We start from the raw sequence: 144,179 nt of genomic DNA on the forward strand, positions 1-144,179 counted from the left end.
GGGAAGCCATGAGTATGATTGATTTTGCAACTCAATGGTAAAATAAAAGACCAAGATTCCTTTCTTATATCACTTTGCCAACTAAAGCTTCATTTGGAGACTGCTTGCCCTGGTGGTCATGGGATAGCCCTCAGTGGTAGACTTTGGCACATCCAGTGGATGATAGATCCCAGGTAACAGTCCCACTGACTTTGGAAGAATTAGCTAAAGTGGGTACATGACATGCGAATGCTGTGGTTCCTTTGCATCATCCAGATTCCACAGTCTGTTATAAAAATCATTTATGGAATGAGTGACACTGAAAGAAAATCATAGCCTCGCTGAAGACAAATGGGTGCATAAGCAAATGCGGTGAAGAAAGCTAATGGTGCCCAGCTATCAAAAGATGTAACATCTGAGGTCTTAAAGGCTTGAAGGTAAACAAGCGGCCATCTAGCTCAGAAGCAACAAAGCCCACATGGAAGAAACACACCAGTCTGTGCGATCACGAGGTGTCGAAGGGATCAGGTATCAGGCATCATCAGAACAAAAAATCTTACCATAGTGAATGGGGTGGGGGAGTGTGGAGTGGAGACCCAAAGCCCATTTGTAGGCCACTGGACATCCCCTTACAGAAGGGCCTGGGGGAGGAGACTAGACAGCCAGGGTGTGATGCAGCAATGATGAAAAATACAACTTTCCTCTAGGTCCTAAATTCTTCCTCCACCCCCCTCCCCCCACTATCATGATCCCAATTCTACCTTGAAAGTCTGGCTAGACCAGAGGATGGACACTGGAACAGATAGGAACTGGAAACACAGGGAATCCAGGGAATCCACTGATCCCTTCAGGACCAGTGGTGTGAGTGGCGATACTAGGAACATAGAGGGAGGGTGGGTTGGAAAGGGTGAACCGATTATAAGGATCTACATGTCACCTGCTCCCTGGGGGATGGACAACAGAAAAGGGGGTGAAGAGAGACGTCAGACAGGGCAAGATATGACAAAATAATAATTTATAAATTATGAAGGATTTATGAGGGAGGAGGGAGCGGGGAGGGAGGGGAAAATAAGGACCTGATGCCAGGGTTTTAAGTGGAGAGCAAATGTTTTGAGAATGATGAGGGCAATGAATGTACAGATATGCTTTACACAATTGATATGTGTATGGATTGTAATAAGTGTTATATGAGCCCCTAATAAAATGATTTTAAAAATAAAGAAAACCAGAGTCTCACACATTAGTGAGATAGTTAGTTTATTGTACCAACCTGGTCAATAAACACATGTGGAGTTAATTGAAGGGCAGAGGGAAAAATGGCTCAGTGAGGCTCGCCTTTCTAGTACTTGGGTCGCTTGCTTTCTGATGGTCGGACAAGGGTGCAGCTGCCTTAGCCAGTTCCCTGCTTCAGTTGGCAAGGCTCACTTCATGCAAGACATCCCTGAATAGTAGTAGCCACACGGACTTACCCCTATGCAGCCCTGGGCGCTGGAGCACCCAGGTGGAGAAATCTGCCAGCGCTGAGATGTTTACACATTCACTGACTCAGCTTTCCTCCTCGGCATCTTTGCATGTGTTTTGTGAGATGGAGGAGGACTTTGTGGATTGGTGTTGGACATATGGGTTAATGGGTTAATGTTGGGCTTGTGGGCTGGGCAGCACTGGGTTTGGATGTTTTCTTGATGCACACTTAACCTTTCTCTAAAACTCTCTCATACATGAGTTTCTGTAGATTTGTTTCTCTAAAGTACCCATACTAACACATTACGGTACCTTGGGAGTGAGGTACTGGAGAAACAAATCATAAGATGGAGAGTAGATGTTTGTTTGGCCTCTCTCACATGGTGGTTTTTCTTTGTCTAACCAGAAGTCAGATAAAGCCATACTTTACCCTGTTGTTTTCTGGGGAAAATATGGGAAATAGGAAAATAGAATATTTGTAAGCCCACTTGCTTTCAGCCATCAGAATGTGATCTTTAGATGAATTTAGGCCATGCCTGCAAAGAAAGTTTTGAAAAGATATATTCCACCCAGTGCTTTGGTGTACTCAGGAACCAGTATTCTTTGTCAGACGCTGGAAAAAAAATATCGAACCATGAAGAAAACTCCTCCCTGGGACTGAATGTTAAAGGGATTCTGAGAGCAGGCTGAAATGCTTGCTAGGTGACCACCTGGATCTACTTGTTGAATGGAAGTGGGAGACATGAAGCAATAAAGAGTCGGGTTGAGTTTGGCCACTGACACCTGTGGACCTGGTTGACAGGAAAAAGAGGAGAAGATGAGAGCAGGTTGACTGGTCTAAGGTTCATGATTTAGGACTAGGGGGCTAGACTTGTTGAGTATTTCTGAGAGCCCATAGTTTAAAGGCAAGGCGACCAATGGGCACCCTGTGGAGGCTGAGTGAAGCAGCCCACATTGAGATGACCAGGACCTGACCAGAAGGAGATTTTTGAGCCTGTGAACTGGTGCATATTGTTGCTGACTTCATGGATGGCCTGTCCGGATTTGACTTTGCTTATGGATGCAGACTTCACAAGGTTTCAACTGGAATGAAGACTCTTCATGTGGAAAAATATGATTGTCTTCTCAGAGAACTGGATTGATGTAAGTGGGCAGTATATAAATTGGATACTCAAAATTGGGGGATAAAGGCATGAAGTGGTTGGCTTACAAACTTTCAGAGGTGGGGGAACATATTCACAGAATTATAGGATTAAGGTGTAGGTGTTACTTAATATCTATTATGAAGCTAAAGAATTATGTACAGGTGCCAGGTTGGAAAGGGGTGGGTTGAGGAAGTTTATTGTGTCAACCTGGCTGATAAAAACATGTGCGGTTAATTGAAGAGCGGAGGGAAAAATTGCTCAGTGAGCCTTGCCTTTCTAGTTCTTGGGTCTTATGCTTTCTGATGGTCAGACCAGGGTGCAGCTGCCTTAGCCAGTTCCCTGCTTTAGCTGGCAAGGCATCCCTGAGGGGAAGCCACATGGACCTGCCCCGATGTAGCCCTGGGTGCCAAAGCACCCGTGTGGAGACCCATGCCAGCACTGAGATGCTTACATATTCACTGACTCGGCTTTCCTCTTGCAGTCATCATCATTGCATCTGTTTTGTGAGAGGGAGGAGCACTTTGTGGATTGGTGTTGGACATATGGGTCAATGAGTTAATGTTGGACTTGTGGGCTTAGGCAGCACTGGGATGGGATGTTTTCTTGATGCGCACTTAACTTTTATCTAAAACTCTCTCTCATACATGAATTTATGTGGATTTGTTTCTCTAAAGTACCCAGACTAACACAGTAGTATAACAGACATCTATCTTGTCAAGTATGCAATCATTTGTGTGGCTATTAGCTATATTCTTAACTACCATTCCTCATGTTTGAGTAGCATATTACAGTTTCCCAAGTACATTAATAGCTCATTTTCCAAAACATTTAGCTTTACAGATGACACTGAATGGCTTAGGAGAGTGAAATGACTTGGTCAAAGTAAGTATCAGTTAGTGAACAAGTCCGAGATCACATCTGCTCTTTAACTATCCTTCGCATCAATAATTTCCCTGACATCACATTCATTCATTAGCGATTGGATTTCATCAGTACTGCAAGGTGGCAATCTCAAAAAAATGCAGGTGCATACTCAATGCTTTTAAGCTTAAAATATCAAGATATTAACATTCTTTCTAGCTCCAGTATAAACACTGGTGGTGCAGTGGTTAAGTGCTCAGTTGGTGACCAAAAGGTCACTGTTTGAACCCACCAGCCACTTTGAAGGGGGAAAGATGTGAAAATCTCTTTCTGTAGCGATTTCAACGTTGGAAATTCTATGTGGTGTGGGTGCATTTTTTTACTCCGTCCTATAAGATTCTTATGACTCTGAATTGACTTGATAGAAATAGGTTAATAGGTTTTATGTATCCACTAGTAATATTTATCTATTTGCAATTTTTGACTCAAATGTGATAGGGTAAATGGAAATTTTCAGAGCCCTTTCTTCATTTCCTTGCCCTTAGCACCTAATTGATTGTTCAATCAGAGGGATTCTATCCCCCACCCTTGGCTTTTTTCCTTTCCCTCTGCCACAGCACATGCTTAGGACCTTGTATAACACAGAGCCCCTTTTCTATGTGTCTCCATATTGGGTTAATTTTGTCAAAAGACATATGCCATCGTGTCTGCTTAAGCTCTAAAACTTCAATAAATTTTCTTTAAATGCAGATTAAATTTTTAGCAGTTTGTTGTTTGAAAAGTGGTTGTTAAAACTTGCATCACAACTCTCAGAGTATCTATGGCTAAACCACACAGAGGTCAGAGATAGGACCTGAAAGTCCAGTCCAGACATCAGAGATGGGATGGCCTAGAAGAACTGAACAAGAAGCAGAGTGTTGAAAATCATTGGATGGGTAGTTCTGGGCAATGGGTGGGTTCCTATAGGAGCAAACATGGAGAAAAATATTGAGATTCAAGTTGATGACCTCAGGAAATTCTGGTAAGTGATTGAGGGAAGTAAGACCAGTGGTGGAGTACACAATAAACAAGTGAAACATGGGTTCACTTGGATTTACTAATCTGTATAGAAATTGGCTGTGCTTACCTTGCTTATGCATCTCTGTCAGGGACAACACATTTGAAAAGAGGCCTTGAATTTGTAGGAGGGTGGTGTGGAGTCTGGGAGAGAGAAAAATGACAGCCACACGACCCTTTGATGGGGGAAAATTGTACAATACATAGTAGTAAGTAAGCTTACTAACAAGGGCTTGTTTTTTGGTAGTTGGATGCTGAGTGAGACAGTGAAGTAATACAGGGTGCATTGAAGAGTGGGCTACTGATGTGGACAATAGAAGTTCAATTCCGCCCGGGGGACCTTTAAGGGAGCTTGTAGAACACCTAGTAGTTGACAACACAAGGAGTTAGGAATCCAGACCGTCTCTCTACCAACTTCTATCTATTATTGGTTGAGAGCATTGCCAAGGGATGTTAGCAATCCTCAATTACACCAGAGGCCAGAGAAAGGCTTCAGGCAGAGAGCCGTGGGTGCCTGCATTAAGCAGTGGCAAGTAAAGAGAGGAAGAATAAACCCCAAGGTAGTATGAGTAGGAAGCTGACCCTCATTGTTTTATGCTTTGTTCGGTTCATAGTGCACATGGCGGTGCCAGGGCTTTATTTAAAGGGGCAGTAATTGGGGAGTCCATCCTTCCACTGATGACTTTACTCTTCACACATCATTTCCCCCCTCCTCTGTCTGCTCACAGATTATTTCTGTGATATAATATGATAGCTTTGTAGCTCCTACAGCTTTGACAATTTATTAGTCCTTTCTTGTTCACCAAGGACCTCCTATAGGAATGATGGAACTTGGATGAGAGTCAAGTCGACCTGGGGATAGTAAAAGACATGAACAAGCCCCATTCCACTTGATTAGGATTTACAGGGGTAAGGGGCAAAGATAGACGTCGATCTCTAGAGTCATTCAGAATAGCGAAGCCCATGAGGGCAGGGATTCACCTGATGGCACAGTGGATTATGAATTATGTGGCTAACCACAAGGTTGGTGGTTCAAACTCACTGTTTTTATTACTGGAGAAGACAAGGTTTTCAACTCCAAAATTTAAAGTCCCAGAAACCCAAATGGGGCAGTTCTCCTCTGACCTAAATGGTCACTATGAGTCAGGATTGACCTGATGGCAGCAAGTTTTTGAGTTTGGGTTTATTATTATGTCTCTCAGAGCCCAGCCAGCACATTTCTATGCTAAAGTAAACATACACTTGTTGTTTGTGGCATCAATACATGGGTGACTGGAGGTCTCAGTGGACACAGGAATCTGGTTAGGGAGCCAAACATAGGTGGGAGTAATTGATGGTGAATTAGAGGAATTATGGAGGAGGGGTGGGAAGCAACGAGAATTCTGAGGATGTACAACAAAGTCTGTAAAATGTGTTTCCACATCTGAGGTAACTTGTCTTGTTAAATTTAGTGAAATAGCCTTTAGCTTCACTTTTGATGCAACTCCTCCAGCCCAATCTCTCCGGGCTGAGGGGTAATTTCAGCTCCTCTTAGTCTCCTCTAGGAGCTGTGGAGGTAGAGTGTTTTATGCATTGGGCTTCTAACAGCAAGGTAAGCAGCTCAAAGCCACCAGCTGCTCTGTGGAAGAAAGATGAAGCTTTGTACTCCCATAAAGATTTATAGTCTCAGAAACCACAAGGGCAGTTCTACCCAGTCCTACCAGGTCGTTTTGTAAAATCATTTTATTAAGGGATCATACAACTCTTATCACAATCCATACACACATCAATTGTGTAAAGCACATTTGTACATTCATTGCCCTCATCATTCTCAAAACATTTGCTTTCCACTTAAGCCCCTGGCAACAGGTCCTCATTTTTCCCCTCCCTCATGAACACTTGATAAATTATAAATTATTATTTTGTCATATCTTTCCTTGTCCGATGTCTCCCTTCACCCCCTTTTCTGTTGTCCCTCCCCCAGGGAGGTCATCTGTAGATCCTTGTAATTGGTTTCCCCTTTCTAACCAACCCTGCCTCCACGCTCCCAGTATCACCACTCACACCACTGGTCTTGAAGGGATCATCGGCCCTGGATTCCCTGTGTTTCTGGTTTCTATCTGTACCAGTGTCCATCCTCTGGTCTAGCTAGATTTGCAAGGTAGAATTCAGATCATGATGGGAGGGTGGAGGAGAGAAGCATTTAGGAACTAGAAGAAAGTTGTATTTTTCATTGTTGCTACATCACACCCTGTCTGCTAGTCTCCCCAAGACCCCTCTGCAAGGAGATCTCCAGTGGCCTAAAAATGGACTTTGGGTCTCCACTCCGCACTCCCCCCCCCTCATTCACTATGGTAAGATTTTTTGTTCTGATGATGCCTGATACGTGATTCCTTCAACACCTCGTGATCGCACAGGCTGGTGTGTTTCTGCCATGTGGGCTTTGTTGCTTCTGAGCTAGATGGCCACTTGTTTACTTTAAAGCCTTTAAGACCACAGATGCTATATCTTTTGATAGCCAGGCACCATCAGCTTTGAGTCAGAATTGACTCAGTGGCAGTGAGGTGCTTTTTGTTTTTTAGTCCCCTCCAGCTCTAAGCTCCTATCTCCATAGAATGATGAGGTAATTTATAAGCTATTTCTGAACCTCAGAAATGCTGTTTACATTCTCTTCTGCAACATTGAAAGCACTATATTTTTCATTTCTGCCCAAGCATTGCTAGAGCCAGCTGTTTGTGTGGGTATCAGGCTTTACTGAAATAGGTGTTGAGAAAGTGTCCTCTACTCCCTCAGACTCTCTGGAAAATTTTCATTTTCTTCCCTGTATTGCACAGAGTGGTTTGCTGTGGTTGACCTGGTTAGGTGCCATTGGTTTGATTCAGACTGATAGCAAACCATTTATAACTGAAGAAAACATGGGCCAGCCTCACAATTGTTGTTAGGTTTGAGCCTATGGTTTCAGGCACTGTGGCATTATATCTCATTGATGAGCTCCCTCATTTTCACAGATCCTCTACTTTATCAAACATATAGTCCCTCCTGACATCTGCTGAAAGAATGTGAGACAACGAGCAATTTAGCCCTCAGAAATGTATCTAAAATCTGGCTCATTTTGCCTGTTCCAAGATGCTTTGCTGGATTTTCAAGCAAACAACCCTCTAGTCTCCTACTTGACACATTCACTCTATACCTTCTCATCTCTGTACCTTCACAAACTCTTGTTTCTGTCTAGATATTCTTTCCAGGACAGAAACATTTGGCAGAGATTTAGAAATTTCACTCTTTCCGTTTATCCCCCATCAAGTTCTATAAGTAGAAGGGGACAGTGTCCATATATATTTCTTCATGATATTAATTATGCTATAATAATTATCTTTGCCCTTGAAATGACCATAATTGGATTTTTCTCATTATACAAACTCTAGCAAGGGTTTACTTGGGTGAGCTTAACACATGTAAATTTACCAAAAAGCCAATACCCATTCCTTTCCATCCTGTCTTGCTTGTAACTCTTCCAAGATTAGGATGCTTCCCCTTTTATGTGATGCTATACCACTTAAACTGGATATCTCTTATTGGCATGTGTTATAAGTCCTTAAAACAAAGAAAAGCTTATTAATGTGATCTAGATGAAAGCTTACAGAGCAAATTAGTTTTCTATTCAGCAAGTCATAAACATTTTGTTTCATGCCATTGGTTGTAATCTTCACAATGTAACAACACTCTTTTCCACTTCTTTACTGTGTTTACCATTTCCATTCATCTTTCTTTCCTACTCTTTCCTGCCATCTGAGCTCTATCCTTGGACAAATGCTGCTCTTTTGATCTTGTATGGTTGATTGTTCTAAGGAGTGCATAACTCCCTCGTTTTATTGTTCAGCTATATAATGTTTGTCTATCATTTGGCTGAAAATTGAGCCATGGGCATGAGGTCAGTTCCAGGTTTGAAGGGTGACTAAGGACTATAGTTTTGGGCGTTCCACCAGTCTCTATCCAACTAGTAAGTCTGGCATTTTGTTATGATATTGAGTTTTGCTCCATATTTTTTCCCATTCTACCCATATGGATTTTGGCTGAAAGCAGAAAATGCCACAGAGATGTTTACTTGTGTTTTGTTGAGTATGCCAAGGCATTAGACTGTGTGGATCATGACAAACTGTGGAAAATCTTAAGAAGAATGAGAATTACATAACACTTTATTGTGCTCATGTGGAACTTGTATATGGTTCAAGAAGAAGTGTGAACAGAACAAGGGAAACTGCATGATTTTAAATCAGGAAAGGTATGACAGGGTTGTATCTATTCACCATACTTACTGCATATACTCGAGTATAAGCCGACCTGAATATCAGCCAAGGCACCTAATTTTGCCACAAAAACTGCATAAAAACCGTGCTGAAAAACTTGGCTTATACATGAACATATATGGAATTTAGTCTATATTTTAGCAAATAATCAGAGAGCTGAAATCATTGAAGAATGTAGTGTCGGGTTAGGAGGAAGGCTAATTAACAACCTTCAATATGCAGATGACACAACTTTGCATCCTGAAAACGAGGAGGACTTGAAGCATTTGTTGATGAATATCACAATTTGCATGCAGACTACAGTATGAATTACAATGCAATGTAAAGAAAGCCGAAATCATCACAACTAGACCAACAGGTAACATCACGATAAATGGAGAAAAGATTTCCGTTGTCAAGGATTTTGTCTTCCTTGGATCTACAATCAATGCTTAAGGAAGTAGGTGTCCAGAGATAAAGTGATGTGTTTTATTGGGTAAACCTGCTACACAATACCTCTCTAGAATATTGAAAAACAAATATGTTACTTTGAGGATTGAGGTGCACCTGACCCAAGCCATGGTACTTTCAATCACCTCTCATTCATGCGAATAAGGAAAACTGAAGAAGACTGATGCTTTTGAATTGTGGTGTTGGCGAAAAATATTGAAAATTCTATGGACTGCTAAAAGGAAAGACAAATCTGTCTTGGAAGGAGTACATCCAGAGTACTACTTAAATGCAAGCGTTGCAAGACTTCATCTTACATACTTTAGACACGTCAGGAGAGCCTAGTTGCTGGAGAAGGACGCCATGCTTGGTAAGGTAGAGGGGCAGTAAAAATGAGGAAGGTCTTCATTGAGATTGATTGAGACATCGGCTGCAACAATTTTCTTGGGCATAGGAAGAGCTGTGAGTATGGCACAGGACCATGCAAAGTTTGTTTGTTTTTTCTATTTGGCATAGGGTTTCCGTGGGTCGGAACTGACTCAGTGGCACCAAACTACAGTACCAACACACAGGGCCTTCTACTACAATCCCTTTCTGTGTCTGAGATAGTACCTGAGTAACAGTTCTTCAAGTTTCAGGGTCATGGAGGCTGATGTCCATTAATACTTTTGACTAATTGTTTCCTTGTGTCATTGATCTTTTTCATACTTCTTGTTGAAGATGGTGGGGGTGGGTAGGAAATTGCAACTTAGATGGTGAGTCAGAGCTTTTTAGAGCCCACTCACTGACTTGCTAAAGTAGGATGTAGAAATTTTGATGTGGACTATGCTGTGCCAATTGACCTTGATGTCCCTCATGACTATGGCCCTGAGCTCCCAAGACTCACTCCCCAAAGGTGTTTAATTATAGCTAAGATATTTTCATAACTTTGGCCCCTGTATACCCTATTATATCTGTGCATGTATTTAGAACATCTATAAATATATATGGAAAAATATCCTCTCAAGTCTATTCAAGAGGGGCTTCAAAAGTCTCATGGAAAGGGATGGCAGCTTGGAGAGCAGTCTTTTTTATCTACAGGCGGGAGTTGCAGTTCTATGTATATTGGACCATAAAAAAATACTCAAACAGAATTCACTGCCATGGACTCAATATCTACTCATAGTGACTTTCTGTGTGTTTCCAAGGCTACAACTCTTTTTTTTAAAAAAAAATCATTTTATTGGGGGCTCGCACAATTCTTATCACAATCCATACATACATCCATTGTGGCAAGCACATATGTATATTTGTTGCCATCATCATTTTCAAAACATTTGCCTTCTACGTGAGCCCTTAATATCGGTTGCTCATTTTCCCCCTTCTTCCCCACTCCCCCATCCCTCATGAACCCTTCATAGTTCATAAATTATTATTATTTTGTCATATATTACACTGTCTAACATCTCCCCTCTTCTCTGCTGTCCATCCCCCAGGGAGGAGACTATACATAGATTCTTGTAGTCGGTTCCCCCTTTCTACCCCACATTCCCTCCACCCTCCAGGCATCACCACTCTCACCACTGGTCCTGGAGGAGTCATCTGTCCTGGATTCCCTGTGTTTCCAGTTGCTATTTGTACCAATGTACATCCTCTGGTCTAGCCAGATTTGTAAGGTAGAATAGGGATCATGATAGTTGGGGGGAAGAAGCATTTAAGAACTAGAGGAAAGTTACATGTTTCATCGTTGCTACTCTGTACCCTGACTGTACCCACAACCCTCCAGTAAGGGGTGTCCAGTTGCCTACCTATGGGCTTTGAGTCTCCACTTTGCACTCACCCACATGTACAATGATATGATTTTTTGTTCTTTGATGCTGGATACCTGATCCCTTCGACAGCTCGTGGTCACACAAGGTGGTGTGCTGCTTCCACGTGGGCTTTGTTGCTTCTGAGCTAGATGGCTGCTTGTTTATCTTCAAGCCTTTAAGACCCCAGACACTATATCTTTTGATAGCCAGGCACCATCAGCTTTCTTCACCACATTTGCTTATGCACACGTTTGTCTTCAGTGATCATATCAGGAAGGTCGGCACCCACTGATATGATTTTTAGTTCTTTGATGTCTGATAACTGTTCCCTTCTACACCTAGTGATCAGACAGGCTGGTGTGCTTCTTTCTTGTAGGCTTTGATGCTTCTCAACTAGATAGCCACTTGTTTATCTTAAAGCCTTTGAGACCCTGGATGCTATGTCTTTTGATAGCCGGGCACCATCAGCTTTCTTCACCACATTTGCTTATGCACACATATTTCTTCAGCAATCTGTCAGGAAAGTGTGCATTCTGGAATGCCAATTTGATAGAACAATGTATTCTTGCATTGAGTAAGTGCTTGAATGGAGGCCCAATGGCCATCTGCTGACTTAATACTAAACCTATAAATATATGCACGTAGATCTGTTTCCCCTCACTCTTATATAAATATATTTCCATATGTACATTCCAGTCTTTAGACCTCTATAAATACCCTTTGTCACCTAGTTCTTTCCTCTGTTTCCTTTTACTTTCCTCTTGTCCCACTATCATGATCAGTCTTCATTTGGGTTTCAGTCATTTCTCTCAGTTACATTGCCCTTGCTGAATCCCAACCAGGCCTTTCATACCCTCCTTGCCACTGATTTTGCTCCCCTGTCCCTGGGTTGGTCAGAACCACCTCCTTACCCCCGCCTCTGCCATGTCCCCCCGGAACCATTGGTCCTGTTGTTTTCTCCTCCAGACTATTTGTTCAGTCTATCTTATCTAGACAGATCTGTAGAGATAATAATATGCACCAAAAATCAAGCCATAGCAAGATAGGTGATGAATGATAACACAGTGATGACAACAAAAAATAAAACCAATCACCCATAGAAGAATAAATTAATTTAAAATGTTAAAAAGAAAGAAAAACCTGTAAACAGATCAAGGTCTTATTTTTGATCTCTAGGCATGTCCTTCAGTCACGTCTGATGGGGTACCATGCTCTGGTCCAAGAGTCTGTCCTTTGTACTCCCTCAGGGGCTCCCTGCTCTGCTCCCATGGTTGATCTGTCACATGCTTTTAGTGGTTTGCCTTGGTGTCCCAGGGTCAGTCTGAGCCAGTCCTGACACTAAGTCTCCAATGTTGTCCCCCTTAGGGCCCTGGTCCGTCAAGGGACGGCGTGTTTCATAATAGGATCAAAGGCTACAACTCTTAATGAAAGTTGAAAGTACAGTCTTTCTCCCTCAGAGCTGTGGGTGGTTTCAAACTGCTGATCATGCAGATCGCAACCCAACTCATAACCATGACACCACCAGGGTTGTATGAATAAGACAGGGCATAGCAAATCATTAGATCACTTTCCAAAATCCAGCCCTTGGATATACATTCCTCCCTGTTCCACCCTCAATCCTTGGTATAGACTACCTTCAATGTAGATGTTGAATCATATATATATATATATATATGTATATATATATAACTTCTTGTAGAATATCTCTGAAAATTCAAGAGCTAAAGAAATGAATCTTTTCAACTTCTTTCTATAGCAAATGGTGTCAGCTCAAAATATGCCAAATGTATCACATACCAAGGAAGGAACCTGTATGAAAAACCACTGAGGAAGGCCTTATTACATAAGCAATTTGGTTTTTACTCAGACTTGTATATTTTACTTTAAAGAAATACATATATTTGCATTTGGGGGATTTTTTTTTAATTTGCCCCTAGTGCCAAGAACCAATCAATGGCTTCCCACTGAAGTAAAAATGGGTGCATAAACAAATGAGGTGAAGGAAGTTGATGGTGCTGGGCTATTAAAAGATATAGCATCTGGGGTCTTAAAGATTTGAAGTTAAACAAGTGGCCATCCAGCAGAGAAGCAACAAGCCCACATGGAAGAATCCCACCAGCCTGTGTGATCATGTGTCAACGGAATCAGCTATCAGGCATGAGAAGACCTAAAATCAACAAATGTATAGATGCAAATTATGGGGTGGAGAGGAGACCCAAAGCCCATCAATAGACAATTGGACATTCCCTCACAGAAGGGTCATAAGGAAGGAACAAGTCAGCCAGGGTGCAGCATAACACCGATAGAAGGAACACACAACATTCCTCTAGTTCTTTAATCATGACCCCAGTTCCACCTTTCAAATCCAGCTAAACCAGAGCATATACACTGATACAGATAAGAGCTCTTGACACATAGGATCTGGGACAGATAAACTCCTCAGGAACAGTAAAGGGAGTAGGGAGACCATCAGGGTAGGAGGAAGGGAGGGGGGGAGAAACAGTGAACGGACCACAATGATTGACATATAACCTTCCCATCCCCCAGGGGGATGAACAACAGAAACGGCAAAGTAAGATAGCAGATAGGGTAAGATATGAAAATAATAATTTATAATTTAACAGGAGTCCATGAGGGTGGGAGGGTGGGAGATGAAGAGGAAAAAAGAGGAGTGAATGCCAAGGGCTCAAGCAGAAAGAAAATGTTTTCAAAATGATGATGGCAACATATGTGCAACTGTATTGGATACATTGGTTACAATTAATGTATGGATTGCTATAAGAGCTGCAAGAGCCCCAAATAAAGGGATTTATTAATTTGAAAAACATGGAAAGTGGAATTAAAAATAATGGAATTTTATCAAAAAATTTGAAGCACCCTCATATATTCATACTCCCATTCACCTTCTCCTACTTATTCAGCTTGTGTGTTTATCTATGTATGTAATTATAGATTATTATTATTATTACTGTTGTGCCATTTTATGTAATAGTCTTTACCGTTGCTGCTTTTAACTTTTGTATTCCTCTCAGTGATTTCCTTTGCCTTGAACATTTTGTACTGACCTGCCTCTTTTTCTATATTGCCTTTCCCTTCACCCATGATAATATGGTTCCATATTCTAGTTAGTTGCTTTATCCTTCCTTTCCCTCCTACTTGTTTCTGTCTGTATGAAAACCTTTTCTTGAGTTTTTACAGTTGTGGTTTCATGCAACATTTGCTCCAGTGAGTGGATAATTTCACTCAGCAAATTATTCTCCAGGTTTATCTAACTTATGAGATGTTTCCTGGATTCACCATTATTCTTCAACATTGCACAGTATTCCTTTATGTGTACATGTTTATCCATTATCCAATTATGACCACTAAGATTAGTTCCATATTTAAAATATGCTGTGATGAACATGAGTAGTTTTCATTTCTCTAAGTTATATAAACAGTAGTCAGATTACTGGATCATATAGGATTTCTATTTCAAACTTTGAAAGGAAGCAATGGTTTTATCATTATAGATTGACCAGAACTGCATAAGGTTCCCTTCTCCACACACTCACTGGCACTTGTTGATTTATGATTGTTTTGTTGTCTAACTTTGCTATTATCAATGTTCTATCTCATTGTTGTTCTGATTTGCATCTCTATAGTGGCTAATGACTCTACACTTCTGTAAATTTGTCACACTGTGAAGGCTTGCCTGTTGCTGTGATCCTGGAAGCTGTGCCACCAGTATTTAAAATACCAGCTCTAGTGAACAGGTTTCAGTAACATTTCCAGGCTAAGAACTGACCAGAATAAGGCAAAGGCAGCCCACTTCTAAGGGTGTAGGCACAGAAACCATGAAGAGCAGTGGAACATTGTCTGAAAGAGAGCCAGAAGATGAACCCCAAATATTGAAAGGCATTCACAATACACCTGGGGGAAGTAGGTCCAACTTTAATGAGGTGAATGGATCAAAATTTGGGGGACCTTCACTTATTGATGGGACATGACTCAAAATAACCTACAAGCATCTATTAGTATCAGAATGGAGAATGTACAAAGTATGAATGCAGAAAAACATGAAAGCCATCAAAAATTAAATGAAATACATAAAGATCAAGATCCTAGGTATGACTTGGTTTGAAATGAACTGGTATTAACCATTTTGAATTCAACAATCATATGGCTTATTGTAACAGGAATGAAAAATTCAAGAGAAATGGTGTTGCATTAATCACTAAAAATAATGTTTAAAGACATACATTGAAGTACAATGCTGTATTTGATAGGCGAATATATATGACCTCACAAGGAAGACCGGTTAATACCACTGTTAATCACATTTATGCTCCAAGTACTAAATCCAGTAATGAAAAAATGAAGAATTCTACCAAAAATTTCAGCCTAAAATTGATCAAACATACAATCAAGATGCATTGATGATTACTGGTGTTTGGAAAGCAAAAATTGAAAACAAAGAAGATGGATGAAATTTGTAAAATATGCTCTTGGTGATTGTGCTCTTCTTGGTAGACTAGAGAAACAAATCCAGGGAGACTCATATATGTATAGGAAAGAGCTTTACATCCCAGCCAGACTAGTCCAGATCAAGTCCTTAAGTCCAATATTAGCCCATAAATCCTAAACTAGTCTATAAATTACTCTTGAGACTCATGCAACACATGCAATGATGCCAGATGCAGGAAGCTCACAGGACAGTGGGTGGAAAGTCCTGTGGACCCAGTGGTGGTAGAAGCAACTCCAGGGCTCTGGCTGCCATCAGTGTGGCTCCATATGGCTTGTCCACCGGAAGGTGAAGCAGAGAGAGAGAGGGTCTGGCCTCCAGTGAGCCATTAATTTATGTAATGCCTCCAAATGAGGTCATCAAGCTGCAACCTGATTGACAGGCTAAACTCCACCCCTTCACTCTTAATCTCCTCAAGCTGACAGGAGATTATGTAGTGTCCACAGTGATAGAAACTAAGCTGAAAATCACATGATAGAATTTTTAAGACCACGTGATTCTTCATTGCAAATAAATTTTTAGTAGCATAAATGGCAACTATAAAAATGGAACCCCCAAAATGAAATACACAGAAATAAAATTGAATACAACTGTGAGAAAAGACAAGGGAGAAGCTCAATATCAGCAGCCAAAAGAAGGTGAGGGGCCAACTGAGGGAAATACACCAATTGCTCACTTTAATGGGGTGAGTACTTGAAGTTGAAGAAAATTTTAAGTTCATGAGAGCCAAAATATGACCATGAGTACATGCAACCTGAACCAAGAGAGCATCTCATGAAATTTCTTCTTTTTTTGTTTTCATTTTTATTTTTAAATCATTTTATTGGAGGCTCTTATCACAATCCATTCATCCATCCATTGTGTCAAGCACATTTGTACATATGTTTCCATCATCATTTTCAAAACATTTTGTTTCTACTTGAGCCCTTGGTATCACCTCCTTCCACCCCCTTCTCACATTCCCTCCCTCATGACCCCTTGATAATTTATATATTTTTTTATGTCTTACACCACCCATTGTCTACCTTCATCCACTTTTCTGTTGTTCATCCCCCCGGGAGGGGTTTATATAGAGATCATTGTGATCGTTCCTCCTTTCTCACCCCACCTTCCCCTTCTCCTCCTGGTATCTCTACTCTCATTATTTGTCCTAGGAGGTTTATCCATCCTGAATTCCTTGTGTTGTGAGTTCTTACCTGTATCACTGTACACGCTCTGGTCTAGCTGGATTTGTAAGGTAGAACTGGGGTCATGATAGTGGGGGGGAAGAAAGCATTAAAGAACTAGAGAAAAATTGAATGTTTTGTTGGTGCTATACTGCACCTTGACTGACTCATCTCTTCCTTGTGAACCTTCTGTAAGGGGCTGTCCAATTGTCTACACATGAGATTTGGGTCTCCACTCTGCCCTTCCCCTCATTCATATTGATTTAATTTTTTGTTCTAGTTCTTTGATACCTGATCCTGACACCTCATGATCACACAGGCTAGTGTGCCTCTTCCATGTGGGCTTTGTTGTTTCTCAGCTAGATGACTGCTTGTTTATCTTCAATCCTTTAAAACCCCAAATGCTATATCTTTTGATAGCCGGGCACCATCAACTGTCTTCACCACATTTGCTTTTGCGCCCATTTTGTTTTCAGGGATAGTGTCAGGAAGGTGAGCATCACAGAATTCCGGGTTATTACAACAAAGTGTTCTTGTGTTGAGGGAGTACTTGAGTAGAGGCTCATAAACTTTCTAATGCATTGAACACTAATGACCAGAAAACTTGTGGATAAAATTAAGAACTTCATACACTAAGAAATGAAAAGGTCGTTAAAAATACAGGGAAGAAAAAAAGACCAAAGTTATGACAGAAAAGACTATGAAACACGCTCTTCACTGTAGAGTAGCTAAAGTGAATTGGAGAAATAACAGTGTGAAAGGAAGAGGTAAACAGAAATGCCAAAAAGCAATTGAAGAAAAGTAAAATGTTAGTATGAAAAATGCAAATTCCTGACGTTAGAATGCCAATTACGAAGAACATACTCCTATATACCAAGCTGAAAGAACTGAGGAGAAAAAACCTTCAAGCTTTGTGTTACAATATTAAAGGTTCTAGAGGCAAAATATTGAATGATGTCGAAAGCATCAAAGGAAGATGAAAGGATTTCACAGAGTCACTATCAAAAAGAGTTGTTGATGTTTTACAATTTTAAGAATTAGTATATAATCAAAAACCAAAGTTAGAGAAGAAGTCCAAGATGCAATGAAAGCATTAACTAAAACAAGGCTCCAGACATCGACTGAATGACATGAAATATTACAACCAGCTGATGAAGCACTGGAAGAATTCACTAATCTATGCCAAGACATTTAGAGAAAAGCTACCTAGCCAATCAACTGGATCAATAAAACAAATCAAACTGCTTGCCATTGAGTAGATTACAACTCATAGCAACCTTACAGGATAGAATAGAATGTTATAGGTCTTTGATATCACTATTTAGGCTTACTCTTATGTTTTTCATCTTTGGGGTGGCTATTGTAATTGGTATTGCTTTTTCCTGATTTCCTTTTCATGGCTCTCTTTGTTCATGTAAGTGGAATCCAGCTGATTTTTAATGTTAATCATGTATCCAGTCACTTTTCAAATTAAATCTATAAGTTCCAGTATTTTCTTTGTTGTGTCTCTGGGATATATTACATATAGGATCATGTAAATCAAGGTAGATTTACTTCTTTGCAAGTTTGAATGCCATTTATTTTTAATTTTTGCCTTATTGCTCTAGGACTTCCAAAACAATTCTAAATGGAATTTGTGATAAAAAAAAACATTTTTGTTTAGTTTTCAATTTGTGAGGGAAATGCCTTCAGTCTTTAGCCATTGAGGATCACTTTGGCCATGGTTTTGTATACATGACTTTAATTATGTTGAGGAATTTCCCCTCTGTTCTGATTTTGTTGAGCCTTTTTCTCAGGAATGGGTGTTGAATTTTGTTCAATGCCTTTTCTGCAACAATTGGTGTGATCATATAGTTCTTTCCTTTCTTTTTATTTATCAGTTAGATTATGTTGATTATTTCCTAGTTTTGAACTGTCCATGTATACCTAAAATGAATCCAGTTTGGTGGTGATGTTTTATTAATATTATTTATATAGCATTTAATTCTACAGGCTATCATTTTGTTGAGAATTTTTGTTTCTATGTTCATGCGCGATATTAGTCTATAATTCTTTTTGAGTAGGTTTTTTCTTAGCTTAAGGAACACTGGTGGCATAGTGGGTTACACACAGAACTGCTAACCATAAGGTCAGTAATATGAAACCACCAGTCACTCATGGGAGAAAGATGAGGCTTTCTACTCCTTTAAAGAGTTATAGTCCCTGAAACTCACAAGAGCAGTTCTACTCTGTCCTGTAGGATCACTATAAGCTGAAATTAACTAGATGGCAGAAAATTGCCTACATAAGATATCAAAGCTGTGCTTCATAGCATATTCTGGAATATATTGAGTAGGATCAGTGTTTTAGTTTTTGGGGTTTTTTTTTTTTTTTGCATGTTTGGGAGAATTCTCCAGTGATACCATTCAAGTCAATTTTTTCATTGTTGTTTGGACTTCTTAAACTACCTGTTTTTCTCTTGTTACAGGTCTGCTCAAACTTTCTAGCTCAGATTGTGTTAGTTTGTACCTGTAGTATGTTTCTAAAATTTTAATTGATCCATTTTTCCTAGATTTTCAATTTTGTTGGAGTGTAATTCTTCATGGAATTGTTATTACCTTTCATATTTCAGTTGGATCTGTTATGTCATTTATTTTATTCCTAATTCATGTCCTTTGAGACTTTTCCTTTGTTAAATTTGTCAGTGGTGTGTGAATTTTACTAGCTCCCTTAAAGAACCAGCTTCTAGTCTCTTAATTCATTTTGCTTTTGTGTTTCTTTCTGCTCTAATCTTTATTATTTTTGTCTTCAGAAGACTAACATTGTTGGTGTTCCTTTCCTAATTATTGCAGATGTGGGGTTGAAGTGTGATTTTGGTACTTTCTTCTTATTTTGGTTGTTATAAATTGTCCTCTGAGCACTGATCTTGCTATGCTCTAAACTTTAGAGTCTAAAAGTTTTGCATGCAGTGATTTACTCTATTTGATTTACCAGTACTTTTTAAAATTTCATTTTTTATACTTTTACTGCCAAGTAGTTTCTAAACAGGGTATTAATCAGTTTACACGTATGCAATTGTTTTACTTTTCACCTTCTTTTGTTGTTTCTAATTTAAAAATATTATGATCTGAGATATTTTCTAGTATTTCCATGTTTTTAAATTAATTGAGGGTTGCTTTGTAGCCTAACATATAATCTGTCCTGAAACGCATTCTAAGTGCACTGGAAAAGAATGTATATTGTGATGTTGTTGCATGCAACATTCTGTATATGTCCCTGAGGTCAAGTTGAATGATTGTGTTGTTTAGTCTAAATCTCGGTTTCATGTCTTTCTAGTTGTTCTGTCATTGAGACTGGTATATTTAAATCCCCCACCATTGTTGTAGAGTTGTCTGTTACTCTTTTCAATTCTGTTAAAGCTTGATTTCTGCATTTGGGGCCTCTTTCATTGGGTACATAGCTTATCTATTATGGTTATGTCCTTTTGTCCTTGTCGTGAATGCTGTTTTTTGTCGAAAAGTTTATTTTATCAGTAATTAGCATTTCCAGATCTATTCCTTTTTGGTTGATATGTTTTTTCAAATTTTTATTCTTAGCTTATTTTTGTCTTTATATCTAAGGTTTTTCTCTTCTAGACTGCATATTGATGGGTCACATTTTGTTATTCATTCTGCTATTCTGTCTCTCAATTTGTGTATTTATTTCATTTATACTTAGTACAAATAAAATTGGTATAAATTTATTCCTGTCATACTGATGTGTGTGTGGCGTTGATTATTTCTTTGTTCCCTGTATTTTTCTGCAATGAGTACATATTTTCTTATCATTTTTGCTGTTATTTTAGTGTTTGCTATATTTTTATATTTGGATCCACATTAATTGTTCATGGAAGCAGTAGTTAAGAAATCAAGGAATCTTGAATTGGGCAAATCTACTGAACTAGAACTTTTTTAAAATACTTTTATTCGGGACTTTTGCATCTCTTACCACAAACCATACATTCTTCCAATGTGTCAAGCACATTTGCACATATCTGCCATCATCATTTTCAAAGCATTCTCTTCCCACTTGAGCTCCTGATCTCAGCTCCCCATTTCTTCCCCCTCTCTCCCCCACCCTCCCTCCCTCACAAACCCTTGATTAGTTATAGGTTATTTTTTTATATCGTCCTCAAAAAGCAAGGATGTCACTTTGAAGACTAAAATGCACCTGCCACAAGCCATGGTATTTTCAATAGCCCTCATATGCATGTGAAAGTTGGACAATGGAAAAGGAACATAGTAAAATGACACGCGCATTTGAATTATGGTTCTGGCAAAGAATATTGAAAATGCCATGTACTTTCAGAAGAACAAACACATCTCTCTTGGAAGAAGTACAACCAGAATCTTCCTTAGGAGCAAGAATGATGAGACTGGGTCTCATGTCCTTTGGACATGTCATCAGGAAATCCTAGTCCTTTGAAAAGGACTTCATGTTTGGCAAAGCAGAGGGTCAGTGAAGGAGAGGAAGACCTTTGAGGAGATGGTGACTGCAGCAGTGGGCTCAAACATAACAATTATGAGGATGGCCCAGGATTGGGCAGTGTTCCCTTCTGTTCTACATAGTGTCCAATGAGCCAGACCGGACTCAAAACTACCAATTACCAACAATGAAAACAAAAGATTGCTAGGATTCTTCTTGTTTTATTTTGGTAAGGAAGTTTCTTAATGTGCTTTGAGTTTACCCTGTAATTTTTATTTTATTCCCGAATTAAAAATAGTCCATTTTGACTTGATACTGTCTTCTTGTTCACTTGGAAATTCTGTGACAATATATACAATTCATTCCTTCTTATTACTTTGTCGTCATCTTCATTTGCAAATGCACTTCTCTGTTGGTTCCTTATTTTCAGCCTTACAGTTTTATTTTACTTTAGTTACTTCTATATCTTAGTTGGTTTATGGGTAATGTTGTTATGTATCTTAATCTCAGGTTGTTGTGTACTATCATTGGTTCTGGGTCTCAATGATCCTGTTTGGCTTATTTTTTTGGTAAGATTGGTCTGGTTTTTACAAAAGTCCCTTCATTTCTGGTTTTTTTTTTTTCTGAAAATGTCCTAATTTTGGCATCATGTTTGAGGGACAATTTTGCTAAATGTGTAATTCTTGGTTGAAAATTTTTGTCTCAGAATTTCACATAAGAGGGACTTCAAAAGTTTATGGAAAATGAATTTAGAAGATAACATAATTTTCCCACAATTTTTTGAAACTCCCTCATATGCCTTCCCATTCTTTTTTGCCTGTATTTTTTCTGATGAGAAACCAGTTTAGTCTTATTTGTTCTACTTAGTAGTTTACTTTTCTTTTTTTCTGAGTTTCTTTCAGAATTATTTCAGTGTCTTTGGTTTTGGAAAGTTTGATTATGATATATCTTGGTGATGTGGGTACTTTAAAAAAATCAAATCTTATCACCCTTACTGAACTGTAACTCCATAAAAGGTGAACTTATGCTCATCTTCCTACACTGAAATTGCTGTATTGTCTAGACAGAGCATCTAGCACATAACAGATCAAGGAAGCATCCAATTTGTAAGTGTAGCAAATAAATGTGAAGCTGTGGATGACCCCATTAGTGATCAGGAAAAACTGTTATGGATGAGGCATATGATACCCTCTCTCCAAACTTCTCCAGAATGTGGGCTCCTCCAGAAATCAATTAGAAACTATTTATTGAAGACCTACTATGCAAGACTCAATAGGATCTCCGGGACTGAGATCTGTTTAAGCTCTCCCCTATGGCCTCTCCCAGTCCCTGGGTATGGTAACAGTTAAGCCCTCAACCACTAACTGAAAGGTTAGGGACTCAAAGCTTTCTAAAGATGTCTCAGAAGACAAAAGTGGTAATCTCCTTCTGAAAGGCCTTTGGAGCAGTTCTACTCTGCATATGTGAGGCTGCCACAAGCAAGGATCAACTCAAGGGCAGCTCACACAATACCCCCTTCCCAGATTCCTGTCACCAGTAGTCCCTTCAAGGGCATTCCTTTCTGTGTGTTTGTGTGGAATGTTTGAGAATTATGAGTAAAAGGGTAAGATCACTGGCAATATTCCAGGCTGTCATGTTTTGCACTGCCAATGCACATGATCTGAATGAGTTCTGTCTATATGCCCTATGGTAGCGAGCACTGCAGTACCTTGCATGCATTGTATGCTCAATGAGCCTGGTCAATTGATTTTGCGAAGTAGTAGAAACACAACAATAAGTAAAAGAGCTTTGCGACTGAGGCTCCAGTTCAGACACGCACATGCATGACGGTTTCCCAAATAAAATATATGTAAATACGTCTCTGCAATTAGTGGATGGCTGCAGGCAAATTCTATCTGTAATCCACATGTTAGGGTGCTTTCCCCCCCCAAAAAAGTTCAATTAAAATAATGATTTTTTGAGGAGATCGATCTGGTGATCTGCTGGGCCCATGAAAGAGGGGTCAGCTCAGAAAGCTATGGAAATTATTTATTAGTAGTAGTATTTTAAAGCATAATCGATTTAATTGACAGATTTTCTCAAGGGCAAAAGATGATTACAGGGGCTTATTAGGAAGATGTTTGAAGAAAATCTAAAACTGAATTGATGAGGAAAAAGCCAAGAAACTTGCACTGAGAAATTTCCTCCATTTACACAATGCACCTGCTTATTCTTCAAGGGAATTTTCTGGGGAAACGTTACTCCATTCACCCTACAACCTTGATCTTGCCCATTCAGACTTCTTACCTTTCCCCGTCCCCAACTCAAGGAACATTTAAAAGAAGCATGATTTGAGTCCCTTGAGGATGGCTAAACCGCTGTTTTGACATGCTGCCCAAGTCTCCAAGAAAGGCGTAGAGACACAGAACCACTGCCTTCAGGACCGCATAGACCGAGATGGAGGATACGTTGAGAAGCATAGCTTCACCTTTTGTTATCTTTGTCTATTGGCTTCCATGGGTTTGTAGCAATACTCTTTTACATAGCTTCATAGATTATGAAAAAAGAAGGCGTTGCACACCAGACTGGATTCCTTCTCAGAAAATACACAGTGCAGGAGCTTGGCTTAAAGTTCAACTGCTTCTGCACCCTGCCCTGTGATATCGCTGTGCAGGGGCATCTGATAAGGTAGTAGAAGAGTAATTTACCTTTGCACCTTCGTTGCAATACCGAGCACTCTTAGCATTTGGGTAGTTTCCACTGGCTAACTCGGCGTGAAGTTCTCCAGAGCATAGACTCATCCTTGCACGTATCAATAGAAGATGCTGATTCAATTCAGGACCCTGCTGAACAATGCAGTTCTGAGGAATGGTCACAACTTCATCGTGCGAAATTTTCGGTAAGTGCTGGTCTCATTTAGGATTTACATCTGTTTAGGAACTGGAACGGTAGTGAAATTATATTCTGCAGAGGCTTGCAGTCACACGAGACTTCTTCTTTCAGCGTGCAGCCCTTCCCGTTCCACTCTTGTTTGAGACAGCTGTCGTTAATTCCATCCGAGCTTGCATGGCTCAGCCTGTGCATAATCAGATTTCCTTCGGTGCTGTGGGAGAAGCTAACTAACTAGTGGCAGGACGAACCGAGAAAATATTCTTAACATCTTCTGGTTTTGCATACATTTTAAAGGAGCAACTGGCTGAAGAAACTAAGAGGAATGAATTGATATGGGGCTTTCTGCTTGTGTTTGGGTTTGTTGAAAACAACACATCACCCTAGGGACATTGGGATTTAACAGATCTGGAACAAACTGGCCTCCAGCAGCAGCTGGATATTTACAAAGCTGTGACAGAGGAGTCTTATATTTGAGGGGCATGTTGGGATTTTATTTTGAAATTCAAATATGAAATCTGTCCCTGAAGTTCTTGGTGGCATGCACAAAGGAGGCCTGTCACCAATTAACTTATTGTAAAAGTTTATATCCTGACTTTGGCCCGTGCGCACGTAGTTGGTGAACACCACGTGGTGTGTGTCAGGGGGTAGGCATCATGGAAGATGAGTTAATTGGACAAGCAAGGTCATCAGGTATGGACATCATTGCCAAAAAAGCTACTAGTGTAGTTATATGTTAGCAATTACGTAGAATTTCCCCAGAGTGTTTTTGCAAGGTAAACTAATCACAAAACCATCTCACTGATTTCATAAAAGGAGGGACCTTTAGTTAAAAGAGGTCTGTAACAGAGGTCCTGGGCCTCTGTCTCCTTTCTGTCTCCCTCTCTGGGCTGATTGGTATCATCAAGCTCTTTTAACTCCAACATCAGCACTAGGTCCTTGGTAAACAGAAGGCTTTCAGAAACAAGAATGACACTGTAAATGGCATTGATAATTAAACCCAGAAGTTTACACCTAGGTGGGATCCCCAAAATCACTCAGTAATGCCTTCTCTTATTTGAATGATAAAGGAAATGGACTCATGATAGATTGAAGGGTTTACAAAGTAGTTCCAGAGTTAGATCCTGTAGCTCAAGCATCTGGAGAAAAACACAGGTTTGGGAGTCTAGAGGCCTGGTTTCCTCACTTGCTAGCTATATGACCTTGAGCAAATGACGAAACTTGTCTGAAAATACTGCTTTGCCTTTAAAACGAGGAAAAGAAAAACACCTGCCCTACATACATCACAGGGTGGGTCATTCGATCAACAAATATTTATTTAGCACCTACTTTTGCAAGATGTTGAGGCTACAGTGGTGACTAGAGCCGACGGAGCCCTAGCCTAGTGATAATCAGAGAGAATATGTGACAGGGCAATGTTAACTCTTCTAGTGTTCTATTGCTTGACTAGTATGATAAAAGTTCATTCCAGAGCTGTTATTTCTCCAGTGAGAAAAATGGAAGAAAAAAAATCAAAGCTTGGAATTTAAACTTACACTTCTCCTTGAGAATTATAGCAATGGTTGATGTTTTACAAATAGTACAGAGTAGATTGTACACGTCAAACCTCGTCCAGATCTTTGGGCTATGTTCATATACATGGATCATCTAGTATCCATTTTCAATAGCCAGACCACATTTCTTAAAATCCTGTCTTGTCATTGCTCACAATGAATGGGGGCTGGGGCAAAAGTATCGCTAAATTGGCTCACATTTGAAAACATGAAAGCCTTTGGTCACTCTTGTTCTTAGAAGCTCAATAGTGCAGGTCTCTCTTGAAAAGCAAGATAACGATCAAAGAGTGGCATGCTCATGTGTCAAGGGTATATTTCTCACCTACTCTTATCATAAACCATACTACCTGCGCAGAATTGCTGAATCTCCGATAAAACCTCCCAAAACTCCAAACCAGACTCACTGCTAGAAATCCACGGCCCCTCTGGTTTTCCAGACTCTAATTCTTTACATGTGCAGAAAGCCTTGTCTTTTTCAAGCTGGGTGGCTGGTGGTTTTGAACTGCTGACATTGCTGATAGTTAGCAGCCCAATGCAGAAACCATTATGCCATCAGGGTTTCCCTCTCCCCTCAATACCACTTAAAACTTAGGGAAACACCCTCAAAAAGAGAGATGCTTCCTGCCAATGTGGCCTGTGTTACACTTTTACTTGTCCTCTAACTTTCCATTGTCTCTTGGAAAAGAAGGAGGAGCCTTGTTGTTATGAAACATATCACATGGGTTGCCTAGTCGAGAGTAATAGGAAATAGGTAGTTGGAGTTTGACAAAACCCCCCAAAAGGGAGTTCTGAAGTAAGTAGTCCTATCACCACAGACACCATAAAATAATAGCTTAATGAAAGTCGAAGACATCCACATAAGCTCCTGGGTCAATCACTTTTAGTCAATTAATTTTTCTGTTTCATTTCTTTTTACAAAATCAATATAATGAGACTCAGCCCATAGGCTTTTCATCTCACAAACAAGGCTCCAGAGCCTGGTTCTGTTTGGATAATTGAGAGTGGCTTATGATATTTTGGCTCTTGGGAAAACACTTATAACTTTTAAAGAAACCACTAAAAAAATCCCTTTCTTTATCAGAGCAGGCCAATTTGTAAGTGCAGTTCAATTTCCTCTCACAAATAGAAATCTCTTCAGAGAATATTGAGCTAAGCCACCCAATTCTGTGGAGGTGATGGATTGGAGTCTAGGTGACTGGTTTTCAGGCATTTCATTCCAGACCTCTCTAAGGGCTTACATAGCTCATTATGTTCCTTCTTACCCCACACACATGCCCATGTATACACATGTGGACCCCAAAGATCAAGCAATTACGGGCTTCCATGCTCATGAGCAGAGGAAAGAAGAGAGTGTGTTCTTTGACTATTCACATTTTGGGTCATAACTGAAAATGAGTGCCTTTTAAAAACCCAATATCTCAATTTAAGGAGCCAAAAGTATGGTAGTTTGAATCTACAAGACACTTTGTGAGAGAGCAAGGTGGCAGTCTGCGTCCATACAAATTTATAGCCTTTGGAACCTTAGAGGGAATTTTGACTCTATACCACAGGGTCGCTGTGAGTTCGAATCAACTGCAACCAGATTTATTTTCTTGACTTCAGAAACCTATACGTATAAGGTCCCGAATCACTGCCACCAAGCCAATTCCGGCGCACAGCACCCTTGTGAAGAAAGGAAAACTGCTCCTATGGGTTTCTGAGACTACAAACCTTTTCAGGACCAAGAAGCTTCATCTTTCTCCCATGCAGAGGCGATTGGGTTTGAATTACTGGTCTTGTGGCAGCTCACTATGCCACCAGGGTTCCTGATGTATAGCCAGGAGCCCAGAAATGAAATGAACTTATGATGTTATCCTTGGCCAATAGTAGTATTGGCTGGTTTTTTTAGCTTATTTTGATAATTTCATGATTTAGCTAAATTAAAGAAGTAGAGGTAGCCGCAGATTTTGAAGAATTTTTGGCTACTAAACCTCTAATGTGTATGAACAATTTTCAGATGAGGAGAATTTTCATGAATTTTTAATATTTAAATACCATGAAACCTTAGAAACCACCTAGTTACCTAATTATCAATTGTCATCGATGCCAAATATGGGTATGTAACAATAATGAAGGATGTTGCAAACAATACTTTATTCATAAATTAAATTCTTCTTAATATTAGTGTTATTATTAATATAATTTATGAATGGTTTGTGGATTTTTGCTTTGTTTTATGTTTTAAAGATACCCTTCTTTGTGTGTATTTAAATATGCATTCTTGTTAGAAAAGAAAGAGATAGGATTAAAGTTAAGCCACAAAGAATTCCTATGTTTTTAAATTTCATGAGTGCTGTGAAAGGCCAATACATTGAGAATCACTGATTTTGTTCACTTTATTAACTTTTCAGATAAAAGTTGAGACTAGAGATGATGTATGACTTCTCCAAGATCATAGTTTATTCCTGAATCTGTGCTAAACTAGGACTAGAATACAATACTCAAAGCCTTCGGATTATTTTATTTTATTGACTTAAGCATTCTGGTCTGTTCACATAGATTGTGTTGGTCAATTTACCTTTGCCAATATTCACTTTTTTACTTGATCATAGGGAGTTAGGTTTTGTTTTTAAGATCCCCTTTTCCTGTAAAATATCTCATATCTTTTTTAAAAAATAGTTTTATTGCCATATACTTCACATATAGTTTCAGAACATTTTCTCCTCATACTCATTATTGTTAGCTCCTCCTTAAGCCCCATCCCCCCAGCCATGCCCCTAGGCACTTAGCAATCCAGTTACTGTCTCTATAGATCTACTTATCCTGGATTTTATACACAAAAAAATCATACAAGACAAACACCAATCATACGATATCCTACATGCAAACAACAAAAAAATCAACAACGAATGACTCGACAAAATATAGGAAAACCTCAATCAAGGAGAAAGTCTAAAACATTAAACATTGAAACAATTGCTCTGGCAGTCCCAGTGGATCTTCCTGCTGGCAGCAGAGCCCCCTAGGAAGAGCAGGAGCAAGAGCAAGAGCAAAAAAAAAAAATTGAAACAATTTAAAAATGGGTCAAAAAGGAGATCAGATGATAGGGTACTACACTTTATCCTAACTACATCTGCCATAATGATTTTACAATGCTCTGTACGGTAGCAAAATTATTTACAGCCCTTGAACATAGTCAGAGGGGACTCACCAGCGACTTCAGCCATGTGGGGATCCTGCAAATGGATTTTGAGCTTTCACTGGCATCCATAGACTTCTGCAAAATAGATGTCTACAATTTCAGCTCTGATGCCATTCCCTCCTTCAGATTTGAATTTTATTATTTATAATCTCTGGAGCACACAGGCTGATGTGCTTCCTCCATGTGGAGTGAAGCGCTGCCTCGCTTAGATGGCTGCTAGTTACGCTACAATCTTTTCAGACCGATGATGCTATTCTGTCTGATAACCAGGCATCATGATCCTTGTGTTGTTGAGTCAGTTCTGATTCATAGTGACCCCACCTAGAACAGAATAAAACATGGCCCAGTCCGGTGCCATCCTCATGATTCTTCTTGTTTGCAACCATTGATGCTCCTTTTTGTAGGAATAGCCAAAAGTACTCAGTAAAAAACAAACAAACAAAATATGCCCTAATTCTTGCATTAACCTGCAACATTGAACACAACAGGCCCATTGGCCCCTCTCCTGTTATGCCTCTAGAAGCTAAAGCCTTTATCTCAAATTCTCTATGGGGATCAAAATATCATTTAGCACGGATTTTTTTTCCTCTGGCAAAATTTGTTTCTCACTGACCGCATTTACTCAAATCAAGCCTTTTATCATCCAAAAAATTACAAATATATGCGGGAACACTTCCAAGGTGCCCCTCCACCGCCAGACAATTTGCTAGAGTTGGAACACACAGACTCCAGCAATGAAAGGCTTTATTCTGTCAGTAGATAATAGACTTCCATTAAATAACTAGGAAGATATTTGGGCAAAGCCAATGCAAGGACTCATTATTACCTTGGCTTAACTTCTTAGCACCGAGTGATTTGGGGTTGAGAGAGCTCTGTCATTATTTTTGTAACAGATTAGATTCATGTAAGGGACTAGTCTTGCCTTTCCTGAATGCTCTGGCTCTAACCAGACTATAACGACAGCTTTGATGGAAAGTCCGTACACTGTTCCCAGTTTTCTTCTTCATTGTTGCCTGAAGAATGATAGTGTGGTTTGAGTCTGGTTTACCAAGAAAACGTTAAAGTTGAGCTTCTGCCCTTGGGTCTGTGCGCATGAGCCAAAGTGAGGCATCTCTAACTTAAGTATAGGGATGCTACAAGAACCTAATAGCTACGTATGCCAGAAAATGTACCTGAGTATCATGATAAAGAAAGAAAATGCCTGTAAGCACTCTTGACATAGACAAGAAGGAAAGAGGTGCCTGGTGAAAGTGTGCCCACGTGGCGCCATTGTGGAACTCTTCTACTTCCCTTGGAGTTCTAAGTAGCATACGAACGGGGTGTGGCCACCTCATTTTGGTGCCAAGGGGAGGTTCGCAAGAAGGTAATAAACAGGATAGGAATTAAACTAGGACCATTGTGTTTGCTTTCCTTCCAGTGATAACTTTTCCTGGTTGCTCATGATATCTATGAAAAAGAATTCCTTTCCCAATTGGATATTTCCTGGCCCACCTCCTAGATAGAATAGTGAAAGGTGGTGACTATAATATTTTTCAGTCGTATAAACAGTATGATCTCTTGCATAAAGTTCAGTGAAAATGATTGTCATTTCCAGTGAATTGCTCAAGCTTTCACCTGCCTGCACACGCAGATCCTGTAGTAGGAGTATCTACCACCTCACCCACTTTGTCCTCAAGAACCCCGGAGGCCTTTCCTCCCAATTGGTGGGGAGACTGGAACTCAAAATATCGGCATTGTTGATTCTTACTGCCCTTCAGATTCTGCCCTCAAACTTCCATGAGTAAGCGCTGCTCCCACGAGCTCCTCCCCTCACTTTCCCGGTTCGGGCACTCGACCCACAGGGCTGTGCCTAGTTTAGTATCCAAGCTATTTCCAACCACTGTTCCCAGTAGTGCAAACATGGGCCAGAATGGTTGGGCCCTATCGGATTTCGGGTTTAGCATCACACTAAACAATGATCATCCTTCCTCATGACTCTTATAGCTTGTTTTCACTCAGACCATAGTCATGGGCTTTCTTCTGTTTGGGGGCCTGTCATGTCTTTTCTCATCATCAGAACTTCATCAGGACATCAAAAAATCGATGACAATTTTTTTTGTAAATTCAGTCCCAGAAATCTACTGGGCTTCCTATACAAATAGATTCACTTCTTACCCAGAGATCTATTATTTATTTATTAAGAAATAGGTCATGAGTGTCAAGAGCCCTGGTGGTGCTGCCCGGTAAGTGTTGGACTGTTAACTTTCAAGTCAGCAGGTCAAACCTAGCAGCAACTCTGAGGGGAAAAGATGAGGCTACCTGTTCCCATAAAGGTTTACAATGCCTCATAAACCCTGTATCAGGCCACTGTGACTCAAAATTGACTCAATAGCAGTGGGTTTGATTTTGGTTTGGTAGTGAGTATCGCCTACATCCTAGTACGACATAAGCACTGGGTATATATGAGCAAATAACACAGGCAGAATCTCTGACTTCAAGAATCATATAATTCAGTGGCAATATAAAATGTAAGCAATAAGCAGACACAAATATGTTATTTAAAATTGTGATAAATATAATTGAAGACAATGAATAGGACACAATGAAGACCTATGTAGGGAGTATCTTTCAAGATACTTGAGTTTCTTACAAGAGGTGGTATTTAAGTGCGCAGCCTATGGATGAGAAGAAGCCAGTATTAAGACCTCAGAGGAGAGTGTCCTAGACAGAAGGAATGGTGTACAAAAGAATCCTACAGTAGGAAAACATTTGGAATGCAGCCAGTACTTCCTTTGTATACTCCCTTTATGCACAATTTCAGTGACCACCATTTAGTTAAATAACACCAAGTCCCCCCCCAATATCATAACTAAAATTTTCGTTTGCTTCTAGCTCTTTTGTCCAAAAATCACTGCACAAATGTCCATCACACATCATGATCAGTGACCAATCACATTCCTCCCTTCAAGGGCTGTCAGTTGTGCATGTGTTACTGATTTCTTGAACAGATAGCAAACATCTTTAACTGTGATGCCTCATTGTCAGCAATCAACCCACATGATGGTGTATAAAAATGGAGAATTGAAAGATGGAATTGACTAATGAGGATGAAAATTCAGCAAAGAAACAAAATGAGAGAACACTGGATGTTAAATTCTAATGGAATGTAAGTGAAGTTCAAGAAGAAATAGGCCATTTGGGATCATGGCATTACTGCTGTGTAAGACCCTTGACACACAGCCAGAAGAACTTAGTGAAGGATAACATGGAGATAAATGAGGAAAGTGATTGTAACAACAAAAAATAAGCAGATATTCCAGAAGGAGTGACATCAGGAAGAAGTTCAACTTTACCGGAATGCTCAGAGATCTCTCACAACATTGAAAGCACAAAGGGCAATGTGTTGGGAGCTGAGCCAGTCTTAGAAAGGAATCTGACGAATCACCAGGACATAAAAAAAGATGATTCCTCTGTGCTATAAATTATCTGAAAGTAAAGCACTGCTCAAACTCTTCCTAAGCATTTTTACAAAGAACTAAAACCTGCTAATTCTCAAGCTTTTAAATTACACTCTAATCAATATATGGTAATTTACCATTTTAATTTGGTATACTATGTTTTTAATTTTAACAGTTTTATTGACATAGGGTCACATATCATACAATTCAATAGTTTAAGCATTGAAAGGTATTGTTCAATCATCACTCCAATCAATTTTAAAACATTTTCTTCTTACTTGTACTTGTGTACTATTCGCTTCCATTTCCCTCCAATCTCCCCTACCCCAACCCCAAGAAACTATTAATCTAGTTACTGTCTTTATAGATTTACCTATCCTGGATTTCATATAGAGAAAGCATAAAAAACAAAAATAAAACCAATAACAACAAAATAAAATATAGAACAACCTCAATCGAAAAGTTAACAGAAAATAATAAAAGCTAGAATAAATTGAATATGGGCCCAAAGAGAGAACAATTGATAAAGTATTACATTCTAACCTAACTACATCTGCCACAATCAAATTTACAATGCTCTGTGTATAATAGCAAGGCTATTCACAACCCTTGACTCTAGTCACAGGGGATTCTAGTCTTGATCCATGTATGGACCATGCAAACTGAGTATTCACAATTTAAGCTCTAACACCATTCCCTCCATCTAAATTGGATTTGATTATTTGCAGTCCTTGGATCACACAAGTTGGCTATTTCTTCCATGTAGACTTAGCTAATGCCTTATTTAAATGCTTGCTTGTTTTGAGACAAGTCTTTAAGACCCCAGACGCTATTCTTTCTGATAACCAGGCACCATCTGATTTCTGCACCATTCTTTGCTATAGCAACCATATTTTCAGTGATCTCTTCATGAAAGCAGTTATGGAGTAGGGCGATGTCATAAGGACTAATTGTTCTTAGATTAGGCTGAAATCAAATGTGAGCTCAAAACCCATTCATGTATCCTTGGTTTATATTTGACCTTGGTTCACTTAAGAGACACCATTATCCTTTTACTAGGGAACATTCTAAATAATCTCCATGGGCATATGATAATTTTATCGATAGTATCATTAAATTATCCAGTGTTATAATATTTTAAATATTGCACAGAAAAGAAAAGTACACATGCATAAGACAGCTTTTTAGACCAAAATATGTGGATTATTGACCTGTACAGATCAAAAACTCGAGTGACTGGACTCTATTTACACAAACAATGAGGGTTGGATATAGGGAAAAACTTTCTATAACAGTCATTCACAAAGGCAGAATTATGCCTTCTAGAATAAGAGATATCATAACAAATACCTGAACTGAAACCCTAGTAGCAGTAGCAATTCATTTTAAACTACTCTTCTATTATAAGCATCAGTATGGGAGTTTTTAATGTTTGACCAAAAAATGTTCAAATCGCTGAAGACAAAATGGTGCATAAGCAAATGTGGTCAAGAAGGCAGAGGGTTCCCGGCTTTTAAAAGTTATAGTGTCTAGGGTCTTAAAGCTTGAAGTGAAATAAGTGGCCACCCAGCAGAAAAACAACAAGCCCGCATGGAAGAAGCACTTCAGCCTGTGCTGCAATCAGGAGGTGTCATTGGGACCAGGTAACAGGAATCAGAAGACCCTTAACAAATCAATTGGAACTATAATAACAGTTCTGTGATTTTGAACTTTTTTTGGATCATTTTATTGAGGGCTCTTATTACAATCCATACATCAACTGTATCAGGCATATTTGTACATATGTTGCCATCATTCTTTTCTAGACAATTAGTTTTGATTGAGCCCTTGATATCAGCTTCCTTTTCTTCCCCTCCCCACAACCCTCATGACCCTTTGATATATTATTATTTGTAATTGATTATTGAAGTTGCTTTGCACAGTTTTAGAGTGAATGGTAAAGCAAAAGCAAGAACTTCTACTACAAAATTTTATAATAATTATAGAACCCGAGGCTACCCATTATCTGAGGGGAAATGCCAAGACCAGAGTGAGCACAAAGTTGTCTATTGCTGCTCTAAGAAGCTTGTAGTTACAAAAAGAGATTCTTCTGAACACTTGAGGCCAAAGATTAAGAGTGTGACATAAAGTTTCTGCTATGAAATGCAGTTAAAAATCAAAGATCTGAACAAAAAAAAGATTCATGTAAGATGATTGTGTTTTGGCATTGTGGGTTTAGCATCTGGCTGATAACTACCACTCTGGTAGTTCAAATCCACCAGCCATTCTGAGTGAAAAAGATGAGATTTTCTGCTTCTGTGAAGGCTCATAACCACAGATACCCAGAGGGTTAGTTCTATCTGTCATGGGGTTCCTATGTGTCGTAATTGACTAGATGGCAGTGGATTGTTTATTTATTTACTTACTTGATTGCTTAATTATTTATTTACTTTTGATCCCATGAAGATTTACAATCTCAGAAAACCCACAAGGACAGGTAAACTCTATCCTATTTAGGAACACTGTAAGTTAAAATTCAACCATTGTTTGCTTAGTCTCAAAACTTCTGCCTGTGGAAAATGGAGCAGCATGTCATAATGTGATCCCAACAGCACATTACCCTGAATCCTAAGCCTAACCTTAATATCACTTCCCCACTAACCCCTCCCCCCATTTAGGAACTTCTTGAGCAGTTTTAAAAAACTTTTTATTGTGAATTAGGTACACGTCTACAGAGCTTATTAACTGTTTTACATTCAACGATCCATACACATTTTATTTCAACTCCTCCATTACAGTCCCCTCAGTGTACCATCACTTACTCCACTCCTTCCCTATGTTGCCATTTCTCCTTCTCTAACTTTCTCCCATTCTGTTAAATGCTGTCATTTTAATCTTAAACAATTGATTATTTGAATAGGAGAGTTAGTTCAGTTCTAAACCTAAAGGGTGACTAAGGGCTATAGTCTTGGGGATTTCCCCAGTCTCTATCCATCTAGTAAGTCGGTCCTCTTATAATTTCGGATTCTGTTCTGTATTTTTCCCACTCTATCCAGAACTTTCTAATGACCAAAATGAAAGAGATTTGAAGTAAGCTAGAAGTGTAACTGACCATTTTCTGTCACCATTATTTTCCTGTTTTTCTTGATGGAAAGATGAGGGAGGGAAGAAAAACTTAGTTCCCTGAATTTTTCTCATTCTCTTTTCATTTCCAATTGTGCTCTGAGATTCAACACTCATAGCACTATAAAACAATCTGGCGTTAAATCTATGGGTCTCTGAATATTCACAAGGGAGAGGATACAACAAAGCCCAGCAGGAGCTGAATGGGAGGGAGAATTTTGGATCCCATCCGAGTCTTTGGAGGTGTAGTTTTTGTGAGCTCCAAAATAACCATGATTCTGAGTTTGAGCTCGAGGCAAAACATAACACCTCACAATTAGCTCATGAGTTATTTTTCCTGCTGTTGACAGATGTAAGTTCAACAGTTACAGTGCTGCCTCCTAAATTCCTTGAAAATGAGGGAGTTGGGTTTTCCAGCAATGTGTTTTTCCTCTTTTAAAGTAATATTAGAGGAAGTCTTAAGCCATGGAATTTTAATGCATTTAAATTTAATAAATTTAATGCAACTGTAAGATGTTGAGTCAAACGACTATTTTCTATAGCTTGGGCCTTACTCCAGAAGAAAATATATTTTCAAAGCTACACTAAATGTGAATTGGGAATGGTTAACTTGCCATGCCTTCATTTCAAACCAGACATTTCAAACCTGTGCCACAGATCCCACAAACAAGGCTCCAGTTTACCCAGAAAATATATGAATACAAGTCACTTGAAGGGTTTCCTTCTCAACAATAGCAGTGTTTGTATATTCCCGGTGTTGCTTAACATTGTCACCAAGTGATATTATCAGACCCAAACACATAATCAAAATATATGGATATGGCATTTTTTTCACCCTAAATGCCATGGTTTTCTAATGGTAGCAACGGCTGGCTATTTTAATCAAGATCCTGGCTACAGTTTTGTAAGCTATTTACTAGTGTTTATTTGTTGTGTTGTTGTTAGATGCCATCGAGACTGTTCTGACCCATAGCGGCCTATACACAATAGAGCGAAGCACTGTCCCGCCCTGTGCCATCCTCACAATTGTTCCAGTGCTTGAGCTCATTGTTGCAGCCACTGTGTCAGTCCATCTCATTGAGGGCCTTCTGCTTTTTCTCTGTCCTACTTTACCAAGCAGGATGTCTTTCTCCAGGGACTAAGCTCTCTTGAAAAAATGTCCAAAGTATGTAAGACGATTTTCCTTTGGTCTTCCTTATTCAATGTCCAATTTGTGGTAGCACGGGGTAATCAAGCAATAAATGTGTTCCATTTTATGGACTCCAAATCAAAAATGAAACTCACTGCCATTGAGTCGGTTCTGTCTTTATGGGAAGAGGACGCCTCCTCTGTCTCCCAAACCTTCTGGACTGAGTGTCCCCAAAGAATGAAGGACTGTTCTGATCTTCTTTAATCAGCAAAATATTATTGTATACTTGCAAATTATGTTTTCAAAATTATGTGTTACTCCTTACACTAAAATTTAATATTTGTATATATTTGTATTGTGAATAACCTATAAATACATAGAAACCAAAAACCCAACGCACTCTCATCGAGTCAATGCTGTCCCTATAGGATACAGAACTGCCTCTGTGACTTTCTGAGACAGTAAATCTTTACAGGAGTAGAAAGTTTCACTTTTCTTACAAGGAGCATCGGTGATTTCTAACTGCTGACTTTGCTGTTAGCAGCCCAATGCATAACCCGCTATGCCCTAGAGCGTGTATTAACATATAGATGATAAATATATTATTAGTAAGTAAGTGTGTTTTCTAGGCACATGCACCACCAGGGGACTTTTCTTTATTGTTAGAATTAGGTGAGTCCATTGCAACCACTTCCTTAAACAAATGACCCTTTGGAATATCTACACCTCATACATTTTGTTAAAAAAATCATTTTATTGGGGACTCTTACAGCTCTTATAACAATGCATACATCAATTGTACCAAGTATATTTGTACATGTTTCCATCATCATTTTCTAAATGTTTACTTTCTATTTAAGCCCTGAGTATCAGCTGATTTTGCCCCTCCCTCCCCCTTCTCCCACCCTCATGACCCCTTGATAAATTATAAATTATTTTTTTCATATCGTACACCAACCACTCCCTCCCATGTTTCTGTTGTTCATCCCCCGGGGGTGGGGGTATGTGTCAATCATTGTGATCAGTTTCACCTTCCTTCCCACCTCCCCCACAGTCCCTTTACCCTCATGTTATCGCTACTCCCATTTCTGTTCCTGAGGGGATTACCTGATCTGGATTCCATGTGTCCTGGAGCTCTTATCTGACATGCTCCATTCTAGTCAGAACTGAAAGGCAGGACTCGGGTCATGAGGGGTTGGTATTGAGGAAGTTTCAAAGAACCAGAGGAATATTGTGTGTTTCATCGGTGCTATACTGAGCCCTGGTTGACTCATCCCTTTCTTGGGACCCTTTAATGCGGGGATGTCCAATTGTCTACAGATGGGTTTTAGGTCTTTGCTCCGACTCTCCTCAATCTCAGCAATATGATATTTGTTTGTTTGTTTGTTTTGGGTCTTCTGTTGCCTGTTACTTGATCCCATCGACACCTCATAATTGCACAGGTTAGTGGGTTTCTTCCATGGGAGCTTGCTTCTTCTCTGCTAGATAGGCGCTTATTTCACTTCAAGACTTTAAGACCTCAGACATGATATCTTTTAATAGCTAGGCACCATCAGCTTTCTTCACATTTGCTTATGCACCCATTTTGTCTTCAGCTGTTTTGTCAGGAGGGTGGCATCACAGAATGCCAGGTTGTTAGAACACAGTGTTCTTGTGTTGAGTGAAGGCTTGAACAGAGAGGCCCAGAGTACGCCTACTTTCTCAATGGGATGCCATATAAATATATGTACATAGGTCAATACCTCTATTTGTAAGAATTAATATATTTACATGTGTACACATCTGTGTTTATACCTCTATCCATAAATTTTCCTCTTAGAAATTCCTCTCAGCTAGATTGCTGTTGCTCCTCCACCACCAGAATTTCTCCGTACTCCTCATTGTTGATTTTAATTGGCTAGTTGTTCCCCTGTCTGTGGTGTTGTTTGCTCACAGCTTCCTTCCCCTGCCTCCCCCACCCCCATGTTCCACTGGAACCATTGGTCGCATTGCTTTCTCCTTAGGCTTGCTTCCCATGGTTATATTATATAGGCAGGCAGAACAACAATAATGGAGACAAGACAAAAAGAGAACAAAAGATTGAATAACAAAAAAGGAGAAAAAAAACATGAACAAGCATACATCATTCCAGTTCTACCCACTGGCCTTGACCTTTATGACTATCTCCTCAGTGGTTGGGGGTGGGAGTCAGGAACTACCCCTCCTAGCCTGAAGTCTATTTTGGGGCTTCTTAGGGACTTTATGGCTTGGCTTTGCTCTCCTTGATCTGTTATGTTTCCTTCTTGGTTCACCCCACTGGGAGAGGGTCAGACCGGACTCATTCCCCACCGTTGTGTCTCCAGTATTGTCCTCTGTGGAGGTATGGTCCAGCAAGTGGACCTCATGTCCTGAGCTGTGTCAGCCCTACAGTCTGCTCTGTGCTTTAGCAGCTCTGTGCAGGGATGTTGCCCTCAGGTGCACCAGTATGGGGTCCAAACCCTCCCATTCCTTTATGGTTTGCTTCGGTGTGGGTGTAGCAGGCCAGCTCCTCTCCCCAAGCTGTAGGTTTAGTGTTGTCCTCTGTAGCACATACTTCTAGGGTGGGGGTCAGTTTGGCTCTGATTGAGGCCAGCCCTGTGGACCTCTTTGTTCACATTGCTCCATGTGATTATGTCGCCTTTGGTGCCATAGTGCCACATTGCCATTTCTGTGGATACATAAACAGTACCCTCCCACTGGGTGGATTAGTGCCCTGCTTCCTCAGTGCAATCATATCTCTCTCTCTCTCTCTCTCTCTCTCTCTCTCTCTCTCTCTCTCTCTCTCTCTCTCTCTCTCTCTCTCTCTCTCTCTCTCTCTCCCTTTACCCCTCCCCTTCTTTGTATTGGAATTACATGTACATTTTTGGGTTTGGTCTGTCCCCCACCCTAGTGCCTGTACCTCAAATCATATAGTGTGAGATAAATGGCTTTTCTTCCATACTTACTCTGCCGGTTAAACTTACCTCAGTGGACTCATGTTGTACTTATCCTTTTGTGATGGGCTAAATGTGCTTAGCACCATTTCCTCCCAACTCTTCCCATGAGATGATGTGCCTCATGTGATCATCAGTGCTTTTAAGTGATGTGTAGTACTCCAATGTGTGTATGTGCCAGAGTTTTCTAATCCACTGGAAACTTAGGTTGTTTCCAATTCTTTGTGATTCTGAATTTCACCACAATGAATATTGAAGCGCAGACGACTGGTTGTGTTCTATTTCTTACCTCTTCTGGGTATATGGCCAGTAGAGGAATTGCTGGGTTGTATGGTAACTCAATTTCCATTTGGTTTAAATATCACCAGTTCTCTTTCCACCGATGCTGTACGTACCTTCATGACCACCAAGAGTAGAGGGCAGTACCTCTCTTGCCACATCCTCTCTAACATTTGTTGTTCTCTGATGTTCTGGTTTGGGTTCTCCTCAAAGGGTATTAGGTGGTATCTCATGGTTGTTAAAATTTGCATTGCTCTGATGGCTAATGAACGAGAGTATTTTCTCTTATGTTTATTGGCCATGCCAGTCTCCTCCCTACTGTAACTTCTGTTAAGGTTTTTTCCCAATTCCTCAGGGGGTTTACTGTTTTCTTCTTTTTTTGCAGGCTAGGAGGGTATTGTAGACTTTAATAATAAGCCCTTTGTCTGTTGTGTCATTGCTAAAAATTCCTCTCCCAGTCTGAACTCACACATTTTAAAAAATGTAAAGACAACTGTACATTTTTAAATGGGAGCATTCACCAAAATCTACACATAAGTTGAAAGCATTAATTCCTATTTGAAATTGGATATGTTATTGGTATCTTGTTTTAAATCAATCCATCAACCAATTAATTAACCAACCCACAAGCCATAGATAATGTGGAGGTTTTCTCCTTTATTAACTAGATTTTCTGGAAGACTTAATCATAGAAAAATTCTACTGAAACATAGAAGCTTTCACTTACTGAAAGTTAAATGAAATAATCAACTGTGCTAGAAAATGGAACATTTATTGAAATATTCTTTCTTTTCTTTGAAACTTATTTGGCATCGTGCAGTGGAAACAGCATATTGAATGTGTCACTCTCCTACCTACACTGTTGCCATCATTACAAAAAGACCTACATAAATCTCACCAAAGGATTAACTCTTTATCCTAAGTAGCACAAACTTTTGTCTTAGGCTAGAATGAAAGTGTTATCATTTCTTTTTAATGGTTGTGTTGCCCCTAGTAAAATTCATATTTAATATCTGTAATGAGCTAAAATGTGTCCTTGATTTTGCATAATTTCTAAGTATAGATAATACTAGTTACTGTTAAATAAAATAACCGTAGAAATAAGGAAGGCATAAAGTTTGTCCATTTTATATACCGATTACCCCCTAATTACAATTGTTGTCACCACAAATGTCAAAATGGAATTATTCCTGTGAAGTTTCTGCCAAGGCCCAATGGCTGCTCATTTTCCCTTCTTTGCCAATGCTAGAACCATTTAAAAAGGACTCACAAAGGTGATAGACAAGAATAAGCTTCTGGACTCATTGGTGACTACTTCTAGTTCATTGAACGGGTTGGAGAAGCCAATAGAGGAGTTGGAGATCAGAAGAGGATTGTTGGGAATCATTATCACTGTTTTGAAAGTCCCGCGACCAGGGGATAACTTTCCCTCATCTCAAGCCTAGAAAACGTGAGGGAGCTCAGAGACACTGTGAACTAGTGTCAGGTCTATGCATGAGATAGCTAAATAAGAGGAATTGGCTTTTCTGATAGCAGAATAAGAAATGAGATTGTCCTGGATTGTCCTGGCTTCTCCAGGAACCAATATGGAATAAAAAGGAATCCTAGCATGGGGTTATTTTAGATTGTGCCCAGGAACTTTTCTGGAGGAGTGGGAAGTCTTTATCAGAAGCAGAAGGAGGAGGAAGAAGAATGTGAAGAGGGGGAGGAGGGGAGATTGAGGGCCAGGGGGTGGGGTGGGGTGGGGACAGGGTAATGAACTAGAAGTGCTCCTTTGGATTTCAGAGGAAATGCAACTACTTGCATTAGGAATGCCAAAGAGATGCCCAGGGATGACAGGATTCTCCAAAGGGCCTTCAAGGCACCCCAAATGAATCAGCCTCAACCACCACCACCAATGCTAGATGACGAGAATAGCACCAGTCTCTCTGGCCCCAGCTCTTCCTCTTTCCTTAGCTGTAACTTCGGGGGAACTAAAGGAAGCGAAACAGAGGAAACAGCTCACATCCCCTCTTCCTGCTAGAGAGGAAGCCATTTTAAATCCGGTCTGAGCGGAATCAATTATTATGATTATTGTTATTATTCTGTACGCATTCATTATTTTACTGAGATTCCAGGAGTCAAATAAGCAGAGAACTTTTTGTCCCTGAAATATAGCAGGAAAGCCCGTTGCATTTTCCTACAGGAGCAAGGAAAGGGCACATCTCTCGGAATGGATTTGAAGGAAAGTCGAAATCTCTGAATGAGCCCTGGTGACAGTGGCTAAGGGCTCAGCTGCTAACTGAAGAGTCGACAGGGGTAAATGACGTGGCAAGTGCTCGTGGAAAGATTACAGCTTAAGAAACCCTGAGGGCCAGTTGTACTCTGTCATATGGCAGCATACCTCATTTGCTGTACTTTACAGATACTATGCTTTTTACAAATGGAAGGCTGTGGCCACCCTGGGTCATGCAAGTCTATCAGCGCTATTGTGTCAACAGCATGTGTTCACCACGTGTCTCTGTCACACGGTGCTATTTCCCACACAATCTCCTGCTTCTCCACACTGTCATTGCACACCGAATGGTCTGGAAACCAAAACCATCGTGTGACTCAGTTTATTGCGATACTCACTTTATTTGGGTGGTTTGGAACTGAACCACAATATTTCTGAAATATGTCCGTGTAGGTCTTTATTAAGTCTAAAGTAACTCGGCAACACACAATAACAAAACAAGAGTCCCTGCACAGTGAGGCCATGGACTACTAGCTGCAAAGTTGGCTGCTTGAACCCACCCCAAAGCACCATAGAGGACAGGTCTAGCTATCTGCTTCCAACAAGTGATGGCCTAGTAAAGTCTATGGCGCAGTTCTACTGTGAACACGTGGAGGCTCCATGACCCAGGATCAACTGGAAAGCAACCAACTCCAAGAGGAGAAAAGGAAAGAAATTCATTTTCTATTGGGCCCTAGAAAAATTCTTCATGTTCAAGGGAATCATTTCAAGAGTAATCATTACAATGTTTGAAATGTGTTTTTTAATATGTCAGATGCAATCTGCTTTACACGTGCTAAATCATCTCATCTTTACCACAACCCTATAATATTCTTACACTCATACTCTCAATGAAGAATTTGGGTACAGAAAGAGGGTAAGGTTATTTACCTGGCATTGTATGACTGGTAAGTAGCAAAGCCCCTCTTATGGCTATTTTAGGCTAATAAAAAATCAATCTCTTCTTTTAAATTATTTTTCCCTCTCAGCATTAAAATTTCTATCTACCTAAAAAAGAAAGCACAGCCATATCAATATATCAATCTCAATGCTTTATCACTTTGCAAAGATTCGTGAGGCTACAGGAAATTTGCTAGGTTATATTTGAAGAATAACACACGAATAGACCATAGTACACGAGTGTCATTTTCTTTGCCTTTTTCATTAAGCACACATTTCTCCTGTCTTTCTTTTTTCCATAGGTGTGGGCAGCCACTACAAAATAAAGTGCAACTGAAGGGGCGTGACCTTCTCACTTTAAAGGATTTTACAGGAGAAGAAATTAAGTACATGCTATGGCTGTCAGCAGATCTGAAATTTAGGATAAAACAGAAAGGCGAGGTATGTAACATTTTTATATTACTTTCCATTTCTATCAGTCAAAATAGTAAAGAGAGCCTTCCCAAAGAAAGAAGGGACATGGAATACATTGAAATTCTCCAACAGTAGCTAAGTAATGAAACCACACAGTCAAGGTAATTGATTATCACTGATGGGCACATCAAAAAGCATAAAAATCAGTTATTCGCTGACAAGTCATTGCACTTCCTTCACATGGAATGCTGAAACTCATCCACTGGATCAGCACCTAAGGAATCATTTGTCTGGAATGATTTCATTTATATGCCTCCATTCTTTTCTATCAAGTTAAAAATAAGCTTATACTTATTTGTCTAGTGATATATTTTCCATTATTGGATACCTATTGGATTTTTTTATCATTAGAATGATGTTAAAAATATCACAATGATATTGCAATATTTAAAGGGTTGGTTTTTGTTTTTGTTTTGTTTTTTTAGATAATTAAAGGAACAAGGAAATGGAAACCAAGTAAGATAAGTGATGAGATATGGCGCCTAGCAGGAAGCATTAGTCTGCATTTTGAGCAATTTATGCTGGAAACACACTTTATTAATGCGGTGGCATCATGTGCTTGTTCAGAAGCTCTTTTAAAGAGTTGGCTTGAGGTTGCCAAAGGTTATCGTGATCACGGTTTTCTAATCTAGGTGACTAGTGCCCTGAGCCCCTAAGAAAAACGGAAGGCAGCAATGGCTCTAATTGCTCATATGTGGATATTCCTGTAAACACCTGAAATGAAGAGAAAAGTTCCCCTCAGATCTTTGTTCGTCACATTTTGTGTGTGAGAAATATTTGCTGGTGGAAATACATTTGTTCCAGATCCTAGCGTATCTGGAAGTCTATCTGAAAAAGAGGAAGGAGGAAGGGCCCCACCCTACCCCAAAACTCCCCAGATTGTTTCCAAATGACTTGGAGAAACAAAGCCTTCCTACCCCCGGGAGAATGCTTGATGAAAATGTAGCTGGAACTCTGGGGCTTAATCACAGTTTAGAATAGGAATCTTAGTGCCCCATGTTACAACAGAATAGCAGTTTCTAGCAAAGAAACCAACTCCAAACCAAGCATGCACAAGGTCGCTCAAAACTGAATGAGAATTTTAAAAGAACTAAGCTGTCTGCTATCTTATGGTGACACTGTAGGACATCCTATAGAACTACCCCTATGGGCTTCTGAGACCGTAACTCTTCACGGGAAGAGAAAGTCTCATTTTTCCTCCTCTGAGTGGGTTGGTGGTTTGGAACTGCTGACCTCGATGTGGGACACCCAACACAAAACCCACAACACCACCTAAGCTCGACATTGACTCAGTGGCAGAGAGTTTGGTGTGGTTGTGGAAAATATTTGGTCCTAGTATGAAGTATTTCAGAAAAGGTGCTCATGTTGAACCCCAAACAAGGAATAATCCTTTTAAATCATGTCTCCATTAGGTAAGTCACTGTTCCCCTCCACTACTTATATAGACCACGAGGGAATACTTCATATACCTTTTTTTAAACATTTTATTAGGGGCTCATACAACTCTTATCACAATCCATACATATACATACATCAATTGTATAAAGCACATCTGTGCATTCTTTGCCCTAATCATTTTCAAAGCATTTGCTCTCCACTTAAGCCCTGTGCATCAGGCCCTCTTCCCCCCCCCCCGCTCTCCATTCCCCCTCCCTCATGAGCCCTTGATAATTTATAAATTATTATTTTGTCATATCTTGCCTTCATATACTTTTTAATAATCTTTTGAGCAATTTTTTTAGGAAAGAAACAAAAAGCAGTGATTCATTATCTTACATTTTCTAATAATGGAAATAATACATTTTAAAACATAATTCTTGATTGTGGATATACTCTACAGGGATGGAGCAGGAGGAGAATGCTATGGCTTTCTACTCCCATTCAGAGTTAGGGTCTCCAAAACCCACAAGATCTGTTCTATCCTGTTCCATAGGGTTGCTATGAGTCACCATTGACTCAATGACAGTGAGCGTTTTTTGTTTTGTTTTTATATAAGGGGGCTTCAAAAAACTATGGAAAAATTGCATTAACTTTCCATTCCATTTGTCCACGAACTTTTTTAAGCTCCCTCATATATATGTACATATGAGTATTTTTTATTTTATTGTAGTATAGTACATATAACATAATTTTTCCATTGTAACCATTTTAAGTGTAGTCTGGTCATGTTAATAACATTCACAATGTTGGGCAACTTTCACTACTATCTAGTTTTAATTTTTTTAATCACCCCAAACAGGAACTCTCCTCATTCTCTCCTTCCATAGGCTCTGGTAACGTCTGTTGTACTCTTGGTCTCCGTAGTTTGCCTATTCTAGGTATTTCATATGAGTGAAATCGCACGATATTTGTCATTTTGTTTCTAACTTATCTCACTCCACAAGGTGTTTTCAAGGTCTGTCCAAGCACTGTCCAGGCAGTGGTTACAACCCAGGAGAACCGTGTACAGGGTTTCCAGCATCCAATCTTTACAAAGCAGCCAGTGAGTTTGAATCGCAGAGAGGTTAGCAGTCCAGTACTCCCTCCGCATCACCACCAGGGATCCATGCTGTCGCATGTATCAAAGCTGCATTCTTTCACAAGTCTAAATAATGACCTAGTTGTTTTTAAGTCATTGTATTGGGGGCTCTTACAGCTCTTGTCACAGTCCATACATCCATGTGTCAAGCACATCTGCACATAGGTTGCCATCTTCCTTTTCAAACATTTTCTTTCTCCTTGAACCGTTGGTGTCAGTTCCTCATTTTTTTCTTCCCTCCCCCATCCTCCCACTCTCATGAACCCTTGATAATTTATAAATTCTTATTGTTTTCATATCTTACACTGACCGCTATCTCCCTTGACCCATGTTTCTGTTGTTCCTCCCGCTGGGGGTGGGTAGGAATTATACATCAATCATTGTGATCAGTTCCCCATTTTAGCCCCGTCACCTTTGCCCTACCCTCATGGTATCGCTACCTATCATTGTTCATGAGGGGTTTATCTGTCCTGAGTTCTGTGTGTCAAGAGCTCATCTGTAGACAATTGGTCATCCCATCATAGAAGAGTCACAAAGAAGAGATGAGCCAGCCAGGGTGCAGTATAGCACTGATGAAACATACAATATTCCTCTAGTTCTTTAATGCTTCCTCCCTCCAACTATCATGACCCCAATTCTACCTTACCCATCTGGCTGTACCAGACCATGTGCACTGGTACAAATAATCTATTTTTAAAATATATTTTGCATTTTAATTTTAATTTTTGTTTTTTATTTTCAGTATTTACCTTTAATGCAAGGGAAGTCTTTAGGCATGATTTTTGAAAAAAGAAGTACTCGAACAAGGTTGTCCACAGAAACAGGTGAGTACACTGAGAAACTCATATCTATGTTGAAGAGCCAGTTGAAGGGTGATGGTGAGGGAGAAGTCAACTAGTAAGGGAATATGTCTCTTTAATAGCTATGAAGAGAAAACTTCGCCATTGGCAAAGTGGTGGTTGGTGCCCCAGTCACTGAATGCGCTTCCAAATCTCATCAAAGCTGCAAGCAGAATGATTGCCTTCATCTGAAAGCGTTCCACGAGACTTTCATCGAACTCGCAAATAGTTCCCCATGTTTGGTACAAGATGCAAGTAGGCACAAACTATTATACCTAACACTCACAAGGGAAAGAAATGTGACTATTTTTCTAACATGTAGCCGGTATATGTGTGCGTGTATGTCTATGGAGGGGTGGGTCCTACTGGGTACTAAACTAATATCTGCAAGTTTTGACAAACTTCAGCCGTTTTGGAATTCTTGGTCAATATAGGGTTTCTTCTTCCTTTCCACAGAGTCAGGCTCTGTCATGAAAAGCGTGTGTATCTGGGACATCTGGGCCTACATATGAGACTCTGGTCCTTGGTCGTCAGGACATCATCATCAAATCCGTGTCCTGGGACTTCCATATTCTTTTGGGATCTTGGTTGTCACCCACTTGCTAGCAGGTGTATTTAACGCTATTCCTAAGACCTGCTACTTCTCTTGGGTGGGTGCCCTTGGCATTCTGAAACAGAGGTGAAACAAGGTCACCTCTGTTCTTTTCCTTCCTTGTGCTGGCTACCTGGGAGTCATGCAACATTTGCTGATACCAAGACTTTCTCTTAAAAGAGGTACAAAAGGAGACCTCATTTCTGTAGTCCTCTAAATTCATATAAGAGTTCCAGCATGTTCCGTGCCTCAGAATTTGACCAGGGGTTGGGGGGACAGTCAACGGGGTACAATGTCAAAATTCCATCGATTTTTTTTCAATTGCTTGTCCTTTTCAGAGACTGGTCTCATCTGAAGACAAGTTCAAGTACATGAGAAATGCTACCTCATTACCCTTGCTTCTAAGGAACATTCTGGCTGTATTTTTCCCCCCTGATTTGTTCATTCTTCTGGAAATCCCTGATAAAGCTAATAGTCTTCACCAACACCATAATTCAAGTGCAGCAATTCTCCTTTGGTCATCATTAGTCACTACCCAGGTTTTGCGTTCATATAACACAATTGAAAATACCATGGTGTGGGTCTCCACATGGCTCTTCCAGCTCCAGGCCTCTGATGCCATCAGAGTAGCTCCATGTGACTTATCATCATGAATGTGTGGCAGAGAGTGTGTCCCACCTCCAGGGAGGGAGACAGGAGTTCTCAGAATCCTCAGGAGTAGGCCATGCTCAAACAGAGGCCTCATTGGCTGCGAACTGATTGGTAGGCAATACTCCACCCCTTCACAAGCTGACAGATTATGTAACTGCTACAGATAAATTGTTTCAATGAATACAAACAGCATCAGGATTCAGCTCTCAAGTCCACTGTAACTACTAATGTACTCCTCTTAGCTCTTGGGAGAAGGAAGGAGGAAGAGCAGAAATGTATAATCTGTGACCTAGTCTTTAAAGTTTCATGAGGAAAGCAGATGAAAGTATTTTGTTTCTTAATGCTAGCTCCCATAAAAGATTACGATGGCATCTGACACATAGTAAGGAAAAACAAGGAATGTTGATTCTCAAATTCGGCTCCCACCTAATACTGATTTTCTGTAAGTTGGGTAGAATTTCATTTTATTCTATATATACATATTTACCATTGTTAGTTAAGGAAGGTGGTGTCTGCCTTTTCCTTTTTATTGTTATTTGAGCAGTCAGGTTCACATAGTAAATTGATTTTTCATTCAACTATTCATACATGTTTAGTTTCATGACATTGGTTCTACTGCCAATAACGTAATATTTCCACTTCTTTTCCGTATTTATTGTTTCCATTTGCCCTTCTTTCCTATGCATTCTTGCCTTCTGAGCTTTATTCCAGGACAAATGCTATCACGGTTGATTCTTCTAAGGAGTGGGTATTTCCCTGGTGTTATTATTCACCCCAATGGACTGTTGTTTGTTTCTCTATAAGTGTAACCATGGAGATATGTTCCGTTCCAGTCACGAAGGGTGACCAAGGGCCACTATCTTTTTATTATTTTCAGTTTGTTTCACATGTTTACAATCTACGCAGGGCCCTCTATTGTGATCCCTTTAGGAACAGTCAGAAGTAATAACTGGCTGTCATTCTAGTTCTTCTCATTTCAGGGTGGTGGAAGCTGAAGTTCATGTGGTCCATTAACCCTCTGAACTAATTGTTTCCATGTCTCTTTGATTTTCTTCACTTTTCTTTCTCCTCCATAGGGAAAGATCAGTAGTTGTACTTTAGATGACCACTTACAAACTTTTAAGACCCCAGTCACTTCTCACTAAAATAGGATGTTGAGCATTGCTTTTTTAAGCTGATATGTCAGTTGACCTGATGGTTTCCATCACTATTATCACATCCCTGGTCACCATCAGAGAATGGTTCCTTCTATATGTAAACCTTTCTTTGACATGTTGTAACAGTAGTGTCATACTTTGTCTTTATGCAACTGATTTATTTCCTTCAGCATAATGTCCTGTAGGCTCATCCATGTCTAGAAGGTGCTTTGAAGATTCATGGCTATTCTTAAACTTTGCACGGTATTCCATTGTGTTTATGTAACATAGTTTGCTTATCCATTCATTCAGTAATTGATTCAGCACGTAGGTTGTTTACATCTCTTTGCGGTCGTGAATACTGCTGAGATGATCATGGGCTTACATATATCGCTTTGTATCCCAGCTTTATTTTTCTAGAATAATATATAGTAATGGAATTGATAGATCAAATGTTATTTCTATTTCCAACTTCGAAAGGAAGTAACAGACTGTTACAGTCCCACCAACAGTGTGTGAGACCTCCAATTGCTCTACACCCTCACGAGCATTTTTGTTTCCTGTGGTAATGAACATTGCCAGTACTGTTGCTGTTAAATGATTTTTTTTTTAGTTGCAGCTCTATAATGGTTAATGCTCACAAGCATTTCTTTATGTGTTTGTTAGCACCTGAATGCCTTCTTTGGTGAAACATGCCTGTTCCTGTCTTCTGCCCATTTGTAAATTGCATTGTTTGTTTTATTGTTGTGAAGATAAGACAGGTCTTTTTCAAAGTCAGCAACAACAAAAATTAATCCATAGAAATTTCTCAATGTTAATTTTTATGTGAGTTTTTTTAATTACGGGTGTCTTGTATCACTTCTATCCAAATGTCCTGAAAATTGATAATTTTAATATTTCACATATAATATTACTACTATTAATAAAACCAAGAGCTACAAGTTAAGAAATTTTGAAGGACAGACCCTGTACCAGGTGCTCTACATTAACCTTGCGGATTAGTTCATGTAATCCGCATCCCAGCCCTACAAGAGCAAGGTGATTGGGGAAAATGTACTGAAACAAGTTTAGTACATGGCCCAAAGACACGTAGCTAATAAATGGCAGAGCCAGTACGTGGAAGCTATTATTAAATGTATTTTTTAAATATCTAATTAAATTGTCTTGTTTTTTCAGCAGGGCCATTATTATTTTCAGTAGATTATCGTATTTTATAAAGAAGAGCTGAGAAATCTGGTCAAAATTGTAAGCCAGAATAGTAATACATGAGGAAATAAACATGTTTATACAAACTTAAGTTTCACAGATTATTCATCATTATGCTCAATGGGTATTATTACATATTTCATCCTTCCAAAATCAACAGTAGACCAATCAGTAAGACTGAGTAGCTGACTTAAATGCTTACAGAAACAGTAAGATTTAGTAGCTTACTTAAATGCTTAAACTCCAACCCCAAACGGGCAAGTATTCCCATTGTGTGCACAGGCAATTTAATATTTCTCTCTTGGTACAAATATTCATTAAAATCTGCTACCTTTGTGTTAACAGTGAAAATAGAATGTACTTATAAGTGTCTATTAATGGCCCAGAGGGAGCCCTGGTTGTATAGCGGTTATGTGTTGGGCGACTAAACACAAGGGCAGAAGTTCAAAATCACCAGCCCCTCAATGGGAGAAAGAAAAAGCTTTTTATTCCCATAATGAGTTATAGTCTCAGAAACTCATAAGGGCAGTTCTAGCCTGTCTTGTAGAGTAGCTAGGAGTCAACATAGACCTGGTGGCTGTGAATAAATGAGTTATTTGTGCCCGGAGCTGTACTAGACCTGAGATGTGGTGTTCTTCTGGGGACCATCCTTAAGCACTCTAGTTGGGATGTCCATTTACCTCAGAAGACAGATGAAAATTCTCCCCCTTAAGTCATCCTACTTGTCTATGTAACACTTTAAAAGTCTCCCCACCTTATGTCCCCTTTCAAGTGACTACTCCATCGCTCAAAGGTAATTATTTTTATAGCTTCTAAAATCCAAACATTCATTTAGCCTGTTTTGAGTCTTATGGAAATGGAATAATTCAGCATTTCTTCTTTTGCATCTGGCTTCTTTTGCTCAGCATTATATTTGTAAGACATATCCACATCAATATATGTAGTGGTACATCATTAATTCCTTAGCCACTCTGAGAATGCCTGGTTGGGATTATAGTCTTTTGGTGCAAATTAATTGAACAGATAAATAGATGCATTTGTTAATTTTGGTAATCTTATAATAAAAAATACATAGGATACCCTAAATGCTACTTCTTTTCATTATTTAACGTTTGGCATTTAACTTTCAAGGTGAAATAGAAGCTGGTGCTTTACAGTTATTTCAAAACCATCTTTTCAGAAATGTCAATATAAAAATTGTGATACTATTCTGCAGGTATGGAAGTCAAGCACATGGAGGTTAAAAACTGCCTTTGTTCTGCCAGCAAGAACCCTCCAATCTTTAATATGTCCAATAAATGAATTTTTTAGTACTCTCTTCAAAATTGACAGGGTTCTTTGAGAAAATGAAAGAAGCAAATTAAGATTTACTTTCATTTTACCAAGTAGAAATTAGCAGAACAAAATCTTTGTTGTAAAATATCTGTCAACAAAGCACAAACAATTGAACAGATCAAAGCAGACATTTCTAGATTAAAGTTGAAGAGAGTTGGAGTCCCAATCTTCTGTCTTCCTCTTCTTAGCAATAGCAGTTTGGCGTAGTTTTTCAGAATTTCTGATACTCTCCAGGAGTACTTTATCTCTGTCTAGACCTGAAAAAATGGTGAATCTGTGACCAGTATTTCTGAACTTGGGTCTGGGGCTCATTTTTTTAAAATCACTGACCAAAATTACAGAGGTAATTTCTTCCCAAAGACAATTGTTTTCCATTTTATCTCTTTTGAGATGGCTGAAGCCTTGGACCCTTACTTGTTAGCGTTCTCTTCGATGTCACTTCCTAACACTACCTCGGGAGTCCAGGCTCTATGTGAATCTTGTTTTTAGCCTGGGTTATTAAAGTGACCTCTTGTTAAAGAGTATAACTTGGCACATGCCTACCAGGAGGTCTGACCTTTTGTTTGATATCTTTCTCCATATTCCCAAGTCTCAATGAAACTCACTTCTCTAGGCACCTGGTAAGTGCCTAATAAATGTTCTCTTAATAAATTTTCATTGTGAATGCTTGTGAACTCACTTTTCCATGATTATAAATCCAAATAAGTGCTCAAGAGTGAGGATACTCATCACTAAACTCCGGTAGTTCACATCCTAGGTAATAGAAATTTCTGTTCCTCCTGTCGACATAGAGATGCTTGCAAGTCAAAAATGCTTCCTGTGTTCACTCAAAAAGTATTTATTGAGCATGCGCTATGCATCAGTCATTATTCTGGGTGCTTGGGAGTTGAACATCAGTGATCAAGGGAAATCTCTGTGCTCAGGGAGCATATTTGTTAGCAAGAGACACAGAGACTAAACAAGAAACATAAGTAAGTGAATTACAGAACACGCTGAAAAGTGATGTGTTCACGACAAAGAGAAAACTGAGCCTGGAGCGGAGGCAGAAATCTATAATCCAGTATTGGGCATTTGTCTTCTGCTCTGAGTGAGATGGGGCGCCTTTTTTTTTTTTTTTAGTTTTGCGCATGTTCAGACTTCCACTTCAAAAAGATTTCTTTGAGTGCTCTGTTGAGAATAGTCTATAGGGGATGGGAAGGAGAGAGACAAAATAGAAGCTGTGAAACTTGCCAAGTGATTGAGGCAGGTACCAAGGTGGTAACAGGGATGAGATCTGGGTATGTTTGGAAAGTACAGTCAACAAGGTTCCTGATGAGCCATGTATGAGAGAGACATCTAAGGTTAGCTCAGGGCTTCTGATTGATCAATTACAAAGGATGCAGGTGGATTAGGTAGGAGGGGAAGATTCAGAGTTATGTTTTGAACAAAATAAGCTTCAAATGTATATTAGACTTACAAGTGGAGATATTGGAAAAGCAGTTGGATAGGAGTTGAGTTTGGGAGTCCTATCTGGCCTAGATATATTTGAGAGTCATCAGTAAATAGATACCATTTAAGTCCATGTTATTGAATACAATTAGGAAGGGCGTGAGTGCAGAGGGAGAGAAGATGTCCCAGGGCTGACCCTGGGGCACACCGATATTATCAGGTCAAAGAAAAGAGGTGTGAGTACCAAAAAAGAGCAACTACTAAGGTGAATGATGTTAAGATATTAAAGCAAAAAGGTGTAGCATCCTGGATGTAGTTTGAGGAAATTTTTATCTAGGGAAAGGTCATTATCACCTTTGTTAAATTCCGCTAAGTCAAGAAGGATGAGGGCTAATGAAATGCTATGAGATATAATAACGTGAATGCCATTGGTAATCTTGGTGAAAAGATTTTTTGGTGTAGACCCTAGGAGGTAAAGTCTTATGGATATAGGCTTGAGGGAAAGGAGAAGAGAGAGGAGAGAGACTGAACAACAAGTATTCCTGCTAAGAGGAGCAAAGAATTAAAGGGTAATTGGCAAGGGATGTTTAAGACTCAGAGAAAGCTTCCCTTTTTTAATGAATGAAAGCAATGTGAACACTCTATGCATGATGTACAGAAGAAGGGGACAATTTCTAGAGCAACATCCTTGAGTAGGCCAAAAGAGATGGTCTCTGGTCTATGAGTGGAGGCACTGTCATTATACAAGGCATGGAAGGTTAATCTATGCTTAACATCAGGAGGATGGAGTACATACATATGGGTACAAATCTTGGATGGTAAGTAGATACGATGATGGAATCTGGACATTCTCTTCTGATTGCTCTAGTTTTTACAGTGAGGTAGGAAGCAAAGTAATCAGCCGAGTACTGGTTTTATTTTCAAAATATATAAACTATTCCACCACTCTCTCAATTGCTTTGACACGGGATTGAACAATCAGCTCTCACCTGGATTTTGGTATTAGTCCCTTTATTGTCTTCCTGCTTCTTCCCTTTCCCTATTTTAGATGTCTCATTAAAGCAAAGGTCTATTCATATCACTTTTGTGCTCCACCTTTCCCTCATCTTATTAAAAAAGAAAGAAAGAAAGAAAAAAGGTCGCTTCTTCTCTACCTTCCCTACACAACATTGCCTCCTCCCACTCTCCTACTCACATACTCTGCACCAGCCACACTAACCTTCTTGGCAACCTTCCTTTGCACATGTTCTTCCCACTGTCTGGTATTGTGTTCATCTGGGTAGAGTAGAGAAACAAATCCATAGCATTTGTGTATAAGAAAGAGGTTGATATACAAGAGCAACTGAATATTGAAAAAAACATCCCAGCCCAGTCTAGATCAAGTCCTAAGTCTGATATTAGCCCATATGTCTGATACCAATCTGTAAAGTCCTCTTCTGACTCATGAAACACATGCAATGATGCCAAATACAAGAAGATCACAGGCCAGTAGGTGGGCAGTCCTGTGGATCCAGTGGCGTTGTAAGCATCTCAGCACTGGCTGGGGTCTCCACTTGGCTTCTCCAGCACCCAGGACTGCATAAGGGGAGGTCCACATGGCTTCTCCTCAAGGATGCCTCACTGGGAGTCAACCTTATCAGCAGAATCTTCAAGGAAGTGAACAGAGAGAGAGAAGTGTCTCCTCCCTCCAAGAAGGAAATACAGGAGTTCCCAGAATTCTCAAGAGAAAGCCATACCCACCCAGAGGCCTCATTGGTTATATTTTGATGGCCAGGCCAGACTCCACCCCTTCACTCATAATCCTCTCAAATTGACACCAGATTTTGTCACGACCACAGGCATATTCTTCATGGCTCACTCACCTACCAGATTAAAATCTTTACTTAAATGACATGCAGTTTTGTGTCTTCCCTGACTGGATTATTTAAAATTATAACTCCTATGCTTTAGAGTCCATACCCCTTGCCTGTTTTTTTTCTCTTATAGCACATATTAGAATCTAATGTATAATATAATTAATTCACTATTTAGTATTGTGTTAGGCTGGTTTGGCTAGAGAAACAAATCCAGCATTGACGGATGTAACATACAGCTCTTGTCAAGGTAAAAACCATTTCCATTCTCCTAGAAATTTTAATAATACCTCTCTGAGCCACTCTCCCTTTAGTGAAGCAACCACCATTCTGATTTCTGCCCACCTAAGTTAGTTTCCAATGTGCTAGAATTTCATATCATTGGAACCAAACAGTATGTAGTCTTTTGTATTTGATTTCTTTTCTTCAGTTCAGCACAAAAAATAACAATAACATTTTTACAAAGTTGCTCTGGCCCCTAGGGGCCCTGTGAAGACAGAGTAGAACTGCCTCTGTGTATTCCAGGTTGTAACTCTTGAAGGGAGTAAAAAGCTTCGCTTTTCTCCCTCATCTTAAGCATAAAATCTATCCACGCGGTTGCATGCATTTGTGTTGGTTCCTTCTTATTGCTGTCTAGCACTTGTTGTATCTATGAATCCTGGGTATTCCATATGCATATTGCAATCCCACCCCCCATTCTCTTGGCGGTACATGATAACATACCCAGGACCACCAGGCTCTGCATGGGAGAGCCTAGGAATGGGAACACACTTGTAGGTGACATTGCTTAGATAAGAACATCCGCGAATTCCGCATTTTGCTTTGCCTGGGAACTCCTGATCAGAATAGACAGATTTAAAGATTGTGCTTTTCAGTTGTAATGATACCAATTCCATGTAATTTTGCTCCCCACTTTAGGTTGTTTTGTGCTTGTTCACTTGTTTATTTTTCTGAAAAGAATTAATTTTCCCTTTTCTTCCATTGCAGGCTTTGCACTTCTGGGAGGACACCCTTGTTTTCTTACCACACAAGATATCCATTTGGGTGTAAATGAAAGTCTCACTGACACAGCCCGGTTGGTAAAACTCTTCTCTCCCAAGTTCATTTCAGGCACTGGGGGAGACATTTTAAAGGGAAAACCTGCTCTTCTTTAAATGATGATCTTGTCTCTCTGTGCCCTTTGGCCCTTCTCACATTTTCCTCTTTTTCTGAGAACCTGAACAACCACTCCCCCTACCCCTAGGCTCTTTTAATGGATTAAGATAAATCACTCTTCTTAGCGATTTTAAGCATCAGTCCTAATATTCACAGCTCCTAACCTGATCAAAATCTCTTTGTGAAATTCGGACTTTACAGGAACTTAAATATGCTCAATCATAACTTATATTTTGTACTCAAAGAAATGGAAGTGCAGGGAAATTGACTTGTGTAATAGCTCATAACTAGTTAGTATCAGGGCATGTAACAGTACATTTAGCTAATGTTTATGGAACAATTATTATATGGGTTCAGGCATTGTCATATATGCTTCTATATAATCCTTATAACAATCCAAGCCAACTCTAACCCAAATCCATTGCCATGGAATCACTTTTGGCTCACAGAGACCCTAAATAGGGTTTCCAACCCTGTACATCTCTATGGGAACAGATAGTCTCATCTTTCTCCAGCAGCTGGTATACTTGAACTGCCAGCCCTGCAGTTAGCAACCCAATGCTTGCCTGACAGAGCCACCAGGGTTTCTTTACAAAGTCCAAGCTCTATGGCCTAAAGAGGTGAAACAACTTAGTCAGAGACATACGAGCTGCTAGAACACAAATCTAAATCTCCAATGCCAATGGCTTGGCCCAGCAGATGTTTCTGATTAGTGAAAGGGAAAGAGAGATTATTTACTTATGTGGTTGTTCAGGAACTCTGTTGTTTTCAACACATAGCCTCTAACGTCACCCCTAGTGCGAACATCCATCCAGGAGCTAGGGGAGCAGAGCACGGTAAAGCATACCTGCCTCAAAGCCACAGTAGCAGGAAAGTGGTTACACATCACTTCTACTTACATTTCATCACCAAGAATCAGTCGCTCACCCCTAGGTAGGTGAAAGAAGAGGTGGAAATGGCCCTTAATCACTAGACTATGCGGCAGGCAGATGGAAACATAGGCCTCTTGACTCATGGAGTGCTCTTGCCACGATGTCACACCTGGCTCAGAAATTCAGAGAAAATGTCTGTGTTAAATATTTAGCCTTCTATAGGAAATGTTAACCATTTTCTTCCTGCGAATGCTATGCCACAAAGCATCCCTTTGAAAACATGGTCTGCTTTCTCTGGCAGCCACCCTGGGATGAATTGAAGTATCCGTCTCATTTGAATTGCTGCAGGAATTAAACAACAACAAAAAAAACCCTCGCCTTTAAAACTTGTAGTCACTGTGTTTCAGAAGGGACAGTGTTAGTATTAAGAAAAAGTGTTGTTTTCATTTTCTGGATGCATAAGACAAAAGGAATAAATAAATGTAAATGAAATTTTCTTCCAAATGTGCCACTGCCGACTGGGATTCGATGTGTTCAATAATTCTGGCTCCATAAACGTGAGCTGTATTTTATTCAAGATCCCATATTGCCAGCCTAGCTTAGAGATGGAGGGGAGACAGGCAGGAGAGAATGCTCAGTGGGCATCTCCCACATAGGACCAGGAGAATGCCGGCAAACGAGTCATGTGTGAATTAGCCATTCAAAAAGGGTCTATCCAGTGGGAAGATCCAAGAAAAAAGTTAAAGAATGCAGATTGGCATCCAGAAACAGGTTGGCATCCAAAAATCAGCGGAGAAGACAAAACCTCAAGACAAGAAACAAATTGCCAAGCAGGTATTATGAACTGAAGATGAGTATAATAAACACGTTCATTTTCTGTGCTTGCTCTCCATGCAAACAATAATTCCTATTCCAACACTTTCCTTAGAGGAGCTCTTCACGGACCCGGAGGGACACAAATATGGTCACAAATTCTAGCCTGATCATGAACTCTTGAGTCCATATAAATAGGTTCACTGCTACATGGATATATATGTCATCTGGGCAGCAAAGGTTGTTAATAAGCCCTTCTCCAATCCTGACGCCAAATTATTTTTCATATAATCAAGCTTCTCTTATTATTTTTTCAGCATTCAATCTGCATGAACATGATAAGAGCATATAACCCTGACACATGATTTTCTTGCTTGTTCAGTTCACATAACTGCCTCTTGATCGCATTCTGGAATGCCTGTTCTCAAGGATATCGATAGTTTGCTATAACCACACAGTCAAATGCTTTGCATAGTCAATAAAAGAGAAGCAACTATCTATCTGGTGCTCTCTGCTTTCAGCCAGGCTTCATCTGACATCAGTAATGAGAGCCCATGTTCCACATCCTCTTCTGAATCAGACTTGGACCTCTGGCAGCTCTCGATCAATGTACTGCTGGAATTATTGTTTGCAGATCGTCAGCAAGAAGATCCTTGCTGGATGATCTCTTCTGTTTGTCATTGTCAGATGATTTTACTTGCATGTGATACCAATAATATCATTCTATAATTTTAATATTCTGTTGGGTAATTTTTCCTTGGAATGGGTACAAATATGGATCCCTTCCAGTCATTTGGCCAAGTAGCTGTCTTCCCTATTTCCTGACATCGATGAGTAGGTGCTTCCCCAGGGCTGCGTCGGCTTGTTGAACATTTCAATTGGTTTTCCATCCATTCCTGGAGCCTTGTTTTTAGCTAATGCATTCAGTGAAGCTTAAAATTCTTCTCTAAGCATCACTGACCCTTGCTACTCCCTGAGATTCAATATTCCATCATATTAAGAAGAGTTGTGCGATCACCATCACATTCAGTTTTAGAATATTTTCCCGTTTCTTGTAATTATTGTTGTTAGGTCCCAAGCTTCCCCAACCTCACCTGGAATGTCCCTAGGAAATTATTAATCCTGTCTCTGTAGCTTTACCTAGCTTGGGTTTCATTCTACACAGATTGGAAATCAGAAGACTTGAGTTATTACCCCAGGTATGCCATCCATCTACGCTGTGATTTCATAAGTGACAATTTATGTGGATAAAAGCTTCCTTTTTTACACATATAAAATGAAGGCAGTCTGATTTTTAATTTGCTTTAACACTACACTCTGAAAAGCATGCACATTTATTAGCTTAAAAGTAGTATTCTGTAAAGAGCGCCATATGCCACTGTAAACGATGTGTAGGTCTCTGTAGAGTTATTTGCATGGAAATAGAGATGAGGGGAAAAGAGATGGAAAAATTCAGGAGTTATAAAATATGGTAAACAATTATGTTGAGGGATTAAAATGCAGGATCCTGGACCACACAGTCCGGAATTCTAGCTCTGCATGTCCCCCAGGGTGCATGCTGTGGTTATGTGCCATGAGGTCTATCCCAATGCACAGCGACCCTACAGAACAGAGGGGCAAATGCCCTCTGGTCTTTCCAAGGCTGTCATCTTGATGGCAGTAGTTGCCAGGGCTTTTCTTCCGAGGAGTCACGGGTGGGTTGGAACGAACAACCTTTGGGCTAACAATGGAACTGCTGCGCCAATAGGGAGCTGCAGGGAATCTATGTTTTCCCAAGTTTCCCAAGTGGTTCTGATGCAAGAGCGGGTAGATCTTATGTTATAAAACACAGATTGACTAGGTCGTGTAGAAATCCTAGGCTGTTGGGCTGTAAATCTAGGTAACTGTGGTAGTAAAGGGAAGCGTGATGAAAAGATGGCTAGTAAGAGACCTGTATGGTTCCATGACCACTGCCTGAAGGCTGAATTGATAGTCAAGATAAAAGCAATCTCAGATTTATTGCACGCAGAGAGAAGTAGCAAAATGAGAGGAATTTCTTCTTTTGTAGAAGATGATTGAGGGATTAGGTATAGGGCACATTGCATTAAAGGTTGAACTTCACCTTGGATGGAGTTAAGAGCTGAAAACTATAGGATCAGTGGTGTTTTACTCTTGTTATTATTTGTTTGTTTGTTTTAACGAGCACTGTAGTCTCTTTGCGGGAAAATTGAAGGGGCTTGAGCCGTGAGGACAGAAACTGTTATGGGGGATCAGGAAGAACACCTCAGAGTACCGGGAGAAGAAGGGGAGTACAATATTAGAAGCACAGATGGAGGCGTGGGCTGTCAAGAGGGAAGCGGATAATAACAATTACGAGAACCTGACTTTCTCCCAGTGCTACGGTACTGCTTCATCTGCCAGGATCTCTGGCAGACAAGATATGGCTGAGATTTGGAAATTCAATAAGCTTAAATTGAAAAATACAAGAGAAATCCACTGCCTTCCCCAGAAGCAATTGACCAGGAGAAGTCAGGAAGTGAATCTTTATACCTACCCTGTCAATGTACACCATACAATGCATAGCAATTACCCTCTTAGCTTTTTGGGGTAGAAGTTTAACTTTGTAAGATTCCATGAAATTGGAGAACATTTCAATGGCAGCACTGGCCCTTTCAAATCAAGAGAATAGTGCACATCAGCCACTGATGAAGAGCGTTGTATCTCCATCCGCCTGGCTGGCTACTTTGGGGACCTGGTAGAATAAAAAGTGGTTCGGGAAAGAAAATTCTGAGGAGGGATGAAGTAAATCCAGGGGGAAGGAAACGAAGGAATGGAGGGGGCTGGGTGGGAGGGAAATTAGCCTGAAAGCTGATAAACACCATTATCAACGTTCCTCTTATTTGTGGAAATGCTTTAATTATTGATTTTCCATTCATGTTTATCAAGCACCTTGTTTATCTCTAGACATTGTTTAAGCATAGTTTTGATCGAGGTAAACAAGATCTTGTTGCAGTAGAAATCATTTTCTAGAGAGAAATAAGCATTCACTAACTAAGTGGAGCATAAGGAATCGATCAAAGCGTTATCATAAACGTAGAGCAGGGTGATCCGTTGGTGGGCCTAGGGGTTACTTCCAACTGAAAGTCTGTGTAGGCTTCCCTGCAAAGACAACAGTGAAGTTGAGAAGGCAGCAAATAGACCCCCCAAAAGCATATAAATCTCCTAGAAGAACATCGCAGACAGGAGAAAGAATTTGTCCCTAAAGCAGGATCCAGCTTTTATTTTCAGAAAAGGAGGGAAATCCAGCAATGCTCTAAAATCTTCAAACGCATCTCTTTTAAAAATTAAATGAACAAAAACAACACATAATCAAAGAAGCTGAGGAAAAAATAAATAAGCACTTGAAATAAAACGTATTGCTCTCTTCTTCCATGGTTACAAGTGTAGAATATGTGCACTGCAGAACATATTAGAAGGCATTTAAAATATAAGCGTTGAGTAGTGTTTGATGGCAGTATAAAAGTTCAAACCACAACCAACCAAATTCACTGCTATCGAGTTGATTCCAATTCATAGGACAGTCAAATTGTCCCTTTGAGTTTCTGATGCTGTAAGTCTTTACAGTGACAGAAAACCTAATCTTTCTCCTACTAAGTGACTAGTGGGTTTGAATTGCTAACCTTGAAGTTAGCAGCCAAACACAACCCATGCCACCTACGGAGATCCTTAAAAGTTCAATTCTCAACTCACTGTGTGATCTTATAAGGCTAAGTAGAACTTCCCTTGTGGGTTTCTGGGACCATAACTCATAACAGGAGTAGAAAGCCTCAGTTTTCTCCCACAGAGTGGTTGGTGGTTTTGAACTGCTGACCTAGTGGTTATCAGCTTAACTCATAAAAGTTTAATACAACGGTCAATAGGGTACACAATGTTAGAAAGTGTGCTCCTCCTGAAGAAAACATCTGAGTGTCTCCAAGTATGGAAGAGCAAGGAAGTCACCATGGTATTTTCAATCACCTCATATGCACGTGAGAGCTGGATAACGACTAAGGAAGATCACAGAAGAATTGCGGCATTTGGATTACAGTGTTGGTGAAGAATATTGAAAGTGCCACGAACTACCAGAAGAACAGACAAATTTATCCCAAAAGAAATACAACCAGAATGCTTCTTAGAAGCAAGGATGCTGAGACTTGTCTCATATACTTTGGACATGTTATTAGGAGATGCCAGCCCCTGGAGACATCATGCTTAGTGAAATATAAGGTCAGTGTAAATGGGCAAGGCCCTCAATGAGATATATGTACATGGTGGCTGAAACAGTGTGCCCAAGCTTAACACTTGTGAGAATGACAAAGAACTGAGTAGCATCTCATTCGATTGTAATAATAATATTGCTATGCATCAGCACTGCTTCAAGGACAACTAGCAACAACACTGCCATGAAGTCATTTGCAATATGTTCTTAGAGACGGTCTGGTGTCCCATAGTTCTCCATCAAAGAATGTTGGCTTACATCCTCTTTATCCCCCTGTTGTTTGATTCTGATAATTAATTAAGTAATATTGTTAAATTGTAAATGGCTAAGAACTTGGCAGTATCAAAGGGAACAGACCGTGGAGGTTACCAAATGGGGGGAGGGCATAGGAGGGAAGATGATATCACAGACGAGAGGGTGACAGATGGTGACTTGGATAAGAGGGAGGAGGGAGGGTCCACAAGAGGGAGAGGAGAAAGCAGTGCATGGCTTCGGGTGGAATACGAAGGTAGGGTAGCTAATGAGTGGTTTAACTCTTGAATGTACAGTTGATGGTCTGAAATGTAACGCCCCTCCCCCCATACACACTCAATTTACAATAGCAAAAAGAACTTGGCAATATAACAAAGTTACATATCATCCCAAATAGAGCCCCTCATAAACAAGAGACCTTCCTATCTTTCTAAACTTAAATAACTACATTGATTGATAGAATTTAGATGATAGAATAATTTTAAGAAACTGTAAAATTGTTCATCATCTCTGTTACTTGTTACTAAAACACATGATGTCAATTTTACTAGAACTTGATAGAAAGAAAAGAAAGGAGGGAGGAAGGGAGGAAGGAAGGAAGGAAGGAAGGAAGGAAGGAAGGAAGGAAGGAAGGAAAGAAGGAAGGAAACGGGGGAAAGAAAGGGAAAGAGACTTAGTGTAGTGTTAAGGCTATATTAAGTAGTTCAACAGATGTTAAATGAAATAAAGTCAAAGGAGTTTTTACATGTTTACATTGATGTTTCTTTATTCTATGCGATATTATTTCCTAAATTATCTCTCAAATAAAATTATGCGAGTACTTTTTAAAAGATTGTATGTGCATCACTTTTAGAAAGTATGCCAATCATTTTTCTATTTTCTATCAGGACAAAGTTGGTAGGCTAAATCTCCTCCGCTGCAATACTTCACGTGGTTTCTTTTCTCTTGACTAAAGCTCTTTGCATAAGCACTTGGGACCAGAAGTAGGGTTTCTATCCTATCCTCTGGCACGCATGTGCATTTCCTAATTCCTCCTTATTGGGCCCCATCCATGGAGGTATTTCAAAATAGGGAATTGGTTATTTTAGATGCTCAGATCTTAAAAGGCAAGGAGAGAATACTGAGGTATTCAGGTTATAAATTCAGAAACTGGTTATCACCCCTAAGGTAAAGAAACAGGAAGAGTGGTATCTAATAAACTGAGAAGAGAGAGGGTAGGCATATAGGTAGCCCTCTGCCTTGTGTGTACCAAGGTTTTGAACTCTGAGAAGGACAGAAGAAATTCAGTAAGACCATATTGTTTGTGCAAACACTTTAGGTACAGTATCATTTCTGGAAATGGTGGGAACTCTTCCCACACCCAAGTTCCAGACACCGCCATTGAAAGACTGAAAGCAAGCCTTCCCAAGAGTAGCACTCTCTTTTCTGCCCAATTGGGCTTTCATATGTCTTCTGGATTTTTCTAAATGTCCTTAACCAAATTTTAATTTATAATGGGAGAAATCATTGAAATGAGGCAGCCTCCTCCTGGAAAGAGATAGTCTCAGAAACTCTATGACTTGGAATAAAAATACCAATACAATACAATACAAGACCATTGCTAACTCACACATGGATCAGAAAATACAGAACATTTATTTCCTCAGAGTTCAGGAGACTAGAAGTCCAGAGCATGTTTCTTGTAAGAGCTCCCTTTCTGCTTCTAGTAGTTGTCAGCAATACTCGATGCAACTGCCTCTGCCTTCTTCTTCTTCCTATAGGTCCCCCTGTGCTCATTTGATATTGTATGACTCGGAAATGATTCCATTTAGAACCCACTCTACTCTGGTAGCAGAGACCTTGTGGCATATTGGGCTATGTATTGGAGTGCTAAGGCCAAGATCGGTGGTACAAATCCATCAGTAGCTCATAAGGATAAAGAGGAAGCTTTCTACTCCTGTAAAGAGTTAAAAACTAAACTCACTGCCATCAAGTCGATGTCCACTCATAGTAAGGCCCTTGAGGGTTGAGATTATTGTAAGTTTCCAAGAGTAGGAAGCCCTGTTTTTCCCCACTGGAGCTGCAGACCATGCACATGGCAGCCCAATGTGTAACCACTACGCCACCCCACAGGCACAGTTCTATTTTATAGGGTCGTTATGAGTCAGAGTCAATGCGGTGGCAGTGTGTATTTCTGGGTGGGTCTACCCTCGTATGATCTGATTAACATGAAAAAAGAAACCTGGTTCCAAACAGGATTACATCCCCAGGCACCAAAGTTAGGATTTCAATTCATATTTTAGGGGACATAATTCAATCTAGGTTGGCTGTTTTTCAGATTGTGTCCGTTCCTTTGTGTTAGGTTTGGCATAAGAGCTGAAGTACACTATTCCTTTCCTTGCTCTTGCCTTGACTTTTTAGATGTGACCTCAGAAGTGATCCTTTAGCATGACTCAGACCACCAAATCTTTGGAAGTTTAAATTCAGATGGAAAATAGAAACAAGAGTGGCATATTATCACCCACTTCAAGGCTTCTGTTTCTTCCGTAATGATAGCTGTTCATGCTTAATACTCTGAGTGCATTATGGAAAGGTGCATAATAGCTTCACAGTCATTTTAACTTTAATACAGTGCTTAGTAATGCTCTTTAAGGAACCATGTGTATGAAAGCCAATAATGTAATGCCGTTCTATTCTAATTACTTTCCATCTAGATGTAATTTGCTTATGGTTGTGATTGCTAAGTATCCTCAGTCAATATAAAACGGGTAGAAAGAAAAAGCAACAGTGACTACCTATCCAGAGCCCCCTACAAAAACATGGATGATTTCTCGTTATTGTCAAATAATGAAAGCTAGGGAGAGAGACTTGTAGATGAGACACAGTCCTGAAGAGGAGGGATTCATTGTAATACTGAAAGAAAAAAAACTGGAATACTAGTCTGAAGGAATGCATACCAATCATATAAGACTAAAAATGCTAATATCGTCTAGGATTCTTAGGAAAGTAACTTTTAATATTGATATCTAAAAGGGAAATCTCTGTCTGAATCATTACAGAGGAGATGTTGGATAAATGTTGGCAGAGCCAATGTCTCACTACACTATGTTCTTAGAGGCAGTGTGCCACCATGTAAAGAGCAGGGCCATTGAAGCAAGGGCAAGTTTCTGTTCAAGTCACATCTGGACAGAATTCAGATTGAGTATGCAGTTTGATCTAGTTTTTCTGAGTCTCAGATCCCTCAATTGGAAAATGGTAAGTAATCTCAATGAGTCAGATATGCAAAAATGAAGCCATGCTCCTAAGGGATAGATTCACAGAAGAAATGCAATCGATGTTGGTTGAATCCAGTTGTGACCTAACCCAAGCTGCTGACTCGATTTTGGCCATTTCAATGGTTGTCCAAGAAGTCCTGGTGCCGCAGTGAACCCACATCCAACCAAAATGTTCCAGTCATTATAGAAGCCCTCATGAGTATATACACTACATTTGACATGAATAGACTACATTTGACATTTTCATTAAACATTTCCAGGCTCCTTCCAACATCAACTTCTCTGAAAGGAGGCTAGCGAGGTTTTGCTGACTGATGCTATCTTCTTCCTCATTGTTTTTATATTAATTTAAACAGCATGATAAATTGGATAGAGGTACCAGAGGGCTGGATTATTCTCCTTCCTGAAGGGAGGGTCAGGAAGTTTATACATTGCCCTATGTATATTGGGGATAAAAACCTTTGTCTTCCCCAGGACTTTGATCTCCTTTAATTAATATAATAATAATAGGAAACTTCCATTTCTTAATGATTAACGATTCGTAATCCCATCTTTATCTACTGCCAACAATTTATCCCAGTGCTTCCCAGTCAAATATCCAAATCACCTGATTTATTATTGATAACAAATTGAATTGTGGAGGGTACGCAGTCTGATTTAAGCAGGATGATGGCAAAAGGAAGACCGCATTGCAAGACTATAAGAATGCAAGTTCAGTTACCTTTTGCTTTTGCAGTGCATTCACCCTGTTTCAAAGTTTTAGGAAAAACTCAACCCCTTCTAAGAGCATCAGGATTGCTTTGTTATCAGCCATCTCAACATCTACGTTTGCTCTTAAGACCTGGCTTAGTCTATGTTTTGTCTTCTCCTTGTTGCTGTTGTTTTAGTCTGTTCACTCAACTATACAAGCTCTGCACCAGATCTTCCTGGGCTGATTGGAGATTTTTGCTTATGCTGGGCTTGTTTTGTTTTGGCTTCCTGGATATTTTAGCTATGCCATAGACAAGTTTTAATTTTATACCCAAGGGACACAAAATCAAAGAAGTTCAAGAGTTGGATAGGTCTTCATGGAATATTTAAGTCCACCATTCTTTTGATACGTCCTTCACATCATGCCCACAGATGGTCATCGCGCCATTACCAGGGCACTCTTCACATCACGTCCCATCCTTATCTAGCCCTTGGAGAGTTCTCATTTAACTTGAGTGGGAACTGATCTTGTTAGAATTCTTGTAAATGTTCATCTATTCCTTGGTATTTTTATAAATCCATGGATTTGAATATATTTGAGGATTTCAATTAACTGCAGCCATCATTCTTAGTGATACTCCATTTGTTCCACCTTTAGTCAATGCAATTTGTCTTCAAGTTGGCTCCTCAGTCATTTTGCTATAATTTCTTTAGTTCTTGATAGACACTTTGTATTTTCTTATTACAAGATGTTCCAGGCTTATCTTGTCTATTTCTTTTCCAAGGCCAAATATTAGTCATTGCTTTATGAAATTCTCATTCACTTTTAATTATTTTCAAAAGCATGGGCAGGCAAAATTTCTTTGGGGGATAATTCTCTTTATCGGTTCCTACAGTAATACTAAGGAGCCTACTGGTGCAATGGTTAAGAGTGTGACTGCTAACTGAGAGGTCTGCTATTTGAACCCATCAGTAGCTCCATGAGAGGAAAGACCTGGGGATCTGCTGTCCTGACACAGGTACAGATCAGAGCTGGAAACACAGGGAATCCAGGATAGATAAACCCCTCAGGACCAATAATGAGAGTAGTGATACCAGGATGGTAAGGGGAAGGTGGGGCAGGAAGGGGCAACCAATCACAGGAATCTACATATAATCGCCTCCCAGGGGGATGGACAACAGAAAAGTGGGTGAAGGGAGATATCGGACAATGTAAGACATGATAAAAATATTAATAATTTATAAATTATCAAGGGTTTGGGAAGGAGAGAGGGGAAAATGAGGAGCTCATACCAAGGACTCAAGCCGAAAGCAAATGCTTTGAGAAAGATGATGGTAACAAATGTACAATTGTGCTTGACACAATGGATGGATATGGATGGATGGATGGATGGATGGATGGATGGATGGATGGATTATGATAAGAGTTGTATGAGCCCCAATAAAATGATTTTAAAAAGAAAAAAAAAGATTCTATAGAAACTCTATGGGGGAAGCTCTACTCTTTTTTTACCCCGTCATGCTGAGACAGACTAAAATTGATAGCATACAGCTACAACAACAGCAATCCTCCTTTGGTAGAAAATCCTGAAACAGATAACATATACATGAATCTGCCAATATTGACACTATTCAAAAATAATCAAAATGACCATTATATGTCCTCTGGAAGCATCTTTGCATTGACAGGCCCATGCCATTCTTCTCTCTGTTTTCTAAACAGTAGGAGAGGAGCTGTTGTGGGGGAATAGGCATGTATCGGGCAGAATTAGATAAGGTTTTGAACATGCAGGAAATATCAAGGTGAATAATATTTTAAATTATTAAACTTAAAAAATCTATGATTGGCTATTAAACATCCAGGGAAAACTGGTCTATATGGGAAACTTTAAATGTGGGTAATTTTGATTTTGCAGAAGTTGTTTTGCTACCATTTGGGGCTGATGCTTAACAATTATATGCAAAGCCGCTGCAATCTACCGGCAGGCAAGCAGAACTCTCTGTATGCCAAAGAAATAAAAAGAGGGCAAAATTAAATGTCAGTTTAGAGCCAGAGAGTATTTTAAACTTGTCAGCCTTTCATTAGCAGCACTTTTAACCTTGATGTTACAATGGAAGAGTATAAAGGCCAGATTGCTGTTAATGTGTCTGTACCCTAGCGTTAGCAATAAGTTGGTAAGTACTTCCCATGGGAAGGATTTAAAAACAACCAAAAATGTTATTAATTTAAAAAAAAGAATCAGAAGAATGATTGCTAGCAGCTTCAAGTATAAAGTATAAATCAATGTCAGGGGCAAAATAATATGCACTAATTGTTTAGCTGAAGGTCTTTAATATCCTTGCTTCCCCCAATGATTCCAACGTGAAAATAACCTGGGGGTTGCTTCCCCTCCCCACATCATCAGATTCCACTTCCCTTATGTGTGTCCAAATGCTCAAAAAAGAGAAAGCCCCTCCACAAGATGGACTGACACAGCAGCTGCAACAGTTGGCTCAAACACAACAATTGTGAGGATGCCGCAAGAACAGGATATGTTTTGTTCTGATTTACGTAGGGTCAGGATGAGTCCTAACTCAGGGCACTTGGTGGCACCAAACACAGGTATAGGAGCCCTGGTGGTGCAGTGGGTTATACGGTGGGCTGCCAGTCACAAGGTCCACAGTTAGAAACCACCTGTGACTCTGTTGGAGGAAAATGAGGCTTTCTACTCTCATAAAGATTTACTACTAGGAAAAACTGCAGGGCCAGATCTATTGTGTCCTATCAAGTCGCTATGAGTCAGAATTAACTTGATGACAGTAAATTTAAAGTTTTTAATAGAGGCATATTCTGTGCTCTTAGTACTGTTTGCAGTCCAATTTAATAACCTTATGAAGGTATCAAGTAATTGACATTCATTTAAGAACTAAATAGCAAATGTCGTTCTAAAGTGGTGCTCAAACTGTGGTCGCCAAACCAACAGTATCAGCATCACCTGGGAGCTTGATAGAAATGCAAAAGCTCAGGCCCCACCCAAGGACCAGAAACTCTGGAAGTGGGTCCTACCCACCTGTGCTGTAACCAAGCCCTCTCCTGGGGATTCTGATGCACGTTCTAAACATTCAAATACTACTTATACAGCCAATAAATTAAACACATATTAAATGAGCAAAACAAGTCTCCTCAACAGTGTAAACACTGATTGCCAATGTAATAAGATGCTTTTAAACATTTAACATAATTACATTTCAGATTTGTGTGAATGTTCTAAATATATATATATATACACACACAAAATATCACATTGATTAGAGACCTGATAAACATTTTGGCAACAAGACTAGCACAGATTTAATAGTGTTTTTTTATTCGTATCCTTATTTTGATTCTTATTCTTACCTGAGCCTGGAACTTAACTCCTACGCATTGCTTGAGTGACATGAATTTTACAAGAGATCATTTTTATGACACCACAGGGTTTATGTAATCTTGCCAGACTGGCAAGGTAAAAAACAATACCCATCTCAAAGCTGCAAGTTCTAGAGTGTTGACCACTTAATTTTGGTTTGCTTGTGGGCACTTAGTAAAAAATTTAAGTCAATTAAACTCAAGCTTCTGACCACTAGATTGAATATCTTTTTATCATATAGTTTTCACTTGGGGTGACGAGAGCTGTATCAGTTGTCCTAGTGCTGCAGTCATAAGTCATCACAAATGTAGCCGCTGGAAACAATGCAACACTTAGTGTCTTTCAGTTTGGGAGGTCAGGAGTCTCGAGAGGGTTCACGAGCTGTGTGCCTTTGGAAGTTTGCTAGAGAATCTGTTGTCTTTTCATCTTTTAGTGTCGGTCCCTTTCGCCATCTTCAAGATCTGCAGCATAGAGAGTGTATCTTCCCTTCGCTCTCATCTCTTACCTCCCACTCCTAGTGACCATTGTGATTTCATCAAACTCACCCTGGGATAATTTTATCTCAAGATCTGTAATTGAACATCTGCATCCCTTTTGTCATGTAAGGTTATATATTTAAAGTTAGGGGATTAGGATGTGGGCATCTTTAGGAAGCTTTTATTATAGCTACTTGCTGTTGGTGTTGAGCCAGGTGACAGAGCAGGACTACCCCATAGAGTTCACTAGGCTGAAATCTTTTTTTTTAATCTTTATGGAAGCACATCTCTAGATCTTCCTCCTGAAGAGCTCTTTGTTGTATTCAAAGCAATAACCTTTCAGTTCGTTGCTGAAAGCTTAACTGTTATGTCATCAGCAATTCTTAAGAAATTAAAATATGAGCTGTTATTTAAAGGTTGTTTGTTTTCAATCTCTCACAGTCTTTGACTCATTTTAGTGTTTTATGATATATTATCCTGGCTTGGCTTCAATATTTAAAAGTATGTACCTTTTTAATTCGCATTGTCTTAATGGGTAGTGCCACCAAAAAGTTTTATTCCCAAGGAGATGAAAAAGTTAGTCTAAAAAGTAGGTTTCTTTTCCAGGGTGGTTAACTGATTTATCATTTTGGAATAATAATTTGTAGCTTGTTTCTAATAGGAAATTGCATGTGAAAACTGGCACTAATAAACTATTGGACTCCTTTTGTATTTAATATCCAGATAAGATCGCAAATGTTGATGGGACCTATCCACTTAGGACTATATGGTTTAATTTTTTGTCCATTTTTAAAAGGGGTACATAGCTATTACTTATAAACAGAAATATACTTATCCAAAAGAAACAAAATATCAAAATGTTCTACTTATTTAAGAAAATGAATTGAGTGTACATTATCGTCATGCATCTTTAGTGTTCCATGTATATTTTGTTACCTTTTTTTATAGTAAGTATTTTCTCAGGATCACTATGACCTTTTGCAAGAACAACTTGTTTCCCTTTGACTATTTTTCAATAAATGATCACAATTTCAGAAATAGGAACCTTTTTGGTTTGACTTTTTTTTCCTCCTAGGACTATCCCTGCCAATTTTTTCAAATAATAATTTGCTGTTTTTGTTCCTGCCAAATTTAAAATTCACTTTTGCTTTCTGGCAACAACAAGATGTTCTAGACCTAGTGTGCTTTTATCCTTCCGAAAGACATGGAATTGATTCTCTTCCAATAGTTCCTATAGAACGGTATTAGAGACCAAACCTTTCTCACTAGGGATGCTTACAAGTGATTATCATGGATAAAGGTACAGCTACCACTGTCACCAAGGAACTGCTCTGGGTTGTGATGGAGCAGAAAGGAAACACTCCTTGGATATGTTCATAAATTCTCACTATTTTTCCAATATGTATCATATCATTATTATTTCTTAATTTTCCTATAGTATGGAGTTTCCGCAACTCTCCTCTACATGTATCCATTGTTCTACCCAACAGCAGAGTACTGCACTCTCTTCTCACCCTCTGCTTTTTAGCACAATGGTTCTCAGCTTGGCCTTCTTACTGGAAAGACTCAGAATGTTTCAAAACACTGATTCTATAACAATACTGTATCATCTGACTTAACCTCCCAAAGGCCAGCCTTTGGTAACTTTTTATTTTAAAGCTCCATACATGTATAGCCAAGGTAGAGAACCTTTATTTTAGCAGGTGTTGGCAACTTCAACAAAGCTGACTAACCACTCTTCCACGAATCACACCACAGAGATTCTGGGGATACAAAGTTGACATGATAAACAGAACAAGTAAATGCAAGCTTACTTTATTGCCTACTTTACTCATTAAAAACAGTTTTTAAATAATTTGGGTGAGAATTTACAGAGAAAATTTATTTTCCCCCAATAAATCATACACATTTTGTTTTGTACATTGTTTATAACTCCACAATGTAACAGAATTTATCCCATTTCTTCCCTGTGCATGCTATTCGGACCCCATTTCTTCTCCCTTCCTACCTTTTGGATTTCGTCCCTGGGCAAATATGGTCCTTTGATTTCAGATGATTGTTTTTTCTAAGTCATGCATTGGTCCTATTATTATTGTTCACCTGTCTGTTATTTGGCTGAAAGTTGATCCATGGGGATGAGTTTAGTTCCAAGCTTGAAAAGTGTTTAAGGAACATAGCCTCAGGAGTTCCATCAGTTTCCATCAGACCAGTAAGCCTTATCGATTTGATTTTGAGTTAGCTTTACATTTGTTTCCTACTCTGTCTAGGACCTTCGACAATGATCACTTTCAGACTGTTTCGTAGTGGTAACCAGGCACTATCAGTGTCTAATCTCAGGGTTGTGGCACCTAGATTACTTGGTTCATTAGTCATTTGGACCAATTGCTTCCATGTATCTTGGATTTTCATCTCTTCTTTCCTCCAGATGGAGAGCAATCAGTAGTTGCACCTTAAATGGTCACTCACAAGCTTTTAAGACCCAAGCATCAATAGGGAAAAAAACTCAGCAAAGTAGGAATCAGAACATTATCATGGTGGACTATGGTATGCCAATTGACCCAGAAGTTTTCTTAACTTCACCGGCTATATGTTCTACTATACTATAGAGACTTTTGAGACAGGTACTCATTAAATGAGATGATGACAAAAGCTGTCCCCCCACTTTTCTCATCCAATCTTCTTGAAAGACATGCCTATTCTACGCTCTCGAAGGTTTGCAGTCTCAGAATCCATGGGGTCGGGGGACAGACAGTTCTTCTCCATCCTATAGGGTCGCTGTGCATCTGAATAAAGCCAATGACAGTCATTTCATTTTGCTTACTTTGGTTTTGAGCAGTTTCTCTACGGTTTTTCTCTTTCAGCCTCATCTTTCTTTACTTTTGCCTAACCTTTCTTTAATTTCTCCAGGTTTTAAAGGGCCTTCATGTCCTTATGCATGGACTTGAGATACTGTTTACACTCTTGTGTACAGCATTTAACAACATATTGTGAAATCTACAAAAACCATAGGAGGTTGGCAGCCTATGGTCGCATCTATTTAAAATGATTTGAAAAGCTACAATAGCGGTCACATCTACTTTTCTGACAAACAATGAAATTCCAAAGCACAAACTGTAATTTTTTCAAACACATTTTTTTTTATCCTACCTGCACACACTTTAGGAATCGATGCATGTTTAAAGAGTCCTAAAGTATGACTTCTGGGTTCAAACACCTCTCTGTCTGCCTCTCTCAGTTCCACAGGATTTTCGATATCATAAAATCAAACAATTCTTCTGAAATAGGGAACCACTAGTTGACCATAGCTACCATTGAAATGTCTGCTTTCATGTGAGTTACTCTCCCATGATGAAGTTGTAAAGCCTGCAGTCTTCTAGTTGAGTGTGAAGCACCAGTGTAACATATATGTCATATTAACGGGATTCAGATTAAAATCTTGAAGGAACAGGGAGCATGAATGGCCTCTCATTGGAAAGCTGAGTTTCTTCGGTGAAGGAAAAGTAAACCAGCTCCAAGTGTGACTGCCAATCCTTTCAGCTTCAGCTGAGGGAATCATCATCATCGTGCTACAGGGAGTGACCTGAAGTGTAGACCCAAGACTCCCTTTGCACACTTTTATTATCTATGGGCTGGAGGCAATGTGTTTTAATGGCAAGAACATGGACTTAAAATATATATTCACCCAAATATATATCCACCAATTCAACCATTTCTCCATGCATCACCTCTCGGACTTGCCTCTGCTTTTCTAGCATAATGTCCTAGGAAACCCTAAGCTTCCCATCCAATCTTTGAAGTTTCTGTTGCCAATATGATCTCATAGAGAACTCAAAACCAAACCCAGTGGCCCTGGAATCCATTCCGACTCATAGTGACTCTATATGAGCCAGAGTAGAACTGTTTCTTAGTGCTTTTGAGACTGCTAATCAGGCAGCCTCATCTTTCTCTCTCAGAGTGACCAGGACATTTAAACTGCTGACCTTGTGGTGAGCAATGTATGTCTTAGACCACTGTGTCATGCTACCACGGCTTTTTTGATCCTGTACAAATAAATTTTAAATAAAATGCTAAGGCAGACATTTTTACTAGTTAAGCTAAACTATAATTTTGTTTCACAAAGATGTCAGTGGATATGTTTAGATTATAAATCATATCAGGGCAATAATTTCAGGGGTTCCTCCAGTCTTGACGGTTCGAGGAAGTCTGGAGTATGTGCAAATTTTTAATTCTTTTTCATTTCTACCCTTTTTATCAGGAACCTTCTATGGAATATTTGACCAAAATAGTCAATAACGGTAACCAGGAACCATCCAATTTTGCTTTCATGACAAAGGAGGCAGTTTGCTGATAGAGGCATGTAACCCCACATTCCATAGCCACTTTCTAGACTAGATTTTCATTCTTCCTCTACGGTTCCAGGTGAACATAGAGCAATTCTTTTGCCTTGGTTGGCCACTTGCAAGCTTTTAACCCCAGGCACTATGCAACAGGGACACCAAAGATGTTATTAAAGCAATTAACTGGGATGTCTTATGAAACCAAGGATCACAGACCATTGAGTTAAACCGATTTGAGTTAAACTGATTTGGGTTTGAAAATAAGCGATCCAAACTTAATTAGGTGTGTGACCCTAGGGTCCTTTAACTATCGAATGAGAATAACACCCATCTTTCTTATGTGTGTTGCTTCAATATGTGACCATGACTTTCTTTATCTTCTTTCCTTAGTGAATTTTCCAAAGATGCTCTTAGGATTGTACAGTGAAGGGACAAGGAGGGAAATATCTTCTTAGGCTCAGCCTGTACCTGAGTTTATTACTGGATGTACCTGCTTAGGTCCACTGAGCAGCAGACTGTAAGATGAATTTACATGTGCAAGAGATTTATTGCGGAAAACGTCTGTGAAGGACAAAGAGAGTGGAAGCAGGATTAGTGGGTGGGGGAGCCTTCAGACTTAGGTGTGGGCCTGACTCACGCCAAAGGAGAAAGGGGAGGAATGAAGATGGAGGCAAAGACTGAAGTGAGCCTGAGAACATCTAACCAGGATGATGAGAAGCCCCAGGCAAGGGCTGCCCATCAGAGTTCTCGCAAGAAAGCATTAGTTTCAGGATTCCCACCTTGGCTGGGAGCAACCACAAAAAACAGAGACTGGACAGAAATGCTGCAGAGGAAATCCAGGAGTTGCCACAGCTAGAGTCCATCAGCAATAGTGCTCTTCCAGGCAGGTTCTCCTGGAAGCATGGGCTGGGTAGTGCCCTCCGTGCCTGTACTCTAGTACTATCAATTTTATAATGAAAATATATTTTTTTTCTATGAGATGATATAAAAGAAAACTAGCCACAAGTAAAATCTCTATCTAATTTAAAAAAAAAAACAGTTTTATTGGCACTTCATCCATGTATCAGACAATTCAAATGTTCAGCCATATCAAGAAGAGTTGTACAATCATTACCACAATCAATTTTAGATCATTTTCTTTTTCTTTATACTCATAGTTCTTAGTGTAATTATTTTTTTAATTTTGGCAAAAATATACACAACAAAACATTCTCCAATTCAACAACTTCTACAAGTATGATTCGGTGCCATTGATTTTATTCTTCGTGGTCTGAAATCATTATTGATATCATTTTCCAAGTCATTCCACCACCATTAACTCAGTCACCCTAGGAAACAGCTCTTTCTCTTTCACCCATGGCAACAGTTGGTCAACTTTGGTTTCTTTCTTTCTTTCATACGTTATTTCTTTTAGTAACTTTCTTGATATAAAATAAACATATCATACACTTCCATAGATAAGTGGATTTTAAAAGAGTTGTATATACATCATCACAATCAGTTCTAGTGCTCCTTCCTCCTCCTGCACCCATTGTTTGTTCCCCACTTCCCCTCACTCTCCCCAGGCCCCCCACATCCCCATCCCCAGATTAACCATTGCATCAGTTAGAGTTCCTTTGTATCCACTCTTTCTGTGGTTCGTAAACTGGAAAACCTAACAGAAACAACAACCCCAAACCAAAATGAAACAGAAAGAATAAAATAATAAAATTCAAAAATATAAAATAATAATATAAAGATAAAATAAAGAGTAATAAAGAAAAAACACCAGCAATATTTTTAAAGCCAGAAAAGAAATTTCTGTCGTGGAACAGCTGATAAATATTTAAGTCTAGAGCAAATTCAGGTTGCGTCAAGAAGGAGGTCACCTGAGCAAGTATCCTATCATATTGTGCTTCGATCCACCACGAATTTACAATAATCTCTCTGATAGTACAGCTGTTTGAGTCCCTTGTCTGTGGCTAGTGAGGATCTGCCAGAGGTCACATCTGACGAGATACACTGCAGATAAATTCTGGGCTCCCACTGCCCTCTATAGCGTTCTACAAATGGAGTATTCAAATTTAAGCGCTGATATCTTTTCCTTCATCATGTTTGGATTGTGTTATCATCATCTTGGACTGGGGCTAAAGTTAAGTGGGAGCCCAGAATCCATCTCCTTATGAATGATTATGAAAGATGCAGGATTACTTCAGCAATCATTTTATGACAAAAACAAAAACCAACAAGGAAAAACAAAACACACAACTCCCCTCAAAGGGATAAAACAAAAGACAAAACAAACAGAAAAGAAAAGCATTGTCAATCATCCTCCTGGCATATAAGGGAATTACATTGATAAGATCAATAATTTATCCAATACCATAGAATGTAAGATACTATTGATATGAAACGTTTATGAGTAGAGTCAGACTGTGAGCTGCAATCCATGCGTGGTTGCTTTGTGCAGATTGCTTTCGGAATTGATGGAGCTCTGTTTACCTGGAGCACGGGGATTGGTGCTAGCAGAAAATTTCCTGTAACACTCCTTACAAGTGCAGATCCTTGTCTATCAGATTAATACCTGTTATTGGAATTGAGATACTAAATGCACGGTGGTTCTGGGTCCCCTTTCATTGGATGTCGACTAAGGCACACGAGGTTCAATTTCCACAGTCTTGGGATAGCCAGCCTTTGCTTCCTCTCTCATCAGGGAATCTCTGTCTTTAAGTCCAAAGACTGCAGGTAGTTTTGAGGTAGGGCCCAGTTTATTCAGTTGAGCTTCCATGTCAAGTCCTTCTGGTGTGGCCTTTGAGGGATACCATGCCCCTGTAAGACCAGTGTCTAAGGTCATCATAGTGCTGAGACCATGGCATGGTTCACTGAGGTTTTGGTAGAAATTTATTAAAGTGTCTACCCAGGTACATAGAACCAGGCTTATTCTCTCCTTAGGTTCCCTACAATTGTTGTTTAGCATCCCTTCCTGATGTGACATTGTTCTTCCCCAATTACCCACCAACAGAATTATAAGTGCCTCCTCTGAATTAAAAATGCTCCCCTCCCCTGGTCTTAACTTGCTTTTCCAGTAAGGTTCTCCTCCCACTCCCGTGGATGGCCTGTGCATTTGTCACAGCCTTGTCTCTGTGTTGTGTGGCATCGAGTGAATGATCTTCTCCCTTCTCTCTCTGCTTGAAGGTGTGACCCCAGCCAATGTGAGGCCTCCTCTTTCAAGGTTGCTCTTGTGAAGTACATATAAGGGGGTGTTCATGGCCAGTAGGCAGACTTTCCACCCCTTTGGTTGTGATTTGATCTCTGTGATGTATTTAATTGGTGTTTGTTCTTATAGTTGTGGACTCATATAATATTTGTCTTTTTGTGTCGATCTCCTTTTTTGTCTCATCGTTCTTAACTGAGCCCACCTACTGGGTGGCACTCACATCTACTTGGCCCACAATTCATTTCTCTTCAGTTCAAAATATAGTAAAATCGCATGGTTGGAACAACATCTTGTCTTCATAATGACTTTATGTTAAAAAGTCACTTTTCAGTCAGTCATGCTGCTAAGTTGTTAAATGGTAACTTGGTAAGAAGTCTAATTTGTTAACATTTACCATACAATTAAAGATCCCATATTAAAGCAAGAACTATAGAGCGTAATTAACTTAGATAATCTGTCTTGGTTTTCCACAGTGTATTATCTAGCATGACAGATGCAGTGCTGGCTCGAGTGTACAAACAGTCGGATCTGGACACCCTGGCCCAAGAAGCTTCCATCCCGATCATCAATGGGCTCTCGGACTTGTACCATCCGATTCAGATCCTGGCTGATTACCTCACCCTCCAGGTTGGCTGTTCTCTTTGTCGTATACAAGAACAAAATCAACAAATGGCTGGCTAGCTTTCAATGGAGCCATTTCCTTAAAGGATGGTATGGGTGCACACGGGCCTTGTTAAAAACAGACTGCAAGATCTTTCTATTTTCAATTCTGATTCCAACCCCTTGCACTTTTTGCTTTGGGTGCCATATGTAACTGTCGGGCCAAATCCATAAACCCCCACCCCATGCGGAGCTGATCAGAGTTGGCTGATGCAACTCTCTCCAGACCTTGCACTCAGCCACGTGTGCGCTCTACCAGGAGCTAGGAAGTGCTCCCTTGCCTGGCTAGGGGGGCGGACATGCCTGCGTCCACCAATCAATCACCAGCAGCCTTTCTTACCTGGCTAGGGGTGCGGACATGCCTGCGCCCACCAATCATGGACGGGCACCTTTGTCTGGCCAGGGACTCAGGCGCACCTGCTCCACCAATCCCTGGCAGACACCTCTGCCTAGTCAAGAAGCCAGACGTGCCTCTACCTTCCAATCCCCGATCATTTTACTAGATATGAGCCCAGAGCCAGCCCAGCCACGTGTCTCCCGGCAAAAAAAGGTCACTCCTATAGCCCGGGGTGCGACTCCCTCCGCTCGGATATTGCGCACTGTGGGACATCGCCCAGGCTGGGTTTTTTCCCCCTAATAAAACCTCTTCCCTAAAATTCGGCTGATTCAGTTTCTGGGGCATATAGACTACCTCACAGTAACACAACAGATGACTATGGGATGCTAGATTATTTAGATTTGAGCAGCTTTCTGTAATCTTACATATACTAGAGTCTGTGGCTTGTGGGTGACAACTGGAGGGGTGTACTTTAAATATTCAAAATTGTGAGTTACATACAGTCTGTGGTTAGAAACAATATCCTTTCCTCACTGTGACTTTAAGAATTTGTACACAAGTCTGAAGTCCAAACAAGGGCACATGGTCCTTCTTATTTAGTTTTACTTTACTGCCAAAAAAAAAAAAGCATCCCAGCATTGCTGTGGGCTAGTCATTGATTGACATTGGCTGATAACCACAAACTCTGTAGTTCAAACCCACCAGGGTTGATACTGTTTGCTCCTGTAGAGATTTACACTTTTGAAATCTCTTATAATTTGCACTTGACAGGATTGAAGTAGGGTCAGTGCAAGCAATGACTTGAAGCCTTTTGAAGAGTGAAAAGCTGCAAGTGAAGGTGATTGTGATGAGGTTGGTTGAATGGTTTTAGAGTGAGCACACATTTGCTTAGCCTTACAGGACAAGTGGGAGTTGTGTTTCAGGCATTCATAACCTAGCGACTGCCTGTACTAAGTAATTTGGGGGAGAGGAATGCACTTTCTATCATTTTAATAAAGTGGTAAGTTTAAGACTAGGTTCAAGAACATGCGCAATTTATAGAATCAGGGTTCAACCTTTGCCATATTTCCCCACATTAGGAACGTGAACAATTTTGAAAGGTTCACCTCGCTTGCTTCACCACCACGAGTCTGCCTGTGGGATGCTCACAACCCTGGCTGTCAGGCTGCTAGAGAATGAGCAAGCTAGATAAGCCTGTCTTTCTCTTTATTTGGATGAGCTGCACACATGGAGGTGTGAGGTTAAATTGAAAATGAAGCTCTTCACAAATGGAGAGAAGATCCATCCTGAGAGGATGGTATGATGATGTCACATACCGAGTAGTTATTTGCAGGTGTGGAATAACAGCTAATTGAGTGCTTCCCCGGGCTTTGTCATTACTAGATTATAAATACATTGAGAGACAATGAGCTGTCCTATTCATCATCTTGTCCCCTGGAGGCCCTCACAGAATGCCTTCATTACAGGAGCTGCTCAAAGTAGCAATTGAATGAATAAATAGCAATGTATTCTGAGCATGCTCAAAGTCAGATGGGTATGGTTTTAAATCCTAACTTACTCAAATTGCAGTTCTCTCCAAAGATAGAACTTTCTCTTTTTAAAAATCTTATTTTTATTAATACATAAAATTCATTAAACTTACAGACACTTCTGAGGATAGAATTTGTACAAGTTCACTTGATATAATGGATTTATGGGTTGTTATAATTTCTGTAAGAGCCCATAATAAAATGCTCAATACACTGAAGTTGATAATGGCAGACATAAAAAAAAACCAAAAGCCCTATAGACACTTCAAGATAAAGTAAACACCCATGATGTGCCCATTACACAGTTTGTCAGATCTTAATATCAAGGCCAATTCCTACTCATAGTGATCCTATAGGGAAGAGTAGAGGTGTTCCTAGGGTTTCTCAGGTTGTAAATCTTTATAGGAGCAGACATCCTTGACTTTTTATGGTTACTGGGTTCAAATACCTAACCTTGTGGTTATCAACTCAATGCTTAACCCACAGTGGCATCAGGGCTCATTTATCATGATGGCACCACTACTTTTGAATCTTTCAATGCTTCGAAATAAAATATTATAAGTGGATTTGAAGCTCACTGTCTAACTCTATCTGGCCTCCTTTTCTACCAAGAAACTATCATTCTCATGTTTGTTTTTATACTTTTCAGTCATGTTTGTACTTTTCCTACAGGTATCTATACCTATGAATAATCGGGAGTATTATTTGTGCATGTTTATAAACTTTATATAAATAGGAACATTCGCAGTGTCACTGTGTTGCCCTGTTCCAGGTGCATTTTAGTTCTCATTTCTTGGATCAAAGCATGTAAACTTCATAAATGCCTTTGTTTTATCAACAAGGCCAAGAAAATGCTAGGATATTGGTAGTTCTCATCTTGTTAAACACTTGAAGAAACCTAAGCTGCAGCTTTGAAGTATATGAAAACATGGATGTCCATATAAATTCACACAATGTCTTGGCTGAAGATAGTATGTCATTTTGCTCTTTCTTTTGTGGTTGTGCCTTCAAATGTTGGGATTTGCTCCATTATGAAAAGAAATTCAGTAATTTATCCATACCAAGAGGACATTAAAACTGAGGTGAAAATGGTTTCCTTTATTTGAACCTTAGTAATTGTTATCCTTAAGTAGATTTCCTCCCGGTTTAATCTCCATCCCTTGCCTTGCAGGAACACTATGGCTCTCTAAAAGGACTCACCCTAAGTTGGATCGGGGATGGGAACAACATCCTGCACTCCATCATGATGAGTGCAGCAAAATTTGGGATGCACCTTCAGGCAGCTACTCCAAAGGTAGGGAAACATTCTACCATGACACAATTCCCCCATTTATTTTATTGCATTGAAATTCACATGTCATAAAATTAATCATTCAAAGTTAACAACTCAGTGTAATTAAGCACAATCATAATGGTGCCCATCTACCATAATTCCAAATTCTTCCCTCCATCCAAAATGGAAACTTGCAATCATTAAGGTTGCCCCAGGCACCCGTAAATTTTACTCTTAATTCTGTGTCAAATACCTATTCATATCAATGGAATCATACAATATGTCACATTCTTTGCCTGTCTTCATTCACTTAGCATAATGTGTTCAAAGTTCATCTATGTTAGAGCATGCATCAGTACTTCATTCCCTTTTATGTTAAAAAAATCCATTGTATGCATATACCCTTATTTGCTCAAACATTCATTTACCGATGGAGATTAGAACTCTTTCTACCTTTTGTAATTGTGAATAGTGTTACAAAGAACAAGTGACACAATTTGCGTACCTGTTCTTCATTCTTTAGGGTATATCTGGAAGTGGAATTTCAGTGTGATATTCTATATTTATTGTATATTTAACTATTTAATAACCCAGAATAACTGTTTCCCTCAATATCTGTACCATTTTATATTGCTACGTGTAATGTACAAAGTTTCCAACTTCTGCATATCATCTAATCCCTTCTTAAACTACCCCCAGGTGCATTTTATCCAGTAAGAACAAACTTACCTTCCACTTAAAGATAGACCAAATTGGGCCAAAAACTTTAGGACATGTTACTAGCCCTGCTATTAAATAGCTAACTGGTCTCTTGAGTGGCCAGTTTCCATCTCCACAAGAAAAGAAATAGTTTTAACTAATACCTTACATTCTGTAAGCCTGTGTTAAAAGCATGTCTGAATTCTGACTTTGAATGCCCTGAAATCAGCTATTATAATAACTGGTGTATTTGTGTATTACTACCACAAGGACTGAAGAAAGCAATGAAATTCAGACAGCATAGAGTTTTTCTAATATTTCAATCTGGTAGAAAAAATCAATCTGATGTGAAGGTCGCCATCTTAGTATTTCAAAACTCAACTCCAGGAACCTTTGTACTTTAAAATCCGAGTTTCTCCTGGCTGGAAACATGAACTCTACATACTTCCTAGTTTCTGCTAATCTCACAGAATCTATGGGAAGCATAATTTCTTTCATGAGCCCAAAGTAACCCTTTTCACATGCAAGAAAGTAGTAATAGTTTTTGTCTCTAAAGAGGGGAACGGGGAGGCTTGGGGACAGAAAGGTGGAGGAGAATTTATTTATATCATATATAACTTTATATGGTTTTAATTTCTTAACATGTATACGTCTTATCTGCTCAATAATATAAATAAATTAATACACCAATTTTTTCATGTAGTGCTCCCTAGGAGAAGCCTATTTTAAGATATTTCCACGAGTAGAGAACATGAACAGATGCCTCACTAAAGAAGACATTTAGGTAGCCAACAAACAGAAGAAATGCTTGAGATATTTAGTCGTTAGAGAGTTCCAAACTCAAAATAACAACGAGTGCTCATCTTACCGGAGCATTAAGAGCAAAGTAAAAAAACCCAACTCAACAAATGCTGGCAAGCTTGGGGACATGTTAGAATCCTCGTACACCGCCAGCAGGCTTATAAAATGATGCAGCCACTGTGTAAACCAGTATAGAACTTCCTTAAGAAGTTGGAGATAGAAAGACCACAACACACCACCATAAGTCAATTCTGACTCACAGCAACCCAATATAAGATTCCTGAAGGATCATCTGTCCTCTGCAGAGCATCAGGTGGGTTTTAACTGCCTAGCAGTTCAAATGCTTACTCAATAGTGCCACCAAGTCTCAAAAATGCCCTGTGATCTAGCTATCCTCTACTTGGTATGTATCAAAGGGAAATAAAAACCATGACATGAATAGAGATATATGCATACTCATGCTAATTGCAGCAGTATTAACATTGGCAAAAAAGATGGAAACAACTTACCGTAGTTGTCCATCAATGGAAAAATGGATAAATAAACTATAGGATATATATATACATATATATATATATACATATACCAAATGGAATACTATGCAGCATTCAAGAGTAACGATGAATCTGCAAAACACCTCATAGTATAGATAAACCTGGAGGGCATTATGGTAAGTGGAATAAGTTAACCACAATAAGGACACATTAATTAACTCCTTCATTCATTAATAACAACTAAGGACAAATACTACATGAGATTAATATTGTAAAAAGTCTAGGAAAATTTTCTGTAATAAAGTAAACAGTCTTTGATCTGAAATGGGAGAGGAAGAGGGGGTAAATTACTGCCAGAGAGTAGACACGTATTACCTTGGGTGAAGGGAAAGTCAATATAAAATAAGAGTAAACTTAGAAAAATTAATGGAGGCAGGGAAAGATATTGAGAGGTTTCCAACCATTAAAGGCAACAGAGGCAAATAATGTTATAAACGTAATCCTGCAATAATGGTGATCTACAAATAGATGTATGGGGATAGATAGGCAGGCTCAAAATGTGTGGGAAGAGTGGGAGTGATTATAGGTAGAGAGATAGATAGATAGATACTCAATTTGTACATGTTTAGTTACTTCCTATGCAAATATATTCATGAATGTTGTGGCGCATACAAGAACAAAGTTAGTAAAAGATCTTAGACATAATCAAACATCCTGAGGGAATGAGTCGCTGGACAGGTCTCAAGATCATGATCTTGGGGACACCATGGTCAGTTGGTATAATATAGTCCACAAAGACAATGTTCCATATCCTAGTTTGGTGGGAACCCATCTAAGATGCAACTATTGGTCTCTCACTTTCTGGAAAAAAGAATAGTGTTACAAGTAAAAAACACATGGAAACAATTGGTCCAATGAACTAATGGACCACATAAATATCAGTGTCCATGACCCTGAAGTCAACTAACTAAATGGTGCTCAGCAACCACTACCAACTAGTCTGAAAGAGATTGCCATTAGAAGATCCTCGATTGTGTGAGAGACAAATGTGGAACAAAATGAAATCGCAACACAGACCAAGCATACTGCTCTGCTACTCGTTGGTGGACCGACTAGCACTATGGCCCTTAGTCACTCTTTAGGCCCAGAACTGAACTCATCCACAGGGCTCAATTTTTCAGCCCAACAGTAAACAGTCCTATAAGGGGAATAAAAACACTTGGGAGAAATGCATACTTTAGAATATTCTACCATTTGATCTCTAATAGGCAGCATTTGCCAAAGGACAAAATTCAGAAGGGTTAGAGAAAAAAAGAGGAATGGAAACAGGAAATAAAGGGAGAGAGTGGGACAAGTGATGTTAGACTTTGGGGATGGCAATGAATGACATGAAAGGAAATGTGTTTCAATTCTTGAAGCTGATGATCTCCTCTGTTCAGCCTTGACCCAATTCACAAGAAAAATGTTTTTTTTTAAAAAATTGTTTGTGGGGAAGGGAATACTCTTAGATATATACTAAATTAATTAATCTCAGAACTTCACTGCCATCAAGTTGATTCTGATTCATAGTGACCCTACAGAACAGAGTATAATTTCCCTTGTGGATTCCCAAGGCTGTGAATCTTTAAAGGAGAGAGGCTTCTGAGTCTGGTGGCTTTCTACTGTTGACCTTGTTAGCAGCCCACCTCAGGGCCACTTTATGAAAGGCCTTTTACACTAAATACTGTAACTCTACAAAAGACGAATACAGAAAGCAATCTGGACTCCCACAAACACTTTTATATGCCCCATTTCTACTGAATCCTGTCCCCTGATATGCTTTTTATTAGTCACTAATGCCCTATAAGGAGTTTTATGAAGGGAAAACGTTCCTAGACATAATTTCAGATGCAGAATTCTGATTGTGGTAAAAGAAAGACTTGGCTGTCTCATTAAGGGACAATCATTCCCAATTACCATGCACCGGTGGGTTTGGGCCAAGTATGTTTGCCGTCATTTCATTAGTCATTGTTGTGCTTCCCTGTGATAAGTTAACACATCCAGAGCTGATTATATGAGGATTAAGCATTTTTTCCTGCTTCTTGAGTGTGAGATGTTTACCAAACTATGAACATAAATTTCACAATTGGACCAATAGCTGTGTTTATCTACTAGTAAATACATAAATTCTCGAGCCTGCATTCTCTACGCAACCTTACTCTCAATGTCTTCATCAAGGCTCCACACAAGTAGGCCCCAAGGTAAGCATTTATGTGCAACTGACCCAATAAAGAACTACTACCAAGTCATTCTGGCCTTCCATGCAGACTGGAATCGTATCCAATGTCCCTGAAGTGCAGCCATCACCCATGTACCAGTGGAGTCCTGTGTGTCACTGTGGTTCTAGACAGGCATGCAGGACCTTCCATTTTAAAACTAGGAGAGTCCCAGGCAAAACAGAATACGTGTTGTCACTGAGTGCCAAAAGTCTACCAAAAATAGCATCAGCCTGATAACAATGGGTGAGCTGAGAGGTTATGTCCAAAAGTTGGCTCAACCTGAAGCAAGGCAAGTGTGCTTTCATCCTTCTAAACCAAGCATTGGTCAAGCACAGCCCAAGAAAAAAGGGAGATAAATCCTCTGACATCTGACATGTCTGCCTGTCCACAAGAGGAGGAAAAGCAGCCTGGTAGTCAGAGGACTATCTTCCAAGACAGAGTTCCAAGTAGGTGTTAAAAGGACACTGAAATGGGAAAATAGAACAAAAGCATAAAACAACTGGCGAGAGCACAGCATTGTTTGCTATATCCTGCCAAAACAAAACAAAAAGCCTCTTGAACACTAAAACTATAAACCATTACTAAAAACATTAAAGAATACCAAAATAAATAAGGAAACTCCATGTTTGTGGATTAGAAGTCAAAATTATTAAGATGCCAATGTGACACTAATCAATATATAGATTCAAAGCAATCCTCATTAAAATTCCAACAGGCTTCATTACGGCAAGGGAAAAGCCATTCATCAAATTTATATAGAACTGTAAAGAACCCTGATTAGACGACACAATCTTAAGAAAGAACAAAGTAGGAATAACTCACATTTCCCGATCTCAAAACACCCCAAAAAGCTACAATAATCAAAACAGTATGGTACTGGTATAATGATACACAAATTAACCAATTGTGAATTGTTTAGAGTAAATGTTTATATATATGTTTCAGTTGACTTGGCAAAGGTGCTAAGTGCATTCAATGGGAAAAGAAGAGTCTCTTTAATAAATGATGCTGGGACAATTGGATTTCCAAATGAAAAAGAAGGAAGCTGAACTCGTAGCCCACATCTGCAGATTAACTCAAAATAGATCAAATAACTAACCATAACAGCTAAAATATTAACTCTTAGAAGAAAACATAGGAAGAGATCTTCAAGACCTAGTTGTTAAGACCAGAGCCAAATGTATGAACAATAAAAGACAAAAATAAATAAATGGGAGTTTATCAAAATTAAATACTCTTGTTCATCAAAGGGTAGAAAGATGGGGCTTTGGACTCCCAAAAATAGTCTTGGAAAGTTACAGAGACTAGTCTACCCTGTCCTACAGTGTCACTATGAGTCATCATCAACTCAATGGCAGTGAGTTTGGTTTTGGTTTGTTAATAAATGAATTTTATTAAAATTCTCACCGGGCTGGGACAATAATTTTGGAACCATGTGTGTCTCATAATGGTTTAATATTGAGATTATATATGGGGCTTCAAAAAGTTTGTGAAAATATAAACTTAAAAGATAATGAAAAGTTTCCATGAACATTTGAAGGTCCCTTGCATAAAGAACTCCTACAACTCAACGACAAAAGATTGTGGGCAGCCCAATGAAAAAAACAGACAAAGGACTTGACTAGAGTCCTTTACCAGAGAAGAAATACAAATGGCTAACAAGCGGATGAACAGATGCTCAAAGTCATTAATCACTAGGTAAATGCAAAGCAAAACCACAATGGCATATCTCATCTCCACTAACATCATAATGATTTAAACAAACAAACGAATAGAGAATAACATGTGTTGGCAAGGATGCGAAGACATTGAGGCCCTCATTTATTGCTGGTAGGATTGTAAATTGGTACAACCACTGAAGAAAAAGTTTGGTGATTCCTCAAGAAGATAAATATATAAGTACCATATGACCTAGCAGCTTCACTTCTAGGTATGTATCCCAATCCTGAACATTTGAAACCAGGCACACATACAGATACAAGTATTTACTGCAGCACTATTTATTGTTTACTATATATAGACAAATTGGAAATAACCTAAATATCCATCGGCATAAGATTGGATAGACAAGTAGGTATACATATCAATATAGATATATAACTGATTGTACATGTCAAAATGAAAATTGTATTATATACCCTCGTATATGTGTGTGTGTGTGTGTGTGTGATTACACATGCTTCAGTTTTTACCTCAGTTAACAAAAAATAACTTATCCCTAATATTGTTACTGCACTGTGGTTGTTGGGTGTCCTTAAGTCAATTCTGACTCATGGTGACTCTCTGTGACACAGTAAAACTGTCCCATAGGCTTTCCGTGATTGTGATCTTTATGAGAGCAGCTATCCAGGCTTTTAGTCTAGGGAGCAGCTGGGTAGGTTAGCAAATAAGTGCTAAACCATTGCACACCACCAGGGAGCCTTCTTATTGAATCAGTCAAGGCGCATGCTGCCCGCTACAGATGAGATGGCATGTATAGGCAACAGTATGTAATGAAAACCACCTGTTGTGGTAAACTTTGGGCACTCAGAGAGCTGAGCATGACACCAGGTAACCCCCCAACCACGCCCATTGCCATACTTTCCATTTCATTCAGCGAGAACTAAAGTATAAAGTGAGACCTCGAAAAGAAGCTCTCATTCTCGTGATAAATCCAGCTTGTTATAAAGGCAAACTATTAAATACTTTTACTGATAAAACATACATTAGAAACCATTGTTACTTGAGAAAAGGTGGTTTGGTTTTTGTGTTTTTTTTTAGGCAAAGTTTATTCTGCTGTAGAAATGCTTAGTTTATATATTTTATTGCAAACCAAAGAAGTTTGATTAACTACTTAGGAAAAAGAAGCCAGTATCACAAAAATAATTTTAATATAATTCTTATCTAGAAACTCATTTAAATGATAAAGAGTACTAAAACTTGGTTCAATCTTGATAAGAGCAAGTGTTTTAGAAGTTTTCTGGAAAGTCTAATCTAGCAGAAGTAGCCCCATCAGTTTATAAGCCTTCAGCTATTAGTTACCATATTTCCTTTAGAAACAACATTGTGAAATGTATAGTAAATATAGGAAACATTGAAGAGTTTCCAAGGCCACGATTACTCTATATCCCCATGCTTTAACCAAGAATAACTTAGGTATTCAAGAAGAAAAAATAATTTTGTCAAGGACTGTAAAACTACTCCATAAACTATTGATGGAAATGATTTAAACATTGTCCTAAATGAATGCTTCGACAGAACTGGGCTAATCACCTTCTCCATGTGGTTTTAAGATTTATGTAAAAGCCAATGAATCATGTAGTATTGAAAGCTGAGATGTGAGTAAAGAATTTCTCTCTGAATTCAATGACACGGCCCAGTGCATACAAGACTGGGCGGTTTTCGAATTTCCCAAACCTTTTTGTGCATTCTCTGAGTACTTATTGATTGCTTCTTTTAGAATGACTAAACTTATGGAGTACAAAGCCTGCTCTCAAAAGGGAAGACTCCATGTCAGAGTGAAAGGTGACTGAGCTACTCTCCAAGTCTTATCATTTCTGTTTACCATTTTGACTGGTCACAGAGTCAGTTCCTAAATTGCTGCTATCACTAGGGACCATCAAGTCAGTTCCGACCCATAGTGACACTGAACAACAGAACAAAGCTCTGACATTCCCAGAATCATTGCTATGTCTAACCCGTTGTTGCAGATGCGGTGTCAAGCCATCTTGTGAGGTTTTTCCTCTTTTTCATTTACCAAGCGTGATGCCTGTTTCCAAGGCCTGGTCCATTGTACATGAGATGAAGTTACACGGTTCTTACTTCTAAGAAACATTCTGGCTTTATTTCTTCTAGGACAGATTTGTTGGTTCTTTTGTCATTTCATAGTACATCTTTTCAATAACCTTCGCCAACACCATAATCCAAACGCATCAATTCTTCTTTGGTCTTCCTTATACATAGCTTTCACATGCATATGAAATGATTGAAAACATCATGGCTCATGTCATGTTCCCCTTAGTCCTTCAATATTAACAATAATCTAAGTTACAAAATTAGCAAGGTTTTGTTAAGTTTCTCCCCCCAAACTGTTTTTAAAAGAAACCTTGGAGTTCTGGTCGGTTATACATTGGGCTACTAACCACAAGGTCAGCAATTGGAGATTGTCAGTCGTTTCAAGAGAGAAAAATGAAGCTTTCTGCTCGTGTAAAGACTTCCAGCCTTAAAAACTCTACGGGGCAGTTCGACCCTGTCCTATAGGGTCAGTGCGGCAAAATTGACTTGAGGACAATGAGTGAAACCACTTATAAACCCAGCTCCAAAATTGATGGCTATTTGAGGGTGGTAAAACAGCTACAAATGTTAAAGCATCCAACTGAAATATTAGTGTTTCTAACCCATTAGTGGCTCGGTGAGAAAAGAGACCCCATAAAGAGTTGTTGTGGTTAGGTGTCCACCCATGAGTTGTTGCCAACTCGTCGCTACGTACCCTATGTACAATAGCATGAAACACTACTTGGTCCTGCACCATCCTCACAATTGCTGTTAGTGTTAAGTTTGAGCCCACTGTTGCAGCCACTGTGTCAATACATCTCATGGAGAGTCTTGCTCTTTTTTGCTGATGCTATACCAAGTAGGATGTCCATTTCCAGGGAATGGTCACCTGATAACATGTCCAAAGTATACGAGACAAAGTCTCACCACCCCTGAATCTCGGGAACATTCTGTCTGTACTTCCCCAAGACAGATTTGCTCATTTTCCTGGAGGTCCATGATGCTTTCAGTATTCTTTGTCAGCATAAAGACTACACTTTAGGAAAACCTAAGACAGTTCTGCTCTGTCACTTGTAGTCATAATGCGTCAGAATCAACTCCACAGAACATGACAACAACACAACTGCTAAAATGTCCACAGCCTTTCACCTTAAGATTTTTGTATTGAGAGAACGAACTATGGTAGACAACCATGGACACATGAAAGCACTTTCAACTCGGTAAACCTGGACATGCCTGTCACAGGTTGGGTTTCCTGGGAAGCAGACTCTGAAACAGAGTTGACTGTACAGAGGTACAGAATGTTGATTAGGACGTGTTTTTAGGAGGAATGCGATAGAAGTGGGAGTGAATAGAGGGAGAAGCTGAATTGAGAGACAGTACCAACAACAGACTCAGCCGACCCTATGGAAACATCTAGATCTGGCATGGCCACCCAAAGCTGTCCTGAGTTGAGCGAAGGGGTAGGTCAGGGTTCCATACCTTTCTGTCAGACAATCATTTGGCATAGATCATTCAGGAAGATGTATGCCCTTGGGTGAGGTGGTTCTATGCAGCTGATTGAGTACCCAAAGAGGGCTGACAGATGAAAATAATCTTTCCACAGCTCTCTCAGGAAGCCTCTTTTTCATAACTGAGAATTAGAAAGCTCACCTCATGATACATGCTAAGAATTCAGAAAAATGAGAGGGATCAGATAGAAGAAGGTGAGGATAATGATTGTATTTGAAAGGACACACTCCCTCTGGAAGATCTGGAAGTGAGGTTGGTAGAGTTCTGACCAAATAAAAAGTTAGCCTGTTTTAAGGAAGACACCAAGGGGAGACAAGTGTTCAGGAGTTAAGGACTGTGATAGAAAAAGAAGGCAAGACGTGTACAAAGGTGACAATAAGATTGGCTTTACCACATGGACATAGCCCATACCCACCAGCTGCTCCTCAGGAGAAAGATGAGATATATATTTTTTTTTTGCTATCCAATAAAATCACTAGGATTCAGAATTGACATGAGGGCAGTGAGTTTTGTTTTGGGTTTTGTGAGAAAGACCTAGAAAACCTAATGGAGCAGTTCCACTCGGACACATGGGGTTACTATGAATAAAAAACAACTTGACAACACACCTTACCTAACAACAGGTGGAAAGTTACTATTTAACTGGAAAGTGTTCTCTGTGGAGGGTACATTAGAGGTGAGACTTAGCAGTCTTATCCACAGGAAATGGGCGAGAAAAGGCATATCTGCTTCCTCCTCAAAAAAGAACAGCCATTGATCATTCCCCACCAGACCTGCCACTCCCCCCTCTCTACCATTTGGGTTCCCATATTGTTCCCTTGTCCCTGTAGATGTATACTCTAGCACAGGTGGCGACGAAGCATGGTAGTAGGGCAGGAGGAAAGTCAAGGGAGATGGAGGAAAGAACTAGGAGTCAAAGGGCATTTATGGAGGTCTAGACAAAGACATGTACATGCAAATATATATAGGAGGATGGGGAAGTAGATCGATGTGTCTATATTTATAGGTGAAGTATTAAGTTGGCAGAAGGACCTTGGGCCTCTACTCAAACACTCCCTCAATGCATGAATACTTTCTTTTATTAAATTGGAACTCTATGATGCTCACTCTCCCGACACAATGGCTGGAGCCAAAGTGGGTGAACAAGTAAATGTGGTGAAGAAAGCTGATGGTGCCCGGCGATCAAAAGAGATAGTGACTGGGGTCTTAAAGGCTTGAAGATAAACAAGCAGCCATCTAGCTCAGAAGCAACAAAGTCCACATGGAAGAACACACCAGCCTGTGTGATCGAGTGGTCCCGAAGGGATCAGTTATCAGGCATCAAAGAACAAAAAAGTCATATCATTGACTGCACACCTCCATGATAGGATCGCTGAAGATAAATGGGTACATAAGCAAATGTGGTGAAGAAAGCTGATGGTGCCCGGCTATCAAAAGAGATAGTGTCTGGGGTCTTAAAGGCTTGAAGGTAAACTAGCGGCCATCTAGCTCAGAAGCAAAAAAGCCCACATGGAAGAAGCACACCGGCCAGTGCGATCACGAGGTGCCAAAGGGACCAGGTATAAAGGCATCATGCAAAAAAAAAAAAGATATATCTGTGTATATATATATATGTGTGTCTATATATGTGTGTGTGTATATATATATACATACATATACACACACACACACACACACACACATATATATATATATATATATATATATATATATACCATATTGAATGAAGGGGGAAGTGCAGAGTGCAGACCCAAGGCCCAAGTGTCGGCCAATGGATATCCCCTCACAGAGGGGTTCAGGAGAGAAGATGGTTCAATGAGGGTACGAGGTAGTACCGATGAAGAACACAGCTTTCCCCCGGGTCCTGGATGCTTCCTTCCCCCAACTACCATGATCCGAATTCTACCTTGCAGGGCTGGATAGGGCAGAGGTTGTACACTGGTGCATATGGGGGCTGGAGGCACAGGGAATCCAGGGTGGATGATACCTTCAGGACTAGGGGTGAGAGGGGCGATGCTGGGAGAGTGGAGGGCCAGTGGGTTGGAAAGGGGGAACTGATTACAGGTGTCCACGTGTGACCTCCTCACTGGGAGAGGGACGGCAGAGAAGGGGGGGGAGGGAGACTCTGGATAGGGCAAGATATGACAAAATAAGGATGTATAACTTACCAAGGGCACATTGGGAGGGGGGAGCGGGGAGGGAGGGGAAAAAAAAAGAGGACCTGATGCAAAGGGCTTAAGTGGAGAGCGAATGCTTTGAGAATGATTGGGGCAGGGAATGTATGGATGTGCTTTATACAATTGATGTATGTATATGTATGGATTGTGATAAGAATTGTATGAGCCCCTAATAAAATGTAAAAAAAAAACAACAGCATATTGAATTACTCAGAAACAAAAATACATTGGGTTGTAGAGTTTGTACTTAATTCTCTAAAGCTATTACAGGAACAAAAAGAGGAGCTAACTAACAAGATCTAGACTCACCACACTTGATATTTGTCTTCATTACTAATGACATCAAAGATAATGAAGATGGATCAATTGTTTACCATTTTTAAAATCAAAAGTGCAGTACTGAGATTTAAAAGTCTAGATTGAAAAGTCATATTCTACTCAACATGGTCAGAGCACATCTTGAGGAATAAAATTTAGGGAGAGAATTTTGTGGAAAATAAAATAATGTGTATAGAACACTGTTATACATTTAATAAAATTGCCTTGATAACATTCAAGCTCTTCCCTTTCAGGGTTATGAGCCAGATCCTAATGTAACAAAGTTGGCAGAGCAGTACGCCAAGGAGGTACGCATGAACCTTATCTGTAAAGCTACATTTACCTTTCTCTGCCCTGTGAAGGTGTTTAACTAACATACTTATGTATGCTAGAATGGTACCAAGCTATCATTGACGAACGATCCACTGGAAGCAGCGCGTGGAGGCAATGTATTAATTACAGACACGTGGATCAGCATGGGACAAGAAGAGGAGAAGAAAAAGCGCCTTCAGGATTTCCAAGGTTACCAAATTACAATGAAGGTACAAATTGTAGCCTCTCTGAACGTTCATTAATCCCATTCATAAAAGCCAGAACTATCTAATCACTCATTCACTTCAGGGAGAGGCAATTGACTTTTCATTCCCTATAAAGGACTCACTGTCTGTGCACTTCCTTCCAAAGATTCATTGTGTCCTTTGGAGAGACACTTTGGTGCTGGATGAAGAAATTTGAAAACTAAAGTCAAAAAAGAGAGCTGGGGTCTCCCTCTCAAGACACTGTAGGGATTGAAATGCCTTCCTCTTTATGTGTTTAGAAAGATCAGGTTACTTCGGATTTCCTCTAAGAAAATTCCCATGACTGTTCTCTTCAGGGGAGTCCTTGTCTCCTTTGTTATGGACTCCTAAATCATTTCTCCAATCTGAAATTTCTTATTAAGATTTGAACATGCATCACAATCACCTGAAAGACTCCTTGACCGCTCAGGTGACTGGGTCCCAGCCCCAGGGGTTCTGACTCAATGGGCCAGGGGTGGGTCCCTAGAATGGGCCTTAGCCAGACCTACTCTTAGAGAACCACTGCTCTGGAGGAAAACCCAGGTGCACACAGGGGCCTAGGAAGGGTCAGGAGCACCTAGGACACGCTCAAAACTGCACCCTCTCCAAATGTCAAGATAGAATATATGTGGATAGAGGCAACATATCAGTAGAAATACCTTCCTTCCCCCCTTTTGGCTGGATGCCTCGGTGGAGCACTCTTCATATTTGTAGTGCCCCCAAATGAAATGCCAGGCCTTGGCTGGAACTCCCTTTGGCTTGCACCTGCGGGGGGGCGCATATGTTCCCCTCACACCCCCCTCGATGCACCGCTGGATGTCTACTTTGTTTGTGGAAGAACACTGGGCCGAACTGGTGCAATAAGCATGACTCAGTGGTACTGCCTCCACGCCCCTGCTGCCAAGTGGCAGAGAGGGCATGTGTCGTAAGTGCTATCCCCTGATACTCCTCCAGGTGCTATGGGGTTTTTCTCAGAAGATGAGGGTATCTGTTTTGTGGAAAAGATGATTAAGTATTACAATAAATATTTATTGATCAAGTAATACATAAATACACATCCCCTACTTTAAAAGTGTCGAGCAAAATGGGTCTTTGAGCATGCCACTTCCCCCAGGCCCTTAAGAGAGACTATTCTTAGTGGCAGCTACCATTCAGCAGTTTGATTTGCTTTTGCCGATCTTTTCTGTGTAGCCACATATATATGCCTGGACATGCATGCATGTGCACACACACAACTATTGATTTTTTAATTACTTTATTGAGGGCTCCTACAGCTCTTACAACATTCCATGCATCAATTGTATCAAGTATATTTGTACATATGGTGCCATCATCATTTCCAAAACCTTTTCCACTTGAGCCCTTGGTATCGACTCTTTTTTTACCTCCCCCCACACCCTTCCGCCCTTGTGAATCCTTGATCAATTATATATTATTATTATTTCATACCTTACACTTTGCTTTGTCTCCCTTCATCTACATTTCTGCTATTTATCCTTGTTTTTTTATGAGGGGTATTTTAGACAATTAACAACAACAAAATTAGACAGCATATTAATATTTTTTTTCCACTTCACAAATCTTGGGGTTTTTTCTCACTCATTTATTTAAATGGGTGCATAGTATTTCACAGTATGAGCAGATCATACCTTAATTTAAAATTCCCTATAGGCAAATCAGATTATTTTCAATTATCTAACATACAAGCAATGCTGCAACAAACACCCCTATACATATTTATTTGTGCATATATTACTAAAGACTAGATTTCTGGAAGAATCAATTTTGGGTGAACTGGCATACATTTTTTAAATATGTGAAATGCTGCAGAACTATTCATCCAACAAGGATAAATATTCATAATCCCACCCCCGTGCATTAGAGCTCTTCCCCACATTCTCTCCATTCTTATTTCCATTTTAAAATTTTATAAATCTGAAGAAAAAGTGGTCTCGTGCTTTGGAAATTTTATATTTTCCTGATTGCTAGTGAAGTTAAGGAGCCAGGGTCATTTAATGGGTAGTGCCTTGGTGAGCAGTTTGAGACCACCCTAAAAAAAATGAGACTTTCTACTCCCTTAAAGAGCTAGGGTCATGGAAAAGTATAGTTTTGGGGCAATTCTACTCTGCCCCATATGGTCACTATAGGTTCCCTATGAGTCAGAATTAATTCAATGGTACTGAGTTCAGTTTTGTGTCAAGTTACTTATCTTTTCATTTGTATGAGCTGTTTCTAGTTTTCTATAGCTTGCTATCATATCCTTTGCCTGTTTTGAGGGGGGGTCATTTTCTCAGTGGGGCTGGGAGTGCTGTACATATTATGGCTAATTCTTTGTCATAAGCGTAGCATGTGTTTTCAGAAAGGACTCTTGTCAGTTTACTCTTTGGAGAAATATATACAGAGGGAAGCCGACTCCCATTCCTCAGAGTCTAGACATAACGTTCTGTGATAGAGTTGACATGCTCCACATTGTATCAACATTCTCTTTATTTCTCTTCTAGTTGTTTCACTTCCCTTGACTTCTGATCTTCTTGTCCCCTAGGGTTTAAAATAGCTATTTACCCTTTTCTTTTGCATATATATCATGATACATGTACACTGTTTTTTATATATAGTGCTATATATATATGTATATATATGAAACATATTGTTTAATGATTAGAATCTTTATTCTTTGGGATAACATGTTAACTTAGTTTGAAGGTTACTTCAGGGGTCAGTTTCAGTTCAAGGTTTGATGAGTAAAGTAGGGATATAGTCTTAGGGACTTCTCCAGCCTCAATAAACTTAGTAAATTTGAATTATTTAAGAATAGTCCATTTCACAATCATTCCCTTTTTATCAGGATCCATCTTTTGTGTTCCTGATCAGAACATTCAGTAGTAGTAGCCAGACACCATCTAGTTCTCTTATCCTATAGTCTAGTTCTTTCTCAGATTCTTGGATTTCCTTCTTTCTCTTCTTTTTTCAAGATGCATAAGACCAATAGTTGTATGTAAGGAGAACATTTGAATCCCTTGTGCTTTACCTCAGACTTACTTTTCCCAATTCTAGGTGTTTTTCTGCTGGAGAACTTTATGCTTGAAAAATTGTTATCCCACTAATGCACAATTAGAATAAATGTTACTTCTTTCCCATGTCATTTTGCCCATATTTTAGGAATTCAGAATGTTCTGAACTGAGTGCTAAGGTGGGAGGTAAAACAAAATTTTAGCCCAAAGGCAGTAATTGTGAGGTAAAAATGTATGACGGCCTATAATTCTGAACCTATAAGAGAACAAAGTTGATAGATGGGAAAATGTAACTTTCAGAACTAACTCCGGGAAAAAAATGAAAACTGCTGGTATATTTTCAGTAAGAGTAAAACTTTCAGTGCACAGTGCCCCAAATTCTGTGTAATGCATTTCTTTCTTGGTATATATATTTTTTCAAAATTGTATTAACTGATGACTAAGTAGGCCTCAAGGACTAAAAACCATAATTTGGAGATGAGGTTTAAATATAGAGCAATCTTATAAAAGCAACTGTGTGTGTCTGTGTGTGTGTGTGCGTGCGTGCGTGCAATATGTAACTTTTTCTATAAGCCATGTTACACTGGTAGTAGAATTCCTTACTGAAATATCCACTATCCCACTAGACACAATACCAGAAGTTTCGATTGATGGTTTAACTTGGAACTATGTCCCCCCACATCATGCTTCCAGAAATGTATATTAAATTCCATAATTTCAAAGTTCCATATAAATTTCCCCTGGTTTCCTTAAACCAAAACTCTCATTCTAAGTAGACCCTTTTCTTTCTTTTCTGTATTGCTCTCTGACCTCAGGACATATGTACTTTTAAATATCGTAGTAGACAAATGTGATGTTGGCTTATCCCCATCTCTCTTTAGACTGCTAAAGTTGCTGCCTCAGACTGGACATTTTTACACTGCTTGCCTAGAAAGCCAGAGGAAGTGGACGATGAGGTGTTTTATTCTCAGCGATCATTGGTCTTCCCAGAGGCAGAAAACAGAAAGTGGACCATCATGGTAAGCAGAAAACGGGGAATGAAGACTTCCTATGGCTCTCGATAAATAAAAATCAACTGAGATCCATCTAGCTATGTATTTTTATTCAACTGAGATATCTTTTCCCTCAGAATATTCACAATAGATAATTATTGTTTGTTCGTATTTATGGTGTATTTTAATGGTGGAAAATTGATACCATTCTTAACAAATTTCTTTTTATCAAAATTCTCAATACCCTTGATCACCCTGAATAATAGTCATCACTGCCTCCCATTCATTTTTAGATGTGCATTTCTTATATCAGAATGTCTTTGTTTATGCTTATAAAAATCTCTCATTCCATTTTTGCCACAAAATGGGCTTTTAAAATCCTTATTTCCTGCCTCCTTTCATTGTTTCTTTTATTACTTGTTCATACAATTGTTTAAGCTTACTGCTTGATTTTTGGTTATAAAGATACATATACAAATGAGGGGGCTTCAAATATTGTGGGAAAAATATAATTGAAAAATAATGGAATTTTTCCATGAGCTTTTTGAAGCCCCTTCATATAGAGCATTTCCAGAACTCACAGCAAATTTTTTAAATGACAGGTCCCATTAAGATTAAGCTACTAATCGTATCATCACCACTGCCATTCTATGAAATATTAGCCTTAAGTTAAGTCTGTACTTTACGATATGCCAAGTGTTATCATCATCCCTAGAAAACTGAATAACATGTAATAATCTAGCTCTACCATTCTACAGTTTCAGTGATTTGATAACTGATCTCAATTACTTGACCAGCCAGTGTATTGCTCACAGATATGAGTCCACTGTAGGTAGAACAATGAAAAGGAATTTATAAAAAGGCATTAAGGTGTTCCATGAATCTTTCAGGGACAGGGGTACAGCCCTTGGACATTCAGCAGACAGGAACAACACAGACAGGAAAATGTTCAATCAGCATCGTGGTTCTTTTGCAGCCAAAACAACACTGACATAGTTACCCATCATCTATGAGCTAGACTCGTGAAACTAGATGCCAGATCATCCATATATAGCTGCCCCAGGTGAACTACATGCTCTGTCTGCATAAAGACAAAAAAAAACACAAAACACCACTGCCCTCAATTAAATTCCAACTTACAGCAACTTTTCCTGGGAACCACATTCTAGGGAGCAAAGATTTATATACCCCCCCCAAAAGGTGAGCTCTCAAATTAGCATGGTTGTATTCAAATAACAAGCGTTAGATTTTTTTGTTTTGTTTTTGCAAACATCAAAGTCCTCTTATCTGTTAGTTTCCTACACATATTATACACATTATATATTGTAGTTAGGTGTCCGTAAGTCGATTCCTACTCATAGCGATCCTGTCTGTATATAACGGAACTGAACATTGCCCAGTCTTACTCCACCCTCACAATTGTTATGTTGGAGCTCACTGCTCTTGTCACTCTGTCAATCCATCTCCTTGGAAGATGTCCTTTTCCAGGAATTGGGCCCTCTTCATAACATACCCAAATTACGTGAGACCAAGTCTCATCATCCTTGCTTCTAAGAAATATTATATGCACATGTGTTATTTGCATGGGCATGTTACATGCCAAAACCCCAGGAAAAGACACAAAACTATGGAGAGTTCATGATAGTGAAGAGCTGAGTCAATTCAGACCAAAAGATGAGTCTCTAAGCTGAGACTTTAAATCTTTATTGGGAGCACATAGTCTTTCTCCCTTGGGGTGGCTCATGGCATTTGGAACTGATCATCTTTTGGGTATCAGTCCATAGCATAAACCACAGCACAACTAGGGTTCTTTTAGAAAGAGAAATAGCAATAAAAATTCCTCCAGTTCTATATTTTATCAATCACCAATTCTCCTTCTGGCGCAGTAGTCTCACCTGTATTTTCTATAGATTTCCACCTCATACAGTAGGTAAGGATATTGATGAACTTAAACCACTCAGCACAGTATCTGACATGTGGTCAAAGTTCAAGAAATACAATCAACAAACCCTTTTGACATATGGGGCATGCACTTCTGGTATAGCTTGAGCACATGTATGCAATGTGGTTGAAAGGCAAGAGCAAATACCTGAGAGGCGATACACCTTCCCCTCTTAAAAATGGAGCCAGAGAAACCTAGATTCTAATCCAGTTCTTTACTATCTGTCAGTTCAAGGATTTGTTTCCTCATCAATAAAGGACAATGATAGAAGCAACTTTAGAAGACTGAAGCAATGTACACGCCTTTCTCCTCACTCACTTGCCCCCTAATAATAGTTGGTACTTAGCACCCAAACTCAAATCAAACCCACTGTCATTGTTGGAAGGGAGAAAACCAAACCAAAACAAACTAATGGCAAGTGACTGGATTCTGACACATAGCAACCTTTATAAGGCAGGGTAGAACTTCCCATTTTGGATTTCTGAGACTATAAATATTCACAGGAGTAGACAGCCTCATCTTGCTCCCACCAAGCAGCTCTTAGGATTGAACTGTTGACCTTGTGCTTTGCATTTCAATGTGTAGCCCACTGTGACATCAGGGCTCTTGCAGGAGAGAAGAGACCCAAAAATACAAATATAATTTATAGAGACATATTTATTAAGTCTTAAATAGGACAAAGACAAAACAAAAATTATCTGATTGAGGTCATAATGGTGTCCAAGGATCTAGAGAAACTCAGCCAATTAAATATGACATGGAGTCCAAGGGAGGCTACCACAAAAGCATAATTGGTGGCAGTTCATTATATTCCAATTGCAGGAGGAACTACAGGCTCTGGAATGGGACTAGGATTGGGATACATAAACTCTTCTAGACAGAAAAGCTTGCAAGGTTGGTTGAGAGCCCTCCTTCCATCCAAGGTAGTCAGGCTATGATTCATGCTTATGCAACACTAGTTTCCACAATTCCATTACGAACAAATACAGGCAAGTCCTCCAAGCATATGTTGGCCACCACTGCCTGGCTACAGGGATGGAACCCACTTTCTACCACACTCTGCCTGAGGACAAAGCTGCTCACTTTGCTGGTTAATACTTAAATGAATTCAATGAAGCCTGAATCTATGGTAAGGCTCAAAAATGAATTTAGGACTTTCACTCTAAACATAAGTTCCACAGCCTCATCTTTCTCCAACAGGGTTGCTGGTGGTTTCATGCTACTGACTTTGTGATTTGTAGGCCAATGTGTAAGTCACTGTGCCACTGGGGCTGCTTTAAGTAACCATACCAGAGTATAAACATGAGGGACTGGGGTGGAAGGCTTATGTTCTCTAAAAGCAACCAGTATTTACATTAGACTCATGACTGGAAAACCCAAGCAGGCTACCATTCTCCCACCTAAAAGTGTTGGTGTGAGGCCTACATAAACACTGTGTTTGTGTTTCTATTTACTCCGACCTAATTTCTCTTTAGGAACCCTGGTGGCATAGAGGTAAGCAGATCAAAACCACCAGCTGCTATAAGGGAGAAAGATGAAGCGTTCTACGCCAATATAGATTTGCACCCTCAGAAACCCACAAAGATGGTTCTGTCCCATAGGGTTGCTGGGAGTCAGAGTCAACTCAATGGCAGTGAGTTTGTGTTAGTCTAGGTAAACCAGGGAAACAAATCCACAGAAACCCATATGTATAAGACAGAGTTTTATATAAAGGATAATTGTACATTAAGAAAGCATCCCAACCCATTGCTGTCCAAGCCCATAAGTCCAACATTAGCTCATATATCTCATACCAATCTACAAAGTCCTCCTCCATCTCACAAAACACACCAATGATGCAGACTGCAGGAGGAAAGCCGAGTCAGTGAACGTGTAAGCATCTCAGTAATGGCAGGGGTCTCCATGCAGCTGCTCCAGCACCAGGGCTGCATCGGGGTAGGTCCATGTGGCTTCTCCTCAGGGATGTCTTGCAGGAAGTGAGCCTTGCCAGCTAAAGCAGGGAACTGGCTAAGGCAGCTGCACCCTGGTCCGACCATCACAAAGCAAGACACCTGAGAACTAGGAAGGCAAGGCTCATGGAGTCATTTACCTCTCTGCCCTTCAATTAACCCCGCATGTGTTTATCCGCCAGGTGGCACAATAAACCTTAACCATCTCAGAGTTTAATTTCTCTTGACTTTTCTGTACCAAAATAAAAAATAAATAAACAATAGTTCGGAATTCCCCCCTTATCATTTCTTTGGGAAACCATATTTTAATCACGGACTTTAAAAACTGCAAACTAGTTCCCCTTCCCTAGGTCCCTGCACAAACTGTTGCTAATGTTTATTCATTTCTTCCTCTCTCTTTCTTTGTCATGTTGTCCCAGGCTGTCATGGTGTCCCTCCTGACAGATTACTCACCTCAGCTCCAGAAACTGAAATTCTGATGCCATGGTGCTTGTCAGGAGAGAAGCAATGTTCCTCAGTTCTACAATGAGTCAGTTTCTAGAGGAGGAACACAATGGTGGAAGAAGAAAATCTAACAAATAAATTCCCAATAGAGATCATGGGTGAATTGCATGCCCCCACTTTGCTATTATAAAATTGTGCTGCCGTCCTTAAACAAAGTCGTGTTGATGCACTGTAATATGTAACTTGATGTGGTTCAAACTCTCTAATTTACAATTTCCTAGCCATATCTGAATATTGTATTAGTAATTATGCACATTTGCTTCAGCTAAACATAAAATACTATATTCATAATACGTAATGCCTAAGCCATTAAAAGTAATCTATGCTTATTACCTCAATAAATTATCACCCACGCTAATTTATAAGTAAACATTTAACAGGCAGTCAGCTCCTGGTAGATCTGTGGGCTGTGTTCATGTCCCCGAGGACCAACAAGGAAGCCAAATGATTCATCTTGCAGATGGAGTACAATTTCCAGACCAGTGAAGGAAACAAACATTCCCTTGTGGAGGAAAATGAAATTCTCAGGAAACAGCCATCCCTGTGCTCAAATGCTGAAGACTTTCCTCTACCCCGTTGAAGGAAAAGAGGCCTTCGAGCACAAGCATCTCTTCTCTGTAATGAACACGTCACATGACACGTCTACAAAAGCCTTTTCGAGTAAGTGATTAAAAGCACGAATGCCTGGGTAGGAATGTAAGATCCACAGGAGAGTGACATGTTCTTAAGTTCAAATTCCTGCAGAAGCAATTGCATTTTTTCATGTTTGTGCTTTATCGTACATCTACTTACACCTAAGGCTGCACATTTCCAAAAATATACTGCTTCCCACCTTTTAGCACATTTTTCTCTGATTTCTTTCTTCTAGATCATTTATTGAATCGATATGATGTAAGAAAGATTAGATTACACTTCTGGGTGTCCAAAATGTATATTACTGAATTAGGAAGATCAATTTTTATTTTATGTTTTAGTTAAAATGTTAAATAGCCCAAGGGAAACTTTAAAATAAACTGAAGCATATTCTACAGAGGACAAGAAAGTAATATCCTTCATAAAAGTAACTTCTGCTAGTATACAAATATTCTCATACTGGTTGACTGATATTCCTCAACAGACAGCGATGAGTTAAATGAGTAAGCAAGAGATGAATTACAAATGAGATTTTCAATGAAGATGTAATAAAACCTGATTTGTTGGAGGAGGGGTGGGAAGGACTAGTCATAAGATAGGCAAAAAATCAAATTTTTTCAATACCTGTCAAAAGTGACTTTCATTTCTCTGCTAATTTATTGGACACATTTTTAAAAGAGAGAGTACTTGACAGAGACCATCATGTACAGCCTGGAAATGGTCCATTGTGTCACCTACCCTCATATGCTGTCCTTGAGTGCAGCCCCTAACAAAACCAGGCTGTCTCAAACCCTGGTAATAGAATCATTCACCTTTATACCATGAAGGCTGGTCAAATACCCAAAGCTGCATGTAGTATATACCCTGGGTCAATTTCCAGAGGGCCATGCGGTGAGACCTAAAGTTCCCATGAAGTTATTTCAAAAAGAACAGGGACTCTATGGTGGTTCCATGTGTGGGATAAAAACTACCAGCGAGTTGATTCCAACACACAGTGACACAATACAGGACTTCTGAGGCAGTAAACCTCTATCATAGCTGATCATTTCATCTTACACATCTTGAGGAATGGCTCGTGGATCAGAAGCACTGACTTTGTAGTTAGCGGTCCAAAGCTTATCCGACACCCCCAATACAGAGCTGATATAGCATGCATAGCAAAAAGTAAACAGGTGATTTAACAGGAAGATACTATTGGGGTGGTGGAGGTGCTCCCTCAAAGTGTCCACTTTGCAAAGATAGACCCCTTTGTGTTCCTCCACTTACCAAATGATCCCCCAGAGTAATGAGCTCTCAGCTTTTTGCTGGCCATGTTTTGAACCAAATGGATGGCATAGTCTTCTTCATTAAATAAAATATAACTTGTGATTACCCCCTCCTCATCATGTAGTCATTCTAAAACTAAGTCCCTCAAAGCATTCGATACTATTATTGTTGAAGTGTCCGCATTTCCGCATCTTCCCTGACCCAAGCTAGCATCTTAAGAAGATATGATTTATATTAGCGTGATTTTGGCAGAGATCTTTTCCTCTCCTGTCCACAAGTCATTGCAGGATGCAAGCACTGCAACTTCGGTGATCACATTCAATGTCAGCAGTAACCCTGAGAGTCTCTGATGAGAAGAATAGCTCCTATTCAGTTAGTGAAGGAGCCCTCCCGGGGTAGTTGGTCCCACCTTTTGCTACTAGTGCAAAGATCAGCCACTTGAACCCAGCAGTTCTACTCTGCTCTATAGGGTCACTATAAGCTGGAATTCACTCGATGGCAGTGGGTGGGTATTCAGTTAATGAAAATAACTAGGCAACAAGGTTATTTCAGTCTTCTTTTACTATAACATAGATAGATGAAAGATCAAGAAAAAATTGCATTGCAATAATCTCAGTGCTAGGGAAGAATTATTAGTTGATTTTTTAGTGATAAGCTTCCAAGAACTTAATAGCAATAATTCAATGTCAATCCTAATGGATAGTCTGTGATTGATTGATTGATTATTATAAAAGCGAAGTCCAAGAGAGGAAGATCTGCAATAACCAACAGCGTGGCAGTTCCATACTGGACCATCTACAGGAACGACTCGAGAACTCAGCAGGAGCATCTTGCTTCAATGCCAATGTTCCAAGGCAAGCCTTTCCATGTAATAACAAGAAACGAAGCATAAATATATGCAGACAGGGTCTTCAGAACACATTCTCCCTGATTTTATTTGTCTTAGAAACTCTTATCAGTCACACCACAATGATCAGGCTCCTACCATCAGAAACCTTGCCTTCTCCCATGTGAGTGCCCTGTGCAAAGGCCCCAAGTGCAGGAAAAGGGTAGGAGTGGAAATCTGGTCTTTTTAGGTACTATGTCTTATATCTCTTTGAAGGTCTTACTTCCAGGAGAAATGCGTGCCTTTTTGTAATTTTTCCAACCAGACGGGACACTTCTTAGTATTTCACAAGCCTAAATAGGTGCTTGGTTTTAAGTCACACAAAGGGCCAGTATTTCATAAATGAGGTTCTCCCTTTCAATAAATTACATCAGGACTTTTTCAATACCACCTTGAACTTCAGGACAATGTAACACCGAAGACAAGTCCGTGATGGGTTTGGTTTGTTGTCTTGGTTTCTGACACAAATGCTTCCAGGCCTGCCTCACACCCAAAGCTCTTGCTGTTGGTGTTAGGTGCCAGCGAGTTGGTTGTGACTCGTGGCAACACCACATACAACAGAAGAAAAAAATTCTTCAGTCTTGTGCCACCCTCACAACTGTTATGATCGAGTCCATGCAGACATCATGTCAATCCATCTCCTCTAGTGGCTCCTGCTTTCTTATTGCCCTTCTACTTGATAAAGCAGGCTGTCCTTCTCCAGAGATTGGTCACTCCTGACAGCACATCCAAAATATGGGAAATGAAGGCTCTCTATGCTCATTTCAAAGGAACATGTTGGCTGTGCTTCTTCCAAGACAGAAATGATAGTTTCTGTTCATATTTGTGGGAGAATTATGAGGGAGCCTCAAAAAGTTCATAAGAAAACCCCTTTATCCTTTCATTCTATTTCCCCACAAACCTTTGGAAACTTCCTCATAATTATAAAAATGAATATCAGTTATGGATAAAAACATATCTTGGTCAGAAGAAATAGAAGTTAGTTTCCTGACATGTGCTAGTCCCTTTTACAGTCTTATAGGTGATTGATTGATGCCAATGACACCAGCCTTGGTTTCTAATCAACACTTTTGTAAAACTCGTGCCCAAAGAAAATGTGAGCATGGTAAGTGCTTTCTGAACCAAAATCATTAGGCAAATGAATTTTTTTAAAATTAGAATGGTATTGAGAAACAATCCTCTCTATTATTTTATTGTACAAAAGCAAAACCTAGGAAATAACACCAAAATGTTCCCAGACTAGAAATACCTTCAATAAGGAGAGGTAACTCACAGCCTTCTGCAAACTATCTGGAATCTTATCAGTGTAGTCACATGATGTGATTGACTTCATCGGCCAAGCGAGGAATGGAAAGCTGTCTGGTTCGAGAAGACAAGGGTGGTCCAAATAGCTTTTGTAAAAATAGAATTAAAGTACAATGGCATTTTTTCAACACACTTTTTAATCTCCATTGTATGGTTTTCTGCGACACCAGGGAAATGGGCAACTTCACACCCAAAGCAGGAATGGACACTGATAACCAGAAGTATGGATAGAGACAAAAAATATATCTACGCATAGTAGATGCTGTTGGTGTATCACCCAGATCCCTGCTACCTGTGTTCACCCATCCCTCAGATTCTGTCAGGGTCAGCAGCTAATAGCTGAAGAATTGCTCTAAGGGACCAGGAGCTACTTTGCTAAGATGTTATACTTTTACCTTCCCCACACCCCCAGCCGGCCATAGCCAATGAGTGAATGATATAGGAGTACAAAGTGGTGGCTGTCTTGTCACAAACTCCACTGCCATTGAGAAAATTCCAATTCATAGCTACCCTATGGTTCAGCATAGAACTTCCCCATAGGCTCTCTGAGGGTGTCAATCTTTACAGAAGCAGACTGTCGCATATTTCTCCCATGGAATGCTTGAACTGCTGTGTCTCCAGGAGTCCTTCCCCTTGCCTCCATGTAGGGCCACATCTGTCATGCAATTGGCACTCCAGAGTGCCCCATGCGATCTGTGAAGTTAAGTGTTCTTTTGTGACCACGTCCTTGCTTAGTCTTTTTCTCCTGTTCCTACCTATAACCCTCATTTTTCTTTTCCAGAGACAATTTCCTCAATGGATCACTATTTTATCAATACGTGACCCTTTGTAAACTCTGCTTCTTGGGATCGTGGCCTAAGATAATCCCTGAAAAAGGTGTTGTGGGTGGGGAGGGGGTTCTACACTGCACTGCTCATTCTTTGAGCATCCAGGGAGATGGGAGGCCATTAGACCAATGAGGAGGAACATGTGCTTAGTAAGCAAAGGAAACAAAAATCCAGTTACCATGTTCTGCCTTCCTTAGAAGACAGCAGAGTGTTATAAATAACAAATATTATTTTCCTGTCAAATGTTCAAATTCATAACCAGGAATTTATTACCTACACAAAATAGAAGTGAAACCAATTTACTTTTGTCAGCTAAGCGGAGACCTGGGTAACTAACACAATAGTTCTGATTTATTCTGGTGATGTTTGAGCAGCCTTACGGATCCGCAGTGCAGACAGCTCTGCAGTGGGTCTGCCCCGAGGCTTTCTTGGCATACTTCAGTGGTTCTCTGCCCTCAGCGTGCATCAAAACCACCCGAAGGGTCAAGGGATACACAGACTGCTGGGCCCCACTCAGAGTTTCATATTTAGCAGGTCTTAATAGAAGAGGCTTAAAACAAATCTGCATCCTAAAGAAAGGAGCCACCCTTTGAGATACACTGACCGGAGGCAATTCTGACAGCATGTCTTTGGTAAATTCATACCTATGTCCATAGCATTTTATACAATCCAGATGGTTTAATTTGTCCTTGGATCCCAGAGTCTTCATCTTCACTCCTCTGCTCTCGAGCATCTAGCTAACCCTGAACTCCTCGGAAAGAAACCCATTGCCGTCTAGTGGATTCCAACTCCTGGTGACCCTTTATAGAGTTCCCAAAGTGGAGATCTCTATGGGAGTAGACAGCCTTTTGTTTCTCCCTAGGAGCAGCTAGGAAAAAATTAGGACAGTAATTTAGGCATTAACAAACACCTCGAGAGAATGATTCCTTGGGCTGGGGGGCGGGGGGGTAAAGGAACATAGTCTCAGAGGATCCCAAAGCCAAGGTCAATTGGACTGACATAGTTCACAAAAACAATGGTCTACATTCTATTTTGGTGAGTAGCAGCTGAGGTCTTAAAATCTTCTGAGCAGTGTCTAGTTTAACAATATTCTAATTAGAATTACTAAATTATAAGTATTATCCCTCAAAATACTGATAATGCTGCTGCTAAAATGAAATGAGAATGTGTGTGTGTGTCTGTGTACACCTTAGATGAATTAATGACTATTCAGCTCACATTCAACAGTCAGTCCTAACCTAAGAAAAATCAGCTCTCATGATGCAGCCCTGCTTAGTACTTACCCTCATGAAGGGATCACAGCAGATACGGAAGAGTGGATTAGCTAAGTGTGGTTAAGAAATCAGACAAGGTTGTACACTGGTACATATGAGGGCTGGAGGCACAGGGAATCCAGGGTGGATGATACCTTCAGGACCAAGGGTGTGAGGGGCGATGCTGGGAGAGTGGAGGGTGAGGGGGTTGGAAAGGGGGAAATGATTACAAGGATCCACATGTGACCTCCTCCCTGGGAGAGGGACGGCAGAGAAGAGGGGGAAGGGAGACTCCAGATAGGGCAAGATATGACAAAATAATGATGTATAAATTACCAAGGGCACATGAGGGAGGGAGGAGCGGGGAGGGAGGGGGAAAAAAGAGGACCTGATGCAAAGGGCTTAAGTGGAGAGCAAATGTTTTGAGAATGATTGGGGCAGGGAATGTATGGATGTGCTTTATACAATTGATGTATGTGTATGTATGGTTTGTGATAAGAGTTGTATGAGTCCCTAATAAAATGTACAAAAAGAAAAAAAAAGAAATCAGACGATAGATGACTATCAGAAAGAATATTGTCTAGGTCTTAAAAGCTTATTTTAAAACAAGCAGCCATCAAAATGGGGTGAAAAGCTATGCTCACATCGAAGAAGCATCTGAGAATGTGTGATCCAGGGAGTTTTAATAACAAAATCCAAAGCAGAGGAAGGTAATGTATTAGAGCTTGAGTTCTGAGCACCCAGCTTCAGAAGACTATGAATAATAGCAAAAGCCCAGAATCCATTTTCAGAGACCCTGGAGGGAGTGAACCTCCATGGAATACCCTCAGACCATTGACTGGGGATGTGGAAAGCCCTGCCCACATGCAGAGTACAGCACCAAGTGAATTATTGCAGAGAGTTAGGTTAAAATGTAACACGTTATCATTTGTTTTTGTTTGTAACTCATTCTTTATTAGTTCTAACTTTATTATTTTCTACTTTCTTTTGGATTACAAAATAACATATAACTGATGTCATTGAACAAATTGCATGGAAAATGTGAAATGAAGAATTAATACAGTGAAAATAGCAAATTACTGAAATCACTCTATAAATTCAATGCTATTCTGATCCAAGTCCCAGCACAATGCTTCAACGAAATGGAAAAACTAATCAGCAACTTTATATGGAAAGGAAAGAAATATAATATAAGCAAAAAACTATTATAAAACACAGTAGGAGGCCTTTCCTTTCCCTATTTCAAAATCTATTATACAGATATGCTAATCAAATCAGCTTAGTATTGGTATGATGATAGATACGCAGACCAATGAACTAGAAGAGATAATCTAGAAATACAATCAAACACCTATAGATGCTTTATTTTTGATAAAGTATTAATACTCAGTAAATGGGAAAGAGGTGACCTTTTCAATAAACAGTGCTGGAAAAATTAGAACACCACTTGCAAAAGAATGAAACAGGACCTATACCTCACACCATGTAAAAAACAAAATCAAAATTAATCAAAGACCCAAACATAAACTCTAGAACCAAAAGGGCAATCAATGAAAAAATAGAAACAGATGTAAGGGCCATAATATAGGGCACAAGTGTACTACCAAACATTAAAAAACAACAACACCCATGCTACAGGAGACAAAGACCTTCAAAAGTATATTTATGTATATTAAATAGTAAAAAAAAAAAAGAACCCGCAGACTGGGGAAAATTGGCAATGGTTTATCAGATAAAGGGCTGATTTCAAACATCTGTAGAAAACTACAAAGGCCGCCCCGGGCCGACGTCTTCCTAACACTGCCAGAGCTCAGACTCTTCTTCCCTCTCTCTCAATCGCTTTTAGAATTTTCCATCCAAACCGTCTACTAAGCAGTGCGCAGGTCAAGTTGGAGCAGGTGCATCGTTGATTTAGCCACAAGACCCCGAGTTTCTAGTGTCAGCCTTTGAACTAACAACCCCAGCACTAAAAAATCTTAAACCTGATGTTGTTGTCAGTGTAAGACATGAAGAAATAATAATTTACCCACTATCGAGGATTCGTGTCGGATGGAGGGGAGCTGATACCAAGGGCTCAAGTAGAAAGGACATGTTTTGGAAATGATGGCAACAAATGTGCTTGACACAGTGGATGTATGGATGCATTTTGAAAAGAACTGTATGAGCCCCCAATAAAATGATTTTTTAAAGCCAAAAAAAAAGAAAACTACAAAGCCTTTAAAAAAAATTTTAAAATGGGGATAGATATGAATAGATAATTAACTACATATGACATCCAAGTGGCCAAAAATCACATGAAGAAATACTCATGTTCGTTACCAATAATATAAATACTAATTAAAACAACAAGAAACAAGCAGACACTACCTCATACTGACACTGTTTTATATATATATAAATGCTGGAGAGGATGTGGAGGGATTGAAATGCTCATACATTGCTGGTGGGATTGCACAATTGGACAACCACTATGGAAACAGTATGGTGCTTCTTTAAACACAATCTCTCTACTTGGTATATACCTTAAAGAAATACAAAATACTCATGTTTACCTGTAATACACAAACATGTTTATTGCAGCAATTTCTATACTCGCATAAAGATGGAAACAATCAAAAACCCCATCCATGGAGGACTCCATAAACAAACTGGCATATGCACACAATGAAATCATATGCATCCTTAAAACAATGATAAGTCTATCAAGCAGCTCATATTATGGGCAAAATTGGAGGGCCTTATGCTCAGCAAAGTTAGTTTCATAAAGATAAATATTTCATGGCACCATTATGATACCATTTAAAAAATTGTTGTCACGTGAAAGGAAAACATTTTGAAGACTATGATGAAGCCCGCGTGGAAGAGGAGATGATGGAGGAAAGAAAAGACAGAGCGATAAGGAGGAAGGGTGAGTGGGATGGGATAAATCAAAGAACTACACCCGAGGGGCATTTGCTGGGACACAGTCGCTGTTTTGATGAGACGGGCAGTGCACTACAGATATGTGTATGTCTCTGTATGTGTTACATTCCAGAAGAAAAGGAGAAGAAGCAAGGATAATAAAATGAATACAATTGAAGCAGAGAAGGGTCACAACTTTGAAAATCTCTTCCTAAAAATAAATGAAAAGAAAAATCCCTCCAGTTTCCTTAACCTTCAGGCCTAAATATTGGTCTGAGAGGTTGTAAAGGGAGGAAAATCTCATTGAAACTGACTTAATTTATTTTGTGACACACACAAACTAATTTCAAACACAAAAAATTGTTCAATGAAAAGCGAATCTGCTGTTTAAACTTTCACTGAAAATACAATGACATTTTAACAACAACCTTGTGAGCAGCCCTCTAAGGTGCAGCTATGGGTCTCTCCTCTCCCTTGGAGTAAAGACAAATGATAAAAGCTGAAAGACATATGCAAACAATTAGCCCAATGAACGAATGGGCCATACAAACATCAGTGTCCACAACCCTGAGACCCAAACTTGGTAGTGCTTGGCTACCACCACCAACTGCTCCAAAAGGGCTCACATTAGAAAATCCTGGATAGAATGGGATAAAAAATAAGTGGAACAAAACCCCAACTCGTAAGAGACTAAGCTTACTGGTCAGTTGGATATTGGTGGGACCTCCAACACTCTGGCCCTCAGTTACCTTTCAAATGTGGAATTGAACCCACTTCCGAGTTTGGATAATCAACCATTAAGGTCAAAAGGACAGAATTTAGACAAGGACAATGTATAGAGGATTAAGAAAGAAAGACAAATGGAAGCAAGAACACAGGGAGGAAATGATGTTATATTGAGAGGATTGCAATGAATGAGCTGACACCAAATGTGCACACATTTTAAAATCTAAAACTACTGATCTGCTCTGTAAGCTGTCACCTAAGTCACAAATTTTAAAAAAGTTCAAAAAGAAAAGTAGAGCAGGATTCAGGTGAGTAGAGTCATGGATATTTGCAGAGCATATTTTGTTTATATCAGAGTCAATAAAACATTTCCAATGGGTACACACACACAAAGAGAGTACTTGACTTAGGCAAATGGTAAATAAATCTTGTTCTGGTTAGGCACCATGATGTTCATTTCCAGTCTTAGTGGCCATATGTGAAACAGTAAAAGGACACCATAGGGTTTCCGTGGCTGAAGTCTGTATGGGAGCAGAATGTCAGGTGTTTTTCCAACTGAGCAGCTGGCGGAGTGTTGACCCACCCACTTTTCCAGCAGCTGAGTGCTTAACGATTGTTCCACCTGTCCTGTCTGGAAATAAATATTAGCCTCCTTTAATTTGTTCAATTAAGTGTTTCATTTCTTTTTTCCATATATATATATATATATATATATATTCAAGGAACAGAATGTGATTGTCTTCCAAAATGGCAGAGCCCAGCAGCTGATGCTTCAGTTGAGTCATCTCCCAGTAAAAGCTGGTTTGTTAACATGCTGCTCAGGGAAACAGCCTGGCTCTTTGCCAGGAAGTCTGAAAATCCAATCAAGATGACTAAATTGTTTGCTTAGAAAGGCATAATAGGAATGTCCCTTTCTGTGAACTAAATTAGGGACATTCCGCAATTGTCCCGCTTGGAGTCTAACTGATAAGAAAAGAAAGATTTGGAGGATTTAAGCAGAGCTTATTAATCTTTGTTCTGAGGCAAGACTGATTGAATGAAGAATTTTTCAAATTGTTCTTCTTAAGTCCTTATTCTAATCATTTTTAGTGCTCGAGATTTCTTAACCTACTTATAAATATGGAAATCTGAAGCAGCTTTTGTTTTTATATGATATATCTAGTGATATTGTGTTAGAGCTTATATTCTGAGCACTAAATTTTCAAAATGCTACAGATAACAATGAAAGCCCACGATCCCTTCGCAGGGTCTCTGCATGAATTAAGCCTCCATTTAATTCTTTCTGACCATTGCGCAGGAAGGTGACCAATCTTGCCCTCAGCCTGAATGCATTAGAAAGTGAATTACTACCACTCCCCTAACCAGCCCCGGCATGGGAGCCTACCAAAGGGGTTTCTTTGGGTGTGTCCTTCATTAGTATGCCTTGGTCAGAGGGCCCTGGACCTATTGTGCAAGCTCTTGTGTCTGGCACAATATGCATGTCCCAACCATTATCCCATTGCTTTTTTCCGTAGTCCTGTCTGTGACTTTGATGTGTTCATCTGCCACAATCATATTTCTGTGACAGTTTCCTTTGTCCGCTCATGTCCTATTGAAGCCATTGGTTCCCAGTGAATCCTTGGATGTCATCATGACTTCATGTTGATTGCCTCCCCCATCTGGATATGCTGTTGTCCTGTTTGATTTAATAAATATTTTCCTTAAATTATTTTCAAGACTAGGGTCTTTTTTCTATCAAAATAGAAACTAAAACTGAAAAATGTAAAATATTTATTAATATATTATGGCTTAACAGAAATAAAAAGATCTTTATGAAATATTGCTACATTTTCCAAAGCAAACTAAAGTAAATTAATAGAGTGGCTGACATTGTTATATTTTACAAATCTCTTACATGGCTGGTGGCATTAGTTTTTTAATTACAGGGTGAATATCAACTTTACATTGATATTTGTAGGCAGTCCCTGAGTTAAAGACACTCAATTTACATATAGCCTGTAATTATGAACCACCTCATATAGCCTACTCTATTAAAATTTTGCAGAACATACAATGATTTGTCATATCAAACAGATGCTAGTTTGCAATTCTCAAAATAGTGTTGCTATTGTTGTTGTTATGTGCCATCGGGTTGTGTCCGACACATAGCTACGCTAGGTATAACGCCGCCCGTCCTGCGCCTTCCTCACAATTGTTCCTAAGTCTGAGCCCATTGTTGCAGCTACTGTGTCGATTCATTTTGTAGAGGGTTTTCCTCTTTTTCACTGCCCCTCTACTACATCAAACCTGATGCCCTGCTCCAGGGACTGCTCTTTTCTAACATGGCCAAAGTACTTGAGAAGAAGTCTGGCCATCCTGGCCTCTAAGGACCAACAAAACGTCATTATTATTGTATTATTTTGTTAAATATATGTTAGTGTATCTCAAAGTGTTTCTTTTTTATGATAGAAAGGTGCACTATATGCTACATAATAAGGCAAGTGCTTTGTTGATAATTAGATACAAATCCTACCTAACTATTCTGACAGACTGTACTTAAGGTCAGACTTAAGAAAGGAACTCATTCATATTCCTGGAGCTACCTAGAGTTGAAAATACCAACCCAAATGCATTGCCTTTCAGACGATTCTGATTCATACCCACCCTACATTGTGTTTGGAGACTATAAATCTTTATAAGCACAGACAGTCTCATTTTTCTTTGAGTGTCTGGTGGGTTTTGCAATGACAACCTTGCGGTTAGCAGTCTAATGCCTAACCTACCAGGACTCCTTGTAGTTGAAAAGGGGGAACTATTAAATATCCTTTTCAGATAATTGTGGTGATTTTTCAATGTTACATTAAACCTTGCAAGTGATAGCTCCTAAAAATTAAAATGTGGAATCTGAAACTATATCAATAATGTTTTATACGGTTACTTTGTCATTAAAATGTTGTGTACATTGAATCGTTCTTTTACCCATGTATAATCCCAAATTTGTCATTTGTAAAATATTGATTCACTAAATTATATATCATCTTCCAGATGATGATATATTTCATTATATGTATTAAATTTTTAAAATCACATTTGTTAATGTTGCCCCTCATTAGAAGTCTTTAAGTATTCAGAAGTAGACACAAATTTTGAAGAAGCCTAATTTTCTCCTGAGAGTTCAAGTTTTATCATTGGCAACAATTGTCTTTTTTGTGGGGTGGGGAGCTCTTTGAATGCACTTTAAAATTTTATTTCATTTTTCCTTGTGAATTAGATGAGGATTTACTGAGAAGATGAGTTTTCCTTTCAACGATTCATACAAATTTTGTTTCGTCTCTTCTACTACATTCCTAGAATTGGAATCTCTCTTATCCTATTTCCTTTTTGAGTTTTCCATTTCTGTTTTACTTTCTTTCCTAACCTTTTTGAACTTGGTCCTTGGGTAAATGCTGCCCACTTGATCACAAATGGTTGGTTATTCTACATGCTACTGCCTCCTCCCCGCCCCCCCCCGCCCAATAGATTTGTTTATTATTTGGCTGAAAATGGTGCCAAGAGGGCAAATTCATTTGCAAACCTGTGATTTATTAATGATCTGCTAAAATCAGATGACACAACCTTGTTTGCTGAAAGTGAGAAGGATTTGAAGCATTGGCTGATAAAGAACAAGGATTGCAGTCTTCAATATAGATTAAAAATCAATGTAAAGGAAACAAAAATCTTCGCAACTGAACCAATAAGCAACATCCCAATAAATTGAGAAAAGTTTGACGTTGTCAAGGGTTTCATCTTGCTTGTATCAACAATTAATTCTCAAGAAAGCAGCAGTCAGGAATTCAAATGATGCATTGCATTGGGTAAATCTGGTACACAAGATTTCTTTGACGTGTTGAAAATTAAGGATGTTACTTTGAGGACTGAAGTGTGTCTGACCCAAGCAATGGTGCTTTTCAATGGCCTCAGAAGCATGTAAAAGTTTGACATTGAATAAAGAAGACCGAAGAACAATTGATAATTTGAATTATGATGCTGGGTAAGAATATTAAAAGTGAAAAAAAATTCCAGAAAAGAATATTGAAAGTTCCGCAGACTGCCAAAAGAACAAACTAATCTGTCTTGGAAGGGGTATATCCAGAATGTTCCTTAGAAGCAAGGTCGACAAGACTTCATTTCCCATAATTTGGATATGTTATCAGGAGACCAGTCCCTAGAAAAAGACATCATGCTTGGTAAAGTAGAGGGGAAGTCAAAAGGAGGTACACCCTCTGCAAAACGGATTAACGCCATGGCTGCAACACTGGGCTAAAACATGAGAACAATTATGAGGTTGAGGCAGGATCAGCCAGTGTTTTGGTCTATTCTACACAGGTTCACTTTGAGTCTGAAGCACCTGGACAGCACCTAAGAACAACAACTTCACTCAGAATAATGTTTTCCATCCGCATCCACATCATGAGAGGTTTAGGGTTTCTTTATTGTTTTTTAGGGATGCAAATAATTCCATTGAATATCCCAGAGTTCCTTTATCCATTCTTCTACTGATGAGCATTTGGGCTGTTTCCAACTTCCTGTGAACTATGCTGCAATGAACATAGGAGAATATACATCTGCTCATGGCATGTCTTTTATTTCTTTGGGCTATATATCCATCATAGGTATTGCTGAGTTATACAGCATTTCTAGTCCCAGTTGTATTGGGCAGCACCATCTCACTTTGCACACTGATTGTACATATTAACAAGCCCACAGTGTATAAGAGTTCAAATCTCTTTACACCCTCACCAGAATTTGTTGGGGGTTTTTTGTGCGTTTTTTATTTAAAAAAAAAAAAACAAACAAACAACAAACCTCTATTGTAGTATAAGGTGATATCTCATTGTTGTTTTGCTTTGTGCTTCCTGAATGGCTAGTTATCATGAGCAACACCCTCCTCCACCACCCCCTGTGTTTGTTAGGCATTAGAATGCTGTTTGAGGTGAACTGTATATTCATGTCTTTTGCTCAAGTTTTGATTGATTGATTTGTTTTTCATTATTGAGGTGTTGCAGAAACCTATAGAGTTGAGTAATTAGTCCTTTTTTCAATGTTTCTCCAGTCTTTGGGCTCTCATTTTACTCTTTTGAAGTGCTCAAGTATCTCATTTTTAGTAAATCTGAGTCATCTATTTTGTCTTCTACTGTGTGTGTTTACTTTACTATATTTTGTAGTCTAGATATGCCTGGCAATGGGACACTTAAGTTTGTACCAATTTTTTTCATTGATAATTCTGGTAGCTCTGGGGTTTACATTTAGCTCTCTGATACATCTTGAGCTCATTTTTGTACATGGGGTGATTTATGGGACCAATTTCGTTCTTATGCAGATGGAGATCTAATTTTTCCAGCATCACTTGTTGAAATGGGTGTTCCTTTCCCATTTAATGTTTTTGAGGCCTTTGTTGAATATCAGTTGCTTGTTATTACTTGGTTTTAAGTCTGTTCCATTCATCTGTGTAACTATTAATGAACCGATACCAGGCTATTTCGACAACCATATCTATGTATAGTCTTTGATGGTAGGTACTGGAAGGCCTCCTATTTTGTTCTTCTTAAAGGGTTTTTTGATTATCCAAAGTCTTCTCTCTATATATTTGAAGATGGTCATTGGTTTTTCATTTTCTATAGAATAAAATTAGAATTTGAAATGGAATTGAACTGTATTTATAGATTGATTTGAATAGTAATGACATTTTCACATAATTAACTCTTTCTATCTATGTACAGAAGGAGCCCTGTTGGTGTAGTGGTTATACATAGGCTGTGATCCACAGGACCAACCATTTGAAACTACCAGCTGTTCTCCAGGAGAAAGACGAGGCTTTCTAGTCCCATAGAAGTTTACAGTCTCAGAAACTCAGAGGGGCAGTTGTACCCTGTCCTATAGGGTAGTTACGAGTCAGTATCAACTAGAATAGACAGCAGTGAGTCTGATTTGGCTTGGATCTATGAATATGATATATTTGTCCATTTTTGGTCTCCTTTGGTTTTTTACAATAATGTTTGGTAGTTTTCTTTGTATGCATTTTTTGTTTCTTTGATTGGGTTTATATTAAAATAGTTCATCTTTTGTAAAGCTATTATAATTGATGTCTGTGGTAATGAGATAATTGTGTGTGTTAAGAAGTAGAAAGAAAGAAGAAAAGAGAGGAAGATGGGAAAGAACAGCAGGTGCAGAAGACAAATGAAGAATGAAAAGGACAAGAAGAAAAAGAAGAGGGAAGCAAGCTTGGGAGCAGAGGCAAGCATGGAGCGGAAACAGCATGGGAGTGAAGTGAGTGAGGGGGAGTAAATGTAAGGGGCAACTGGACATTCTGTGGCAAGTCTTGGCACTCTCCTGGGCAATGAAAATGAATGTTGGACCAGCATCCACTTCACTGGAGCAGTCTCTAAAATCAGAGTTAGGGGCAAATTCTGGCTGACTAAGAGCATATTCTTGGGCCTGTGGAGCTAAGTCCAGAGTGTGGCGTTAGCTGGGGAGTAGGTGCAGTAGAACAAAAGGAACACAATTCTAAGGGACCAGGTGGGACTGAGGGGATTGAAATATAAATTCTGAACTTCTGGGAAGATAACACCAAAGTAGGATGGCCCACATGAAGTCCTCACTGTGTGATCCCCTGTTTTATGGGTGAGGAAGACTAGCTGGGGACGGGGACTAAAGACAGGGTCTCATAAAACCTGGGGTTCATTTGTCAGTTCTTCCACAGATATTGCAGCTGTGCTTGTTATGCATGTGTTCCCTTTGTGCAGTGCCCACCCATGCAATTCCTTTTTACAACACCTGCCCACGCCTTGCCTCCCTTGTTGGTAGAGTGGCAACTACTTCCCCTTGCCCCAATTCAGAGTCTCACCAGCTTGGGGAGGTGGCCCAGGACAGTCTACCCCTTGGTGGCATTCCACAAATGCCCACATGGTCTTCTGGAGGCCCTGGGTTCTAGAAACCATGACTGCCCAAAGAGTAGATTTCCCAATGGGGACAATCCCTAGCTGAGGTCTAACTCTCCCCACTGGTAGCAGGGGTGCAATTGGGCTCTGCAGACATCTAACCCCAACTATCTGGAGAGGAATCCAACATTGGTGAGACAGGGGTGCACCTGGAGCCAGCAGGTTTATTCCTATTTTCCTTTTAGAAGAATATACAAAAATCCTTACCCAGCAAGAGGAAACAGATCCCAGCATTTCCAGGGTTCTACACCCTAAGGAGTGGATAGTTCTAAGTTGTGCAGGAATTCACTCTTATGAGCACAATAGCAGAAATACTGCACACTCTCTACATAATATACAGGGTTGATAAGGGACTCAGATAGATTCAATATACCACTCACTTACCCTAACCATCATAACATGTGAAACCTGTCCATTCCCTCCACCTCAGTAACGAAAACTCCTTTAACTTAACAAGTAAATCGCATCGCCCATAACTCTCTTCTCCAACTCATTAAAAATCACTATACTGTGGTAGTCATCTAATCTTGTGTCAGTTTAAGGATTAAGAGTGTAGGGGTGGAGTTTAGGCTGTCAATCTGGAGATAGCCAATGATACTTCTGTGTGGGCATGGCCTTTTCCTAATAATTCTGGGGAATCTGGTATTTCCTCCTTGGAGTCAGAAGACACCTCTCTTTCTCTTCTACTCCCTGGGAGACACTGCAGAAGACAAGCCACATGGATGCAACCAGACCTCGGAAGCCGGAGAAGCCACAGAAAGACCCCTGCCAGCACTGAGATGTTTACAACGCCACTGGACCCAATGAGTTTCTACCAACTGGCTTGAGGTCGTCCTATCTTTGGCTTCATTACATGTGTTTCATGAGTCTGAAGAGGACTTTATAGATTGCTATTGGACATATGGACTAATATCAGACTTATGACCTTGGACTTGACTGAGTTGGGATGTTTTCTAATGTTCAATTCCTTTTGTATATAAACCTCTCCCTTATATACATCTGCACATAAATGTATTTGTTTCTCTACTCTACCCAGACTAACACATATACTTATCAGGAAGGCTTCCTATAATTAATACCACCACTTGAAACTTACACCAAGCACCTATATGTATTCCTCCTCCTCACACAACTAACACTCTCACCTCATCCAAACACAATACATTTTACTGCAACTATCTGATGCTGCCCTAACCTAAAAGGCCAGCCCTTACTCCCCTACACATCCCAGAAGACTATGCACCACCTTCTGCTCAACCAAGAGTGATGCACACAACAGCCAACACCAGCAGCTAGAAAAAACATTTGGAAAAACAAAAGTCAATTATTGAAGATGGCCCAAACACAACTGTTTGCACAGAAGAAGCAGCCCTTGGATTGCCAGAGAAAGAACACATGAGAACACTGTTTGGTGTCATAAAAGAAATTAGGGGATCAATACTGAAAATTGATGACTAGAATCCCAAAACCAAAGGGAAATCAAGGATAAAAGTAATGACATAGGAAAAAGAAAAATACAAAGTGGATGATCTCACCAATAGACTGGAAGAAATGGAAAACTAAATCAGCAATCACAAAGATAACCCAGAAGAATTCAGTAAACAAGATAAATAATCAAATAAAAAAGAATCTGAACAAAAGCATGAGGATGATGTGGGATTCCATGAAGCAAAATAATATTTGAATTATTCGATGCCTGAAGAGGAAGAAATAAATAAGCCTGCAGTTAAAATAAAAAGGGAATTCTTGGAGAAGAAAGTTTCCCCAATATAATAAAGAACAAGACAATAACTATTCAGGAAGCAGAGAGAACACCAATTATTTTATGCCCCCCCCCAAAAAATCACCAAGATATATAGTAGTCAAATTATCCAATTTCAAAGGAAAGGAATCATGAGAACAGCCAGAGAGGAAAAAAAGCAGCCATAAAAAGGTAAACAGATAAGAATAAGCTCAAATGTCTCCACAGAGATCATGCAGGAAAGAAGAAATTGGAGCAATGAATTCCAAAAGTTGAAAGACGACACTGTAATTCCAAGAATCCTTTATCAGGCAAAGCTGTCCATCAAATTTGAAAGAGAAACAAGTTTTCTCATATAAAAAAACATTTAGCGAATTCGAGAAAACAAATCCAGCATTACAATAAATATGTTCCATTTTTTTATGGGAAGAACACCAACAACTACAGCACACAGAAATGAGATCACCACAGGGGTAACAACACCCAGAAACCAACACATTGAAAAGAGTACCCAAAACACTACAGATCCAATGTAGAAATGAAAATAAGTATAACCCCCCCACACACACACAACACCTTATAAAAAGGGGAAGAAAAAAAATACAAAATGCAAGAGATGACAGCAACTAATATACATTTAGATCTAATCACACTGAATATTAATTATTTAAATGCACCAATTAAAAGACAAAGAATAGCAGATTGAATTTAGACTGCAACATCCACCAATCTGATGACTTCAAGAGACACATCTCAAACTCACAGACAAAAATAGACGGATGGTCAATTAGAGCAGCCAGTCCACAGAGAGGACCACATGGCCAGCCAGCCCCACTATGAGCCCTGATGTCCCTCACTGACCCATGGCCCTGCATGGACAGCACCAGAGACACAGTGTGGGAATTGCCCCCGAACTGATCCCACCACACTGAGGCAAAACACTGGGGGAGTGCAGCAGAACATGAAGAGGATGGAGCAACAAGGTCCCCAGGGAATGCTGAAAGTGGACTTTGGGGCCAGGGCGCCAACAGACTGAACTGGAAAACACTCCTAAAGGCCAACAAACAATCCTTGACCTAACTACAAGCTTTTCTTTCTTGATGCGTTTTGTTTTGTTCTTTGTCAGTGGTTTGTTGCTGTTGTTGCTTTGTTGTATACTGTTGCTTTGTTTTCCTCTGTCTTGTTTTTGTGCATGTTATTATCTCCACAGGTCTGTCTAAATAAGATAGGCTGGATGAACTATCTGGAAGAAAAACAACGGGACCGACAGTTCTGGGGGAACATGGGATAGGGAGAGGTGGTGAGTAAGGAAGTGGTGTTAACAAACCCAGGGACAAGGGAACAACAAAGGATCCAAATTGGTGGTGAGGTGGGAGTCGCAGGCCTGGTAGGGAATGATCAAGGGTAAGGTAATGAAGAGGTATAGCTATAACCCAGGTGGGGGCAGAGCATGATAGTGGGACAGGAGGAAAGTCAAGGGAAATAGTGGAAAGAGCTAGAAGGCAAAGGGCATTTATAGAGGTCTAGACAAAGACATGTACATATGCAAATATATATATGAGAATGGGGAAATACATCTATGTGCCTAAATTTATAGGTTTTAGTATTAAGGTGGCGGAAGGACCTTGGGCCTCTACTCAAGCACTCCCTCAATGTGTAAATACTTTCTTCTATTAAATTGGCATTCTATAATGCTCACCCTGCCGACACAACCGCTGAAGCCAAAGCGGGTGAACAAGCAAATGTGGTGAAGAAAGCTGATGGTGCCCGGCTATCAAAAGAGATAGCGTCTAGGGTCTTAAAGGCTTGAAGATAAACAAGCGGCCATCTAGCTCAGAAGTAAAAAGCCAACATGGAAGAACACACCAGCCTGTGTGATCACGTGGTTCTGAAGGGATCAGTTATCATGCATCAAAGAACAAAAAATCATATCATTGGATGCACACCTCCATGATATGATCGCCGAAGACAAACGGGTGCATAAGCAAATGTGGCGAAGAAAGCTGATGGTGCCCAGCTATCAACAGAGATAGTGTCTGGGGTCTTAAAGCTTGAGAGTAAACAAGTGACCATCTAGCCCAGAAGCAACAAAGCCCACATGGAAGAAGCACACCAGCCTGTGAAATCATGAGGTGTCGAAAGGATCAGGTATAAGGCATCATCATAAAAATAAATCTTACCATAGTGAATGAAGGGGGAAGTGCAGAGTGGAGACCCAAAGCCCATTTGTCGGCCACTGGAAATCCCCTAGCAGAGGGGTCTAGGGGAGGAGATGAATCAGCCAGGGTGCAATGTAGCACCGATGAAGAATAAAGCTTTCCTCCAGTTCCTAAATGCTTCCCCCTCCCCCACCCACCCAACTACCAAGATACAAATTCTACCTTGCAAGTCTGGATAGAGCAGAAGATGTACACTGGTGCAGATAGGAGCTGGAGGCACAGGGAATCCAGGGCGGATGATACCTTCAGGACCAGGGGTGTGAGGGGTGATACTGGGAGGGAAGAGGGTGAGTGGGTTGGAAAGAGGGAACCGATTACAATGATCTACATGTGACCTCCTCCATGGGGGACAGAGAACAGAAAAGGAAGTGACGGGAGATGCAGGACAGGGCAAGATATGACAAAACAATATTTTACAAATTATTTAGGGTGCATAAGGGAGCGGGGAGCAGGGAGGAAGGGGAAATAAGAGGCCGATGCAAAGGGCTTAAGTGAAGAGCAAATGCTTTGAAAATGATGAGAGCAAAGAACATACAGATGTGCTTTATAAAATTGATGCATGTATGGATTGTGATAAGAGTTGCATGAGTCCCTAATGAAATGTCTTAAAAAATAGATGGCAAAAAAAAATCACCAAGCTAATAGCAATTTAAAAAAAGCAAGAAGGGGTGAAATGACATTAAGGTACAGGATATAACGAGAGAGAAGAATCGGCATTACATAATGCTCAAGGAGCAATTGAACAAGAACCCATAAACATAGTAAACATATAGGTGCCCAAAAAATGACCCTCAAAATACATCAAATAAATCCTCAGAGATGAAAGGAGAAATCACTTGTTCAACAATTATAGTAGGTGATTTCAATACACCACTCTCAAAGAAAGATAGATCAACAGGTAAGAAACTCAGTAAAGAAACTGAATAGCTGAATGTGGTAGTTTATATAATCTTTGACAATTTTATGAGAATTAAGAGTGAAGGGGTGGAGTTTAGGCTATCAATTTGGTCATAGCAAAGGAGGCCTCTGTGTGGGCAGGACCTTCTCCTGAGGATTCTTGGAACTCCTTTATTTCCTCCTCTGAGGTGGGAGACTCTCTTGGATCACTCTCTGAGAGACTCTCTACTGACAAGACAGATGGAACTGTGCTGGTTCCCTGAGCTGGAACAGCCACGTGGAGACCCCTGCCAGCGTTGTAATGCTTACACCACCACTGGATCCATTAGAGTTCCCACTCACTGCCCTGTGATCTTCCTGCATTCAGCATCATTGCATGTATTTCGTGAGTCTGAAGAGTACTTTATAGATTGGTAGCAGACATATGGACTAATATTGGACTTATGGACTTGACATGGACTGGACTGGGATGTTTCCTCAATGTTAAGTTGCTCTCTTGTATATAAAGCTCTTTATGACACCAAAAAAGAAAAATAAAATTAGTCCACACAGGAGTACAGAGGGCTGAGTTCAACTCATGTCCATGTGACAGTTAATATATGATAAGTCCTTCAACTCATGAAGGCCACTGGGTCCAAGGTCAAGGAAGCAGACATCTGAGTCTTCCATAGGACAATGGAGGCAGTCCGGCCACAGGCAGCAAATAGCAGGGTGGGTCACCAATAGTCAGCAAGATAACAGGATCTGATAATCCAATGTTCAAGTGATGTGTATACCAGCACTGTGGCCAAGTAGGTCTCATAGGAACCTCAAGCTCTAGTGACATGATCCATAGGTTGGCAGTCCCACAGGTAGTGTTGCTCACAAGTTGAGAAAGAGAACTAGCAGCCTTATGCTGGTCCATTCACCAGAGAGCAAGAGAAAGAAAGGCGGGGCCTGATGAACCATTTATCCCTTTTCCTTCCAATCAAACTGAAACCTTGTTAATCCCACATGTTCCTATTGGCCAGGTTGGCACAAGAAACCTACCTATCATACTGAACAACAAAATTGAACAACTCGACCTCCTTGACATTTTCAGAGCTCCAACACAGAACCAACAGCAACACACATACACACACACACATTCTTCTCCAATGCACATGGCTCATATTCAAAAATAGACCATATGCTAGGACACAAGGCAAGCTTGAGAAAATTTAAACACACAGAGCTCATTCAAACTATCTTCTCTGACCACAGCATCACAAAGCATGAAATTAACAATAGAAAGAACAAATAAAGCAAAGACCTACAATTGGAGACTCAATGATACACTTCTCAAAAAACAATGGGTAATAGCCCGAATTAGAGAGGAAGTTAGGAAGTTTTTAATAAACCAATGACAATGTCAATAGCACATATCAAAACCTATGGGATGCAGCAAAGGCAGTTACTGGAGGTCACTTTATTGCAATAAATGCACACCTGAAAAGAGGGGAGAGAATTGATGGTCAGTACCTTGACACAGCACCTCCAGCAGTTAGAAGAGAGCCAACAGCATAATTCTTCCAACAGCAAAAGAAAAGAAATCATAAAAATCTGAATGGATAAATAAACTGGAAAACAAAAGAACAACAAGGAAAAAAATCAACAAAGCAAAAAGTTGGTTCTTTGAAAGGATCAACAAAATTAACAAACCACTGGCAAACTTAACAAAGGAAAAGAAGGAACAGACGTCAATATCTAGAATTGGGGATCAAACAGGGGAAGTCACGACAGACCTCAATGAAATAACAAGATTAATAACACAGTATTACAAAAAACTGTATTCCAACAAATTCAGTAATTTGGGGAGCATGGATAAATATCTAGAAAACCACTCTCTCCCCAAATTAATGCATATAGACATTAAGAACTTGAATAGACCCACAGCAAAAGAAGAAATAAATAAAGTCATCAAGAACCTGCCAACTGAAAAAAAAAAAGCCCTGGTCCAGATGGCTTAACAGGAGAATTCTACTAGGCATTCAGAGAAGATGTGACACCAATACTACACAAACGATTCCAGAACACAGAAAGGGACAGCAAACTCCCACACTTATTCTATGAAGCCAGTATAACCCTGATACCAAAACCATGCGAAGAACCCCAGGAGGAAAAATAATTACAGAGTGGTATCTCATGAATGTACATGTAAAATTCCTCAACAGAACATTGGTCAATAGAATCTAATGACATATCAAACTAATAATACATCATGACTTATGGGGGATTCCGACCAGGGTTGCAGGGGTAGTTCATCCTCCTAAAAGCAATTAACATAATCCACCACATCAACAAGAAAAAGGACAAAAACAATATGATCATATCAATTGATGCAGAACAAATATTTGATAATTCCAATACATATTCCTAATAAAAACTCACAAGAAACTGGATTAGAAGGGAAAATCCTCAATACAATAAAAGCCACATATGAAAATGCAATAGCCAATATTATACTCAATGGAAAAGAACTGAAACATTTCCACTGAATAAGGAAACATAACAAAGATGTCCCTTATCCCCACTTTTATTCAACATTATGCTAGAAGTCCTAGCAAGTACCATAAGACAACAGCAAGACATCAAGGATGTACAATTGGGTAAAGAAGAGAAACTTTTGCTATTTACAGACCATATGATTTTATATATTGAGAAACCAAGGGATTCACAACAGGATTGCTGGAAACAATAGAGGAATTTAGTATAGTAGCAAGATACAAGATTAATCAATTAGAAGCAGATATTCATTAGATTCGTATATACCAGTGATGGGAATACAGAAAAAGCTATCAAGGAATTGGTACTATTCACAATAACCACAGAAAAACTGACATACCTAGGAATAAACCTAACAACAACAACAACCAGAAAGCAAAAGACGTGTACGAAGAAAACTACAGAATATTCCTACAAGAAACCAAAAGGGATATACACAAATGGAAGCATATTCCATATTCATAGATAGGAAGACTCAATATAGAGAAGAAATGAAAACTCCCTTAAGCCCTCCCCAAATTCAATGCAATCCCCATCCAAATCCCAGCATCATTCTTCAAAGAAATGGAAAAACTGATTACCTACTTCATAGGGAAAAGGAAGAAGCCCAAGATAGGCAAAGAACTCCCCAAGAAGAACAAGGTAGGTGGTCTTGCACTATATGACCTCCAAACCTACTATACAGCCACGGTTTTCAAAACAGCCTGGTACTGATATAATGATACATACTCTGACCAATGGCTCAGGACAGAAAAACCCCAAATTAAAACATTCCAATAGTCACTGATTTTTTTAAATCATTTTATTAGGGGCTCTTACAACTCTTTTCAAAATCTGTACATGCATCACTTGTGTCCAGCACATTCGTACATATGTTGCCATCATCATTCTCTAAACACCTGCTTTCTACTTGAGCCCTTGGTATCAGTTCTTGGTACTCATTTTTCCCCTCCCTCCCCGCTTCCCCCTCCCCCAGAACCCTTGATAATTTATAAATAATTATTATTTTATCATATCTCACACCATCCAACGTCTCCCTCACCCAGTTCTCCACTGTCCGTCTTCCGGGGAGGAAGTTATATGTAGACCTTGTCATCTGTTCCCCCTTTCTCCCTCATCATCCCTCCACCCTCCCGATATCGCCACTGTCACCACTGATCCTGAGGGGTCCATCTGTCCTGGATTCCCTGTATTTCCAGTTCCTATCTGTGCCAGTGTACATCTTCCAGTCCAGCCGGTTATGTAAGGTAGAATTGGGATCATGATACTGGGGCAGGGAAGCATTTAAGAACTAGAGGAAAATTGTATGTTTCATCACTGACTGGCTCATCACCTCCCCACAGCCCTTCTGCAAGGGGATGTCCAATTTTCCCCTCATTCACAATGCTAAGATTTTTCGAGGGATCTTTGATGCCCGATATCTGATCCCTTTGACGCCTTGTCATCTCATAGACTGGTGTGCATTTTCCATGTGGGCTTTCTTGTTTTTCAGTTAGATGGCCCCTTGTTTATCTTCCAGCCTATGGGACTCCAGATTCTATATATTTTCACAACTGGGCACCATCTGCTTTCTTCATCGCATTTGCCTACGCACCCGCTTTGTCCTCATCGATCGAGTCGGGAGAGGCCGGTGTGCTGGACTTCGGTAGGTAACAGAATCACCTGGAGAACAAATAAAGAATACAGAGGCCCTAGGTTATTGAAGGTGAGATCTGGCCCTCCATATTTTTACTGTGATGCCGGTACATTCCAAAATATAAAGAGAGTGAACCAAGAAAGCTTTTCAGAAAAGGTGACCTTAAATCCAAGTCCTAAAGGATGATGCCTAGTTTTTTCTGGGTTTGGATTAATCTGGTGTGATGCCATTTCTTCTGTAGCTGTAGGTTCAATTGTAGGGTTGGTGAGTTTGTTCATAGTTTGAATGAGCCCATTCCCTTCCGCACTATGAGAATATTTTACCACTTAAGTGAAGAATTACAGGTTTTCATAATAAACATGTTTTAGGAGCAATAGATAGCACAGTGGGTTATGCATTGGGCTGCTAACTCCAAGGTCAGAAGTTTGAAACCACCAGTCATTCTTGGGAAGAAAGATGAGATTTTCTATTCCCACAAAGATTTGCAGTCTTGTAAACGCACAGGGGCATTTCTACTCTGTCGTACAAGGTTGTTGTGAGTCAGAATTGACATGATTGACATGGTGGTAGTTAGTTTTGCTTTTGGTTTGAGTTATACTAGACATTTTGCTTGTTGAATGTGAGGAAGACGTGAAGCACTTATTGGTGAAGATCAAGGATTGCAGCTTTCAGTGTGGATGACACCTCAGTGCAAAGAAAAGACAAATTCTCATAACTGGACCAATAGGAAACATCCTGATAAAATGGAGAAAATAATAAAGGATCTGATCTTGCTTGGATATACAATCAATGCTCATGAAAGCAGTAGTCAATTGATCAAACAATGAATTGTATTGGGTAAGTATGCTGCACAAGATCTCTTTAAGATGTCAACGAGCAAGGATATCACTTTGAGGATTAAGATGTGGCTATGATATTTTTAATCACCTCCCATGCATAGGAAAGCTAGACATTAAATAATGAAGGCCAAAAAGGAATCAATGCATTTGAATTATGGTGCTGGTGAAGAATATAGACAGTACCATTGACTTGCAAAAGAAAAATAACAAATTTGTCTTGAAAGAAATACATCAAGAATGCTCTGTAGAAGAAAGGATGGTGAGTCTCAGTCTCAAGTTCTTTGGACAGATTACAGGAGAAATCATCCCCTAGACAATTACATCATGCTTGATAAAATAGAGGCAAAGTGACAAAGACAATTCTCAACAAGACAGATTGACACAGTGGCTGTAACAATGGGTTTAACCATAACAATTGTGAGGATGGTGAGGAGCAGATAGTGTTTGACTCTTTGTACAAAAAGTAAGAACTTACTCCACAGCATCTAACAGCAACAAGAGACATTTTGTATTTACAAATGTTTTTGTGAAACAGTTACATCTATAAAGGTCTTATCCTTTATACAATTGATGTATGTATATGTATGGATGGTGATAAGAGTTGTATGGGCCCCTAATAAAATGTAAAAAAAGAAAAGAGGAGAAAAAAATGATTAGGGCAGGGACTGTACAGATGTGCTCTATACAATTGATGTATGTATATGTATGAACTGTGATAAGAATTGTATGAGCCCCTAATAAATTGTTAAAATTTAAAAAAAAATTAAGAAAAAAAGATTAAAAAAAAAGAAAATGATTAGGGCAAAGAATGTACAGATGTGTTTTATACAATTGATGTATGTATATGTATGGATTGTGATAAGAGTTGTATGAGCCCCTAATAAAATGTTTTTTAATAAAATTTTTTTAAAAAAGGTCTTATCATCCCATTAACTAGTAGTGAACATAGGAAAATGATCTCTGAGCAAGAAAGCAAGGGCCAAAGAACATACCTTTGTCTATAAAGACTTTTCCTGGACTGGTCATGTTTCTAAGACTGCTTTTTCACATGGTCACTGGAATGTACACTTTCTCTGAACTTCTCTTCTTTGTCTTGCTGAGAAATTCAGCAAGCAGCATGACACTTTGAATTAATTCTTCAAGTACTTATGCTAATAAGATTATCCTCCCTCAAGGCTTTTCATTAAATATAATTGTAAAACTTATGTCTCTTTAACTAAGGTCAATAAAAGAAATTACAGTATTTAATTTCTGACTCCTATATAATTAAGTGAAGAATGGAGGGAAAGAGAATCTATCTAGGAAGCACAGCATACTGGTTGGCCCTGAGGTTAAAAAGAGTTTGGCTTCTGTTAGGAACTGAAAGATAAGTACTGGCATAGCTAGAGTATTATATAGGGTCACTATGAGTTAGAATTGATTCAGTGGCAGTGGGTTTGGGGTTTGTATCTTGAGAGCAATGAGCAAGAGAGGTGCATAAGAAATGTCTTGAAAGTTAGAGATTAGCACAAACATCTTTTTAGGAGAAGGTAGAAATTTGAGATTTTATTTTAGGTGCAATGGGAAGCTATTGATAGGGCCTTTTGTGAAGACAACTTTGAGTCAATGTAGTGTAAAATTGATTTTATACATTGGTTTCTTAAATGTTCGGCTTATGTAAACTAACCCTTACAGTCCAAATCAATTGCTGGTAAACGAATAAAATGGTATTTCTACAGCATCAAAGCTGAGAACCAAATATCTCACCTAATTTGAGAGATTTCAGAATCTATGATAGATGTTTTTAAATGAGGACTATAAAGGACAATCAATGCTAATGGAACTAACTCCAGTGTCTTGAACATCATTTTGTTTTTTCAGAATATCCTTACCTTCATGTTTTTGCTTTTCCATTGTTAAATTCTCCCAATCCTCTGTTTCTCTGTATTCACCTAATTACTGTTCTTTTGATGTCTTTTGCCACCCACTCTCCTTGTCTTCCTCCGGGAGCAACTGGCACTTGAGGTCATATCTTAAGTATACCTGTTGCCAGTCATATTGATTCTGACTCATAGTGACCCTATAAGACACAGTAGAACTTCCCCATAGGATGCCCAATCTTTACCGAAGCAGACTGCTACATTTTTCTCCCAAGAAGTGACTGCTGGGTTCGAAACACCAATCTTTCAGTTAGCAATTAGCTCGTAACCAATTGATGGCTCCTTAAGTTTAGTATGGCACAAAGGATAATGCACGCTATTAAAATCTCATCTCTTCTCAAATTAACTGCGTGACCTTGACCAAATCCTATAATATATCCAAGTTTAAGATTCCTCACCTGGAAATAGAGAATAATAATAATTCCTCCTTAATAGAAATAAATGTACAAGTACAGATAGTGCATGGCCTGATATATGGTACACGTGCTCAAAAATATAAGCAATATGTCTTTTAGTTCATTTTTAATTTCCATTTAATATTGCCATCTCACTAAAGAAATTTGAACTCTTTCAGTTCAAGGAATATGTCACATACATTTTTAAATTCACTGTGTCACTTTGAACTCTTTGGCTGCACTGTGAATATTTGTTGTCTGATAACTTTATATGAACATGAAATGCTACAAGTCTTCTGAAAAAGTGGAGGATACATCTCACAATACTGAAATGGAAATGTTTCAGTTATGTAGATGGATGTGACCAAATCATTGAAGTACAAGTGGGATTTGAATAGGAAATGTTAAAAGAAAACATTACACTTGAGGGAGATGTGAGGATATGTATGAGATGGGCATGTACATGGCTTGTTCAATGTTCAGCAAATTGTCCATATTCTTTGTGGTGAAGGATGTATATGCGGGAGTATCTGGAAAATTGTGTTGGGGCAAAACTGAGGGTTACCTTCCTCAATAAACTACGATGTCTGGAATTTTTCCTATAGGTTTTAGGGAGCCACATAAAGGTTTGAAATGGAAGAAAGATAATTAAAAGCAGTGTTTTGACGAGATTTATCTGGTGTTGCTGTGTAGAAACTATCTGGGCAACCAGTCTTGGGAGTGTTTTGTTCCCTGAACTAAAGTAGCGATCCTGGGAATAAAAAGCTTGATTTGAGAGAAAACTGGTTCAGAGGGCTTCACAGTTGCATCTGAAATAAACACTTTTAAATTGAAATGAACATGAGTCATACACAAAAAGCAGAGTACTTCATCTTTTTCCTCAATCAATAGAAATGTTTTTCTCAATCTTTAAAACAGGATTAAGAAAATATAACCTATTAATTTCTTAGGGATGAGAAATTATGCAAGATTAATGTGATAATAGAGGCAAGAGCTTCAAGCCACTTACCTATCATAAGGACAATAAATAAGCATCTGTCCATTGTTAGTTATTTGAATACATCTCAAAATAGTGCCCAATAGACAAATAAAGGTAGTTTTATCCGAGGAGAATAATTAAGGGGATAATTACTGGAGCTTCTGAATGTATACTTATGATATTCAAATCTTGATTTATAGGACATGAGATAGAAGAACGGAAACTACCAATAATTATTAATAGTTTCCCTCCCCTTCCTTCTTCATCAGTAAAAGCTCAATACCAGCAGAATTTTATGGATATAAACATCTCTGCCTCTTTCTCTGGCCTAAAAAGGTCCAGATGCTTTAATACTTAAATTAATCCTCTAAATGCCATTGGGAAGAAGTTATAAATATTTAAGTAAGAGTGGACAGCTACTCTCAATAATGAAATACATGAAATCTGTTCCTTATCTGGATCCAACCACTTCCTCTGCTTTCTGAAATCACCATGCTCCTCCTTGAACCACTTCAATTTTGGCCATAGACCAGACGTTTCATTTCCAGTAATTATTTCCAGGGTATTTTCTAAGGACCCTTTTTTCATGAATAAAACTTCCTTTGTTATTTTTATAGGATTTCATAAAGAGCTAATTGCACTCTCTAAACAATGCATGGGGTCCATACTAGGTGTTGCGACTCCTGTTTAGTTGTTGCGGGGGGCAGATGCAATAGCTTATTCTTCACTTTAGTAGGAATGCCTCAACATGTCCCACACCACTGGAACCCTAGCAATTTTACTGAGGTGGAGGGAGGCCGAATCTTCATTGGGTTGATTTCCCAACCTCTTGCACGCAGATGCTGTGCCAATGAATCTAGTCTTTGATACATCCTCCTTAGTGGGTCCAATCAGCATAACGTCATCAACATAAGTAATTAGTGTGACATTTTGCAAAAGAGACAGGCGATCAAGGATGCTTTGGACTAAATTATGGCATAGGGAGAAAGAGGTGATGTACCCCTTGGGGACAGTGGTGAAAGAGTATTGTTGCCCCTGCCAGCTGAATGCGAACTGCTTATGGTGGTCCTTTGAGACTGGTATTGAGAAAAAGGCATTGGCCAGATCAAAAGGTGCATACCCAGTACCAGGAAAAGTATTACTTTGCTCAAGCAATGAAATCACATCTGGAATGGCAGCTATAATTGGCATCACCAGCTGGTTGAGTTTATGATAATCCACTGTCATTCTCCAGGATCTATCTGTTCCTTTTACAGGCCAAATAGGTGAGTTCAATGCGGATGTGGTAGGAATCACCACCCCTGCATCCTTCATATTTTTGATGGTGGCACTAAACTCTGCAATCCCTCCAGGAATGCGGTATTGCTTTTGGTTTACTATTTTCCTAGGCAATGGCAGTTCTAATGGTATCCACTTGGCTTTTCCTACCATAATAGTCCTTATTCCACATTTTAGGGATCCAATATGGGGGTTCTGCCAGTTACTAAGTATGTCTATTCCAATGATGCATTCTGGAACTTGGGAAATAACCACAGGATGGGTTTGCAGACCCACTGGACACATGGCAAGACGTACCATTCTGAGCTAAAACTCCATCCATAACTTGACCTCCATGTGCCATCACTCTGACTGGCAGACATTCTAAACATTTTTGGTCTCCTGGAATTAGTGTCAGTTCAGAGCCAGTGTCCAGTAATCCCTGAAAAGTTTAATTATTTCCTTTTCACCGAAGAATAGTTACTCTTGTGAAAGGCCGCAGGTCTCTATGGGAAAGGCTAAAAGAAAAACTAACAGTATAAACCTTCAGAGATGTAGCAGGGTCCTTCTTCAAAGGAACCTGGCCTTCCCCTCATTCAAGGTGTCTGTGGGTCTGTAAACTGGCTCAGGTCTTGGAATTGATTGAGTGGTTGTGATTCTCTATTCTGCTGTTCTCATGATCTAGCATTCTTCCACCTGTATAAATCACATAAATATTTAGTAGGATGCCATGGCTAAGTAGTCAGTGCCATAAGTCCACAGAAGACAGGTTGCTTTGATTACTACAGAAACCTTGCTGTCCATTACAATACCCACATGCACCCCATCTCTGTTGATTCAGTGCTGACACCACCTCAGGGCCCAATTAGCTCCATTGTAGACAAATGTCAGAGATCATTTAGGGGAGTTCACTCTTACTCCTGGTGTGCATAAAATACCAATAGCAGAAGTCTTCAAGAGATGCTGTGGCCCACTTCACTAACTTGTTTCTTAGGGTTGTGGTAAGAGGTACGTCCTTAGGGCACTCCTTTTTTAGGTCTATCAGATTATTTCTGATAGATCCATTCCAACATATCAATTTCCCTAAGCTTTGGGATTCCTTCTTGTACAGTGTACCAGGGCAGGTCAGGTACCTCAAGTTGGTCTAACGTAGGCCAACTGGAAGCCCATTCTTCAGGGAACAACTGAATAAGCAATTAAATCCTCTCTTAACCTCACTTGCTGAGACATTGAAGTAAGCATCTGTGCTTAGGGGCCCCATATCAAGAAACTCAGACTAGTCTAAAGTTACAATTCTTACACCACTATCCCACACCCTTAGTAACCATTCCCAGGGATATTCCCCAGGCTTCTGCTTGTATGTATTAGAAAACTCGAGAAGAACTTTATGGAAGTGGTTCTCAACCTTCCTAATGCCACGGCCTTTTAATACAGTTCCTCATGTTGTGCTGACCCCCAATCATAAAATTATTCTCATTGCTATTCCATAACTGTAATTTTGCTACTGTTATGAATTGAGTGACCCCTGTGAAAGGGCTGTTCAACCCCCAAAGGGGTCGTGACTCACAGGCTTAGAAGCGCTGCTTTATGAGTATAGCGCACTTCTTCCTGGGTCATCATCTGAATCTCACCTTTAGGAACTTTGAGACTTAATTCTAATTACAGGCCTAGAGGAAATAATGGGTGGTAGGGGTGTTTCCTGGTGGATCTCAGCAATATCTTGTAAGGCATCTCCCTCAGGCAATACAGCCCCACTTGACATTTCAGCTTGAACAGTTTGGTTAATCTGTTCAAGTGTGAGTTGTTTTACTGATAGTGGATCAATCCCGCCAGGTGGGATGGGTAGATCTATTGACTGGGTGGCTCCATTAACTTTAGGGGCTCAATATCCTCCTGTTCTGGATCATCACACAATATGTTCCCATCCCATGTTTCAGAGTGCCAATTCTTTCTGATTAATGCCCATATTTTAATATCAGACACTGTTCTAGACCTGCAATTCAACTGACACTGTAATTTAGCTACTCATATGGTGAGACTCTGGATTCAGTTTTAGGCAATATCAGCTCTATTCCTAGATTAGAGATGACTCTCATTTGTAGCATATGCAGATGCTTTTAGGTCTATTATTCGGCACTTGAGACATGCTTCTGAGGTTCCGAGATTATCCCGTTCTTTGACCACATTTTCTATTGTAAGGAGAACTAGCCAACCAGCTTCCCTACACTTCTCATCCTGACAAAACTACTGGAAAATATCAAACACACGATCACCCTGAGCCTCTCCTCTCACCAGAACTTCATCTATTAAAGGTGATATTATGGATATTTGCTTTGTGACTTCACACCATGAATTACCACCACTCTGTCTAGTAACAGTGGCAGATTTATCCATGCCTTAAGGGCTACCCCATGTTAGGGGGGTAGCATTATCAGTGCTGTTAAGCCTAATCAGGTTGGAAAGCCAATTTGAGAAGTCCATATTTATGACCTTGTTTCTCTAGAGCCACTCCCAGTACCAATTTTTTAGGCAGGGTTTTCTAGAGAAGCAAAACCGAGACACTTATGACTTTATATAGATGGATAGATTTATACAGCATGAAGGAATGTAGCAGCTAATTAGTCTACATAGCAGTACAGACGGCTCAGTTCAACTCACTTCATGGACCAGTTAAGATACTGGAAGTCCTTCAACTCATAAGGGCTTCTGGGTCCAAGATCAAGGGAGCAGAGAATCGAGTCTTCCCTTGGGCAATTCAGGCAGTCCACTAACAGGCATTAAACAACAAGGTGGGTCAGGAATTTAGCGAAGCAGGCCGGATTGGATATCAAACTCAAGCAATGCAATATGACAGGATCTACCCGTCTCAAGCATAAGCGATGTAGAAACCAGAAGCTTGGTGAAGCAGGTCTCAAAGAAACCTCAAATTCTAGGAACACAGCCCATGTGTTGACTGTCCCACAATTAGTGAAGCTAACAAGTTGAGGCAGAGAATTATGTAAAGCAGCCACATGCTGGTCTAATCACCAGAGAGCACAAGAGAGAAGGGGGGACTTTGCTGAATCATTTATCTCATTGCCCTCCAATCAAACTTTGACCTCATTAATCCCACATATTCCTATAGGCCAAGTTGGAAAAATAAACCTACCTATCACACTCCCTAATACAGAGGTAATTATTAATCCACGTACTGTCGCTATAGATTTTCTTATCATTGATTTCAAGCACAGAAAATCATACAAAACAAAAACAAGAAACAACAAAATGCCCAATAAAAATGACAAAACAAAGCAGAGAAAAAACTCAATAGAAAAGAGAGCACATATATTAAAAATGGAAACAACATGAAAATGGGTCAGCAAGGAGATCAAATGATAAGGTGCTGCATTTTAAATTAACTACATCATCCAAAAAGAACACAATCAGCATTCAGGTGGGTATCCCCCCAAAAAGGTACCGAATTGCACTTGGCATAACAGAGGATTCATAGTACTCATTTTGCCCAATAGATGAGCATCGAATAACTTTCTCTGAGTTAGTGCACGCAGAATGTTGTAGACGTGATGCAGAAACTGTTGTGATGTTGAGCACAGCTTACAGGGAGAGAACTATGAGGAAAACTCAAGTGTATGAGTGGTTTTATTGTTTCAAACAAGGCGAAATATCAGTTGATAAAGAATCTCATTACTGGATGTCCATCAACATCTCGCTCAGACAAAAATGTTAAATCATAGTGCATTTGGAATTTGTTCCACCAGATCAGTCCATTCATCAAGCTCTCTATTTCGAGGTTCTGAAAAGATTGAGTAACAGTGTGTGACACAAATGGCCTGATTTGTGGCAGATGAAGGACTGGTTTTGCCACCATGACAATGCACCTGCTTATGGAGTCATTTCAGTTCACCAGTTTCTGGCAAAAAACAGCATACCTCTCTTGCCCCATGCACACTACTCAGCTAACCTGCTTGTTTTTTGTGAATTAAGAGGGACATGGCAACACAATTTAATGATGTAGAAGATGCAGCACTCCAGTTGCAGCAGGAGTGCCCTCCAAAGCACTCTAGTTGCAGCAGGCACCACTGAATGCCCTCTGAGATGTCCCAAACCACAGTGGGCAACACCACCAGAGCTTCTCATGAAATCATCCAGTGTGTCACCATCCTTGTAGGTCTAAAACCACCCAACCAGCATCCCCTGAGAGGACCATCCAACTTGCCCTCCAAACAAACAGGAAAGGCAGTCAAATAAGATAATCAGAGAAGCTGAAGAAAACTGAAGATTCATGTTTGATACTATAAAAATGAACAACTTCATAATAATTGTTCTACCTGAACAAGACACAATTAATAAGACAATGGAAAAAATAGTAAGGCAATTCTTAGAGGAAAACTTCCCCAAGTTAATGAATGAAAACCAGGAAACCTTTCAAGGAGTCGAAAGAACACCAGCTAGACTAAATCCCAAGAGGAAATCAACAGGGCATATAGTAGTTAAACTATTCAACTTTGAGGAAAGGAAAAAAATCATGAAAGTTGTGAGGGAAAAACAAGCAGTAACTCAGGAAGGTACCCAAATAAGAATATGCTCAGACCTATCAGCGGACACTATGAAAGAGAGGAGAGAGTGTAGTAACATGTTTCCCAAATTGAAGGGAAATAACACAAATCCTAAAATAATCTATCCAGCCAAATTATATATCCAAATAGATGAGAAAGTAAGAGTCCTCCCAGACAAGGAAAAACTCAAAGAATACATTAAAAGACACCCAGCCCTACAAAAGACCCCAGCTGACCGAGATTGGGCAGAACAGCACTCGCCGAGCACAAATAAGAGATCACCACAGAGAACAACCCCACTCAGAGGTCAACAAAGAGAAAACAGCCCCCAAGATAGCATTGTCTCAAGGGTGGAAAGAAGGGGAGAATGAACCACACACACATGCACAACACACTAAATATAAAGGGAGGTGGAAAAAACACCTAACACAAAAGGTACAAGATGACATCACAGAGTCCACAGATGGTTGTAATAACCCTGAAATCAACGGGCTGAACTTAGGCATTAAAAGGCAGAGGCTAGCAGATTTACTTAGAAAAAGAGCCCTTCTATCTGTTCTCTACAGGAGACACATCCAAAAATAGGCAGAGAAGCAAAGGCTGGAGAAAAACACACCAAGCAAATGGCAATTTAAAACCAACTCGGGTTTCAATTCTGATCTCTGACAAATTTGATCTCAAGTCACAAGACATAACAAGAGATAAGGAGGGACACTATATAATGCTCAAGGGAACAGTAGACCAAGAACCAGTGAACATAATAAATATATATGTACCCAACTAGAGACCCGTGGAATTCATCAATCAAAGGCTCCAAAAGATGAAAAAAGAAATCACAGGCTCAACAATTATATTAGGTGACTTTAATACACAACTCTCTGAGAAATATAGATCACAGGGAAAGAAGCTTAACAGGGAGGATACAGATCTAAGCAATACAATTAGACAACTGGACCTGATAGATATTTTCAGAGCTCTTCACCAAATTCCAAAATAATTCACATTGTTTTCAAACCACATGGCACACACTCAAAGATAGACGACATGCTGACACAAGTCAAATCTGTGTAAATGCAAGCACATAGACATCATACAGACTTCTCTCTCTTATCATTATGCCATGAGACTGGAAATCAACAAAAGGATGATTAAAATAAGGGTAAACTATTGAAGGATGAATAACTCATTATTACAAAAGGAGTATAGAATACATGCACACATGAAAAAGGAAAATGAATTCATGAGTGATATGCTGACACAAAACTTACAGCAATTAGAGCAGAATCAACAGGTCAATCCTACTAATAGCAAAAGAAAATAAATAATAAAAATCAGTGCTGAAATTCATGAGAGGAAAGAGAAGGAAACTATGGGAAAAATTAATGCAGCTAAAAGTTAGTTCTTTGAAAGGATCAACAGGATTGACAGACTGTTGACAAACCTAACCAAAGAAAGGAAGGAACACATTTTAATAGCAAGGACGACGGATGAAACAGGGTACATTACAATAGACCTTAATGAAATCAAAACTATAATTACACAGTATTATGAATTCAACAACTTGGAAGACATGAAAAATACTTTGAAAAACAAGCCCTCCCTAGGTTGTCCCAGATAAACGTCAAGAATCTCAACAGACCCATAGCAATAGAAAAAAATAGACAAGGTTATCAAGGGATTACCAACCAAAAACTCCCGGGGCCATATGGTTGCACAGGAGAACTCTATCAAGCATTCAGGGAAGAACTGACACCTGTCCTATACAAACTCTTCTGGAACATAGAAAAAGATGGCAAACTCCTGAACACTTTCTATGAAGCTAGTACAACTCTGAAACCTAAAGCACACAAGGCTATCACAAGCGTTGAGAACTATAGACCAATAACCCTAATGAATACCAATGCAAAAATCCTTTAAAAAATACTGGCCAATAGAATACAAAAGTATAAAAAACAAATAATTAGCCATGACCAAGTGGGATTCAAACATGGGATGCAGGGATGGGTCAACATACGAAAGACCATTCATATTTTTCACCACATTGAGATGAAAAATATTTAGAACCACAAGATAATATCGATAGATGCGGAAAAAGTATTTGACAGCAACCAACACCCATTCATGTTTAAGATACTCAATAAGATAGGGATGGAAGGAATGTTCCTGAATATAGTACAAGCTATATTTGAAAAAACAACAGCCAACGTGGTAGTCAATGGACAAAAGACCAAGACAATCCCAATGAAAAAGGGGACCACTCTTATTTAGCATTGTACTGGAGGTCCTTGCAACAACATAAGGCAAAGAAAAGACAACACAGGTATTCACCTGGGGAAGAAGAGGTAAAACTATCATTATTTGAAGATGATATGATTTTATAGATGGAAAATCCATAAAGATCCACAAGGGGAGTGCTGGAAGCAATAGAGGAATATGGTAGAATGTCAGGATACAAGATCAACCAACAGAGGTCTATCAGACTGCTGCACCCACAGGACATAAGACAAAACCATGGAAGAGGGGATAAAAAGGTAATACCCTTCACAATAACCAAGAACAAATTGAAATATCTAGTGATATACCTAACTTAAAACAAAGATTTTCATGAGGAAAACAACAGAACGAACACTATTACAAGAAATCAAGAGTGTCTTCAACCAATAGAAGAATGCCCCATGGTCGTGAATCGGAAGACTCAATATAGTAAAGATGTCAGTTCTGCCCAAGGCACTATATAAGCTAAATGCTATCCCAATACAAATACCATCACCTTTCTTGAAATAATTGGAAAAGCTCATTTCCAACTTCATATGGAGGGGGAAGTAGCCCAGAATTAGCAGAGAACTCCTCCAGAAGAAGGACAGGGTGGGAGGACCTACGTTACCTGACTTTAGAACCTATTATAGAGTCACAGTGTTCAAAAGAGTGTGGTATTGGTACAGTGACAGATACTCAGACCAATGAAAAAGAACTGAAAACCCAGGAATAAAATCATCAGAATACTGACAACTGATTTTTGATAAGGACCTGAAAAAATATCAAATGGGAAGCAGATGCTCTCTCAACAAGTGGTGCTGGAAAAAAAAATGGATATCGTAAAAAAAGAAAAGAGGAGAAAAAAATGATTAGGGCAAAGAATGTACAGATGTGCTTTATACAATTGATGTATGTATATGTATGGACTGTGATAAGAGTTGTATGAGCCCCTAATAAATTGTTTAAAAAATGGATATCTACCTGCAGAAAAATGAAGCAAAACCCTTACCTAACTCCATGCATAAGAATAAATTCAAGATGGATCACAGACCTTGAGGTAAAAATCCCAAAATATTAGGACCATCAATGAGGGAATTAGGACAAACCTGAGAACTTTGGTGCAGGGAATACATAGGCTATCGGATCTAGGAAAGGACACAAGTAAGAGAAGGCACAGATTGACAAGTGGGATATACTGAAGATAAAACACCTGTGTACCTTGAAAGAATTCACCAAGAGAATAATAAGAGAGACCACAGAGTGGGAAAACATCTTTTGCAATGACACATCATGCAAAGGCCTTATTACTAAAATCCATAATACTCTCCTAGCTTACAATAAGGACAAAACAAAATTAATTGCCTACTTAGGAGGTGGGCAAAGGACCTGAACAGAAGTTTCACAAGGGCAGAAATCTGAAAGTCCAATAAATATTTGAGAAAATGCTGCAGATCATTAGCCTTAAGAGAAATGCAGCTTTAAACAGCTATGAGATACTATCTAACACCCTCAAAGATAGCTCAATTCAAAAAATCAGAAAGGAACAAGTGTTGGAGGGGTTGTGAAGAGATAGGAACTCTCATCCCACTGTTGGTTGACCTGTAAGTATGTACAGCCATTATGTGAATCCATTGGGCGATATCTAAAACAGATGGAAATCAAGGTACCAAAGGACCCAGTAATCCCTCTACTGGGTATATACCTAGAAGAGGTAAGAAACAAACCACGGTCAAATATCTGCACCCCAATGGTTCATCGCTGCACAATTCACAACCACAAGGAGTAGTAAACCACCCAAATTTCCATCAACAGATGAATGGATTAAAAACTGGCACATAGAGTGGAGTCCTAAGCATCCCTAAAAAGCATTAATGAATGCACGAATCACATCACTGCATGGGCTGAATTGGAGGAAATGATGCTAAGCGAAGTAAGCCAAGCGCAATAGGACAAGTACAACATGAGTTGGCTGAGGTAAGCTTAAAATTGCAAAAGGGGCATAGGGGAAAAGTTACTATATACATATATTCCTGGGGTGAGGTCCAGGTACTATGGCAGGGGCCAAACCCAATCCAGGGATACATATGGCGGACAACTAAAAAGGAGGGGGTGGGGAATGACATGAGTAGTGGGGAAACAGGGCACTAATCCACCCAAGGGGAGGGTATTGTTTATATCTCCACAGGAGAGGGAGGGAGGGAGGGACCAGACTTCAACCCTGTGCACCAAGATGTGATTGCAACATATCAGCATGAAGCAGGGAACCAATAGAGTGGTCTGTGGAGCTGGCCCCAATCCCAACTGGACACGCCCCCACTCCCCTCCTCCCAGAAGAATGTACTTCAGAGACAGTACTGAGCTACTGCTCAGGGAGAGGAGTGCGTCTGACCAGAGCACACAGGAATAAACAAAGAGGGAAGGAGAGAAAGCGGAAGACATCCTGCCACAAAAAGCCCCAAGGACAATATTCCTGCCCAGAGCAGCAAATGCACAGAGAGGACTATAGGGCTGGCCCCACCACAAGGCACGACATGCCTCATTGACCCATAGCGCTATGGGAGGCATCATTGGTGACACAGTGTGGGTATAGTGCCCGATCTGACCCCACAACACTGAGGAAACACATTAAAGGCGTGCAACAGAGCAACAAGGAGAGCAAAGCAATGAAATCCCCAGGGAATATCAAAAACACTTTGGGGCCAGAGGGTGGTATCCCATCAGACTCAACTGGAAAACACTCCTAAAGGTCAAAAAACAGACCCAGAATTATTTATAGGCTTTTATTTTTTGTCCTTGGTTTTGTTGTTGTTGGTTTGGGTTTTTAAATTTTATTTTGTTGTTTGGTTTTGCTCTGTTTTGTTTTGTGCTTATCATTGTCTCTGCTTGTCTATCTAGACGGGATAAACAATCTAGAGGTGAAAACAATGGAACCCATGGCTCCTGGGGGACACGAGAGAGGGGGAGATGGGGGGGGATGAAGGAGGGTGTCATAAACCCAGGGATAAGGGAATAAAAAGTAATCTAAAATTTATGTGAGCAGGGTGTAGGATGCCTGGTGGTGCTTGATCAAGGGCAATGTAGCCGAGAGGAATTACTGAAACATTAATGAAGGCTGAACATAATAGCAGGACAAGAGGAAAGCAAAAGGAAATAGAGGAAAGGACTAGGAGGCAAAGGGCATTTATAGAGGTCTAAAGACAGACATGTACATATATAAATATATTTCTATATAGCGATAGGGAAATAGATCTATGTACATATATTTATATGATAAATATTAAGGTAGCAGATGAACATTGGGCTTCTACTCAAGTACTACCTCTGTGCAATAACACTTTGTTCTAATAATCCAGCATTCACCTTCCAAACAGGATCGCTTAAGACAAAATGGGTACGTAAGCAAATGTGGTGAAGAAAGCTGATGGTGCCTGACTATCAAAAGATATAGTGTCTGGGGTCTTAAAGGCTTGAAGATAAACAAGTGGCCATCTAGCTGAGAAGCAAGAAAGCTCACATGGAAGAAGCCCACCAGCCTGTGTGATCTAGAGGTGTTGATGGTATCATGTATCAAAGCATCAAAAACCCAGGACAAAATATCATATCAATGTGAATGAGGGGGAGTGCAGAGTGGAGGTCCAAAGCTCATGTGTAGACAATTGGACATCCTTACAGAAGAGTCACAAGGAAGAGATGATCCAGTCAGGGTGCAGTATAGCACCAATAAAACATACAACTTTCTTCTAGTTCTTTAATGCTTCCTCTCCCCAACTATTATGACCCCAATTCTACCTTTTACATCCAGCTAGACCAGAGCATGTACAGATAAGAGCTAGAAACACAGGGAATCCAGGACAGTTAACCCCTTAGTATCTATCATGAGAGTAGTGATACCAGGAGGGTAGGGGGAAGGTGGTGGAGAGAAAGGTGAACCGATCACAATGAATGTCATATAACCCCCTCCCAGGG

General features: G+C 39.6%; 1 protein-coding gene across 1 annotated transcript; it reads left to right on the forward strand.

Moving 5' to 3' along the window:
• Positions 1 to 23,921: 23,921 nt before the first annotated feature.
• OTC (ornithine transcarbamylase) lies at positions 23,922 to 102,218 on the forward strand. The gene is made up of 10 exons (XM_075539242.1): positions 23,922 to 23,998; positions 43,077 to 43,215; positions 46,509 to 46,590; positions 55,794 to 55,881; positions 77,951 to 78,104; positions 81,175 to 81,297; positions 93,543 to 93,596; positions 93,681 to 93,830; positions 97,738 to 97,875; positions 102,159 to 102,218. Exons 1-10 carry the CDS (start codon positions 23,922 to 23,924, stop codon positions 102,216 to 102,218), a joined length of 1,065 nt encoding a protein of 354 aa, XP_075395357.1.
• Positions 102,219 to 144,179: the final 41,961 nt, after the last annotated feature.

This window comes from Tenrec ecaudatus, chromosome X (assembly GCF_050624435.1).
Source record: "Tenrec ecaudatus isolate mTenEca1 chromosome X, mTenEca1.hap1, whole genome shotgun sequence".
In the NCBI taxonomy this organism is placed as follows: domain Eukaryota; kingdom Metazoa; phylum Chordata; class Mammalia; order Afrosoricida; family Tenrecidae; genus Tenrec; species Tenrec ecaudatus.

Excerpts from the sequence above, each read along its gene's own strand:
- OTC (XM_075539242.1), top strand. The coding sequence starts at position 23,922 with ATGCTGATTCAATTCAGGACCCTGCTGAACAATGCAGTTCTGAGGAAT. Across the intron at positions 43,216-46,508 it reads GGATAAAACAGAAAGGCGAG|TATTTACCTTTAATGCAAGG; the intron begins GTATGTAACATT and ends TTTTATTTTCAG. Across the intron at positions 93,831-97,737 it reads GTTACCAAATTACAATGAAG|ACTGCTAAAGTTGCTGCCTC; the intron begins GTACAAATTGTA and ends ATCTCTCTTTAG.